Here is a 144179-nt window from a genome sequence, read left to right on the forward strand (position 1 = left end):
AACAATTCTAATGTGTTCATCAATCCAAATGGAACTACTAGAGATTTGTAGTTTTCCACGTGGAACACTGTTCTATTGCTAGGAACATCCATGTCCCTTACCGAATAATCCATATGTGATTTACACAAGAATCCCTCATTATTGATTGAAAAAAACCTTGATGCTTTCTAAGGAAGGCTATTGAGGTTCATATAGTTTTATTCCAATGTCTGCAATCATTACTCAATCGTGTTGATCAATATTTCTTCTTGATGAATAATTCTAGTGTTTTCAAGGAAATACTTGGTTCGAAATAACACTTTTTCAAGAAGAACTTACAATCACTAATTCAACTTCCTTATCTTTGACAATGTCAGACAATAAATACTCATTAAGTTAGCTGTTATGTTGGGCATTAACTCAGTACCGAATGTAATCTCTCAAACTGGAGAAAATCTTAGAATCTCATCAATAAAATTATTTCCTACTGGAATGTTTTGGCTACCAATACCTTCTGTGACAGTTTAATAATAATGAGTGAGGTATCCTTGCTTGTACATTCTCTAAACCAAGACAGGATTTTAAAGCGTAAAACACTGACATGGGGTCATGCTTGCTCTATCATAAAACAATAAATTTTTGTTCCTAACCGAGCGAAAATGAGTAAACTAATTACCACTGTCCACAACAACTCAGTATGCTATGAACATATTTATGACCAATATGCAACCAAAAATTATCCATGGCTAGCATCATCATACCAAAACCAATTAATTACTCTAGTACCCTAGGGACCATCCTTACATTGATCACTTGGTAGGAATTGATAACCAACATCTAAATATTTACAATATCCCTACTAGTTCTTCCAACTAAAATCCAAAATGTAACAAGAAGGAATCACAATATTCAAATGCAAGAAAGAACTTTATTATCTTTGTCAAGCTATGTTTTACAAGATTCAGTTATCATCAAGACCTGAAATATAACAAATTATTAATTATTTATTGATCATAAAAAAGCGACATAAAATTACATGATTCTAATTCCAATCTTTCCATTAAAACTTCTTCCTTCAAGATCTACATATTCATCTAGACTCTGGGGATTAAGGGCTCTATGATATAGTAGATGAGAGGAACCCAAGATACTCCCCTCTTTGCTGATATATTTTTCTTCACTAAGGGGTGGAGATTATCTTCATAAAACCCATGATGTGACATGATGCTTGTGTCTGTCATCATGATCCATATGATGTCATTCATTTTTATCGTTTTGGTGATGCTCTTGAATTGTATCATCGTTGTCACTACCTTTACCAACACTATTATGGTTGTATCCTTTTCTTGTCATCTAAAAAAAAAAGTTCAAAATATACCTAAACCATTTAAGAAGTTTGACAATTCCTGAGTCTTGATTATAGTCATAGATTTCTAATTGATGTCGTATTCTCCCAACTCTGCTATTCATTTCACAACCTCCCCGAGATGTCAAGCTGCATCATAATTTTCCTTACCGAGATATTAGTGAGTATGCTAATAGGATGAGATAGGAAGTATGGCCTTAAACTCCTCGCCTATTCATTAGTGTCAGGGATATCTTCTCTACCTTGGTATATTGGATCTTGGGTCACTGAAAGGCGTGAATAATTTAGTATATGGGTTTCTTCTTAGCCCCCTCTTGATATCAAGACCAAACTAGCTGCATTCTCCATGTCCGACAAGTACAGCCAGAGCCTCTCTCCCAGGTTAGTCTTGGTCATTACAAGGTGGTTGGTTAGGTGTTGATTTATCTTGAAAAAAAACTTATCTCATTGTTCTTCGATTAAAAAATTGTGCCTTCATCAACGCTTGAAATAAATGATAAATTAAATGGGAAAATCTAGAAATAAACTTGGATAAGGCGGTTATCTAGCCAGTTAGCCTTTGTAATTCATGAAATAACCAAGGCGAAGTCATTTCTTGAATGACTTTGACCATTTTTGGGTTGAATTCTATCCCTCTCTCCGTGAGTATACATCCCGGAAATTTTTTTTATTCTTATTCCAAAAGTGGACTTCGGGGGATTCAGCCTTATATCATACCTATATAGAGTAGAGAAGGTCTCTTTGAGGTCGGGTATCAGAATCTTGTTCTCATTAGATTTTATCAAGATGTCGTCCACGTATACTTCTACATTCCTCCAGTCGTGCATCATGAAAATCTTATCCATCAACATCTAATAAGTCACATATGTGTTTTTCATTCTAAAAGGCATAACCGCGTAGAAAAAGGTCCCTCATGAGGTAATGGAACTTACTTTATCATAATCTTCTCAGGCCGGAGGGATCTGGTGGTAGCCTTGCTATGCATCCATGAATCTCAACAGTTCCTAACATGTGGTGGAATCCACTAATTGATCAATACGAGGAAAGGGGGTATCAATCCTTAGGACAGTCCTTGTTAAAATCCATAAGTCTACACACATCCTTCATTTCACAACCAAATTCAGGACCAGAACAAAATTGAAAGTTAGATCAGTAACAATCCACTATTGAAAAGCTAGCACTCCTTCTCTTTCTCTTAATTTTATGTCAAAAAGACTAAGGGTGATCTTTTTTGTACCTTTTAGTACTAATGAGCTGATGTAGGAATACCTCGTTGAAGTCCCAAAATAAAGTGATGGACCTTGGCCTAATTGGTTGAACTTCTACTAGGAAAACCTCACCAGTGTAGTGAGGAAGACTTTGCACTTGATGCAATTGGAGTAACATTTTAGCATAGTCTCATTATCGAATCGGCCCAATTGGACCTCACCAATGTAGTGAGGAAGAAATTGCACATAATCTAATTGAAGTAACATTGTAGCATGGTCTGGTTCTCGAATCGAGCCAAGTACTCTTCCAGATCACTACTCTCGTCATATACTTTGTTGTGCTCAGTGTTATGAAATTATTATGAAGGGGCTCTTCCACTATCTCGGCGAATAAGGCCATTACTCTTGGAAAGGGAAGGGTATGGCCGATCTCACTCTTCATCTGTGTCAGCTGATCCTTCAACTCTTACATCTCTCCTGCCAGGTCCTTGTCAACCAAGACCACAGTATGAGACCCCATCTCGTGTCTCTTGCCTTTCACCCTTACCTTTCCTCTTAATGTAATGCTCTTTTTCGGACTATAAAAGGGCATCCTTCAAGTCCTATCGGACCACGACCGTGATAATTTGGGTGAGCTGATATAAAGTAAGGCTTCCCACCTGTTGTCCCCATATAGGATGGGGAGGAGATCTTCCTCTAGCATCAAATTTATCATATTATATGGATTGTTTTTTGAGTTGACACCATATATACTTCTTAGATCAGGTTACCATAGATGATGCCAATGATATCACAAGAAAAATTTAGATTAGGTGTGACAAATTTTCCATGTAGAGTCTCTTGTCTGATGTGGCTAAGGACCCGAGCTGATCTCCTGCACACTCAATAAACTAGTGAATGCGAGCTGTAAAATGTTTCTAGTGTGACCGTTCCGATGCTCATGTCACATAAATTCATGAAATAGAGAGAAAAACTTGAAGTATCCAATAGAATGAAATATATGTGAATGCATAAAAGGTGGTGTAAACCTTTTTATTTATAGACAAACCTTTACTGATGTCAAGGATCGTGGGAAAATTCTTGAATTCATATCTATCTGTAACCGAGATTCTTTCCTTATTCAAAGATATGTAGATATCCTAATAAATATTTGGTATATTTTTATTTGATATCACTTTATTATTTACGACCTCAATCTCCTCGAGCTCAATAATCATCCCAAAGACCCCTTCACCAAAACCCCTACACTAATAATTTTTTCTAAACACTCTTGCCCCCCTAACAATCCATATCAGTAACTATTCCTCGGTCCTCTACTTTTGACTCTGTATACTAAGACCTCAACTATTCCCCCACACCGTTAGGGTTTTCGAAACCGATCTAGTCCTTTCTGTCATGCCTCGCAATTGGTCCTAGTTGACATCGGTGTTATTTAATGTTTTCACATTAAAAAAACAAGCCTCGGAATACAGATTTCAAGAATAACCAATCTTTTCATTCATAAACTGAGATTACAAATATTTTCCATAAACTGGAAACAGAATTTCCTCTACAGTTAAAAAAAAAATTACAGGGTCTGAATGCATCGGCTGAAATAAACATAACTAAACAAAATCGGAGTCTCAATCATTATTCACCATCCCCAAAACTGGCTTTGTTCATCTTCTTCAATACCTTCTTCGTTTTTATCTGAAAAGATTTTGGGTGGGTGAGTGATATGGGTGTCACTCAATAAATGGGGGAAATATCCCAGCTTTTAACATCAATTTTTAAACAAAAATTTATACATATAAGGTATCATGTCAGAACTGGCATCATATATATTCACAGAATTACAGAATCAAAGTATGCACTAGTTTACTCATGATTTTTGTGGCTAACTGATATCAGCCCATTATATGTTTATCCTCTAAATGATGAGGAATTAGAACAGAAAAAGAAACAGAAACAGAGCAGAATATTTAGAATATATATTCCTGCCACTAGTTCACAAGCATCAGTGCATCAGAGATCAGATTTTGAAATACATAATTTAATTTAAAAACATATATACTAGAATCGTTTAAAGTATAATATCATATTTTAAAACAGTAAGCCCACTTACAGTAAATTGCTAATAGAAATTTTGGTTGTTCTTGAGGTTAAACTCGACTGGATGTTCGACTGGATGCTCTACTGAATACTCTAATCACTCGATTTTTTGTGTGTATTTTCTCAAATCTTGTGCAATTCTTAATCATAATTTTGAGTGATTGATAAGTGCAATTTATTCACTTAATTGTTATATGATTTAGGTTGGCTTTTGTCATCAATCGAGAGGTATTATGCGCATTTCGCTGTTGTTTATGTGATATGCAAGAGGTGAAAAAGATATATGAATTGCATGAAAAGAGAGGTGTTGAGGATACAAAGGAGATTGATGAATTATTAAGACATGATGTTGAGAGAACAAAGAAAGAGTCTAAGCACCAAAAGAGACGCCTATGCGCCTGAAATACGATGTAGACATGAATCAGTGGTTCCTAGGCACCTTAATGTTGTGTTGGGTTCATAAGGAGGTGCCTTGGTCATGACCAAACGCCTAGGTTCTGCTCTCAAGCACTAGGCGTCGATCCCTGTGAAAAAAGTGAAGAAAAGGATTTTTGAGCAACCAAAAAGACCGGACGTGATGGGATTTAATTGTCAGTCTTTGAAACTTATAAAAATGGGAATCTAACCTACATGAGAGAAAAAAGAGACGCAAAAACACACGCACACAATAGATTTGAGAGAGCTGAACAACACAAGCAAGTGTTTTATGGAAGATCAATTGCGAATATGAAGAACGCTGAATCTGGGGACAGAGCCGCGGATTTGGCTTCGCTTTATTTCTTTTTCCTCTCTACTTTTAAATTTTGATGTCTAGATTCATAAACATGCCTTGTTTTTGTTTCTTTTGCATTATGAACTAATTTTTTTTATTATAGAGGAATGACGTAGCTTAGTGGAGATGATTTCTATGACTTTTTTTTTTATTTAAATAATTATTAAAACTGAATTTCTTATAAAGAAATTTAAAATAAAAATTAAACATATGGTTTATATTAAATTATGTAAAAGTTAAAAACAATTGTTTCAAAGTTTTTTAATATTTAAAATATTAAAATTAAAACTTTAATCACTGTGAAGAAAATATTTAACATGTAGATAAAATATTAAAATAATATGTAATTTTTTTATTTACATGTCTATTATATTTAGATAAATTATTATATTCGAATTTTTTTATATACAATTTCAAACTAAGTAGTGATTAAATTTATTATGAAATTTTGAACAAAATATGCACAAGTGTAATATCAATGAATAAATGTTAAAACATAAATCTTCTATATTTAATTAAAAATTTAACACCTAAAACTCCACGTTCTATTAAAGTTAAAATTGAAATAGTTAAATTAATCTAATTAATATATCTATGACATACTAACATATATATTATTTTTCAGTTTTTTCATAATAGTGATTATAATTTTAGTAGTTTAATTGATACATTAAAAATTGATGATTGTACAAGAAATCAAATTAAACAATAGAAATACTTATTTAAAGGTAACTGTTTTTAATTTGTTAAACCGTCGAGAATACATTTGTTTCAAAATTTTTGCAATTAAATGTGATTCATATTATGTGAATTTTTGTATCAGAGTTTGTTCTTGCGGAATTAATGAAAAATATACATTGATCTCACAAATATAAAAAGAGTTTTTAATTTTTTTATTTAATTAATTATATATATGATATATATAATATATATACAAAAAAATTTGGAAAAATTGAGGGGGGGCGACGGCCCCCACCGGAGCCATACCTTCATTTATCGTCAGCCCGCTGATGTCGAATGCCCCAGAGCCTGGACACAGCCTAGTTACGACCCCTGGACGTCTAGCCAGAGCTCCGCCGCTCGGCCGCTACTACGAACACTGTTCATTATATAAAAACTACTACCTACTCCAACTCTTAAAATAAGAGTACCCAAAAGCTCTTAAAATTGAGCTAAAATGGGCCAAGGAGAGGTGAAATGAGCATTTGAAAATGAGGCCTCGGACCCCTATTTAAAGACAAAGATCGGAAGCTTCGATCTGCACTTCCGAGGTTTCGGTCTCCTGCATGCAGCTACGTGTACAAATCCTAATGCCACATCCCAGCTGATGCATATCGGAAGCTTTGATCTCATGATCGGACGTTCCGATCTCTCATGTTGCTTCCAAACTGCTTTTTTGCTTCCGATCCTGGTTCGGAAGTTTCGATCCTATTTAGGCCCAATAAGCCCATTAAACATTTTTTGGGCATACTGGACCAAATCCCTTAGTCCGATTGATCATATTCAAATCCCTTAATCATGTTAAATTAAATATAAACATGATTAGCAACTTAATCTTGTAAAATGGAACTGGGCTACTACACGTCAATTGACATTGAGCCCTACTTCAATCCCAGCAATTCACTCGCCTTTGCCTGTCGAAGTGCGGGAGGAAAATACAACTTATCAAAAGCTGTGCAAAATTTTGTCCAAGTAGCTACTCTTCATGCCGTGATGAAGGGTGTAGATCTGGACCTCCACCATTTCCGAGCACGACCCTCCAGTAGGAAATTAAGAGTCTCCAATTTTTGCTCCTCTGTGCAGTGAAATTCCCGAAAGCAGTTTTCCATGCATTCTATCCAATTCTCTGCATCTTCCGAAGACTCGCCTCCAATCAACGGCTTAGGACTCATCTGCATGAATCAATGCATACTGAAGCGTCTATGGTTATCATGACGATGGTGATGTTGGCCCCGATGATGCTCACAATCTTCCTTAATGCCCCAGCTTCCACCTACGCTACCATGGCTACTATCATCATCATAACCCGCCATCTACACGATGATCAAAAGGTTAATTCCAAGGAAAAATCTAGATCCCAAGATTTCTATGCATTCTTGGATACAATAAATGTAGTAACCCGCACCGTGATCACCTCCTAATCAAGAGCTTAAGCATGCATTTAACTTAATTAAACAATAATCAGAATTAAAACAACGAAAAACATAATCAAATACAATCCCAAGGAAAGGAATCTGTAAAATACTTAAGTTATACAACCATATCGAAATAAATTGAGTTCAACAGTCCAACTGGAAAATTAACAACCAACATCAGAACCTAACTCCACCACTGTTGCAGACCCGCAACTATGGTCTCCCTGAGCCTCCAGCTCCATCAAGTGTGAGACCTATCCCATGAAATAGGGTGTCCAAAATAGTACAAAGACATGGGCATAAAATGCGCAGTACGAGAGTATGAGTATATAATATTATATGTGCATGAATGCAAATGTACGTGTACCAAGACTCGAGGTCAAGAACAAACTAGGGCCCTGGGTAGGTAGCACCTTGTGTCGTCGCTTCAGGAGGTGACCTACATACCCAACTGATGGTGACCTGACACAAGTCCATGTGTCCAACCATCCACTAACAAGATAGGGTAAACACCCTACTATAGGATATCACAATGATACAAGCTCAAGATTATCATGCATGCAGCATAATAACATGTCATAATATATGCAGATAAAATCATGTCATATAAATCATGCAACACAAAATACATGCATACTCAGTCAGGGTATTTCGAACAGTACTTTCGTACCACTGACACCCTTCCAAAGCTCATCCCAAAAGTCCAAATCTCGTCATTTCGTCTCGTTTTGCCACCACAAAGTCACAAACAACATCAAAATTTTTTCACGCATACATCATATCATCATAACTTTCATCATAAACGTCGTCATCTCATGCTCATAACTTTCGTAATAAATGTCGTGCTTGCTAATAATGATGCAAAACTCATTCATGCATGTAATGCTTCATAATATTTTGTGACTTGCATAATAAACATGTCTTTCATGAAAGGGTATAACATATAGATGCAGTACATAGCTAATTCGATCACGTGTGTCGTTTCTTCCGTTCTGACACCAAAAATTGAAACGTTTTGCATAGGGACTCTAAATGTAGTGACCCAACCCAGAATAATTAATTAACCAAAGCTTAAATATGCAAATCAAATTAAAAGCGATAAATCAGAAATCCAGCAGAAACTTAATTCAAAAAACTAAAAACCATCGGCAGAATACAACCGGTATTAAATACCAATAAACATGTTATACAACCCCATCGAATAACAGTAATAATATCCCAAAAACAGAAACCTGGTACAGTATAAATCCACCCTGCTGCAGATCAACGACTGCCACCACCTGGTTTGTCCAACCTGATTCTGACCCTGTGGAATGTGGTGTACAGAACAAAACCGAGGACATGAGCATAACAAGCTCAGTACGAAAGCATGAGTATACAAGTGCTATGAATACTAATGCAAATGAAGGGAACATGACACCTATCTAGAAATCACTGCTCAATCAAAGGCGCCATGGTATGTAGTACAATGGGCTATTGAATCAGGAGGCAATCCCATACCATAAATCCGTGGACATATCTGGATACAAAACTATGGTATCCATCCACAAAATATATCGGAGATGAGCGGCCCTTCTACTGGCCGGTTATAAAAATAATACATGCTCAACGTGTAATGCATGCATCAATAATATCCGTGACATAATCCATGCACATATAATCAATGCCACATAAAACATGCAAACATAGAACATGCATACTCAACCAAGATATCTCAGATAATATGTCCGTACCTCAAAGTAGGCAACCTAGCGATAAAAGTCCTCTAGTCCAAGCCTATAAGCAGACAATCATTGTATCACTATTTATCATCTAAAATCCTTAACTAGATTAATAGATACTCACTTAAACAAATCTGAGTCTTGTATTATATATATGTTTGTCGTTATCGATCGGCCTCCGAAAGAACGCCCAAAAGGCCCTAAAAGCTAGTAAAACTCGAGAGGGGAACAATTGGAATTGGCAAGTGCAAATGAGCTCTCGGCCTCATATTTATAGACCAAGTTCGGAAATTCCGATCTCGCGATCGGAGCTTCCAATCATGCTTTGGATCATTCTCCTCCAACTACGTGTCTCCAATTTGACCACTCGACTGACGATAATGGTTCGGAACTACCGATCCTAGTTTGGAGCTTTTGAACTCTTTCTTGTCCAATCACCCAATCAAAGCCCATGTCCTTTCCGATTGTCACACGATCGGAACTATAGATCTCACGTTTGGAACATCAGAACTGTTAGTATCTTCCGATCAGCAATGCTAGCTTCCTAACACGATCGGAACTTCCGATCCTCCTTCGAACTTCCGATCTGTCCCATATATTCGAAGTTTGGAAACCATTTTTAATCGTTCTGAATTCGATTTTCAACTCTTTAAGCTCAATTAGTATCCCATAATCATATTTAAGTGATAGATTAGCTCAAGTAGGAGTCAAACTAGTACATTCTATCCAACTTAAGAGATTTCATCCTTGAAATTTAGACTAGGATAATCAGAACAATTAATCACTGAACACCTTATTATTACAATTATACTGCAGATCAAAATACAACTTAGCTGCACGAAAAAAAAAATTACATCAAAACAACTCTGAGTGCTCAGAACTCATACGAATCTCTAATTCCCAAGTCACTTCCTCAGTTCCTCGATGCTGCTATTGAACCATGACTAGAGTAATTATTTTATTCCGAAGTACCCATTCCTTCCTGCCAAGAATCCTCAGTGGTCTCCCAACGTATGACAAATCATGTTCCAACTGAAACTCTGTCGGATGTAGAATGTGCGATTCATCTTCAACATACTGATGGAGTAATGATACGTGGAACACATTGTGAATGCTGGAGAGATATGGTGGTAATTCCAAACCATTAGCCAAATCTCCAACCTTCTCCAATATCTCGAATGGACCAATGAATCTGGGCGCTAACTTTCCCTTCAGGACAAATCTCATCACCTTCCGAAAAGGTGATACTCTCAGGAATACATACTCTCCTGTCTCGAAATGCAGTGGTTTGCGCTTGTTATTGGCGTAACTGGCGTGCCTGTCCTGCGCTGTCTTGATCCTCTTCTTGGTCAGCTCTACGTTATCCACAATCTGTTGAATCAATTCCGGTCCTTAGACCTATTGTTCCCCTATCTCATCCCAAAGCAAAGGAATATAACCCTTCAAACGTAGCATTATTTTCTAATGTAGGAAAAGTAATGCATAAAGGTTGTTGATTGGGATCAGGAGTGCCCAATTGTCTGAGACTCAGATTAGCATTAGCAGCCATCTCTTCTTCTGGAAAAGCAGCTCGAGCAGCGGCTTCTTGTTGTTGCCTACGGAGTTCTCGCCTTCGACTATGCAAAGTTCTTTCGATCTCTGGATCGTAGAAAAAATCCTCTTCAACAAGATCACCTGAAAGCATGAACTAGAGAAAGCTAGAACCAGAGAAAAGAAAAAAAAAAGTGAGAATAATAGAATAAAGCAAAATAAAACAAAATAAAAGAACACAAAAAAATTAACACCGTTCCCCGGCAACGGCGCCAAAATTTGGTAGCGCTTATCGTGTCACGCCCAAATTACCCAACTCAAGCAGATAATCACTGAAAATGTAGTAGTGTGATTAGGGATCGTTCCCACGAGGAAAGGTAAATTCAATGTGTTCTAAATAAAATAAATGGGGGTTTTCAAGTTTGGATTAACTACTAAAAACTTTAAGCAATCAAAATTCACTAGCATGAAAATTTTAAATAAAAGACTGGAGAAATTCAATAAGAGACGAGACTTGGTATCGGTCAACTACACCCTTGATATTCATTCATTCAATCATCGATTCTCTAAATAATTAATCTTATTAAATATTCGTCATTGAAAATTCAATTCCTGTTTCACCGTAATATTAGTTAATTAGAAAACAGCATTCTTAATTAACCCTTACCAATGGACCAACCCGATAACAGCAATCTAGATTTAAATCCACGGTAGCATTTAAACTAGTAAAACTGACGAAACTAGACAACCCCGTGCGGCCCGTGCATAGAGAATCAGAGATATATATTGGTTCCAGAATTGAAGCATGTTGCCGAAAGAAAGAAAGAAAGAAAATACGAAAACGAAAATGGAAGATTATATAATTCACGAAATTTTTATTGTGAGATGAGTTATCTAATGCACAACGAAACCCTAATTAATTTAGGACACTCGTAATGGTGGACATCTGGGGAGACCCATATTAAAATTTAAATATTCACCCTTGTGAAGAACATTTTATTTACCAGGTAGAATGTAAGATATTTGAAATGTGAGATATTGGATAGATGATGTTGAATAATGAGTTCACAAATATTTGTGAGTAGGGCTGGGTACGGTACGGTATAACGTATCAAACTCTGATACCGTATGCCATATACCATACCGTACCATACCGGTATGAAGAATTTCATAAAATTGAATCCGTTAGTAGTTTTATATCCTCTTCATACGTACATTGCACGCACCCTTTTGAAAACAAACACACACATATATATATATATCTCACGTTACGCGAAAAAAAAAAAACTAGCTGCAAATTAAATATTTGGTGGTGGTCTATCAGTTCAGATCAATAAACACTTCAATTTTGTTCATTGATTTCAATCGACAATGGAAAGGTACGTAATTTGATATTTGTATAGTTGCCATTTTTTATTTTATTTATAATTCTCAATATGATCATCATGTAGATGGATCGATATGTTATATTTGTTGTAGGTACAACATAATCAAGGAAGTCGGCAGCGGTTCATATGGAACTGTTTCGAAGGCTGTTTGTAAGCAATCTGGTGAAGTGGTATATACGTACACCTCTCATATATAAAGGATCGAAATCGAAATCGATTACGTTTCTTGTTCTTTCTAAATTTTTTTTTATTTCTGATCATCATCAAACTAATTAACCACGTACGTACAGGTTGCTATCAAGAAGCTGAAAACAAGATATCGTTCGTGGGAATCGTGCAAGAACCTCCGAGAAGTCAAGGTAATTTGTTTAATTTGTTTGTTTTATATATTATTGTTGGATTTCAAGATTTTGTTGGATCGATGATTCATTATTTCGATCTTGATGCACAGACGCTACGAGCAATGAGTCATTCAAGTATAATAAAACTCAAACAAGTTATTATGGAACACGGTGACTTGTCTTTGTGTTTGAATACATAGTACGTAATTAAGTATTTTGGTTTATAAATATATATATATATATATATAATTTGTTGATGATATATCGATCTTGTACGTAGTACTTAATTTGTTTTCCGGCTCGTTGGTAATAATATTGTTTTGTGTAATTCAGGAATCGGATCTATTCCAAGTAATGAAGAACCGTAGAAAAGTAGCTTTTTCCGAAGCAGAAGTGAGGATGTGGTGCTTCCAAATATTTGAAGGTCTTGCACACATGCATAATCGTGGCTACTTCCATCGTGACCTCAAGCCAGGTAATTTAATTATTAGTATTTTTAGTTTTGATGATAAAACAAAAAAAAAAACTAAAATTCAGAAATATAATATATATATAAAATCAAATTAAATATTGATCATCTGTGAAATTAATTATTCTGTTATATATATTTGGGACAGAAAATTTGTTGGCGTCAAATGATGGAATTAAAATTGCTGATCTTGGAATGGCTCGGGAGGTGGATTCTCATCCCCTATTCACAGATTATGTCACCACAAGATGGTGAGTTGTTTGTTGTCGCTCATCTAGTCTTTAATTAATAAGTTCAAATAAATTTTAACTTCCAAATTAAATTTCCAATATATATATGTGTTGTAGGTATCGAGCCCCTGAAGTTCTGCTTGGTTCTCCAATTTATGGTCCGCCAGTTGGTGAGTATATATACGACACGTTATTTAATTTTTTTGGTTTTGTTTAATTTTGGAATATAATGCATTCCTTGACACAAATTAATATGTTTTTGCATGTATCTATTTGGTAGACATGTGGGCTATGGGTGCTATAATGGCGGAACTGTTTATTCTTCGCCCACTTTTTCCGGGCTCAAGGTACATTTCATGTTCCTCCCACCATGTTTCTTGAATTTATCTGATCCGATGTGTTTTTTTTTATATAATTATTTTGCGCTTATAAATATCCTTGTGAAGTTGATATATATATATATATATATTATCAGCACCTGCTGTGAACTACATTTAATTTGCTTCATGCATGGCCTATAATATGTTTTCCTTTCGTTTTGGCTTTTTAAAAACATTGAATATAATTGTTGATGTGTCTTTTGCATTTTTATGCAGTGGAGCAGATGAAATTCATAAAATAAGCTGTGTAATTGGGAGTCCGACCAAGAGTATTTTCCTAGTGCCATCATTTCAAGACAACGGTAGGTAGGAATACCATCTCAAAATCAAATATGGGAAAAGCGAGTCGCCCGATGAACAAGAAATTGACACAACTTAAGCAAAGATAGCTTCATTGATTGCTTTAGTGGAATGGGCAAGGAAGCAAGTGGCTGCCACTTGCCATGGCTTCTTTTGGTAATTTTTTGCATCAACTTGGGTTCTCTATTTTGGAGAAGATGAAGATTCTGGATTCTCTTTGAAGTTCGAATTCTATGGGAACAAAATATGAGCATCCATCGTGCCATAAGTTTGAAACTCGGAGTCTGGTGCATGCTTTAATATATATTTTTTTTCAGAATGTGTCGATGAACACTTGAGCAGTGACAGTCTAATCCCCACATTTTCACTAATCCATATAAATTTGGAGAAGAAAGAAACTGTGACAAAAATAAGGGTATACTGATATAACTTAATTTCCGTCCCTACAACAAAACTTCAATCATATCGCCCAACATTCTCTCGATTTGAAAAACGATGGAACCGTGAAAATACTGCCGATCCATGTATCAAGCAGATTTCAACTTGGCGGATGTGGATGCGAGATGGGAAAGTGTTTTGTGTCCCACAAACATCAAGAACATCCCCAGGATTCCAAGTGCCTTTAGTGTTGTGAACAGATCCAACTGCCAAAAAAAGTGAAGTTAAATATTTGATTAGTTTTGATCCCAGAAAAAAAAAAAAAAAAAAAAAAAAAGGAAGAAAGAAAGAAAGAAAGAAAGAAAGAAAGAAAGAATATGCTGGTGAACAAATTATTACTTAAAAAGAGGAAAAATAATAGAGGTAAACCTTGAACCAGAAGAGTGCATAGAGTGACAGAACAGCTGCAATGCCCAAATGGAAGAAAATGGCAAATGCTGCAGGAATAGTTGACCTCGGCAAATTCTTCAGGTTGGCGCGCAGGTAAAAGAGCTATGGAGGTGTAAATGCAAGAAACATTAGTGACAAAACAAGGGGACACAGAAAATGGTAAGAAATAAAAAATGCAAATAGGAAGTGGAAATATAAATCGGAAATTACCCCAGCCAAGAAACCCAAAAATGGCAAGAGAACAAGACCCAAGAAAACAAGAGAGAGCTCTCTAGGAGGACGCTTCTCTGGAGCCCTAAAAATGTGAGTTATTTCCGCCTTGGGCCCGTAGCTAGAGTAAGGGTCAACAGACTGTGGAGGAGGGTGAGCCGCCTTTTCGGGTGCGTCTGGCAAATCTAATTCGATAAGGCCCAGAAGTTGGAAGAATGAGTTCTCCTGAAATAGATGAGAAAAGGAAATTAGCTCGACCATGGAATGGCATATGCAGGAACTATGGATGGGAGGGAATCTCAGCAGCACAAAACTTTCACTCCACGCAACATTTACCATGACAGAGTCACCAACTGTAAGTTGAATGTCATATTTTCCAGACAAATAATAAAACTTCTCAACCAGTCCCAAAAAATCCTACAAGACACAACACAAAGATATGGACAAGTTAGCCATTTGTAGAAATGGTTAGATGTTTCATGTGCAAGCATTAAATAATGATTCTCAACAGTCGGTTTGAAGCTTCCGTTCTTATTTCACTCTAAATTGCATCTAAAATTTCAAAGCCCACATCATATAAATGGTGTAGCATTACTAGAGAAGGTTACGTGTGCTTACTAAAATAGTCTCGAACTTTGTCCCGGAGTTGCTCACCACAAAGATATGCTCAACTCCACTGTCATGTCTTAGTGAGAGGAATGCCTGCTTAGAGCATGATGGTCAAAACATAAAATACTTGACGTTTAAGGAACTATAGATTAGAACACCAACCTGGTGAGGCTTGAACGCATGTCCAGAAGGAGACGTCAAAGTAAAAGACAACCGCAATTTCTGGAGATGGTTTGCATATAAAGAAACAGTACTCCCTCCAGATAAATCCAGCCTGAATCACAAAATATACAAAAACTAAGCTGCTGCTCTTAACTGTTTCCCTAATGAATATAAAAAAATTACGAAACGAAATTTCTATGATCGTTAAGACTTCGAAAACCATAAGCCAAGAACCATGATATAAATATATATAAGATTGACAAAATACAAGAATGGCGGTGAAGGAAAAGAAGATAACTGCCAAGAAAAGACCTATGCAAGAGTTGGGTACAATTAAAAAATAAAGAAAACATGGTAACACACTGACCAGTGGAAGAACCAAGTATGCAGAACAGAAGACAGAGAATCACGAGACAGGTAGTTTATAGCAGAGAAATAAGCCAAAAGAGAGAAGGATATAACAACATGAATGGTTTCAAAGGATGTACTTTTTGTGCATTTCTACACTCCCAAGATCACTGTCAAGTACCGCAATCTCTGCATTGTCGACTTGAACTACTCCCGTTAAATGTATTGGAACTTTCGTTCGCCCACCAGTTACATACGTTTTCTTATATTCTGGATCATCAAGTATAATCTACAATTTGAAAACAAAGAAAATCAGCACAAAACAGAAAAGAAGAGTAACTTAAAAGAATACATAGAGAATGAGCAACAGGGGAAAAAAGGTAAGTACCTCAAAAGAAAAAACATAGTTCCCGATATCAATATTAGTTGGCAATGTTTCCAACACATGCATTCCACTGTCAGGGTCAAACTTAAGCTTCTGCATCATAAGATTCAAAGCACTTCAATTGTTCAGGTGCATTGTTCATATGCAGTTTTTCAGATGTGCTCAAAACTATAGTGTGACTGAGTAAGAAGTATTGAGTAAAAAGGTGAACCTGGTTAACGACAGAAGCATCTTTTGAACCTGAAACAAAAATTTGCCTGAGATTGACAGTCAGTGGCGGAGCAGCAGATCCCAACACAGTGTTGACCCGCACCTACAAAACATAAAGTGGCAGAGTAACAGACCAGACATGCATAGAACAAAATTCTGAGACAGTCTGAAGAAGAACTAAGTTGAAGACTTTCAGCAAACATTTTACAGGTGTCAATGACCCATTGTGTCGAGTGATGGACTAGGTCACATGATTGGAAGGTACAAAACGGATCTTCAAGACTTGTTGCAAGAGTTGGATCTTTTTCTGGGCAGCCCTCCAACAAAACCTGGAAAAAGAGCATATCTTTGATTTCTTGGCAGGACTGAGTCAGGAACTCGAGGATGTTCGAGAATGTGTTGTTGCACGAGAGCCATTCCCATCTCCTGAAGATGCATTTGTTGAGGTTCGGCGTGAAGAGATGTGCCACAAAGTCATGCTGCCCATCTCCTTACCAGCTGCGCCTTCTGCCCCGGAAGTCTCTGCCTTGATCTCAAACAAATCCGACAGCCAGGGCCAGCGCCAAGACAAACGCCCTTGGTGCGAACACTGCCAACGTCCCGGACATGCCAAGGAGAAGTGCTGGGAAATCCAAGGCAAACAAGTGGACTGGCAGCCACCGAAATGACCCCAAGGCCGTGGCTTCCAAACGCAAACAGCCCAAGAGCAACCTGCAACCTCTGGCATCACTGCACCATTCACAAAGGAACAGATAGAGCAAATTGAACAATATTGTCGTCTTCTACGTCAGTCCTCTCTCAATCCATCTCCAAGTCCACCTGTTGGCTCTTCCTCCATTACCCAAACTGGTAAAATCCGTTCTGCCCTAAATTCTTGTGTTGCAGAGTCTTGGATTGTCAATTCCGGAGCCTCCGATCATATGACGGGAGACACTAATCTCTTTTCCAATTATATTCTTTCCACTAGACGTACTACCGTTAGAGCTGGTGGTTCCCTAACTCTTGTTTTAGGTGCTGGCAATATTCAATTGTCGAGTGATATTATTCTTAAATCCGTTTTTCATGTCCCCTTCTTGAAGTGTGATCTGATCTCTGTCAGTAAACTAGCTAAGGATAATAATTAAGTCGCGAAATTCTTACCTTTCTCTTGTTTTATTTCAAGAACTACTATCGGGGAGGACGATTGGCAGTGCTAGGATTCGCCATAGTTTTTAATACTTCGAGAATGCTCCACCCATCAGTCGACAATCTCTTTTGTCCAGTGTCAGTTCTGCATCTGTTTCGATTTTTTCCAAAATAATGTTATTGCACCATTGTCTAGGCCATCCAAGTTTTTCATATTTAAGACGTTTGTTCCTTCATTTCTAATGATTAATAAAGATCTCGATTTGGTTTCATGTGATACTTGTCAACTTGCCAAGCATTTCAGAGTTGCTTTCTCTCGAAAGTCGTATACACCCTCGTCACCATTTTCATTAATTCACAGCGATATCTGGGGTGGTCCCTCAATGGTTACGACACAACATGGTAAATGATGGTTTATAACATTTATCGACCATCACACACAGGCCACCTGGGTTTACCTTCTCAGGAACAAATTTGACTCATATACCACATTCACCAAATTTCATCATTTGATTGAAACCCAATTTAATGCCCACATCCGCACTCTACGAACTGACAATGGTACGTAATACTTCAATACACTCTCGGTGACTGTAAAATTAAAATCCCATGGTATTACTGTTGTGAAAGAGAACAATGAACGGCGATCACAACAATAACAAAGAAATTACCCAATCAATAATAGCTAATAATATTGCAATATTCCCAGAGTTAAACTCTGTAATACAATATACCCTAGCCTCAGCTAGTAAACACTCACAAAACAGAAATGATAACAGAAGCTGCAGGATGCTTCCCACCACAGTGGCTGCAAAATTCCTCTTCCTTCTTCTTATTCTTCTTTCCGAAACGGAAAGTACCTCGTGAACCATGAGAACCAAATGAAGTAGTAGTAGTAGAAGAAGACATAGGTCCAGATTGCACAACAGATTGAGCCCTAGGCCCAAGAGATCCACTAGGCTGTCCTGGCATCATCAACAGTGCCCGCCTATTGCTGTTCTCCACTTGACGGCAACGGTTCACCAAAGTCTCATAAGATGTCGAATTATCACATACGACAACTTGTGAGTAGATATCTTGATTCAGGCCTTGCAGAAAGATATCATACTTGGACGCATCACTTTCATTGATATGAGGACTGAAAGGTAGCAGATCAAGAAATCGTTGCTGATATTGATCAATAGTCATTGATCCTTGCCTTAGAGTCAGCAACTCCATAGATCGTGCCTGACGAACAGCTGGAGGAAAATACAGTTTCTGAAACTGCTGACAGAAATCCCCCCAAGTCACCTATCCTCTCTCAGTACATGCCTGAGTAGCTTTGGCATCCCACCATAAGCGTGCTCTATCTTCTAGAACAAATTCTAGAACTTCCAGCTTTTGCTCCTCAGTGCACTCAAAAGCTCGAAAAGAAATCTCGAGTTTAGACATCCAACCTCTTGCCTGTTCAGGATTATCACCTCCCAACAAGGGTTTCGGTCCTACTTGCATGAACTTATTGATAGTGTAGCTGCGTCTACCCTCATGAGGACGATGTCGATCATCCTGATGGCGATGGTGACGATGATTATGACCACCTCCCTGGCCAACACTACCATGACTCTCATCAGCCATATCCTGAAAAGAATTGCACATTAAAATCCCAAATGCGCAATAATTACTTAAGACTAGAGTAAATCCCAAGTACTAATTCCCAAAATCTATGCATGCTCTGATACCAAAAATGTAGTGACCCTGCATGGAATCACCTACTAACTGGCAACTAATAGCATGCATTAAACTTAATACAGCAAAATTCTTAACAGAGTAAAAACATGCGGAAACATAATCCATAATTTACATAACAGCTTAGGAAAACATATCCAGACTTAAATCTGTAGTGATAAAACCATATCGAAGAACTTAAAAGTAACCATTATACAGCTAAGCAAATCCTACTGTATAAAATCCCCTGAAAGCTTCGGCTCCCTAGTCCTGCCTCGAACTACCGGCTCCGTTCATCCTGCGACCTGCCCCATGGAATAGGATGTCCAAGATAACAACTAGGACGTGAGCGCTAACGCCTAGTACATAAACATGAGTAAACATATGTATATGATTCATGCAACATGATGACTGGTAAAGGGTCATCTGAAAAGTCATGCTCAGTACCAGCGCCACATGAGTGCTGCCACCGCATGGATCAACCTATGGATGCAACCACACTCGTCTAGTACACCAGAGTAGTCGGACATACATGTCCCCGCCATCGCGGTACTCTCAGTGACAGACTATCGAGTATAGAGCTGAGAGGCTCTATAGTCAGGTATAACAAGGTATAGGCTCAACGTGTATATGCACATGACACATGAATATAGAAAGCAGTAAATCATATATCATGCCATATAATAATGCCAAATAAAATGCAACATATAAACATGTATACTCGCTGGCAATCTCAGTCAATGTTTACGTACCTCTAGGCTAGTTCAAGTATATTAAGATCCTAGGTTCCAAGCCTATATTCAAAAGTTCACCGTATCACTACATAAATTCTATAAGCCTTAACTAAGCTAATAAGTACTCCCAAAACTTAAACAGATTCCCGGACCATACCTTCGTCCGTAGTTAGCCCTTTGGAGTCGCTAGTCCCGGATGACTATAACCACACATTGATTATTCCAGAATCTCTATTATAACCGATAGGGCCCTCAAGTGTATATCTCTCACTATATAACTGAAGAAAGAAACTCGGGAATTCGTATTTCAAAATGAAATCGAACGAGCCCTATTTATAGGCAAAATTCCCGGCCAGGATCGGAACTTCCGATTTCAGGATCGGAGCTTCCGATCCAGCTCACTGCGTGCATGTGTGACACGTCGGGATCGGAACTTCCGATCGGGCGATTGGAGCTTCCGATCTGCTCTACGTTCAACACTTGTCAAAACTTGCGGCTGAGTCATCGAGCATTGCTGGCAGCTGGAGATCGGAACTTCCGTTCCTGGATCGGAGCTTCAGATCTCTGTGCTTCCGATGAGGTTCCGAAGTGGCTAGGATCGGAGCTTCCGATCTGGATTCGGAGCTTCCGATCCGGCCCAAATTCAAAAGCCCAAATTCTTTTCCGAAGTCCAATAACACTCCAAAATTGATTAATTACCAACCCTTAATCATGTTTAACATATTATTATCTTAAAATGGAACCTGAGTTACTACATTCTCCCTACCTTTAGATATTTCGTCCGCGAAATAACATCTAAAGACAAAATCAAGATAACAATATGAAACATCAAACCATGTTTTATTACAACAACTGTAATTACATCTTACATGGTAAATCAAAAGTACAAAGCAAACAACTCAGGATATTCCGCTTGCATACGACTCTCAGTTTCCCAAGTTGCTTCTTCAATGCCTCGGCGCTGCCACTGTACCATCACAAGTGGTATAGTTTTGTTCCAAAGAACTTTCTCCTTCCTGTCTAGGATACGGATTGGTCGTTCAACAAAAGACAGATCTGGCTCTAGCTGAATATCAGTAGACTGAATCACATGAGATTCATCAGCTATATATTGTCGAAGTAACGACACATGAAAAACATTAAGTATACTGGAAAGATTTGGCGGTAAAGCCAAATGATATGCAACATCTCCGATCTTTTCCAGTATCTGGAAAGGTCCAATAAAACGAGGAGATAACTTGTCTTTCACGCCGAATCTCATTACCTTTCTGAAAGGTAATACTCGGAGAAACACATATTCACCAGGCTCAAACTGAAGTGGCCTGCGACGAATATTAGCATAACTGGTTTGTCTATCTTGAGCAACTTTGATCCTATGCTTGATCAAATCTACCTTGTCTAAAATCTGCTGCACCAATTCAGGACCCTCGACTTGTCGTTCCCCGAATTCATCCCAGAATAACGGAGTACGACACCGTCAACCATACAATGCCTCGAAAGGTGCCATATCAATACTACGATGATAACTGTTATTGTAGGCAAATTCGATCAAAGGTAACTGATCCTGCCAAGATAAGCCAAAATCCATGACAGAAAAATGTAGCATATCCTCCAGCGTACGAATCATCCGTTCTGACTGCCCGTCATTCTCCGGATGATATGCAGTGCTCAAACTTAGAGTGGTACCCAATGCCTCCTGAAAACTATCCCAAAAACGTGAGGTAAATCGCGGGTCTCTATCACTGACTATGCTCACTGGAATCCCATGTAATCGCACCATCCTCCAAGAAATTTCACATTTTGTATCGATCAGGGAATCAAAAGTGCCCCATAAGTTTTTTGAAATAAATATACAAGTCCTGATCATAAAGAACTATAATGTGAAACATATTTCATGTTTCAAAAGAGACTCTTATTGCCAAACATAGATATTCTATAACAAGAGAAGACCCTCTCTTAAAGTCATCATTACAAAATCAATTGACAAAGAGTTAATCTGATCTCAAGCACAGTACAACATAATTACCAGCGAAGCAGCACATATAGACGTGTGTTTTACTCGCAAAACAGGCCTAGCACTTTCTCTGCTTCGTAATGGCTGAGAATGCAAGTGAAGGGGAATGAAATAAACATTCTTTTTTTTGCTTCAAACATTGATCCACAGGCACTTAAATGCATGAAAGCATATCAGAACAATGCTGAGGCAGAATTCTCGACAGTATTTGCGAATGTTAGAAATGAAGCTTGTGAAATTACAAAAAATAGATACCAAAACAGAAAATGTTCCCATGCACGGAACATCTAATCTATACACACTTTGTGGTTATCTAACACATTCACAAGCCCACGTTTTGCATATCACAGGACCTTGTTTCAAGAATATGGTGCAAGATTCAAACCACTGTGAATGCTTCAAGTTAAAGTTAACCACTTCCCTCTACACATGTTGAACCATTGCAACGAACGGATTCCAAATATCCCATCGAAACTTACCATGTGTGATATCAGAACGATAGAATTCCAACTCATCCACAGTCAATATACATAAAATGTTGGATAACTTGAGATGACATGAGTAGGAGAACTACATACCAACTGATAGACCAGGTATGGGCATTGCAGTTTCATTACTTTGCAATGATTACCTGAGCAGCATCAGTATATCCTGAGATCTTTACAATGATGTCTAGACCAAGCTTCGAAGCCTTCTCTCCGCTGACTAAAATGAGAGCAACATGAAGACGTAAGAATATATTTGAGCATATCTCAGAATATTAAAAATTAATTAATTAATTGCAAAAGAGAGCATTTCGTAATATGTTTATAGTTTCAGAGGCCAGACTTAAAGCACAAGGGAAAAGAAGAGAGTATCCTTGGAAGGTCCTGAATGTTGATTTAGAGTACAAATACGTATCATCTATGCAAATATTTATTATTGTAATCCCCAGTTAAGCTCGTTCAAGCACAAGAACATTTCTTGGATGAATATGCAATCCTCATTCTCATTTCTTACCACTTGCAAAATAAATCAAACAAAAAACTTGCATGATTTGACATAAACTATAATAGCAAATGCACTTTTATTTTATCTCCCAAAATCATTTCACAACGAAAAACACCCAAGATTCACTCAAGAAAACAAAGAGTGACAGGATCAAACCTCAAATAGGAAGCTAAATAGACAAGAGCATAGACTGCATAGCGTTGTTTTTCGGAATCCAACCAAACAAATACCCAAATCTACATGAGCATAAGAACAAGCATATAATAAACGAATACATACAAAAAATAAATCAATCAATACAATTACCGAATCACAAGAAAAAATTATACCACCCAATTGAAATAAGGGATGAAGCTAATGATTCCCATCACAACAAACATCACGTCTGTTATGGATTATGCCGGAGTGATCATGACGATAATAATAATTGCGGAATAAAACAATCAACAAGAACACCAAGATTTACGTGGTTCACCCAATATAGGCTACGTACACGGAGCTGCTGCAATATTTATAACCGGAGAAATATTACAAGTGTATACAAAACACTCTATCTCACCACACTCAAACCCCGAGTATTACCGAGAAATAATTCTCTAACTCACAAGAGATCTCCGAAAAAAACTCACTTTTTTTCTCTCTTTTATTTTATTCTCTCTTTGTTAATACAAAAGAAGAGAAGAATGGGATTTTCTACCTTGTGAAAGCCAGCCAAAAAGGAATTCAATATTGATTTTTGTACACGTTTTTAATCCATCCATATTCAATGTCAAATTTGGATTGCTGCCGGCCAATGTGAACTCCAATCCAACATGTGCATTCAATTTTGGTTGGTGGTTGTCTCCAACTTTCAACAATCTCCCACTTGAAGACTTGATTTCAATCATGACTTCACACAGTCAATGCAACAGCTCATTCTTCCTCTCTTATGCTTGCAGTCCAACTGAAGTCGAGCACAACTTCAATTTGTCAGTGGTCACCACCTTCGTGAACATATCAGCAGGATTTTTACTTCCAGAAATATTCTCAAGACTTAAGACTCCATTCACCCGATCTCTAAGGATCCTGATTCCAAGGATTTGTTTTGCAGCACCTAAATCCTTCATAGCAAATTCTATCTTTAGTTTATCAATCTCCTTCAGACAAACTTCTGCTATCAACATATCATCTACATATACCAGTAGCATGATATAAGAACCATCAAGCTTCACATAACACCAGTGATCAGCATGATACCTCGGGAAACCATCATTATTCATTACATCATCAAACTTTTTGTACCACTGTCTTGGAGCTTGTTTGAGACCGTACAACGTTTCTGACCACGCAACAACACCAATTATATGTTTTATATGTTTGAGATACTTATATGTCATTAAATTAATGATCATAGAGGTTACATATACCTTAGATGTATAAACATATTTTTGAATGAATTATATGTTATTAATGAACATAGATGGAAGATGTACTAAATTTTCAAGCAAATGTACTATGTATCAATACAAATGGTACTGCGTTTCTGACCACGCACCAACACCATAATGTAAAGTGCATGATTATATAGCATCAATGATGAAATTGACACATGTTTATGAATCCTAATGTCTAATTTTGGTAGCACATATGGTGATTAACAAACACATGCATGCATATGTATCCATTGTTTATGTTTGCAACATCTATGGTTAAAACAACTTTATCTATGTATCCAATGTCCTAATTTGTAACATCAATGGTGATTAAAACATTTTCACTCATAAAATGTCTAAATTTTTTGTATCAATCATGATTATAACATGTTTATGCATTCTAATGTCTAATTTAGTAGCATATATGGTGATTAACAAATACAAGTATATGTATCTATTGTATATGTTTGTAACATCTATGGTTAAAACAACTTTGTATATGCATCCAATGTCCTAATTTTGTATCATCCATGGTGATTAACACATATTTACACATCAAATGTCTAATTTTGTAGTATAAATCAAAATACTTTAGCTTGAAAATGAAGTAGTCAGCAACGTAGTACCATTTATATCTATACGTAGTACTTTAGCGACTTGTTTGATGTAATAAATGCATGTATTGATGTTCAAGATTTCAATTATGTATGTATGCATATTTCCAGATTTTATAGCATGTGTAGAATCCATGTTGTTGAAGATTTATGCTTTGAACCAAGCCTTGACAGCAAAAACTCTTCTGCAGAATTTCTGGAATTTGGAGGCCGCTCGATCCGCAGAAGTTGACGGATCGAGCGAGCCCTGTAATTTGCGGACAGAACTTTTGAGTTTTTGGCTCGCTCGATCCGCAGAATTTGACGGATCGAGCGAGGCCAAATTATATTTTCATCCGAGAGCTGAGCAATTGTGCTCGCTCGATCGGGTGTTTTTCACCGATCGAGCGAGACACTGATTTTTTTTAAAAAAAAATATTTACTTGGCTCTTGGTTTATTTAATTGATGTTTAATGAATGTTAATTGTTCATTAATTGCCCTAAGATGTGATTAGCAACCCGAGGTCCCCACAAAAAGGGCCAGAAAGGAAAAGATTTTTGGTCCTGAATTTCCGACTTATGTTTTAGAAAATGAACCTCGAACAATAATGGAAGCATTATCGAGTCCCGAGGCACCGTTATGGAAAGAAGCTATTAATAGCGAGATAGAATCCCTCATGCAAAACCATACATGGGAATTGGTTGATCTTCCACCAGGAACAAAGCCTTTAGGATGCAAGTGGATCCTAAAACGAAAATATAAGGCTGATGGATCTATAGATAAATATAAAGCCCGGTTGGTGGCTAAAGGCTTTAATCAAAAGGAAGGCCTAAATTTCTTCGATACATATTCACCAGTGACTAGAATTACCTCCATTCGAGTTCTCATTGTCATTGCTGCATTGCATGACCTTGAGATACATCAAATGGATGTGAAAACCGCGTTTCTAAATGGTGAATTGGATGAAAAAATATACATGGAGCAACCTGAAGGGTTTGTGGCTCCCGGACAAAAGCATAAGGTGTGCAAACTCGTTAAATCGTTGTATGGATTGAAACAAGTGCCAAAACAGTGGCACGAGAAATTTGACAAAACTATGTTATCAAATGGTTTCAAGATAAACGAGTATGATAAATGTGTTTATATCAAAGGCACACCTGATTCGTTCGTTATAATATGTTTATACGTAGACGATATACTTATTATGGAAAGTGATCATAATGTGATTATGAACGCGAAAAGTTGTTGACTAAGAACTTTGATATGAAAGATATGGGTTTGGCAGATGTAATTCTTGGAATTAAGATCATGAAGATAAAAGAAGGAATTGTCCTCACACAATCTCATTATGTTGAGACAGTGTTAAGAAAGTTTGGTGCTCATGTTCTAACTCCTGTAGCAACACCAATTGATTTAAATGTGCATTTGGGCAAAAATCATGGTGAACCCATATCACAACTGGAATATTCACGTGTGATTGGAAGTTTGATGTATATTTCAAACTGTACACGTCCGGATATTGCATGTGCAGTCAATAAACTCAGTAGATTTACGAGTAATCCAAGTAATGTGCATTGGAATGCACTCATGAGAGTTCTTAAGTATTTGAAACATACTTCAGAATATGGATTACATTATGTGAGATATCCAGCAGTGTTGGAAGGCTATTGTGATGCAAACTGGATTTCGGATACGAATGATTCAAAATCCACAAGTGGATATGTGTTTGTCATTGGTGGTGGAGCCGTGACATGGAAATCCACAAAGCAAACGTGTATTGCTAGATCCACAATGAAATCTGAGTTTATAGCCTAAGATAAAGCCGCTGAAGAGGCTGAATGGCTAAGAAATTTCTTAGAGATATCCCGTGTTGGGCTAAACCTGTGCCTGCCGTAATGATACATTGTGATAGTCAATTGGCGATTTGAAGGGCACAAAATAGCATGTACAATGGTAAGTCACGTCATATACGTCGTAGACATAATACCATTTGGCAGTTGATCTCTAATGGAGTAATCTCCATCAATTATGTAAAATCGAAAGACAATTTAGCGGATCCGTTGACAAAAGGTTTGAGTAGAGATCAAGTACATTGCTCATCAAGGGGAATGAGACTAAAAATCTACAAATAAAACGATCATAGCGGAAACCCAACCTTGCTGACTGGAGATCCCAAGATCTTGGTTCAATGGGACAACGATGTTATGAGAGTTGTTGTAACAGCACTTGAGACAAGCTTTATAAAAAGTTGTCTTCTCATTCCTAGGGTGAAAAACGTGCTGTCTACCACATGTAGTGAGGTTAAGCTTATGCTTTTAATGATTCCTATGCTTGAAAAAGTCGGGTATGGTAGGATACTCGTTATAGGAGATCACCTATGTAAATGTGAAGACGAGCCGCTTCAATGAAACACTTATCAATCCAAGATCGTGTCCATGGCTAAAACGGACACAACCATGAGAACTAGTAAAATGTGAGAAATGTTATTATGTTGTTGATATCATTGTCTTGGTTTACACAAACGGCTGGGTAGTTCAAGACATCGCGTTCACTAACTAGCTAGTAAATCCGATGGTATTCTACTACGAAAGGTTCAAAGCCAAAAGCTACCTCTCCCGATGCAATAATCTTTTGTTTGGACTTTCTAAAGTGTCTGCATTTCATACATGCATTAATTTCCATTCATGTGGGGGATTGTTAGAAATTTGGGTTGTGTACCCATTTTAAATCGATAAAATGTTTGTGATAAAATTATTTCTCGATTACCAATTAAGGGTGAATGATAAATTAATAAAATGTTCACAAATAATTGTTTGCATTTTATCGAATAAAAGATTGAATAAAAAAATATTATATATATATGTATATATATTATAATATGTATTATATCATATATATATATATATATATATATATATATATATATATTATAGAATGAAAAAGAGATGAGACAAGTGGCAAAGGACCACCGTTGCTTTCTTTGTAAACAATTCAAATTGAATTTGAATTCATAATATATATTCTGTTGGTTATACAAATGAAAAGGAAAAAAAAAACAGTTATTTGACATTTTTTGGACAAAAAAGATGTGTCTCATTGAATTGTTGCACCTTTTCATATAAAGTCATTCAATCTTTATTTATATCCCATATATGTTTGAATGGAAAGAAGATACACCCATATTGAAAAACATATTGCTGCATATCATTGTTGTTCATCATTTTTCAGAAAAGTTCAAAAAGCATTTCCGAAGTTCGCCGGGTTTTGTAATTTTGAGTGCTCCTATTACAAAACGAAGTCGTTGTATCTTGGGAGACGATTACCGTATTCCATAAGTACCGTGTGTGGGGCAAATTCGTCTTAAGAACATAGAGTTTAACTCTAGCATCGACTAAAAATTTCAGATCAAATTTATATCCTTGTCTCAAGTCCTGTCCCGATATCAGTCAAGACAACATCCATAAAATCATCTCAGATTTGCACAGTATTCCGAAACCAACAGGATGTACCACGGACGTGTCAAGAGGCAAGAGCGGAGTCTAATCTAATATTTAATATAAAGTGGAGTCGTATCTAATGTTTAATATAATCTAATACCTATCTATCTATTATAATAAAAGTAAGAGGTTAAAAATTTCAAAAAAGGAAAAAAAAACACCTTGAATATTCATTGTTGTCATATATTTGTGTGAATATTAATAATTGGATGAATATATGTACGAGGGAGAAAGAAAGAATAGACTCGTATATTTTGTTGAATTAATTAATATTTATTTTTCTGGAAAAGAGTAACTCAGGATCTAAATATTTTTGTTATTTAATAAACAAATTATAGTGGTTTACTGGTTTTTATTCATCAAAATCTGAGATTGATATGAAAATTATTGAAACTAAGTCACATAATATCAATTATCAATCGTATAACAAATACGGTTTACGAGAGTTCCATTACTATTATCATTAAAAAAAACAGATAAATGAGGTAAAAATTAAAATGATAAATAATGTCATACTTGATATATATATATATATATATATATATATATATATATATATATATATATATATATATATATATATATAAATTTTCAGTTGTCCAACCAATAATGCTCAACTCGTCTCCAACCACTAAAATCCGATACCGTGTTTTAATGATGCAAAAAATAAAATAAAAAACTAAAACCCGGTATCGGATTTTAGTGGTCGAAAACGAGTTGGGTATCATTGGTTGAGCCGCTGAAAACTTTTATATATATATATATATATATATATATATATATATATATATATATATATATATATATGATTGTTGATCAAGTTTCAAACTTTATAAAATTAAACATGTCCGCAAAAGTTTGACGGTTTGAGCCTAAAAAAAATACTACAAACTTTTTTGTAAGTAAAACAATAGGTAAAATGATTAAAACACCATAGTAAATATATTTAAGATTAAATGAATAAATGTTCAAATCATAAAAAAAAAATTCAATAGTTTCTACAAAATTCTACCATACTAAAATTAACTTACTATCATTTCATATCTTTAAACATAATATTCATCACGTAGCACCGTTTGGTAGACATTATTATTAATCTATGTATAACTTATCTTATCAAATCTCGCGTTCTTCTCGTCATATTATTTATTCATCTATTAATTATTAATTTTAAATCAATCAAATCATTAATAATTTATCTTACATCAATTAAATCATTGAATTTAAATAACTATATTAACTCTTATAAATAATATTATTTTATATTTTATTTATTTTTTAAAAAACAAAATATTAATTTATCATTTTAATATAAAATTTAATCAATCAAATCAAATATACTATAATCTATCAATCAAATATTATATTAACTATTATTTTTTATTTATTTTTTAATACATTTATTACTTATATACGTATTATTTATCTTATCACTCAAATCAAACGATACTTTTATGTATATATTTTCATAAATTTAAGATCAAAAGAATAAATGTTCAAGTTTTTATATCAATTTTATAAATAGATTTCTACCTAACTCGATTCATAAAAAACATCAAATTCAAATAAAATATTATTTTTATTACATATATAAATCAAATCAACCCGAGTCACGCGACCCAAATGGACCTCACGCGTGAATGCTGAGAACCATCACTGGTTGTTTCCCGTTCTCACGTACGATAACTCTCCCACGTTTTATAATTTCTCAACGAAAATTTTTTGTAAAAAAAATAAAAAAAAATCGTAGGAAAAAAAAAGAGCAGGCAGTCCCCAAGGCGAAAGCAACGGGTAAGGTAGCACAGCAGCAATCCAGCCGCAATGGAGGTGAAGCGTAGGAAGAAGGGCCGCCCCTCCAAAACCTCTCATCTCTCTTCTCCTCCAAAACCCATTATCCAAGATTCCTCCCCCGCGCACACCCGTTGATCCACGCGCCATAACCCTAGTTTCGCCAATTTCGATGAATCAGACGAAGATGATGAGAGGAAGGAGAAGAAGGTCAAGCTCGTCGTTCGTTTGCCTCAATCTGGTGACAAGATTGGCCGCAAAGGCCAACGGGATTCCACTGAGTGCGATTCCGGATCCGCCTCTGGATCGGGGCCGGGTTCTGATTCTGACCCGGAACCGGAGGAGACGGAGGGTAATGGGAATAAACGCAGGATCAATGCCGTTGATGGCGGATCTACCGTTGCCGTTTCTGATCAGGTGAGTGAATTTGGCTTTTGTTGGAAACGTTGTGGTAGTTGGTTTTGATTTCGAATTGGGTTTTCTGAGACTTTCTTGGAACACCTCTTGTTTTGGTGAGTAATAATTGAAAAGCTTAGATTTTTATTTGTCCACTCCAACAGTTCGAATTTTTCTTCATCAGTTCCTCAGCCTTTGATGCTTTTTTGGAAATAATAAATTTTCCATTTTTGGGATTTGGAATGCAGAATAAAATCGTTTGAGTTTTTTGAACTAGTGGATGGAATTTGAAGGGACTTTTGGGATTTCGCGCGAAAGAAATTATTAACGTTTCTTTTACGGCCCGTTTGGTTGGTCTTATTAGGTGAGATAGTGTCTTATAAAACAGGCTAAACCATGGTTTGGTAGCATGTTTTGTAATAGACCCTAATATCTCCTAATATCTCGTAGGTGGGATATATCGTGATTAAGTTGGTCTAAATAAACTCATCTCTTACCCATATATTATTTGTCCCTCTTTCTATCATCTTTGACCGTTCCAAGAATACCCCCACCATTGGTTGTAATCTTTATTCCGCAATGAAATGAAAGGCGACGATTAGGGTATTTCTCTTTCTGCGGTAAACCCATCCGATGTGCAGGTAACCACCAAGCACCATAATCGTTGACGACTAGATCCAATCAAATGGATCGAAAGAGTTCTGAATATCCTGATGTTTTCTTTTCTTTACTTCTTATTACAGAGGCATTTTAAAGACTCGGTATTTTTAAGGTAAGTTTCTTGACATAATTGGCTGGGATCACATATTTTTTGGTGTTAGGGGATTAGTTGAAATTAATGCTAAGATTGTTATTGGCCCAAAATCTGCGCAACTTAAAAACCAGAAAAATGGGTATTCGTATTGTCCAAAGTCTGTCATAATTTTTAGGGGAAGTCCATTTTTGGTTCACTTCATGTGCGATTTGTTACATTAGTGTTTGTGTAATACCACTGTTCCTCAACTCTGTTTTTTTTTTTTAAAACAGAAACACATCGTCAGACACATATTAAAGAATTTGATATATATGAACATATAATCTATCCCCTGCAATAATTAATAAATCTGACATATGTACATAATTTTGAGTATTTGGGTAAATTGAATAACATAGATTTTGTGTGTTTTAGTATAACTATTGGGAAGAAAAGAGCTTAGTATTGGTTAATTAGCTTTTACAAAAATATGAGTATGGGTTGAATGCAAACTAAAAACTGATATGCGTTTCTTATTTGCTATGACATAGTATATTTCACACTTGTCTTGAGCTTTTTAATTTTTTGATATTATCCCTCAATGAAGAAAAAAATGAAAGCATATTTTCAATTTGACTCAATTAATGTTATTCGTTTTTAATTGTAATTTAGTGTGAAGTATCTTTGAAGATGGCCATTAAGCGTAGGCATGTTGTACTTTTTGTGATGCTACACCAAATAATGTGTCATTCCATGTTGATATTGTTACTTGTGAGACGGTATCTACAAAAAAAACGTGCAAAACGAAGGCGTAGATCATCAACATCATACAACATGACCCAAAAAATAGGTGTTCAAATGAACCATTTGAACAGGATTATTAACATAGGAGATGTGCAGTGCGTGGTGAACTTAAGGATGAATAGAAATGCATTTGCACGATTGTGTTACTTGGTAACACATGTTGGAGGGTTAGTAGAGGGGAGATATGCACGTATTGAAGAGAAAGTCGCTATGTTCCTGTCTATACTAGCTCATCACAAGAAAAATCGAGTGGTTGGTCATGACTATGTACGTAGTGGACATACCATCAGCATACATTTCCATGAAGTTCTCCAATCAATACTCATGTTACATCCCATACTACTGGTTAAACCATTGCCTGTTGATGAAACTTGCATTAACGATAGTTGGAAATGGTTCAAGGTAATTTGAGAAATTGTTTTCTTTCTTGTTCAAAATATACAAGTATATTTGACAAAATAACCAGTACATTGTGATTTTACAGGGATGTCTTGGTGCATTGGACGGAACGTATATCAGTGTAAATGTACCGTCCATGGAAAAGGCACGATATAGAACAAGAAAAGGTACAATTTCAGTCAACGTTCTGGGGGTCTGCGACCGTGACATGAAGTTCATATATGCACTTACGGGATGGGAGGGATCTGCAGCAGATTCGAGAGTTCTTCGCGATGCATTGACCGGTGACGATGTTTTTAAAGTTCCTAGAGGTTGTTTACATTCTGAATTTCTTATCAATATGATTGTTTACACTACTCATACACTATAAACATTGGATCAGAAAAATCTTACGCATAACCGTAATTTTGCTGAAATAAATTTCTGGTTTGGTATTTAGGTTGCTATTATCTATGTGACAATGGATACGCCAATGTCGAGGGCTTTTTGACTCCTTACAGGCGAGTACGTTACCATAGGGATGCTTGGGGAAACCGTGCAATTGGACCGCAAAATTATAAGGAGTTATTTAATTGGAGACACTCTCAAGCTCGTAACGTGATTGAAAGAGCATTTGGTTTGTTGAAAAAACGATGGGCCATATTACGAAGTCCTTCTTTCTATCCGTTGAAAACACAAAACAAAATCATCTTGGCTTGTATGTTGTTGCATAACTTCGTCAGGACTGAAATGCCCGATGATCCCATTGAGGAATTGAACGAGGAGGTTGTAAGTCCAGGCCCTCAGTTACAGGACGAATTCATCAACAACTTTGAATCATCAGATGTTTGGGACGTATGGAGGGAGAACCTTGCAATGTCAATGTGGAATAATTATAATTAAAAAACTCAGCTTGTATAGTGCTTCGTAGTAATGACATTTGAGTGAATGTACTGTTCGAATTACATGTTGTTTAGTTTTTTAAACCTCTTGAATGTCATTGAAGGATTTTATGGTATTTTATGTTTGAATATCTAGTGTGATGGGTTTTTGATTATTATTGTATGGTTTCATTACTGCGTTTTCTGGTAATTTTCATTTTGGGTTGTGGATTCACCTTTGGATTATATTTCATTTGGTAATAGGCACACACTATCAAGTACTACTGAATCATGGACAGTGGAGCAACTGGTGAGAGTTGTGTTGGCAAGGGCAGGAAAACTGATAAGACAAGACGCACTTGGAGTGAACGTGAAGAAGAGGTTCTGATAAAAGCACTAAAAGAGGCATCCAATGAAGGTTGGAAAAGCGGCAACGGATTTCGGCCAGGGTACTTGGGCTTTCTGGAAAATCGCTTGAAAGCAGCATTCCCCGAAGCAAATTTGCGCGGGAATCCCCATATTCACTCAAAGGTTCATGTGTTGAAGAAACTTTATGGTGCATTGGTGGGAATACTGAGTAAAAGTGGAGTCGGATGGAATGATACCGAGAAGACAATTGAAGCTTCAGCGGACGTGTGGGAGTCACTTATTAAGGTATTTATTTAAATTTATACGCATTTTCTTGGTTTTCAATTCATCCACTGACTTTGTTGTTGCTGATTTTCATACATAGGCAGACCACAATGTACGTACACTACGACACAAGAGGTGGACCTATTACCACGACTGGACAGAAATCTTTGGCAATGATCGGGCACACGGCGAGAAACGTGATCACTTTGTGTCTACAGTTCAAGAAGTCCTTGCGATGAAACCTGAAGTACCAACAAATACAAGGATGACCTTAGAGGATTTGTTTGATGTTGACGAGGGAGCTGCTGAGTCGATGACTGTATCTGTCACACCCTCGGCCATACCATTGTCTGCTGGAAAAAAGAAGGGTAAGAAACGTAAGCAACGGGACGATGATAATGATGCAATTGTAGAAGCCATAACAACTTTTGCACACATGACCAAGGATATAATGAAGGACCTCGTCAAAGAATTGAAAACAGAAAAACATGAGGATGAGGAGAAGTTGAATCATCTACAAGATAGTGTAGTGATGGCAATGGAAACAATACCTGAGTTGACTGATGACGAGAAAGTGACTGTGACCGAGTTGCTGGTGGACAACCACGCGAAGTTATCATTGTTCTTGCATTACAAGCATCCTGAAAGATTGAGCTTAGCGAGACGATTGCTACGGGGAGGGCCATTTTCTGGTTTTTGATGAATTGTGTTAGTGGAATGGTCATCAATGACGTTATTTTTTTGAAGTAATGGACTTATGAAGTGCATTTAGAAGATACCATGCCTTTGATGCAATATATGTATTGTGGTAATCTGTTTTTGAAGGAATGGCCATCAGAATTGTGGTAATCTGTTTTTGTAATATCGCAATGTATCTGACAAAGGCATGTTGTAACATACTTTCCAGAGGTTTTGGATCTCTGATGTGTTTATATATAATAATTATTTTGCTTCATATTGTGTTCCATGATTTTTGCAGTTCTTTGTTTGTGATAAATATGATTTTGGATTGCGAGATTGCGCATAACATTACCTTCAAACACATTTGGCGTTTATGAGTAGTGGCAGAAACTGTAGAGGTTGTGGTTCGAAACCATCTGCAGAGTTTTTCATGGTAATTTTAGAATTGCTAAACCAGATGTCTTCGAGCATGAATGTTTGTGCATAACTGTATATATTTTGTTTCAAATATTGTGAAACATTGTGTTTCTTGATGAGGCATGTTATTACTTAAGTTTCCCCAAAAAATATACTTAGCAGCCATGTTACATACTTTGTACTAAACATTATGTTACTTGATCATTTAATAAACCAATGATACCAAAATAACATTTCTATCAGCAGCTGGGATCACTTAAGTAATAGGCTACGAAATGAGTAAATTTATATAGTTAACACAACAAACTCATAAGCAGAGACTTAAGTTTTGGAAAATGAGAAGTACAAAACATGAACTTCAGAAGGTTTATAGCCTAACATGGTGCGGATATAGCATCACATTTCCACATATCATGTCATCACATTACATAGCCAAGTTGGTACATCGACGATGCAGGACCTCTCACTTAGTTAGACCCTGTGTTATCCATGTGCCGCATATAACACTTATAACGACAATTAACAGGGCAAAGATAACCTTGTTGAAAATGGTTGGCAAAATACGAGGTTCAATCATCGAACACTGACTTTACATACTAGTGTAGCATTATGTTATCTCGACGCCTCACTTCAAAAAAGTGAGGACGAGGAGTCGGAGTTGCCACTTCTAAGTGATTCAGAGTTGCTATCTTCAATGACGATAAGGGAAGTATCATTACTGGTAGCATTACCTTCGGTGCTTTGAGAACCAAGTTCTGCACTTGCACTGTCAACATCAAGGAATGATGATTCGAAAGAAGTTTCGGTCAACTTGTCTGTTGACTCACTCCCAAGATTAGAGTTATCTATAACTTCGTCTTCGTCGTCCGAAGACAGCTGCACAACTTCGACTTGTTCATCAATCTGGAAATCTTCATCATCTTCCACATCATCATCAATGAGGAAATCTTTATCATCTTCAGCATCTTCGAAATCGCTTGACAAGAGTATAATTTCAATTGGTTCATCTTTCTTCATGTTGCTGACTGGCCATGAATTAGAGGATGAAGAGCTATTCCCTAAAGACATGTTGTGCAGTTGATGGAAATACTGCCTTGCGAACACAACTTTGGTGGAGGGGAAGTATATTTGTTTGGAAATGCATGTGCTGGATGCAATATAATAATATACGTGGGAAGCCAAAGATGGGTATTAAATGCCCTATCAACCACCAAACTGAAATTTATACTATTCAATGAGATATAGTGCTGTGAAATATTTAATGGATTCCAATTCATCTCGGTGGTTATGCATCACTTCGGTCAAGTCCATAGCTATTTTCCCAGGGGATTGCGATAATGACTGTCTATCCATGCACACAAGATTTGGTGCAGTAGAATTTCTGGATGGTTAATATACCTTGTAGAGAGAATGATGTAAAATATAATACTTTGTTTTATCATTTACGTTAGATGCATATGTTTGGATTTTAGTGCTAGGTTTACAGCTAATTTACATATCTATTGTTCAGAAAATGGAAGGAGTTATTTCCAGTGGTTGTCTATGTCAGAATAGAAATGGGATTTAAAGGTTCACACTAATCATTTTAGAATCTGCTATGTTTGGTGTGGAAATCTGTCATACAATAGTGATGTATTTTCATGAATGGGGTGTATGGAGAGGGGTCTTGACCGTGGTTATTAATGAAAACCATATACGCAGCATAGATATCAGTTTACTGTTGAGGGAATCCCCATTGATGTGCCAAAAGTAGATTCAAATAATACAAGTGAGGAGATTAATTCTGTGCGGCACCACTGACATGTGTTATTGGTTAATGGTTAATACTTGTTGGATTTGGCTCAATGATTAGATTAGTATAAACAACAGTCAACTGGTTCACCATTGTTCTTGGATCTTGAGAATACATTAGTTTTATATTATCATAACAAAATCAATCTCTTCTCTCGGTACAAACTTGTTAACATGAAGCACAAAATTACAAGTTCATCAACTAGTTGAGATTAACCATACATAAAACGGAATGAAGATCAGCACCCAAAACACTAAGGAAAATACTATTGGTTTTGTTTTCAGCAACCAAACAAGAGGAAAACAGTCCACGCAAAGCTAATTTGCATCCTAGTGCAATTTAAACGAACGCAACTTTTTCTCGATTGCCTCATTTATCTCCGCAACCCTTAATGAAAGTTGGCGCTGCTAGTTCATCAACTGAATTTGTGCTTCTATAAGTTGGTGTAAGTTCATTGATTCAGACGGATTACTTGCACTCGAATTTGCCGTTGAAGTGGATGCATTGTGGATGGGTGCAGAAGTATCATGGATTGGTTGTCTCTTCTGGATGTACTTAGTATAAGCCTTCAATGCTTCATCTCTAGTAGGATAAGACTTGTGCAAATTGCGTTTAAAATCAGTAACCTCCAACTCTGCTTCCTCCCATGTACTATAAATTCCGGGGTTCCGTCCTTTGAACACAACATATGACTTGCCCTGTCACAGGAGGAGTAATGCAAAATTTTGAAGCATACACAATACATTTTGTTCAGAAATATGGTTCCAAGTGCAAAATGAGAAAATCACCATTTCAAATCGACGTTGGACTTTACTCACTATTTGATTTATAGTATTCTGAGAATTCTAATACCTGCAGAAATGGAAATTATAAAATAGATTAGATGTAAAAGCACATGTAGAAACAAAAGAGTCATTTTATCTGAAAGTGGGTTTTAGATTCTTCACATAGTCACTACAAGTTGCAAGTTATTTTATTTGATCAAAGGTTCGTCAACTCAATTGGCTCTGTATGCATATATATTTTAAACAAACTAAAATCTAGTGCATTTATTGAAGAAGTGGACATTCGAACATAGTATGATATAGGGTGAAAAGATGGAAGCATTGATAGAGGTGATCACTAGAAACATCCATACTGTCAAATTACAAGTGTTGGCCTTTGACCAAGTTGTGCTTGGATACTGAAACATTGTTCATCAACTCATATATTGGTTTGGGGTGCCTTACTATTTCCAGTATCAATCACCGGTAGAAATTGAGAAATAATCAAACACAAAATAATTATGTAGAACAAAATTAACACGAACTGAAAAATATGTGTTCAACTATAATTTGCACTTCATCTTCAACATCTACAAATGTCGAATTCACATACATTCCAAACAATTTTAAAACAAATCTGGCGATGTGCAAATTCATCAAAGGCGCATCAAATCAAAGTAGAAAATAATGGATATCAAACCAGAAGGTAATAAATGGAATTCCTTACCCTTCAAAGCTCGTCAAAGACGCGTCAGATCCAACATTTACAAGCTATTTCGTTTTCTCCATGGAAAAGGCACGAGATGAAGGGGAAAAATGAAAGAGGAAGGAATAAGGATGTGGGTTCTGGAATATGTGGAATAGATTTGAGAAGTGCTTACGTGGTAGCAAGGACATTTTAGGTACTTTGTGATTGAACCATATCTATCTATAAGTTTATCATTTCAACCAAACAAAATATATACAAACATGCATAAATTAATCATTCACACCAAACAATACATAACTACATCATATTTAAATTATCCACTTATTATCCACCAAATTATCAATCTTTTAGTTATCCCATCATACGTACTAAACGGACCCTTAAGGATTTTTTTCGGGTGGTGGCTACACTGACTTCCAAAGATATGTAATAGAAATACTATTTGTTTTGACCAGTCAAATTTTTCTTTGCTTTTGCTCAATTTAAATTTTTTTTATTTGGTTTGCTTTTATTTTCTTGTTATGACATCTGGGGTTTCTTGAATTATTTCAACTCTTTCTTGTTCTATATTATTTTCTTGTTTTTTTATTCTTTTGTAAATGGGTTTCTTCATTTTTTCCCCCTTATATACATATTAGATATTTCTTGTATTTAATCCAGTTGACCTTCTTTTATGTAGACCATCCTTCAACTGAATTAATTATTATATATATTCATTCTTGATAAAAAGTTCAGATTTGTCCTTACGTTGATAGATATCTGGAGGATTGTTTTTTCTTTTGTACTTGCTGATGCTGCTGTTACATTAACTGTGTATTTACTGCCTTTATTCATTCTGCCTCTGATTTGTTCTCAATGATTTAATTTTAAAAAAAGGCTTGATATACGTGCATATCTTCTGTGATCGAAATAACGATGGTTCCGTTAATTTTTGCAGGAAAAAAAGTTTGTGAAAGGGACCGACAATCCAAATGGTTCTTTTTCTTTGCCCTTCTTTACTTTTGAATTTAAAACAATCTTCTTAAGCTCTAAATATTAACACGGAGAATTGGGATTTTATTTTTTGATGTGATTGTGATAATTTCATTTAATTTTTTGGGGACAGGGTGGCCGTTGGAGTCTGTTTCCACAACACCTTTGCCAGACAAAAAGTTGTTGGTCTTTATTCTTCAAAGGCTTCAAAAGTATGTTTTCCTTGTGTTATTCTTTTTTAGATGTTTATTATCTATATTTGTCAATATCGTACTATTCCATTTTGGGAATTAGTGTTGTCTTTACTGGATGATTGCACTGTAGGAAGGACACTCGTGGGGCATTCTCTGAGGCTGTGGATCCCGATGAGGTGATGTCATTTTCTTTGCTGGTGACATTGTAATCATATATTATGTGCAGCTAATGCCGATTTAATTTTATTGCAGTTACCTGACTACCACGAGATAATAAAGCAGCCTATGGATTTTGGGACTGTGAACAAGAAACTTGATAGCGGAGCTTATAAAAGCTTGGAAGAACTGGAGGTTGGTCTCCGGATCTAACTATTCAGGCTGCATCTTCTCAGCTTACAGTGTTGTTCTGTTTGAGTCATGATTATTACTCTTTTCTGCTGGTTTGCGAGTTTGTGGAATGGGGGAAGGGGTTGAGATTTTCCAATGATGCCTGTGCACTTAGTTAACATCTCATATGTCTCCTTTTCTCCAAGGGTCTATTATGCTTACACATGACCTGAACTATTTTTACTCAAGACGGTAATATCTTCCTTATATTGCTTGATAACGGGTTTAGGAAATAGCCTAATGCAGTATTGGGCTTTGGCCTTTTTCGTCATTCTGTGGGGTATTATCAATTATGGTTTGATTGATCTGTCCGACTTTTTTTTAATTATTATTTAATTGTTTTTTAAATCTGAAGGTAGTTCAAGTCTAACTATTATTCTTAAGTTGGATGGCATCTATTTTCATGAAATATTTATTGGAAGAAGCTGGAGTGCTTATATATTCTGCATTGGGCTTAAAGACGAAAAAATTTACCTGTTTGGCGACCATTAATTTTGTAATATATATTAAGTTCAATTGCAAAACAAGCTATACCAAAAAGAAAATAACTTGCAGTTCTCCGCGGATGATATCCTGAATTTACTTGTTTATAAAGTATCACTCAGTTCTAATACAATGTAAACAAGGCAAGCATTTTTTATTTCACATCTTTTCTGGAATTGTGATCATTCGCTTCTGTTCCTGCCGATGAATTTCAGGAATTGTTCAAAGATTTTTCCTTTTCATTAATTTCTTTTTTCCTTCAAGATTTGTTCCTAGTATGCTAACAGTGATGTTTTATTGAAAGAGCAAACACTGATATAAGCATGAATTTTTCTCACTTGTGCTTCCAGGCAGATGTGCTTTTGATATGTTCAAATGCCATGATGTACAACCCATCAGACAGCATCTATTATCGGCAGGTTTGTGAATCCTCACATGCTTTGATTCTCCCGGTTTGTCACATCCAGCTCTGCATCGTAATAGTTTTTCATGCTAGGCTCGATCTATCCAAGAGCTTGCTACGAGAGACTTTGAAAATCTCAGGCATGAGGGTGATGATGGTCAACCACAGCCCAAGGTTGTGCGAAGAGGTAGACCCCAGGAAAGAACCCAAAGAAACCTGTTGAAACGTCTCCAATAGACCGTGTTGGTCCTGAGGTTTCTTCAGGTGCAACTCTTGCCAGTGGAGAAGTTAAAGCAACTGGATCTAACTCATACAACCTAAGAAAAGCACCTCCATCATACAACTATCGTTCCATGGACCCTTTCGTGTCCACCCTTCGGTCAAGAAATGGTGAAAACTGCTATGAATTGTCCACTGATTGGAATGGTGAATTTCCAGGTTGGTTTGTATAAATGGCATTGATTATCAAAGACCAACTCATTTGGTCTATTTTCTTTTGACCACACACTTCTCTTTTCCTATTCGCAGCATCCATTTTAAGGGCTGACATGAAATATGGAAAGAAACATTTCACTGTGGATGAGAATAGGCGAGATACTTACGGGCAATTTCATCCCTTGTCTTATGGCAGTGAACCAAATGTTTTGTCGTCTTCTATTGGAGATGTGAAGCGGTTGGTGCCGGTACGTATATAGACAAACTTGAATCACTGTGGCTGTAATTGGTTCTGTTTCTGGCAAAATGCAATAAATTATGCAGCCTATATTTCATTTATTTTTTGAATGAGACATTTTTAACTATACATACTGTATTAAATATTTGGCTAACTGCCAGGATATTTTCCAGTAACACCCGTTTTGAACTTACAGGTCGGTCTTCATGACCCCCTTGCTTATGCAAGAAGTCTTGCTAGGTATGCTGCGAATCTTGGGCCTGTAGCCTGGAAAATTGCCTCGAAAAAAATCGAATCTGTCTTACCTGATGGGGTACAATATGGCCCTGGTTGGGTTGGTGAAGCACCTTCACAGCCGTCGCCTTTTTCATCTGAGAATTGGAGACCGCCGAATGATACTGTTGGTGGCTCAAGAAAACCTGCAACACCCTCAACTTCTGACTTAAATTCTGCATTTGCTTCTAAAGGAATCGCTGATGCTGTTTGGAAACTGAACAGCCAGAATGAAACATATGTTCAGGGTGATGCTTCTTCTTGGAGAATGCAATTTCCGGGTCAACAGAAACCCGTTTATCATCCTCAAAGAAACGGCTTTACTGGTATGCACGAATACCAATTATCTGCTGCAGGGGTCTCGTTCCCTCCTCAAATGGTCGAAACTGTTCCTGTAAATGAGGCTAATTTACCGGAGAGTTGGGGTACGTTACCGGCTGACTATCCCAAAGAACAAGGTAAAATCTTCGAATCACATGCAGAAACTGAACCTTGGAATTCTGGTAAACCATCTTGGCAGGAATTAACGATGCAACAGAGGCGAAATCTTTCAGTTCCTCCGGACCTGAATTTAAGAGTTCCAGCTGTTTCGCCTAGTTCTAGCTTACAAATTGGTTCCCCAAAGCAGCAGCCAGACTTGGCATTACAGCTTTAACTGCTATTGATTTTTCATTTTTGAAGGAATCTTGACATTTGGAGCTGCAGATTGATATAGTTTAGGAGACAGATTGTACAGATCATGTATAAAATTTTTCTTAGTCGAAACGAAAAAATATTTATTGTATTAAACATGGGAAACTTTGATACTGAGATGCCATTATTTGATCCAACAAAACCGAGTGAAGCCAAATGTTTTATCAGATTTGATTTCCCATTCTTTGTGACCAAACCGTACCATGCTTCAGTGATGATAGATCATTCATTCATTTGTTTCCTGTCAAAAATAATTTTACTGTTGTCACTGAATCCTATTTTAATGAATTTTCATTTTCATTATAGAATATTGTCCGTTTTATTAATGTTTTGTATGTTTTGGTTTCGTATATGATCACCAATGTATCGTAACTTCAGTCTCACACATGAAATGTTTTAATAAAAAAAATGGTTACAGTTGAGTCTCGAACGTTCTGTTCCAAATTTTAAACATGTTTTGCGTATTATCGGGTTCTAAATAAAGTGTGTTTGTGTTTATATTTAAAACTTAGAAATTGTTTGTAGAATCTCCTATATACTTTACTTTTTGAATATAGGACACTGCATTTTCAATGATCATACCACATTCTCCTGCATTTGGAGTCTTGGACCCATTTGTTTCTTAGTTCACACAACTTCATACTCATCTTGAAAAATATAAGCTTCGATGGAGGTTTTCGATCTCCAATAATATATTAGTTAATTAATTTAACTTTTTTTTTTACATTACTCAAACACGATCTCATATTACATGAAATTTACAGTAAAAAATTTTCTTCGAAAATAAAATTAATAGATAACTCCCCCATTAAATCTCGTGATATATTTTTTTCAAAAAAAAAAAAAAAAAACGAAAACAAAACTGAACACTACCCTACCCTATCCATACATTAATGTCTAGTCGACCAACATGGCAACATTGTTGAAAATCTTGTTAACTTGTCAATAAAGGCTGCGTTTGGTAGCATGGATAAGGACTGGATTAGTCAATAATCCACCGTTTGGTTCGTTTTTTAAGCTTTTCCATGTAACCCACCGGCCCGTGATTAGAGGCCAATTTCTTGGGAAAAAGGGCTGATTACAATCCTAGGGGGAAGCAAGGTATTCTTATCCTAACTGCTACAGTAGCTTCGATTAATGGGACGTTGGACATTTATGCCCTTCGCCCTAGCATCTATTCTCCCCCCTTTTTTCGTGTAACCCGACGGAGACTCCATGGTAAATGTTCCATTCTCACCTTTCTGCCGCATTCGTACTCGAAGGTACCAGAGGTATGAAATCTGTTACATTGTTCCATTTTTTATTTTCATTTTTTTTTCTCCTTCGATATAAGCTCAGTATTTTTCTTATTGTGCGCCAAACATTGACGAGTATTAATGGAGATTTCTGGATCTCTGCAGGTAGAGAAGGGTTGGTTGAAGATGAGGTTTGGACCTTTTCTCAAGTTTATTGCATCCATTTCTTCTTCTTTTCGTCTGTCGAATTTTTTTTCTATCAATCACTTTTGTTTCAATAATTGTCCACCAACAGATTTTTTTCTCCATTGAATTTTTTTAAATATATGCTAAGTTTTCTTCTCCTTCGTTTGCGAATAAATGAAAACATGATAGGCCAATTACTTTGTTTACAGTGTTCAAAGTTTTGTTTAAGAATTTGAAGAAAACTCCATACCATCTCCTTGGCAGCAGATCTGGGAACAAAGATTTTGACGGAGCTGAGAATCTTTTAAACGAATATCAATTCAATTTCAAAAAATATGAACTGAGAAATGGAGGAGAAGGGATCGGAGATGGTATGCTCATGGATTTGTGAAAGAGAAGTGGAGGAGAAGGGATCGGAGATGGTTACTAGGTCTTTCTGACATTTTATACGTATTTGCAGAGTAGCGAGGGCATTTTGGGAATCAATCTATTGTCCAACTATTAATCCTAAACAAAAAAAACCAACCAAACAAAAAATTGATTTTATTTTAATTTACGAAAATCATTATAAAAAATATATTTATCCCACATTTTATCCTTACACTAATAATCTTATCAAATGTACCAAGCGCAGCCAAAAGGTTTTCTTTTGAGGGGAAAAAAAACATGAAGAATAGTTTTTATTAAGAAGCCAAAATAAATAATCTTTTAATTAACGCAAATATATATTTAATTAATGAATGCATTAATTCCATAATCTCTGAAGATGTATATCTCATGTCAAATGTCTACATACATTTTTTTTATGGCATGAGACCCCCAATCATTACTCTCCTATACAATACTAAATAAACACCCGAGATAATGTATTAACCTATAAATTATGCTAGTCAAGTAAATTGCTTAGATAAGCATATGCAACAAACTTGTCAAAAAATATCTTAATAAAAAAAAATCAAACTCATGATCATTATCCAAACGTTCACCAACTCAAAAAGCTCTTTGAGGACCTCTATACACTTTCTTATATTATGTCATTTTGCTCGTTCAATTATGCCGTCATATTACTAAATAACTAGAAAAGCTGTCCATGTTTTTAATTCATATTTTAATAATGTATCATCAAAATCAATTAAATGTATTCTATCATTAAGAACAAGCCATAACCGAACACAAAAAAACCAACACGGAATTATTTAACTAAATGAATTTTGTTTGTTCATGAATTTGAAATCTAACTTCTTTCGATTTTTATCATTTGTTTTGTCTTTATATCTCTTGGGCATTTCCAACCTTCCTCTTACTGGAGGAATCCTCCATTATAGAGGAAGGTTGACACTCCAACCATCTTCTAAATGCACTCTCCATTTTGGAGAGTGATACAATGTTCTTCCAAAATGGAGGATCATTGTACATTTGGAGACATTTTTAGATGATGTTATTAATTACAAAATTGTCATCCTCCAAAATTGCAAATGGGTCCTTTTGTAATTTTTTTTTCTTTTTGATCCATTTCAGTTTTCTAATTATTTTTAATTAATTTCAATGTTCCATTTATTTTAATTTAGTTTTAATTTATTTGAAGTGTTTTATTTTATTCATAAATTAATTATAATTTTAATATTTATAATAAACATCAAATGAAAATGATGAACAAGATCATGATTAAAAAAAACACAACACAATTTAGTACAAACATTTTACTAAAACATAATTTATTACAAACATTTATTGTCGACTTAATTTAACTTGGAAAACATACTATATTTTTTGACAAAGTAAAATAGGCAACACTAAAGGACATACCACCAACAAATTAAAAAAAAAAACGCAAACAACAATAAAAATAAACACATTCATTGCAATCAGGATAATACATTAATAGTCTGAAATATCGGGTCCGGGTGGTGAAGTTCCTCCGAAGAATTGTCCAAACGGTGTAGAATTCCCAACAATTTAATTATGTATTGTGTTGTTTGCAATTTAATGACCAAATAAATGATTATTTTAAAAAATTGAGTCGAATAAATGTTAATTTTTTTATGTTTAATAATATAATACATAATTATTAATATATTACACGATTTTTATTTGAAGCTTATCGAATTAATTCAGTTGAAAGATATAATATGTAATTATTAAATTACATATATGTGTGTTTGTAAAAGAAAAAAAATAGAAAAATTGAGTATTTGGTAATATTTAGAGAATATGGGTTTGAGAAATTTTTTTAAAATAGAGGTCACAAATCTCTATTTTGGAGGATAGAGGACGAAAAATAGAGGATATGAGTTGGAGATGACCTTGTTCAAAGGTCCTTTTAAATTTTTTTTTTTGTGAAGAAATGTCTTAAAAAAATATTATTTGACCAAAGTTATTTTTCAAACTATCACATTTAACCACATTTAACTGAATTTATCCAATCTAATAAAATGTGATTTTAAAAAACAAAAAACTCGAAATATTTATTTAAACACATTAAATTACTTGAGTTGTTTTTAAATTCACAAAAAATTATGTGAGATAGTTTTACGAGTCAATTTTATGAAACAAATATCTTTTTTAAGTCACTTATAAAAAATTATTATTTGTATGTCAATATATTATTTTTTATTATAAATATAGACAAAATTAACCCGATTTGTTACCATGAGATCATCTTTAAAAAAATTCTTCTAGATTTTACTGGCTTGTGCGGAGTGCTCAACCCGCACTCAACTCGCGCAAGACACATCATATCATTAATCATCATTAGCGTTTAACATCTTCTCCTAAAATGAACCGAACAGGTGCCAATTAATTTCATCGATTTTTTTTCTTATTAAAATATTCATTAAATAAAGGTCAAACGAGAGTTTAGTTTTAAAATTTAGTTTTTAAATAAATTATTTAATATTTTTTAAAACACAACACAAGTCTAATACATAGGACAGAGAGTAATTTGGATAACTTGTAATTTTCTAAAAAGAAATATATGTATATTATATTTAATTAATATATTAGTAAGTTTGATGGATCATGTGTGAATTTTGAAAGTTAATGAGAATAATGTGAAATGTCTATAATTGTGTAATTAAATGTAATTAATTATAAATATCATTTCATAAATAAATATCTGGGAGAATGATAATTTTTACATGGTTGCAATGACTTTTTATTCAGTAATTTCTGTTTACGGTTTTCAGGGGAAGTATGTCACTAGTAGAAATCTGCGAGATCGGTTGTATCGAGAACTTGAACGAAATTTAGCAATGAGAGTTGAAGATGGAGAAACTTCAGATACATTTATTGTCAGTGGACGTGGGACTTTATTGTCAGTGGACGTGGGACTCTGCATATCACTATATTGATAGAAAATATGTAAGAATTTATCAGCTTATGTTTTGATCAATGATTATTATCTTCTTTTTGTTTTTGAAGATAATGATTATTATCTTCACTCGGTGAAATGTTCCTAAATTTTTCCAGGCGAAGGGAAGGATATGAGTTCATGGTGGGACCGCCTAGAGTTATCAATAAGAAAGTGAATGATAAGCTACTTGAGCCTTATGAGGTGATTCTTTACTGATTTAGTTCATTTACAAACCCCTTTTTTACTAAAAATAATTTGAAGTAATTTAGTTTTACCAACAAGTATATTTTACCTGTCATTTGAAGGGGACTTGGGTGCCTCTTTTGTGTTATGTATCTATCTGTGGCATGTGGGAGCTATTTATAGTGGGAGACATTTGTCTTTCCCATGTGTACAATAAAGTGATAAACAGTTTTTGTGGCATTTTTAATGCGAAGATACACAACAAATCAGCTTTTGTCTTTTTTTTTTGCACCTTTCAAGAAAATACTGCATTAGTTCACACAGCTAGAATATAAGTACATTTTCACCTTTTGATTAATTTTGTAGCCATGTTGTCTCTACTCTAGATGTGAAACTTTCTGTTTGGGTGCCCTTGCAGATAGCTATTGTAGAAGTTCCGGAAGAATACATGGGACCTGTTGTAGAACTTCTTGGCAGAAGATGTGGCCAGATGATCGATATGCAAGGAACTGGGTATTATAAATGTTTCACCTTCATTTTTTTTGTGTGTGTCTAATTGTTTTTCGAGAACCATATCTTTGTTCTTAATCACAAACAATTTTCTTTTAACTGCTTCATTTTTCTCTCATGCTGTGGAGTCTCTCCTGATCTGTTCCTTTCATGTCTTGCTTTTTCTCACATCTGCCACTGAAACCTCGTATCTCCTAGATCGGAAGGCACGACGTTGCTGAAATATAATATACCAACCCGGGGACTTCTTGGTTTAAGGAATGTGATTCTCACAGTTTCTCGAGGCACAGCAGTTCTGAATACAATATTTGATGAATATGGACCTTGGGCTGGTGATTTAAGTACCCGTGATCTTGGTTCACTGGTAATTTCTTACCTGGATTGAAATTAACCTCTTTTACCTTCGAATAAAATTTTCGAATGGTTTCATGAATGCTTTTACGCATCTTTAAATTTCTGGTTTTAAAATGTTAAAGAACACTTGGGAAACAGGAGTTCACTCCTGAAATTTTCTTGACATTCAATCGGTTAGCAAGCAATAACTGCCCTATTGTCTTGTGTGATTATTTATATGTTACATCAATTTAAGTTGCCATTTTGGCTGATGTATTGTTTGAAAGGTTTAAACTATTCTTTACTGTCAAGTAAAACTTTTGATATGGCAGCAGACACTTGGTTTTACATATTAATATTAGAACATCCAATACAAAAGTTTCACTTCCCATGAGTTGTAAGCCGAAATAATATAAAATATTTGAGCTATATCCTTACACGTAGCTTTTGAACAACAAATGTCACTTGTTCTCATTAAATATCAAACTAGATGGGTCCTTTCGTTTTTTCATTATCCTTTTCCCAGCTTATAGATGGATTGGATTATTTCATCTGCATTCTAGGATAGCCAACTTTCATATGATATAAAGCTCATAACACAATTTACTCGTCTTTTAAGGTGGCTTTTGAGGATGGGACGACTACATCTTATGCACTCTCAAGCTCGCAAGATAGAGGCCAGATGTTTATTGGCCCTGGAGTTGATGTTTATAAAGGTCAAATCATAGGGATTCATCAACGCCCTGGCGACTTGTCCCTCAATGCATGTAAGAAAAAAGCTGCCACAAATGTCCGTTCTAACAAAGAGCAAACAGGTAAGTAGTGCACTCCACTCGCACGATATAATAGTAGCTGCTTATTAGCGGAGCTTTTGATATGCTTCAAATGAATGAACCATTTTCTTGGTACATGCAGTGGTTCTTGATACCCCACTTGATTACAGTCTGGATGACTGTATCGAGTACATTCAAGAAGATGAGCTAGTCGAGGTTACCCCCTTGAGTATCCGGATGTGCAAAAATTCGAAGACTCTTAAGAAATCTCGCTGAAGTTATTCTTAACAGGCCAACTTTTGATTCACTCCCAGACCTACAGATGGAAGATTTTTAATTATTAGACAGCAAAACATTCGTATAAACGCAAAACTATAAGGTATACAGATAAAATATAGGATGATTTTTGAACCATTATCTGCAGATCTTTGTAGAGATATAGAACCGAATCTTGGTAATGTAGAATTAGTGTATGCAGCAGGTTTTGCCAAACATTTTTCTCTGTTCAAGATTGTCGGAGCATGGCTTAAGAGCTCGTCTTGAAATGTATTTGTGTTTCTTTTCTTGGTATTAATTGCTACTTGATATGTACTACATGATTTTTTTTCTTTCAAACACCCTTTGAGATAAGAAATAAAGGTGGGCATGTCCAATTCATATTGGGTATATTATTTTTCAATGGACGTCACATTAATTAGTAAATATCTACCCATCATCAAAGTACTTTTTAGGTAGCATGAAATTTTCGTAGGCTTCACAGGAGCTAAATATCCTGTAAACTCGAGTTTTTGGCAAATTGCACTCTTGAGTGGACATTTGTCGTCTTCTTTTCTTTTCGTTTCTTTTTAACTATTGATTGAATTATTATTTGTTTCAAGTTCCACCTTTAAAAATTTAAATCTTTTCCACATTGCAACCTCTCAAATAATTTTGCATCTAAAACTGAAGTTTAACCCCTTCAAGGGCAATTTTGTAACTACGGAGATTAACATACCATTTTAAAAAAAAAATATTTGATCAATGTTATTTTGTTAATAGCCCTATTATTAATTGATGAGGCTTTTCTGGATTACACTAAAATGTAATTTTTAACAAACCCGAAATTAAAATATATAAGTAGTTTTGAGATAATATAACTTACGATACATGAAAATAATAGGATTTTTTCTTATTGCAACTTGGGGGAGTGCGGTCGTATTTTTTCCGGGCTTGAACCTTAGTGTTTCCCACAACAGAGAGAGATGATTATGTTACATTTTAAGAGAATTTGGTTTTAACTTTTAAGATATTCATTATGTTTTTAATTATAAAAATGATGAAGTGTTTTTAAGAAATAATTTGTAGGGCTTTTATGGGTAGCATAGATATTTTTTTAAAAAAATTTAAAATATTACAAGGTTTTGTCATCTATATATATATAAAAGCAGAGTTTTTATTAAAATAGTAGTTTTCCGCCAAAACGTAATTGCTAAAAAAAGAAACCAGATAAATTAATAGTGTATATATATATATATATATGTAATTATGGATGATGATGATGATTTTTTTATTCAAAAATTGAATTTTAATCGGATATTATCATTATTTTGAATTTCAATTAGTTTTTTTTTTGTAAAAATATCCATAACTATATGATAATTATCAATTTTCGGTTTAAAATTTGATAAAATGTTATATTTTTTAAAAAAAAATCAATTAATTTTTGTGTATCTAAATACATATAAAAATAAATGTTATATATATAATAATGTCTCAAACTTCAGTTAATTTTTTTTATTTCGATAGTGAAATTTTCATAAATATAATATACGATAATGTATCAATTTTTGGTTCAAAATTTGAAATTTAATTGGATTTTATCATATATCATTTTTAATTTTAGTTAATTTTTTTGTCCAATTTCCAGTGAAAATTACTTAACGCAATATATGATAATATAAAAATACTCCGTTTTATTTTTAAAAATTGATATTGTGTTATCACGGTTTTTAATTTCAGTTAATTTTTTATGATATTTTATGATATTGCACCAATTTTTGGTAAAAATTTGAAATTTGGTATATATATGGAAATTTTCATAAACTCAATACATGATAATATAATAATTTTTAATTCAAAATTTGAAATTTATAATATTTTATCATTATTTCTAAAATTTAATTAATTTTTCTCTCTCTATATATATAAATTTCAATTAATTTTGTCTATATATGTGTGTATGAAAATTTTTATAAATATTATACATGATAGCATACCAATTTTTTATTCTATATATATAATTAAAGCACGTAAATTCAATATTAAATTTTTTTTCGTTTACATTGATTCACATTTTCATGTATATATATATATATGTGTGTGTGCATATATATATATATATATATATGTATGTATCGTTGACATAATTTAGAAAATATAATTTATTTTAAAAATAATTATGTTGTAAGAAAGAAAGAGAAAATATTAATTCTATACTCTTTTTTTTTTTATGGAGAAATAAACGTCTGAAAGTTTATTTCTATTAAAATTTTGTAGATTTACAACATATGCAAAATGTTTTATGAATGATATATATATATATATATATATATATATATATATATATATATATATATATATATATATATATACTTTTGATCCCCTGCACTCTAGGGTGCAGGAAAACTGTGTGCGACCACTAAAACCCACTATCGGTGGTGGGTTTTAGTGGTGCAAAAAAAAAAAAAAACAACAAAAACCACTAAAACTCACTACCGGGTTTTAGTGATCGCACTAAAATTTCCTACACCCTAAGGTGCAGGGGATCGGATCTATATATATATATATATATATATATATATATATATATATATATATATATATAATATATATATATATATACCGACTCAAATTTGGTGGATTTACCATGTATACATAAAAATTTCTATTTTAACTTGAGCACACTTGAAATATTAAAAACATACTTAAAATACAAAAACATAAAATAATAATTCAATCAAATAATTCTATATATATACATATATATATAAATAACTATAATTAATACACGTAAACTCTTTACAAATTTTTCTTCTTTTAGAATTGGTTCACAATATAAATATATATCTATAATAATGTCCAAAAATAATTCGTTCAATTTAATTTATTTAAAGAAATTTAATTAGCAAAAAAATTAATAATAAAAAATAGATAATGATTAATACTATAAATAAATTAGTAAGTTTCTATTGAGATTATCTCACTAATCTTTATTCGTGAGACGGGTCAACCTTACTCATATTTATAATAAAAAATTATACTTTTTTCATAAAAATAATATTTTCATGGGTAATCCAAATAGAAGATTAGTATCACAAAACTGATCCGTAAAACCGTTTCACAGTAGTTTTGTGTAAATAAATATAACAATATATAAATTTTCATTCAAAATATGTTATTTCGTTTACATAATTTAGAAAGTCGAATTTTCTTCAAAATATACTTATGTTATAAAAAAAAGAGGTAAATATTAACATTGTACACATTTTTTATGGAGAAAAATACGTCTGAAAACTTGCTTCAGTTCAGATTTTGATATATTTATAATATATATGCAAAATATTTCATAAATGATGTATCTATATAATATAACAATCTACTCAATCAAAGTTTTATAGTTTACCATATATATGTGTGAAATGCTCAATAATTTTTATATGTATGTATATCAAATCACAATTTACTGTTTATTGATGAAAATTTGAAAAATCTATCATATATACAAGAAAATTATCATTTCGATTTGAACACACACGTAATATATAAATAGTTTTGGGGTACAATAATTGTCCCTATTGGGTAGAGCAATCGAATCATGACGTTTGAGTTGCTGCGTAGTTTAAAAGATTTGAGTTGTACCATTACCACCAGCTATAGCTTTTGATAAAGCGACAAGTGTTCTGTCCTACATTTGGTATCGTTCCATATAAAATTTTAAAACTTCCGCTGCGCCGGGTATCATTTTTTTTTCCCGATCCGGAGAACGACCGTGTTCCAACAGTGGTATCAGAGACAGGTTGCTCTCGGATTTTACGATTAAAATTTATTCGATTGTACCGGCCTCGATTTTTCAGAAAAATAAAACAAAAATTTTAAATTAAATTCCAGGGCAATCGGGCAGCGAGTATCGCTGCCCACGGGCAACGAATGGCTGCCCGTCTCCACGTGGGCAGCCCTATCCCACGTGGAGGCCGGGCTGCCCGGGATTGTCCCGGGCAGTCCGGAAATTTTAAAATATAATTTTTGATTTTTTGAAATTTTTTAAATTTCAGTTTTTGGTCCGATTGAAAATTGTTTTTGATTGGTCCACGAGGCATCGGATCAAATTGTTTGAGTCCGAAATTTTAAAAATTAATTTTTGGATAAATTTGAATTTTTGGAAAATTTATAAATTTTATCCATTAAATTAGATTTTATAAAATTAATAATTTTGGTACAATTGATATTAAAATATGATTTTATGTATAAAATTGGATTTTATATGTAAAATATGATTTTATGGATAAACTAGATAAAATATGATTTTATATATAAAATAAGATTTTATGTATGAAATATGATTTTATCTATTTATATTTATTGTCATTGCATGATATCCAATAAATTAATTTTTGAATTAAATATTATTGGATAAGGATGATCGATTGTCATGACCAATGTTATAGGTGTATGTTAAGTTGTTTACATTTGGTTTTAATTATTGTTGTTGGATTTATTAATGGGTCTGGTTTATGGCCCAATATGAATTGTCATATGTAATAAAAGTGGGCATGGTTTATGGCCCGTTCCCACCCCTTAAATATGTATCCCCTGCTTGTCATCGAAATTTATTGTAAATTTTAGACTTAGTGGGAGATGAAGATTTGAAGACAAAGGTGGGCCCAGCAGACAATAAAGACCGAAGAAATGTAAATTGGAAGCTCAATGTAATAGGATTGCATTGCATACTTGCATATTACCTAGGATTGGACTTAGACTCGTGATTGGAAACCACGGGTCGATTAGTAATGGAATCGATCATCCTAAAATAATATATGATATTATTGTTGTATGCATGTTTAGACTAAATTGTATGAATCTCGCAAGCATACAAATTTTAAATGATGAGACAAATTTTCAAAATTAAAATCCCTCATTTTAAATATGATTTAAAATTGATATCAAGATAAATAAAGGAAATTTAAATATTGTTTAAATGTTCCTACCTTCCATCAACGATCAATGTATGAGATGCTACCCGCGGATACGGTCCGGCTCATATTATTAGGGGGGCCGTTCGTTGGAAAGCTGTACATTAGATCGACACATGTTGTAAGTTGGATGGAACTCTCATGGGATTGGCTCATATTATTGGGGATCCACATGGCAACCGTCCATCACAACTTGATATTGATGGGTCATCTTGACATGTCACAATAAACGGCGTTATATACCAAAAACTCACTCAACATTCAAAAAAAGGAAAATGAAGCATCAATAATTATTGGGTTGTTTGGTTCCGATACAATGTACTACAAAATATGAATCGAGGGAAGAAAGGTACACCAACAGTTTCTTTTTCCAATTCCAGCCCTTTCGCACACACATATAGATAGCCTAGCTAGATTGTGGTCCACCTTGATGTGGAACCAACATCGGATAATTATTGTGCAGAAAAATGTTGGATCATCTCCAATTATTGTTCACCAAAGAAGAATGCCTATCCCTAGTAAGAATTTAGCATACTCGAACTCATGGAGGGAATGCACAAGGAGGAATGAACCTCACAAATATAAATAGTAAACAGAAAATTGTGGTCACCTTTCAAGAAAATAAAATAAATGGAATTTGTGGTCCAAATACCTCGAGTTTTCTTCTATTTAAACGCATCGAATCAAAGGAGTCATTTCAAAATTTTCTCCCCACCCAAAAGGAGGAGAAGGCTTTTGGTGGACACGAAAAATTTATCATTCGTTTCTTTGGAAACATACCAAAAACTTTTGAACAATGGCTAAGTTCTTGAAACCATGCCTGTTTCTATTTATCATTGTTGTTGTTCTTGGTACGAGATTTTAAATAATCGTGCATCAAATCTATTTCCCTTTTTCAAATAAAATGGTTACACATTGTTTGTGCGTGTTTCTAATTAGGTACTTCCCAAGTTTATGCCGCTTTACGGCTTTATGACTACTCATACACAGCTGAGGCAAGCTATCTTCCGATACTCTTTGTGATCATACTAAATCGAACCGAATAAGCCGATGGATATTGTAGAACAGGGGAGGGCATATGTTATCATTACCTGATCTTGTCTTTTTTGCATGCATGCAGTGTCTGAAAACACCCCTAAAACCCCAATATGATGGAGGGATAGTTGTGAATCCCGAACTGAGTGAAGGATTCACTGGTTGGAAAGGATATGGAAAAGCCAAGATCCAAATCAGCTTAGCTGATGAAGATGGCAACAAATACATCACTGCTGCCACCACAGACTTGGTTGCTTCAGCCCGCTCCAACACTTCCTTCCATAGCTTTGCACAAGATTTTAATCTAGACAAAGACATGCTCTACTCCTTCTCTGGTACGGAAACTGAATTTGATTTCTTGCTAATTTATGAAACTATAAACAACATATATACATTGTTATAATCCTTTTGTAGCTTGGTTGCAAGTAAGAGAAGGCGAGGCCCATATAAAAGCTATGATCCAACCAAAACACAGCAATGTTAGTATTATAGTTGGCAGGGTCGAGGCTCGAGAAGGTTGTTGGTCCATGCTCAAGGGTGGCTTCATCCTCGACGTCTCCGGCCCCGCAACCCTTTACTTTGAGGTACTCTTATTCTGCTATACATCTTCATTGAATGATCCTAGTAACGCCTATAGCATATTGTTCTACTAATTTATTTATTTTTCATATTTATAGAGCGACCTTTCAATTGCTGAAATATGGGGAGATAGCATCTCATTGCAGCCATTTACATATGAAGAATGGAGATCCCACCAATATCAAACCATCGAGAAGGTGCATCATTTTTGTCACTAGATTTTCATCCCAACAGAGCTAACAATTCATATTGTATCCATTTCAGGTACGCAAGACCAAGGTGAAATTCCAAGCCGTGGACAAAGCGGGTCGACCCGTACCCAACGCCAAAGTATCCATCAAACAGATGGAGCCACATTTCCCAGTGGGCTCTGCAATAACCGTGCACATCCTCAACAACACGGCCTACAAGAACTGGTTCCTCCCCAGGTTCCGTTACGCAGTTTTCGACCATGATCTCAAATGGCAGGCCACAGAGCAAGCAAGAGGCGTCGTCAACTACTCGCTGCCGGATAGATTACTCGAATTCTGCAAGGAACACAACATCAAAGCCCGAGGCCACACGATCCTCTGGGAAAACCCGGCGGTGTTACCCCCTTGGGTCGGGAACTTAACCGAGAACCGCAAATACTTCCAAGCAGCAGTGGACATGAGAGTACAGTCGGTAGTGAACAGATACAAGGGCCAATTCATCCACTGGGATGTCCTGAATGAGAACATGCATTTCTACTTCTATGAAGACAAGTTAGGCCCCAACATCACCGTCGATTTGTTCAAGAAAGTGCACGAGATCGACCCGGAGACACCCCTGTTTCTGAACGAGTACTTCACCATAGAGAAAGCCGTGGACAAGCTAGCATCCCCACCTCGTTATTTGCAGAAGATCGCTGAGATAAGGAAGAAGGGATTTAACGGGACCATCGGGATCGGTTTGCAGAGCCATCTCACATGGTTGAGCCTGCCGTATATGAGGGCTTCATTGGATGTTCTTGCTTCCACGAAGCTGCCCGTTTGGGTGACTGAATTGGATGTCTCTGTTTATGCTCCGGACAGGGTGTGGGCCTTGGAGAATGCGATCAGGGAGGTTCATTCTCACCCCACAGTTCAAGGCATGCTGCTTTGGACTTCATGGTATCCACAGCCAAAAGGGTGCTGGCGTATGTGCTTGACGGATGATAATTTCAAGAACTTGGGTACAGGGGATAAGCTGGACAAGTTCTTGCATGAAGTGAAACATGGAGACGGTGTGCATGGAACCACTGATAGCAATGGCTATTTCGAGGCATCGCTGTTTCATGGAGAATACGAAGCTGGTGTGGATAAGGAGACGGGTTCGGAGAGATTCGTGGTGTTGCCAACTCTAGAGGCACAAGATCCGGTGATCCTTCAGGTCGCGTGACTGATGAGTGAATGACAGAATCAAGAATTGGGATGAAAATATGTATGCATGTATGTATGTAATTTGGGTAAATGTGATGTAAAAATGAATCAACTTGTGTAAAGCTTGTGAAATGGAATATAAAACCTCCTTTCAATGGGGATACCGTATTAAAAAAAATGAGTTATTGAAGCATACGCATGCGATTTTCATCTGTCGTAAAAAAGTTTTAAAAAAATAAAATTCATCGACACGCCCGGAACATCAGCATCATATGAAACATTATGTGTGTATAAGATCGGTGTTACTTTTAAAAGTATATCAAAATAACTAATAAAATCTCCTTCCCCAAATTTGATGATCTCCTTTCCCAAATTTTAAAAGTATATCAGCTTTAAAAATATAAAATAACGAAAATTAAGTACAATATTAAATATAAACACATTTAAAATATATAATAAATTATTATGTAAAGCCTAATAAAAAATTTAAAATTTAATTATTTATAATTTGGTTAATTCGGTCAACCGAATTTTTTTGATGAAAGCCAAAAATCGAACCAAATTAATCGAAATTTTCTAACACTAAAACCGAATTTCCGAATTAACCAAACCGAATTTTCAAATTCTTCGGTTCGATCTATTAATTCGATTTAACCGAAATAATGCTCACCCCTAACCATAATAAATCAACCACAAATTTTTTATTTTGGTATCGGATGATCCCATGATCATAGAGTTTGCAAAATTTTAAAAATCAAAATTAAATATAACCTAAATGTTTAAAACTTTACAAAAAAATATTTAGATGACCGTATTTTTTATATTGTTTATACACTATACACCGTTTAATGTAAAAAATAACACGTTCATTTGATTGCTTTGTCCGATGTCTGTACTGTACACCTATGCGCACTCCCATTTACCCGCTGCAGGTACAAACACCACCGAACGCCGTCGTTTTACTGGAGAATTCGCAACCGCCACAGCTTCTCTTCGCAGCAAAGGAATTAAATCCTCGGCTCTTTCCGAACGACCATTTGTGTATTTTCTCCTGTTTACATGCATTTCGTGACCCATTGAGTTGTAAGATGTGGCCTTTGAGTTATAGTGTTAAGAAGAAGTTCAGGTAGGAGTTTATCGCTGATTTTGGAATCTGGGTATTGTTTATTGGTGGCAGAGAAATCTTTGGATTTACGTGGAGTTAATACTTGGCTTACTACACGATTTGATTCTTGCTTCTTTTATCTGTTACGTTGCTGGAGATGATGACTTGCTGAATGTTTAAATGGTCATAAATGAATTGCATGCTACTGGCTCGTTTCTGTATCATATTGAACATTAGCAAGCAGTTCTAATGAGATTTTTTATGTGATTCTGTTATTTGGGCAAGAATAGATACGGGATTTTAATATTTCATACCAATTTTCCAACTTTTGTTTTTCGTATGCAATGACATTTTTCCCATTTCAAGATTGGATTTTTCCTTTCCTCATTTATGCGGAAGGTGATTGCTGGTTGATATTTTAAGTCGCTAAATGGGAAGAGAAGAGAACGGCCTCACCCAGAAAATGGAGGAGGAAAAGTAGAGCCTTATAAGTCAAATGGTTCGAAAACAAGAGAAGTTTGTCGGACTGGAGAATTTAGACTTTAGTTGACCATGATGCATATTATGATGTTGTACTTGCCAGGACAGGGGGCACACAGTTTGTTAATGAATTATTTGAATTCAAATACTTATGGAGGAAAGTCATGAGGTGGATAGGGACTGCAGCCACTTATTGTTGAGCATTCCGACATTGGACGAAAAGTTTGGACCAGTTAAGAAGCGAAAAGAGACTAGCAACATTGTCATTGATAATGATAATGATGATGATTGCTACATTGAGGAGGAGAATGACCCTTAATGTGAACCGTTATAAAAAATTCCAAGGAACATGGAAAGTCTTGTGTATTTCATTTTGGGAGAGCTGGTTCACCATGGGTCATTAAATATGAAAGAAAGAGAAATTAGTTTAGACCAGGAGTGTGATTCAGAACCTAGGAGGAGATTAAGGAGTGAGATAAAACATGATTATGGACTTCCAAATCATCATATAGAAAATCGGCACAAGCATTATAAGATCTACTTCAGTTGAAATGAACGAGTCCTTGACCCAGGAAAATACAAGAAAGAGGTCAAGAACCTGAAGGTAGAGGCAGGAAACGCTCAACTGGTGACATGGTGTCAAATTTGGACTATCTTACTTCCCTTCAAAGTTCCAAATTGTTGATGATTACTTTGTTTGCACATTTGGGGGTGGTACAATAGTGTATGAGAAGGATGATATGCAGAATAATCAGGAGAAAGAGAATTCTGATATTGAACACGCTTCTGATGGTGAAATCCTAGATGTAGCTGCATTCTACAAGGAAGGAAATTTGAAACCTTATGTTAATGCTTCACCTGAAGTTAGTGAACATGTATGTTGATGTTTTAGTGCGGCACACTTCCACCAGTCCTCCTTTTCTATTTAACAATCCGTGCCACTTCATGTGTGTTGGGATCTTGATCACTTAGGCAGATGATGAATGATGACATCTTCCGGAACCTCGGTGGTCAAACCATGCAGCCTAGGTTTAGGCAAGAAGTAGTCGTTGTTCTTAGGAAGCCATATGACAAAGAGGAGCACAATAAGCCTTCGCAAGATGTTAAAATCCACAAACCAGGAAACCATCATATGGGACTTGCGTGGAGGGAATGAACGGTCGTGCGCAACAGAGAAAGTTGGAAAATCTTACATGGATAGATTTCCTGGTCAGATCATGATTTTTAGCTCTGGACTGACATTACCATGTCTTAATTTTCATGTTTGATGATCGCTTTAATTTCTGTGCATGTGAGTTTTGTCTTGAAGTTATGGGTCTCTTCATTTGATTTTTGACCGATTGTAGTTAGTTTCAAATTAAAAAAAAATGCAATCTTATGAAAATCTGGGGAATTTGTGGAAGGAAAGTTTTGGATTCTTGTTATTTTGGAATCACTTGGATTGGGTACGGCCGTTTATTTGGCCGTTCCTTAAGATGGCCTTGCTCATCCTCTGATTCTAGCAGAAAAGCATATGCAAAAGTTGAGCAAAGTATGGAAAAGAAGAACTAAATAAGGGAGATGGAGCAGGAAAATCAGATCATGTATAAAGATGTTAACGATCCAAAGCTAAGTGAAGTTCAACGACAATATCATATTAGGATCTTCGTAAGTGATTCAGTCATTAATTTATTCAGTTCGTGCTTTGTAGTTAATTAGATTTAATTAATTATACTTTTTTATTTACGTGATTTTTTTTAAAAAAAAATTTGCATGTGAGCTTTTAAAATATAATTCGTGTAATTTTAATTTGTTAACATTATATGTAATTTAATTATGTTTTTCAAATACAAACTTATCAAATTGAATAAAACACTTCACATTTCAACATCATCTCCGCAGTATCATTGCACACAAAGGGTGACAACCTCTTGATGTCCTAAATTAAATTTGAATAATCATGGGCACTCAATATCACAGCCCTCGGGGAGGTGAATACAAAAGGAAGAATGAACCTCACAAATATGTGGGTAAAAAATAGTAAAGAGAAAATTGTGGTCTACCTTCAGAAGTAAAATAAAATTTGTGGTCCAAAATCTCAATAGATTTCTTCTATTTAAACGCATCGAATCAAGCTAACCATTTCAAATTTTTCTCCCCACTAAAAAGGAGAAGTTTTTTGGTGGACAAGAAAAATTTTTCTTTTATCAGTTTCTTTGGAAACAAAACCAAAACTTTTCAACAATGGCGAAGTTCTTGAAACCTTGCTTGTTTCTTTTTGCCATTGTTTTTGTTCTTGGTACGATTTTATTTGTACATCACATCTATTTCCCTCGTATTTTTTTTCAAATAAAATGGTTACACGTTTTTGTGTTTTTCACAGGTAATACCCAAGTTTATGCCGCTTTACGGCCTTATGACTACTCATACACTGCTGAGGCAACCTACCTTCTCTTTGTGATCATATGAAATCGAGCTAAATATAGGACACGGTATTATCATTACCTGATCTCGATATTTAAATGCATGCAGTGTCTGAAAACACCTCTGAAACCCCAATACGATGGAGGGATAGTTGTGAATCCTGAACTGAGCGAAGGATTCACTGGTTGGAAAGGATATGGAAAAGCCAGGATCCAGATCGGCGTAGCTGATGAAGATGGCAACAAATACATCACTGCTGCCACCACCGACTTGGCTGCTTCAGCCCGCTCCAACACTTCCTTCCATAGCTTTGCACAAGATTTTCATCTTGACAAAGACTTGCTCTACTCCTTCTCTGGCACGTCAATTTCAGCAATCTCTGATATTCATATCTTATGATTTCTTGCTTTCTGAAACTATAACATGTATTGTCATAATTTTTTGTAGCTTGGTTGCGAGTAAGGGAAGGCGAGGCCCATATAAAAGCTATGATCCAGCCAAAACATAGCAATGTCAGTATTATCGTTGGCAGAGTCGAGGCTCGAGAAGGTTGTTGGTCCATGCTCAAGGGTGGCTTCATCCTCGACGTCTCCGGCCCCGCAACCCTTTACTTTGAGGTACTTTTATTCTGCTATCTTCATTGAATGATCCTCCTAATGCCTAGCATATTGTTCTACTAATATCTTTTTCGAATTATTCAGAGCGACCTTTCGATTGCTGAAATATGGGGAGATAGCATCTCATTGCAGCCATTCACATACGAAGAATGGAGATCCCACCAATATGAAACCATCGAGAAGGTGCATCATTTTTGTCACTAGATTTTCATGATGGATGTATATATATAATCCCAACAGAGCTAACAATTCATATTGTATCCATTTCAGGTACGCAAGACCAAGGTGAAATTCCAAGCCGTGGACCTAGCAGGTCGACCGGTACCTAACGCCAAAGTATCCATCAAACAAATCGAGCCACATTTCCCAGTGGGCTCCGCAATAACCGAGCACATCCTCAACAACACGGCGTACCAGAACTGGTTCCTCCCCAGATTCCGGTACACGGTCTTCGACCGTAATCTCAAATGGACTTTCACAGAGGAAAAAAGAGGCGTCTTCAACTACTCGGTGCCTGATAGATTACTCGAATTCTCCAAGGAACACAACCTCAAAGTGCGAGGCCACACAATCCTCTGGGAAAACCCGATAAAGATGCCCCTTTGGGCCACAAACCTAACAGATAACTGCGAATTCTTCCAAGCTGCAGTGGACATCAGAGTACAGTCCGTGGTGAACAGATACAAGGGCCAATTCATTCACTGGGATGTCTTGAATGAGAACATGCATTTCACGTACTACGATGAGAAATTGGGACCTGATGTGACTGTCAATTTGTTCAAGAAGGCGCACGAGATCGACCCGAAAACACCCTTGTTTCTGAATGAATATTTCACCATAGAGAAGGCTGTGGACAAGCTGGCATCCCCACCTCTTTATTTGAAGAATATCGCGGAGCTGAAGAACAAGGGGTTTAACGGGACTATTGGTATCGGGTTGCAGACCCATCTCACATGGTTGAGCCTGCCATATATGAGGGCTTCATTGGATGTTCTTGCTTCCACGAAGCTGCCTGTTTGGGTGACTGAATTGGATGTCTCCGTTTACGCTCCTGACAGGGTGTGGGCCTTGGACAACGCGCTCAGGGAGGTTCATTCTCACCCCACAGTTCAAGGCATGCTGCTTTGGGGTGCATGGTATCCACAGCCAAAAGGGTGTTGGCGTATGTGCTTAACAGATGATAATTTCAAGAACTTGGGTACAGGAGATAAGCTGGACAAGTTCTTACATGAAGTGAAACATGGAGATGGTGTGCATGGAATCACTGATAACAATGGTTATTTCGAGGCATCCCTCTTTCATGGAGAATACGAAGCTCATGTGGATAAGGAGTCGGGTTCGGAGAGATTCCTTGTGTTGCCAACTCTAGAGGCACAAGATCCGGTTATCCTCCAGGTCGCGTGATGAATGACAAAACCAAGAATTCGGATGAAAAATATGTACACATGTAATTGGGTAAATGAGATGTAAAAATGAATGAACTTGTGTAAAGCTTGTAAAAAGGAGGAAAACTTTCTTTCAATGGGGATTAAAAAATAAAAATAAAAAATAATAACTAGCACCAACTCTAATATTCGATAACGTCTTAAAGTTAGAAGTGACTAATCGAACACGCATGCAATTTTTATATTACTTCCACATTTGGTAGCTTAATATCTAACTTGCTTCAAATTTTTTATGGATAATTAATGTTGAACCAATTTTGAATATACAGAAAGTCTTTTTAATTGAGACTGCTTTGTTGTCTTCTCGCAAAAGGTATCGCTCAAATAGCAAGAAAGAAATTTCTTTCTTTTTTCCTTTTTTTTCAAAAAAAATAAATAAATAAATAAATTAGAGGTGTCAATGCCATGGTGCAATGCAATAGCACACCCCCTAATATCACCATCGCAAACCACAAACTCATAGCGCTATCCCAAAAGAATACGTCCTTAGTAAAAAGAACTTCGTTCGAAATAATGTTTTACAATTTATATTATATTAACACAATAAAATTCATCCTCGTACACGAAACAGGTTTAAAAAGCAGTATCACTGACCTTCATATTAAATTACATCTTTTTCCCTAAAAGTTTTACCATTTCCTGAAAATCCTGAGAACTGATCCAAACAAACAAACAGCACATATGAAAAAAAAATTAATATGGAAAATCTATGACGTCGTTTGACATATCATGTAAACACTTAAAAATTGCAAGACAAGTGATATCAGAGCTTTAAACATATTGTTGTAGCCACCGCGCCCGCTAGCGCGTCTTGTGAATGACCGGACAGTAATCTACCCTTCAGCACAGCATCCTGGATCTCTTTTCTTGACAAGAGCCACGATTTAAATTCACTCTACAATTCAGCATGGTGAAAATCCTTTCCATAAAAAGATAACCTGCTAGATTTGAAAAGAGATAATTACACAACTTTCCCCACATGATACCAAAATGTGAATGTTTACAAACCCCATGAGAAGGGGGATGGATGAATCAGGTTGAGCAAAGATAACTTAGATAGAAAAGTTTACGACTTTGATATCTAGGTGGGGTCCAATTCAACAATAAATTTCTAGTAGCTCAGTTTGCACTTCACCTAGAATAAAAAGATCGCAAGTCAAGCTTGACTTAAGTTTTGACTGAATTACTGAGAAGTAGACTCACCTCCACCCCTATAATCTACAATTTTTTTAGGATGGATAGTGTAACTTGTACACATACATCAGTAGACGTAGATGAGATTTGCAACTTGGGACAAATGGATTATTTAGTTACTGAAGATACCTGGGGCCACAATCGGAATTCAAGTTTACAGCTCTGATATTCCTTTTCCAGTCGACTTTTATCATCATCATCACCTGTATAAGCAGCAGAAAGGCGGAGCGCTAGGGAGCTCGGTTACCTTTCTTTAGCAATGCTGCTGACAACATACTCCATCATAAAGCATGAAGCTGCTCCCAATCAAACTGAAATTCGCTGGATAGACCAAAAGTAGTGAATGCAAGATCCAGAACCACTACCCAGCTCATCTCAGTCACTTATGCCTGCACCGTAGCCAGGGAATTAATATGCCACCCTAGCAGCCACATTCAAGGAAGCCCAAAACCTTCCTGGCTGGGTGCAGGCATGGCCCAGACCCCTCACCGAGGCCGGGCTACTCCAAAACTAGCATCATGTTGCTGCTGATGAGACTGAAATGAGAAATTAGCAAAAGGTGATGGATTGTGGTTATAGGTGTACGCAACAAATTTTTTTAAAAAAAAATTACTGACAATCAAACAAGGACAATTTCGAAGGGGGAAAATATTTTCAAGTACAAGAGAGCTATCAATAATGTAATACCAAAGTTTTAATAAAATATAATAAAAATGGGCACGTAAATTTATAAACCCTACATAACTGTATAAGCCTACCTCCGCATATTGTGCAATTTCTTTGCACAATGAAAAAAATAAACCTGGTGAATAAAGGAGTCACTTTTTTGTTAATGGAAGGAAGTCACCCATAGGTAGCCAAATTAGTCGAACCAAAGAAATAGATATGACATCCTTACAAATCATACCTGTGAAAAAGGCTGATGAACCTGTTCATGAGGATGGATGTAAGGTAGTCCAGCTGGTTGACAAGGATATTGAGGAGAATTCAAGTAGAGTCCAGAGTTTGCATGCATATTGACATTACCAGGACTAAATGGGGACATCATGGCTTCTGTAGGGCCATACCCAATACCGGTAGGAGCTGATGGTGAAGCCCATGGCGGTAGATGTTGGGGCACAGGTCGAGGCTGATGCTCAGAAGAAATTGAGGACTGACCGTGGCTTGATCCAAGCTGTGGAAATTCAGTGTTGTAGTTTAATGCAGGTGCATACATAGGCTGAATAGTGTAAGCCCCTCCACTAAATCCAAAACCAGGGTCAAACCTTTGCATGTACCTGAGGAAATTGTAAAACATTAGCTCCAACCCAACCAATGAAAACCAAATAATTTTTATTTTTTTCAAACTCTTGCAAATAACTTGGTTGACCAAAGCTAGATCCTTGTCCAAAAGTTATTCTACGATCAGCAAAGAATTGTTGTCTGTTAATCAAAAACCATCAATGTTTATTAAACAAATTAAAACATTTCATATTTAACAGAAACAGTAAGATCCACTTGGTGTTCACTGGTCAAACACAAGCAAATGCAAAGATCAATATTAACTAAAACACAATCACAATTAAATAAGAAAACAGAGCAGCAAAGGTCTTTAAGCAGAAGACAATCTGAATGTGATCCCTCCTTAAAAAAGCAAAAAAATGTAATGATAACAAAGATCTTGAGAAGCGCTAACAGTAGCAATATCAAAAATGAACAAAATGGAGTGGGACAGCCGGACAGGCAAGAAGGGAAAGAGAGCCAATCATACCTGTCGTATCTCCTGTCATAGTCGGGATCCTTACGATCACCTTCACGATCCCGAAAGATAGCCACTCTATTATTTGTTAAGTGCCTACCTATGGGCTCCTTCTCAGTCATACTCCCAGTTATTCTACTGCTGATTACAGAAGAATCGGAATAACTTCTGCCAATATTCAAATCAGACCCACCTACTGGAAAAAGCCTTTCTTCTGCCCTTTTATTCCCCACTGGACCCCGTTGAAAACCATCCTGCGCCCTATGTTCAGTTTCTGGTTTCCCACTGGAACTTCCACCAGAATTGCTGGAACTAAATATTCGTGCCCGAGCCCTATTATATTCCTCCTTTCTTTCCTCCACACTTTTAGAACTATTGGATTTGGCTAGATGAACATTTGAATTGCTCGTGGTCTGTGATCCCTTTTGTGGCCTTTGCTTGATTGCAACCTTATAAACTCCACCCTCTTCGGTAGGAAGATTTACAGGAATGTCAGCCAGACGAATCAAAGGAAGCCGAATATTAGAAGTCTTCCGAACAATGATCCTAGAGCCAGCTCCATCAGGAAGATTATTATCCAATAAAACCATGGACTGCAAAGAATAGTGCTGGGCTACGCGATGGGCAGCCAAGCGCAAATATGAAGTAGGAAGATGTTGGAATTCCATTTGGTCCCTAGTTGGATCGCGAATGAACTTTTCAACATCCTGCTCCATTCGCAGGACTGAACATACCAGAATATCATTATCCACTCAATCATCAAATGCAAATTAAAAACCATAATAAAGAAATAAAGACAGAGAATGCACAATCATAGGATCACAAAATTGCACGAACCATCAGGAAAGGATATTGGGGCCATCTCATCTTTGCAATTCATCAGATTTCATCATCTTGTAAACAAATTATGTGGATAAAAAACAGAAAAAACAGAAAATCACAGACCATAAATAAAGTAGATGCGCACAATCTCACTCGTGCATGTCAACTGGGGTGACAGTTCAAAATCGATTTGAGACAAAAAAAAATAAAGTTTTGCGACCATATATTCAAATAATGATGCATAACTTCCAGTAAAATTCGGTGAAACTGGCCGAATGGAAGAAAATTGTGAAACATGGATAATTAGTAGAAACTAGAGAAACATACAAACGCTTCCATTTCAAAAAACAATAATTTACACATGAAATTTCATTGAATTCAGGTTCCAATTACTAAAAAACTGACAAGTTTTGTTTCTGGGAGCATGGAATTTTAAGCTTTTTTAGCAAATTTTTATCGTGAAAGCTAAAATTTAACTTTGACCGGTGAACTTTCAATAAATATACAATCATAATTCACACAAAAACTACCAGAGCCATATTAAAAAATTTTGAATTCAAAACTTTTGCAAACATCCAAAAATAGTGTTCAGGAGGAAAGAAATAAAAGACTGAAAAAAATCGAACAGATAGATAATACTGCCTCTAACAAAGACTCACCGGAGAGCCGCTCGCGAGGATTCTGTATGGCTTCCCGCAAAAACTGATCCACTGACTGAATCAAATCATCTTTGCTAGATCCTGAAACCAACACTGAGCCATCGGCTATCTCGGGTTGACTCGAACTAGTATTACTAGAGCTTGAATCCTTTCTAGAAGAAAGCAAGAGACGGCGCATGCTGGCGTCAACATCGGCAACCTCCCACGACTCCGGAGGAGCGAGACCGTCATCCGGCGCATCCAAGGACGTCGCCGCAGCACTCTCCATGAAATCTTCTCCAACTGATGATTCTAGAGGTTGATGTCAGATTTGTGAATCATCGGATCCAGGCGAATTCCGAGGAACAGTAAAGGCTTAGATTTGAACAATCAGCTCAATATCATCCAAATCATTGGGTGAATTACAAGACAATAAAATAATATTTAGGGTTTCGACAAAACGAAAAGGGAAGATAGGGTTTGAGGATATTTTTATTGGAGATGTGAATTGGCACGTGTTTAGCACGTGATGCAGATTTTATTATGTATTTGCTTTAACTTTTTGGAATTTGTAAACTCATGGGTTATGGCCCATTTTATTTATTTAAGCCCACCTAAGAAATTAAATTGGGTTTCAAATCATTCTAGTTTTTAATATTATTATTATTTTCTACAAAGAGAGGGGAGGACGAGTCTCCGATAGATTGATGGATATGTGTGACCAATTGAGTTACAAATTCAGTCTCAGTTCTAATTATTTAAATAAGATATTGTTTTGCTCTTAGGATTGGGATGGAGGACAAATTATGTATGTGTTTGATCCATAAATTAATTTGCGACATTAATTTATCATTTAATCAATTAAGAATGTTAATGATAGGCCTCGGTGAATTAAAACCCAATAACTGCAAAGAATTGGTCAACAACTTTCAAAACCCAGAATGCAAGTAATGGAATGGTGAAGTTGGTCACTCGGAGAACCAGCTCGACTCTCGAGAAACCAAGCAGAGAAAGAAGAGAATATCAAGTCAAAACAGTTACAAGTAGTGAGATGGTGGAGTTAGGCACTCGGGGAACCTTCGGCACTCGAGGAACCAATCTGAGAAAGATTGAGGAAGACCAAGTCAAAGAAGTTAAAAGTTAGTGTGGTTGTTAATGGGGCTGTAAGTGCTGCGAGTAGGGGCTCATGAAGGTGTGCAATTGAGAAACTGACTCGGGAACCAGCGTATAAAAGAGGCATTCTTACAGAACAAAAAAAAAAGAACAACCAACATTTCAACAATTCCAAGCTCCAAAAGCTCGAATTCTTCATCATATTTCTGCACATTTTCAAAATTTCATCATTGTTTTTGTATTTTTCTAGATTTCCAATACATATTTTCAGTCATATTTCGTAGTTCTTCGAGCTCTTCAGCAACATCTTTTATTTTGTTTTATATCAAACACGTGTCATTTTCGAAATTTTAGTAGTAATGTTGAAGTTTCAATTGTTATTAAAGATTTTTCTCCAATATTTATAGTGTTCTTTGGCATTTAACCGGTGAAATTGAGACCGACGACGAAATCGAGACTCACATTTCGCTTGATTTAGAAGTTAGATTTTATTTTTCATTTTTTTTTGTTTTTTTGTCACGTGAGTATCTGACACGTCTGCAATACACAAAATTCTCCAATTTTAATATGCAAACAATATGATATTAACATTCTCATTTTGTTTCCAAAAAAAAACATTCTCAGTTGACTACATCGAATACAATAATATTATACGATTATATTATATATTCATAAATAACACTCGACTTTTGAAAATTAAAGTGGGTTTTATTATCATGTTGCATGTTATACTACGTAATGCAGGTGGATTGAATTGAATTGAATTGAATTGAATTGAATTGATGTGCCGCCACTTGAATTTAATTTTAAAAATGTTCGATTCACTCATATATTACATGGTGGAGTTAAACTTCTCATTGCTCGTCCTTTTGAATAATCTACTAAATTTGATTGTATTATATTTTTCAAGACTTCTCTGTCCGCGGTACAAAAAATTATATATTCCTAGCTCTTAACCTATTCTTTTTTTCAAAAAAATTGATTGAATTATTTGCGGGTCATTTATGGCCCAACAATAATTAAGCTATTAGCGGACCCTTTATGACCCACGGGCGTCTAATATTTGATCTATTAGAAGATCATTCATGGCCCAACTCATATCATTTGTACTACTTATCCACATCTAAAAAAAACTGATTTGGTATGTTTGGATGCCTAAAAAATGAAATTTGGATTTGAAATTGAAATTGGATTTTAAATTCATGTAATTCAAATTCAATTTTGGTGTCTCGAAAAAATTTAAATTATATATTGAAATTTAATAGCATAAAATTTAGGAAAGTGATATTTTGTAAAAAAAAATTAAATTTATAACTAACGCTTATAAATTTATTATTAGAAATAATTTTATTGTTTTTATAAACTCAAATTTCATGAAATCCAATGAAATTTGACCAATTTTGTAAAGATTTTACTTAGTTAAATGAAGTTGCATGAAATCACATCAAATACCAATCCTGTTTTAAAATTTCATTTTACCAAATACCAAACAACATTTGCAAATCCAAATCCCACCAAATTTTCTCCAAATCCAGTCCACCAAACAAAGTTGCTTTCTATTTATTTAATTTTGTATGCAAAAATATTTGATTTATTTTATGGCCAACCTGTAACTAATTTTTAAAAATAATTATTAAAATATTGGATCAATGAGAGCGAGGAACAAAATAAAGGATTAAAAAAACGACAAAAACGATTTCTATCAAAACAATCAAACATAATAAAAATTATACAATAACTTCTTAGGATATATTTATGCACACTAGCAAAAGATGCATATGTTATGCGTGTGTGGTCAATATACATAAACCAAATTGATTGCAGTTTTCTTCGACATAGAAAAAGTGGATTCATTTATTAATAATGTGGTAGAATGCAGTTCTCAAAATGTAAAGTAGTTTTTTTTCGTTTTTGTACTACGTTAATAATGTTCCCATATTTTTTTAAAAAAAATTCGTATGCAACTCTATATTATTTGCTCTGCTGTTTTTTTTTTTTTTTTGGTGAAGTGGGATAACCAGTCCTAATTTCACAAGAAGCAAATAGTTTTTTTATACAACATGATAAGCATTGAGTTATTTACATATCTAAATTATCTACAATATATTGTTAAGTTACATCATGTTAGAACAACTATCTTGTTATTACCATTTCAAATTGCAAGTACCATTCTTATTTTTAATTAATTTATTAATTATTTATTTGGTAACTTATATATGAAAAAAAACTGCTCACAAAATTAAGCAACACATTTTTCAATATTGAAATAACTGTTTTCAGATAACTATCAACATTATTTTTTTTATTTGGTAACATACGTATAAAAAAAACTGCTCACAAAATTAAGCAATATATTTTTAATTACTTAAATAAATGTTTTTAGATAGCTTTGAACTCTATTTTTTTTTAAGAGAAAAATAAAAAAATTCTGGGTGGGGGTGGTCCTATGAAAAACACCTCGGGCGAAGTTTCAAACATAGAGCTTTTTACATTAACTTGAAATTTCAAATATAATTGAGCTATACAAAATTATCCTTCATATTTCGTAATCATGAATTATCCCACAAAAAAATCACAATATATTATTCATACTTACAATTAAGGTGCAAATTCAATTTATAAATAATTAGTTCTAACTATTCAAAATTAAACTAAAAAACACTTAATTTTCAAAATCAAGTTTAAAACATCATGCTTCCAATCCACGAATTTTCAACCCCTACATGAAATTAACAGCAAATATTAACATCTAACATGAAATTGAAATTAAACTGAATGACTTATAAGTCAAATTTTAGCACAACTAGATAGAGAAAAAATAACTCAAACAACTCAAACGAAGAACTCGAGGCTAAGAAAATCAATAATCACGAAAAAACGATGTAAAGCGATCATAGAATGAGAGGTGATGAACAGAGAAACTTTTGAATATATAGCTTTGGACGAGCGTGAATATTTTTTTTTATAATAATAATTATAATATAATATTTTTTAATAATAGTTATTATAATATAATATTTTTTTAATAATTAATTGGACCTCATTAATATATAATAATTATATATATAATAAATATTTTAATAAATTGGAGCCCTGGGAAGCTGCCCGCCCTGAGGCAGGATTGCCCCTGATTTTGGGAGCTCCCGTAAAATTAAGAAAAATAAAAAAAATACAAAAGAAATAAGATAATGTCAAATTCTCTAATTCCCCAATGAAAAATATCAAACATAAAAAAAAATTGGATCACAAATTCGCTAGTATATTATTGTGAGTAAATTTTTCATAAGACGGTCTAAAAAATATATATCTATAAATGTAGATCTTTTCGATTCATATTTACAACTAAAAAAATAATATTTTAAAATAAATTGATTATTTTTAATGAATCAGGTCGGATCATAAATTTTTTTCACAAAATTAATCAGTGAGATAATATCATCGAATTTTTTTATGTATTATTATTATTATCACAAAAACTTTTGTGAGACGATCTTACGGATAAATATTGTAAAACGAATATCTTAATTAGGTCACTCATAATAATATATTACTTTTTATACAAAAAGATATCACTCTTTGGGTATAATAACAAGTTTACATATTTCCAAAAACTAGTTAATAGCATAAAACAAAGAAAAAACATGAACAATGTATTTGGAACGAAAGAAGTAAATATAAGTAAGTTTGACATATCTCAGTGATAAAAATTCATTTATTCGTGAGATCGTGTAACAAAAAACCAACCAATCTTTCATTATTATTATTATATAATTAGAAAGGAAATGGGTGTCAATCAAAAGAGAAAAAAGAACTATTCTAATAATGGCAACAAAGCATATGCGAGAATTAAATGGCTCGTGCGACCCATCAAGTCAGCTAGTGTAGGCACGTGTATAAGTGTGCCCCAGTGCTCAGCACTCGTGCCCCCAACCAAATCATACTTATAACCGCTACAGCACGACGTACAAATCCTTGATGCTTGTTCTTTCCTCCATTCAAGAAACCTTAATTTGACACACCCCATTCGTTATTGCGGAATGCGTCGCACCTTTCCACGCCAACCTTATCATCATATAACATTATTGGTAAGCACCAATAAAAAAAATTATTATTTTGTTCTTAAATCTGATATCCCATATGTATTGTGCGATTTTTTGTTGATGAAAATCGGTTTTTCGAAGTCGTATAATGTTTTTACAGATAGGACGGATCGAGTTCATTAATGTTAAGGTTCGAGGTCATAAAAAAAATAAAAAAAGAAAATATAAATGGATATTGGTGTCTATAAATGAGGAGTTGGGTTGAAAGTGAAACTAACTCAACAACAATTGATTCCAAGATCACACACATACCACCTGATGCTACAGTCTGATTAATGCGAAGTGTCCTTTATCAAGAACCACCAATCCAAATCAATCACACACTCATCCTTCCCCAAAGACACGGACAAAAAGTGTGAAAAGATTGTATTTTTGCAGGAGATCAATAATGGGTCGTTGTTGGGAAGGCATGAAAGAGCTTCGGCCGTTGATTCACCTTCTGTTGCCACTGTGTGTGCACTGGGTTGCGGAAGAGATGACTGTTTCTGTGCTTGTTGATGTCACTACTAATGCTCTTTGCCCTGGCCAGAAGACCTGCCCCGAAGCTATATATATCAATGGCCTACAGCAAACTGTTAGTGTTTTGACATGTATTTTTTATCAATTTTTTCTTCTGTTTGTGAAATTTGCTTGATTTAGGAGTTGGGGTGGGAAATCCTTTGAAACATTCTTGATGTATATTTCCCTTTTCCGGTTTATGTTGATCTGATGATTGATTAGGTGTTTGTTAATTGTTAGTGCCTTGAATAAAGAGTGACTCTTCATGAATCCTGCGGTATGTATAGGTCCATTTGTTAGTAGTGTAAGAAATCAGCACAAGATATCTAGGCAAACAACCGATGATAAGTCAGCTGATTCTTTGAGTTTTGAAGGTTTAGTTTTGCTGCATATGTTTTCTCTTCCACTGATTCTTGGGGTGCTGCCTGGGCAAGCGAGCGAAGTTGTCCCTGAAAGTAAACTTGTTTAAGAATTTCGTTTCTAAAGGTGGCAAATACGATTTCATTAGTGTCAATTGGATTTTTTTCCCTTTATTAGTTAGCCTTTATATGCAGAGGGATGATATAAGAATTGAACCTTCCATGGATGGACAAGCCACAAAAGAATCAACTTTTTCTATGGGATACAAACAACTTTTATTGAGTACATTTTTCTTTCCTCGAGGTTTAGGCCATCTTTTGTGTTTGTAGGTTGTTGGGATATTCAAGATGATAGTTCTTCCGCTGTTAGGTCAGCTGGCAGACGAGTCTGGGCGTAAACCGATGCTTCTTCTCACTTGTTCGACCACCATTGTGCCTTTCAGTATGTTTTCTTCAGACAGTTTCATTATCTCCATGACATTAAAAAATATGGGCTTCTGTATGATACACATTTTAAATTTTTTGAGTATTTGGATTTCATTGTATTACGTTCTGCAGCTTTACTTGCTATTGATCAATCGAGAGGCTCGGTATATGCTTACTATATTCTCCGGACGATATCTTACATCATAAGCCAGGGGAGCATTTTCTGCATTTCGGTTGCATATGCAGTAAGTTCTTATTTGCATATTTTTTCATTTATGTATTCTTGGCTTCTCCTCCTATTCCAAGATTAGTTTCGTTTCCTCTCCCGCAACACAAGAATTCTAGCCCATTACTGCTGGAACTACTTGAAATTTTATCTCTTTCCTCCTCGCAGGCCGATGTTGTGGATGAAGAACGAAGAGCTGCAGCTTTTAGTTGGATAACGGGCCTGTTTTCTGCATCACATGTTGTTGGCAACATTCTTGCAAGATTTCTTCCCGAAGATTACATTTTCGAGGCATGCTCATGTTGTCAAATTAAAAGCCTCTCGATTTTTATCTGTCGTTTACTTCTTACTTATGTGATTAAACTTCTAATTTCAGGTGTCAATTGGTCTATTGATCTTTGTTCCAGTTTACATGATACTGTTTCTGTCAGAAACAGTGAGGCCTATTATGAGAACTGACCGGCGTATCCCTTATTTGAAAAAAGCTTTTAAAGCTGTTCAAGATCGATATTACTCAATGAAGAATGCGGTATATGTTGTTACCAGCAGGTATTGTGGTGCTTTCTTTTTGTAGCAAAAGCAATGGGAATTTTACTTGATCGAAGTCCAAGAAAAAAATTCTTCACAGGGTAATATGCTTACTAAAATATTGGTTGTTTTCTATACAGTCCAACGCTGAAGTGCATTTCCCTTGTTTCCTTCTTCTATGAATTGGGAATGTCTGGAATCAGCAGTGTCCTGTTGGTATGTCTCAGACTCTGAAATGACCGATATTTCGCCAGTGATGCCGTTTAATTTCATTCAGTCTATGTTTTTGTTTGACAATAGTTGCAAAAGAATATTTTATTTCGAGCATTTGTTTGGATTTACACTAGAAATTGTTGAATTGGATACTGTAAACTGTGATCATAACACCGAAAAATCTGTCATTCTCTATGATCGGCGTGGAAATAAAAGTTGTATAAATAAATTCTGTAAGTTTGCAATGTAAATAATTTGATTACTGGAAGGATGCTTAAAAATTATTTGAATTTTGTCTCCTTAAATTTGCAGTACTATTTGAAGTCCACATTTAGTTTTAACAAAAACCAATTATCAGAAATCTTAATGATGGTGGGAGTAGGGTCGATTTTTTCTCAGGTACTTAGTGATACTCTTCCAATTTTTTGTTTCTTTGATTCTGATAATGAAAATAATTCAGCTTATCTCTATCTCCTTTCGTCGCATGCTTCAAGATTCTGGTTCTGCCTATACTCTATCCACTAGTAGGAGAAAAAGTGATCCTCTCTGCAGCCTTGCTCGCATCTGTAGCATATGTAAGTTAATGCGATAATCACAATGCTAAAAACTGTGGGTTTAAATTCAGCAGATAATGCTTATTATTATTTTGTGCCTGAAAGAAAATGGTCTAACGGGGAGCTTTATTCGTGCAGGGACTACTATATGGCTTGGCATGGGGACCATGGGTGCGTCCTGTTTTCTTTGTTGCAAGTTAATATCAGTGATAACTTATAAAATTTATATTTCACAGTTATTTGCTGTGTTGCTTTTATATTGCATACGATACTTGAAATTTTATTTCTAACTGGTGGCGGACTCAGCATAAGCTCGAAAATGTGTTGAGATTTATCTGTTCACTTGAGACTGTGAGCAACATTATCTTCTTGATAGTTGTTTGACTGAAAGTTGTTGCTGAATATAGGTGCCGTATTTGAGTGCTTCTTTTGGAGTTATCTATGTCCTTGTGAAACCCTCTGTAAGCACTTCCCCTCAACTCTGGTATTTGGTAAAAAAATTATGTTAAGGATTTCCACATTCATTTTCGCTTTATGTTTACAGACTTATGCAATTATATCAAAGGCATCAAATTCAGCAGATCAGGTTAGTCTCCACTGCCAAACACTTAATTTTCAGGAGCAAATCTCAAAGTAAAATTAATGCTTGGATCATGTAATTTCTAATACCACACATATATTTTGGATTTCGCTTTCATGCGTCGTGAGGAATCGTGGAATTTAGCTGATGGCGGGTGAAGATTTCAGTTAATAAAAAAGTATACCAGTATCCCTAAACTGCATAGCTCCGCGCTCAATAAACAGTAGTTACCACATGAAAGTACCACACAAGAAATCTGGAACCTCAGATTGTGATTTTGGACGAAAAGTTCATAGAAATATAGCCAGAAAAAAGCTTCAACAATCATTGGGGTCTTTAAGTTCTGCTATACATATGCAAAAACAATTCAGATATTGTCTCTCCCTAGCAATTTTTAAATGTAAGATAATCATACTAGCTCATTCTAAATCAGGGGAAAGCGCAAGGATTCATAGCCGGTGTTCAATCCATTGCAAGTTTGCTTTCTCCACTCGCGATAAGTCCACTTACCAGTATGTCCCTATACTTGTTCTATCATTCTTGAAACAAAAATGCATCCCTTTTTCTCGATTTTCTCAAGCCACCATTTCTGGTCTTGTTGCAGCATGGTTTCTATCTAGCAACGCGCCTTTCAACTGTAAAGGTTTCAGTATCATTGTTGCATCTCTGAGCATGGTAACTCGACTTCTGTCTTCCAAGAATGGCTCTGTGTCTTGCTATGAGTCTAATGTCACATTGTGTTTTCAGGTGGTTTCGTTATGCTTCTCTTTCACATTAAAACTAGACGCCCCGCGTGACAAGAATTTAGACGATGGAGCAGAAAACATCGAAGCACCACTTTTGTCGTAAGGATTCGGGATATGTCTTCATGTCTTGGCAGCTCTATGCCTATCCATATAGTCGAAATGGTGGAGAAAGAGAATGGGAGAATGTTTCATGTTTGTTCCGAGGACATAAAAGTTCCGTACAGTGGAATAGAGTTAGGAAATAGCCAAATAGGAATAGTTTTTCTGTAGTCATGAATATTTTCACCCGATTTGGGCGTAGTTATAAATTATTATTATTATTGGTTTATCAATAAAAATAAATAATTTAATTTTCAGTAAAAGTAAGTGTGCATGCATTTAATGAGAAAAATTCAATTCAAATATCTATCTAGATCAATAAAAGAAGAGTATTCAAAATATATCCCTAAACATTATTTTATATCAGAATCTTACTCTACAAATGTTTATTGTAAAGTATTAAATATCCATATTTTAATTTTATATTTTTCCTCTGAAAACTGAAATATCCCTTGAAATTTTAAACATAGATTAAATATTGTTTTTTCTTATCTCTAATTCTAATACGTTTAAAAATGTATATATATATAAAAAATCAAGCTATAACATATGATTTCGAAAATCAAATCAACTTAATCGAATGGGTAGGCCAGCAGTTGGAACTACTAAAAACTTTTAAAATAATTTATAATAATTTTTTATGTTATGAATATTATAATTATTTAATCTAAAATTTTGAAAGTATAGATAAAATAATTTATTAGGATAAGATATATATAAGATGTAGATTTATTATAATATGTTTAATGATATTTTTTTATTAAATAAAGCTAATAGCTCTAAAGCCTTCAAATTTAATAATATATATACTAGTACTCTACGCACTCGTTGCGTGCTTGTACAATCTTTTTTAATTAATTTGGTTTATATTAAAATAGGAGTAATTTCATAATTATAGAAAATAATTAGGGGTTAACTGCAATTCAAATTGGATGAGTCAAATGATAAATATCAAAATACATAGGGGTGGTTGTAGAATTAAGGAAAACGCCACACCAACATACTATTTTGTCTCTATTTAGCTTATTTTTAATATAATAGTATGGATATACTATAATGTAGATTTTTGTTTTGAGTCAACTATAATATAGATTAGTGCTTCTACGCACAACTTACGTGCTTTTATTATTATTATTTTTAATTAATTTGATTTATATTAAAAAAGAGATAACTTCATAATTATAAAAAAATAATTAGGGGTCATACTGCAATTGAAATTGGTAAGGGTCAAATGATAAATATCTAAACAAATAAGGATGATTGTGCAATTAAGCAAACAAAATAGTGAAAAAAAATAAAAAAATGGAAAAAATGAACCACACCACGGTACGGGTTCGGGCGGGTTTGGGCGGAACTTTAATAAGATGGTATAGATATATAACTTATTTATATCATGGTTATTTACGTTCCAAAAAATTTAATATCATTCCATTTTATCTATTAATTTTCTTCTAGACAAGACTGCCCCTGTTTTACTTTCTTTATACAATAAAATCTCTATTTAGTATTTACTTTTAAAAACAACACTCTAAAATGCAGTAGTTTTGGTCGTCATAATTTCTCTTCATATGCAAATAAAATATAAAATAACAATTTCTTAACCCTAAAATAGTTTATTATTCATATTTTGTCTCAAGAATTTGTAGGGGTATACAAAATATTATTTAAATTTTTTTTTATGAAACACATAAAAATTACGGGCTTTACAAATTTTAAAGTTAATTTTTTAGTTATCAAATTAGATTATTTTTTGCAAATCATATAATGCATAGTCTAGTGATTAGAGAATGATTACAATGGCATAAATATATTTTTTGAATTATATTCGTTTCATATAAATTCACACTAAACATTAAAATAAATTATCGCTAAGCTATTTTATTGTTCAGAAGAATATTGGCACCATTACATATTCTTCACAATCAAGTAACGTTGTTGCTCATTGACATTAATTTTTGGATAATGCTATGTGTACATAGAGTCTTACATAAAAGGTTACACGCCCTATTAAATTAGAAAATCATCTCAAAATTCTTTTAAAATTTCTTTCTTTTCAGCCTACAATTTTTTTTCTTGCTCAAAAAAACTTTTCACTAAAATATTATTTTTTATTTGATTACTTACTTATAGAATTAATTTTACCGAATTCAACAAACGACATTATTTTATAAAATTTTAAAAATTAATTATGAAAAAATATTTTTTGTTTTACTGAGTTCAACAAAAAAAATAATTTTATTTTTTTATAGTAAATAACTAAATATATTTTAAATTTTTTAAAATTAAACTTTAAAATTTAAATCATATATAAATGAGATTTTATTATTATGTATTTAAATTAAAATATATTTATCATTATTATATGTAATAATTAATATTTTTTTTAAACCAAATAAAAAATAAAATCATATAGGTTTGAGTTGATCAGGTTAGTTGAGTTCGGGTCGGTAGTTATTGATTTATTCGGGTTTGGTTTGAGAAATTTTAAAAAAAATTGTATTTATTTATAGCATTAAGAAATATTTACTATATTTTTATATATTGTATGTTTGGAAAAAAAAATGATTTTATATTGTATCATAGATTTTCAACATGTAATAATTATTTTGTAAAATATTTATTTTTAAAAATATTTTTTTATTTTGTGTAGTAAGTATATTTTAAATTTCGTACAATTAAAAAAAATTCAAATTTAAATTATATAGAACTATATAAGTGAGATTTTTTTTATTATATATGCATGTAAATCAAAATATATTGATTATTATTATGTGTATTTAATTATTTTGTTAAAAATAAAAAAAATCAAATATTTTGGGTCCAACTCAAACCCCAAAACCTCAATATTAATCTGATAATTTTTTGGTTAACTCGGGTCGGGTTCAATTTTAACAACCATAAAACTGCACAATAAATAATAAAATAAAAAATAATAATGTTTTTGTTAAGAGTTTTTTTAGCAAGACAAACAAATATAAATAAAGATATTTTAAAATGATTTTGAAATACTTTCCTAATTTATAAATTGTGTAACCTTCTATGTAAGATTCTATATACATATAGCATTATCCTTAATTTTTTACAACATATACAATAACAATTGTAAATTTTGTGTTAATTAACGACTATGAATTTCTATACTAAAAGAAAAAAAAAAGTAGAAGTAAATTTATGATACCCACGATTAAATATACGGACCTTATCTTATATTTGCGACGGAGAAGTATACGTATGAATAACACGACTTTATAATGATATTTTTAGCTTCCAAAAAAAAAAAAAAAGAAAGAATAACACAACTTTTCTTCCTTCCTCTACTTTAAGCAAGTGAAAACTGAAACTGAAAAGTATTAGCAATGGACTCTATAAAAAGCACAAATCTCACAGTTAATAATAACAGTAAATAAAAGTTAATTTTACACGCTTGTACTTCGGAGTAAATAGAGTAGTACGTCTTTGCTCGTGTAGTACCATGGTATAAAGAGACTTGTACTACATTATACCAATCAAAAGAAGCTTCCTTTTGATATACTTTTGAGTCCACCAAGAGCACATGTTTTCCTTCAAGGGTTGGTGTCCAACAAAAAAATTGTTAGCCAAATATACCAAAGACAATCAATCCATCTCCACCTTCTTGTTTCGTATTCGATCGACTCATCACGCACATTTAATCGTATATATCCTTTATAACGACACCTACTTTTCTTTTGAATAATTGGTTCAACCTTTATATTCGATCAATGATAACCTGACACAAATATTCCACATTTTCATTACAATCGACTTATCACGTGCATATATTTGATCTTTCGGTATTTATAACAACGTCCATCACATTGACATACACTTGACTAAATAGTCTTGCTATCTAATCCATATTGCATTCAATCTTGGGAGGAAATGTTGATTAGTATTCCGACCAAAAATATGATTATAGACTAATGGAAGCCAGATTAGTTTGAACTTAGTAATTTGGCTTTGATTCTTTGGTATGACATTCATTTATTTAAAAAGCATAGCTTTGTAGGGATTTTATTAAATGACAAAAATCGAGTTTACCTGGTTTTGCGTAGAAGATACCCCAATTATTTTACAAAAAAAATAAAATAAAATTCATGGACAATATTGTGCACGCGTGAAAACAACATTAACCAAAAAAAAATAAAAAATTAAAGATGATTGGGCAATTTTCTGGTGATAGAAGCTATAATACATTTTTTATTGTTTATAATTTGCACCATAAGAATTAACTTTAATAATATCTTTTTACACCTTCGTGTCTGAGTTGGAAAAATAAATAAGAATTTAAACAATGATCATAATTTCGATTATTCTTACTATTTTCGAATGAATTTGTCGCACAAAAGTAATTATCACGTATGATTTACTTCACTTACGTAGTTCACAATCACAAGCTATATAATCAAGGGCGGAACCACATATAGTGGTACCCTAGCCCGGGTGATCCGAATTTTTTTAAAAATTTTATATATATTAATTTTGTAAAATTTTGGATTAATTTCAAAAGGGTTGATAGCAGCCCGAGTGGTTCGATTAAAAAGATTAAACAATTATAGAGACTAAGATTTTAGCCCTGATAATTTAAAAATCCTCATTCCACCGTTATTAACAAAATTAGCTCTGGAATTTAACCAACACAAAAATAACGACAGCGTCATGTTTGTACACATATGAGCTGAACAAATCTATGACTTTTTTTTTTTGGACGTAAACAAATCTATGACTTTAACTAAATCTTCTAATGAATTAATATTTACCGTGATGATGATGAAATGATGCTCACGCGTAATTGTTTTTAATTCTTTATTGATTTTCTTCCTCTATAAATATCGCAACAAAGAGTGAAGCTCCCCAATCCATCATCACAACATTTTCTTTCCCCTCGAGAAAAATATTATTGTTCTTGTTTGAATATTCATATATCCCGAAAATACATACTCATCATGTCGTCTGAGGCAAGTTTCGGTTTTTGAATTCTCTTTCTATAAATATTCAAATCATCATATGGTATTTTCACGCTAAATACACTGCATGAGTTTCTGCCATTTACCATAACATTTTATTGTTGCAATGTGCTCCGAACTTGATTCATTTTCATGTTTCATTTATGGGCTATTTTTTAAATTTCTTCTGGAGCTGGAAATCAAATCATCGTTTGAGTTCTCTCGGTTTCTTGATTTTAAGTGGAGCAAGACTAGATCTATTGTAGTTTAAGTGTTTGTTTTTTTATCATTGTGTTATGTTAATGGCAAAGAGATGACTTTTGAGCTAAACAATGCAAAGTACTGCATTGAATCTTCATCATTACTTTCGGATCCAATGATGATGTAGCTAAATTATGGGAGTTTATTCTGAGAGCAATCTAGCTAGCATTTGTCAATATCAGAGGAGGCAACTGCACTTTCTGTGAAACGACATTCTTGTAACATTGTTCTAATATTGTTTTCTGGGAAACATGTAATAACATATATTCATAGCTTTGTGATCATTTCTGGGAAACACATAATAACATATATTCATAGCTTTGTGATCAATTGCAGACTGTTGTGCTCAAGGTTAAGATGTCCTGCCAAGGTTGCGTAGGCGCCGTGAACAGGGTTCTCTCGAAAATGGAAGGTTCGACGACATCCTTCTTCTCCGTCTTGATCGCTTGGTTTTTATGATCATTTGCTGGTTATGTTAGAAACTGATGTAATAAAGATATGGAATATGGATTCTTGTTCCAAAAGACCTTTTTTTTTTTTAATGTCAAAAAGCTCACGAACGAATATGTATATATAGAAAGATTTCAACCCCAAAGTAAAGAGCGTTACAAATAACGAGGAAACAAGTAGATTTGGATACGTAGCAACGTAAAATAAACCAAATTTGAACTCTTGATGGTCTTTGTGACAATTGAAACTTTTGAGTTACATAATGGCCTAAATCATGGCAATGGCCAATTGATGCTCAATGATAGCTTCTAGTGATATTTGAATAAAGTGACAAATTTTAGCATTTCTGCCATTGTATAGCTAAATCTTTCATTGATTTCTTGCACTTTATATATTTGTAGGTGTCGACTCGTTCGACATCAATTTGGAGCAGCAAAAGGTGACAGTGAAGGGCAATGTAAAGCCAGAGTCTGTGCTACAGACTGTTTTGAAGACTGGGAAGGCAAGTTCCTTCTGGGAAGCAACCGAGGCGAAACCCGAAACCGTGCCAAAGCCTAATGATCCCCTGGCAAAACCTGAACCAGTGTCGAAGTCTAATGACCCTAAGGCGATACCGGAGTCGGGATCCAAGTCCACTGATTCTGTTGCTGCTGCATAGTGTATAAGTTTGATCCGGAAGTGAAATATATAAGCTACAATAACTTCTTTCCCTGTGCTAGAAAGAAATGTTTCTATTTAACGACTGTGTTTGAAGTGTCTGGAATAAAAAAAATGAGGCTTATATGTTGATCACAAGACTTTTACTTCTTGATTTCTATATAATGCACAATTTATAATCTCAAATTTTACATTTTTGTTATGAAATATGACATTGATCAAACTTTTCAATTAATTGTTTATTATGCTCATTAAGGACACCGATTAAATAAACTGTTTGGATTTATAAAACAGTTATTCATTTTGTTCTTATTTAATGAAGTTTTTAATTGGATAAAAAAATTATATTTCATAATCACTAAAATTGGAGGGTCCAATCCAAGATTCGAGTCATCTAAGCCCAAAGCTTCAAGTCCAGAGTGAACATGAAATCAAGCAAAGAATATTAGAGGAGGCTGGGAGAGACCACGTGAGTGAGATTCACGCGCTTGTTCATCTTAGACTCGCCCTTTCGGGGCGGTTCAAAGTGTGACCTCGCCCTTGAGAGGAGGTTGAAGCTAAGGCACCTCGCCTTTGAGACAAATTTTAGGCTAAGAATTCACCCGTCTCAGGTATGCTCTACCTTAACTACTCTCCTCCATCAGCGTAGCTCATTCTTGGCTTCTCAACTCCCAAGCTCATCTACAACTTTTTAGCACACATCTTAGCTCATCTTCACCCTTGTCATCTCTCTTGCTCTAACTCCAACTCCAACTCCAACTCAAATTGCAACTTTAACCTCCTCGCCTCCACCAACTACCCTCATGCACCGATTTCACTAGAGTTGGACTCAAGTTAGTTTTTACTCCTTGGTTTATGAGCTTTCAATGGGCTCAAACATATAATGAACCTACTCGTGGGTTATCAATATTAAATACAAAAATTGAATTATATAATTGATACGGATGAAAAATAAACGCAAACAAGTAAGATGGAATAAATATAATATATGTTTGGTAGTTTTTAAATTGTTTTTAATGAACTAAAAATTAATTTTTCCAAAAGAGAAACTTTAGAGAACTGAGTAATTTACACGAGGACCGGAGGAACAAGCAGTTTCAGCAGTTAGTTTGTAGCGTTTGTCCGAAACTTCAATCATCCGCAGCAGCCACTATACCATACATTTACTTGCAAATGTACAGGAGACGTTTCTTTATATGTCACTCTCTCGACTCATTCGATCATGCACCGAAGCAAGTTCCATTTTCGACGCTAGAGCTGTTCATGCTAGAGTTATCGTGTCTGGGTTTAATCCAGATGTTCAAACAAGCAATCATTTGCTCGCTGTGTATTATAAACTTGGGAACATTAATTACGTTGAGAAGGTGTTCGAAAGAATGCCTGAGAGAAACATATGTTCCTGGACATCACTAATTTCTGCATATTCTAACGCGGGGTTCATGGAAAAATCCTTGTATTGCTTCAGATCAATGGTTCTTGATGATGGGATTGCTCCGAATGATTATACATATGTTGCCGTTATATCTTCTTGCGCTCGAATACGAGCGTTGAGGATTGGGAAGGAAGTACATGGAAGAATGTTTCGGAGTGGGGAAAATGTGAACAGTTTTGTTATTAACTCTTTGGTCAACTTTTACGGGAAATGTGGGTTATTGAAAATGGCAGCACACGTGTTTGATGCCATAGCAGAGCCTGGTACAATTAGCTGTGTTTCGTTTATTGCTAGTTGTGTTCAGTGTGGGGAGAATGAGCAAGGATTGAGAGTTTTCTTGAGGTGTTTGAGGATGGGAGTAAAGATGAATGAGTTTTGTTATGGAAGTGTATTAGGTGCTTGTGCTGCATTGGAGGTTCTGGAAGTTGGAATGGAAGTGCAATGCCTTGCCATCAAGTGTGGTGTTAAGATAGATCATTTTGTTGTGACTGGATTGGTTAATTTTTATGCAAAATGTGGAGAATTGGAGTTAGCACATAGAGCTTTGAAAGAGGCAGAAAAGCCAGGGTTGACAGCAGCCTGGACTGCATTGATTGGAGGTTGTGTGCAGCTTGGAAGATACAGAGAGGCCATCGATTTTTTTCAAGAGTTACTCTCTACGGGTCTGAGGCCTAATGAGCTCACATTTGCTTCTGTGCTTGGAGCCTTTGGCAAGGAGAAGGAAATCTGGGGTGGGATGCAACTCCATTCTTTGATTATAAAATTGGGATTTAAAGCATTTACTTTTGTTTCCAACTCGATTTTAGATTTTTATTCAAAAATTGATCACCTTGAGGAGTCCATTGTAATATTTCGTGAAATGGATGGTCACGATAATGTTAGCTGGAATGCTTTAATAGCTGGATTTATGAACTCGGGTTATTTTGAACAAGCAACTGAACTTATACAAAACATGTTTTCAGATGGGTTTGACCCTGACCCTTACACATATTCCTCTCTTTTAAGCATTTGTGGGGATTTACCAGCAATTGAATGGGGTAAGCAAATTCATTGCTCCATCATAAAACCCGGGTTTGATTCCAACGTGGTAGTTGGAAGTTCTCTCATTGACATGTATGGAAAGTGTGGGAGACTCAATGATTCTCGAAAAGTATTTAACATTCTTCCGAATAGGAATCTGATTTCTTGGAATGCCATAATTTCTGGGTATGCTCAGCATGGTTTTGGGAGAGAAGCCCTGAACATGTACAACGTTATGCTGCAGAATGGGATCAAACCAAACGATATCACATTCATTGCAGTTCTATCTTCCTGTGGCCATGTAGGAAGCTTGGCTGAAGGATTGCATCACTTTGATTCAATGACCAAAGAATTTGGAATCATCCCAAAAAATGATCATTTAGCTTGTATGGTCAGTCTATTTTCGCGAAAAGGTCAAACAAAAGAAGCTTATGATTTCATCAGAAGTTTCTCCGTAAAGCCTGAAAAAGTGTTTTGGCGATGTCTTTTATCTGGCTGTATTACTAACAAAGACCTGGAGTTAGCCAAGTATGCTGCTGAAATGATTTTGAGCATTGATCCAGATGATACATCTGCCCATATCATGCTATCAAATATCTATGCAGATTCAAACATGTGGAAAGAATCTTCTCAAGTCAGAAAACTAATGAAAGAGAAGGCACTGAAAAAGGAAACTGGGTATAGCTGGACAGAGTTGCGCGACAAAGTATTGTGTTTCTCTGCGGATGATTGCTTGCAGCTTCATGGTAATGGGGTGAGGGAAGTTTTGAGTGGACTATCAGCTCAGCTGTTAGATGAAGGATGTGTTCCAGACGATACGATATCATTGGTTAATGGGGACCTAAGCAATTGATATATCATCTCTGCGACTTTTCCTATTTTTCGGTTTTATACAACTAGTCATTTGCATTCACTTCCGCTAAACATGTATTTGACACTTACTTTCCTTGTCAAGTATAACAATTGTAATATGCAATGGAGGTGAATTCCAAAAACAAAAAAAAAAGAGTAAGAAAAATTAATGTAAATTAGCCGTTTTATAATCAACACCAAACACAAATATAGTAATTGAATAAACTAAAATCTTGTGCAATCATCACGATACAAAAAGCTAATATTAAGTGTTGTGTACATCATCTTGAATACAATTAGCTTCGTAGACAACTACTTTTTTTGAAAAAATAAATAAATCAAAACATATCATTCCCACGACCAAGTAAACAAAATCAAGATCACCAACCAAAGAAACCCTCGGACGCAGTAGTTTAGCTAACACCAAACATTCTCTGTTCTTTAACAAGATTATCATGCAACAATCGTCAGAAAATTTGGCAGAAAACTAGTCAATGCTCATTCAACATAGAATGTTGATTAAATCATTCGGGATAAAACCCTTTGTTGGACTCAAAACAGAAATCAACATAAACTACTAGACGCTAGAAAGGCGAATATCCATGAAGACCAAACGCTGAAACAACAGTTCAACTGCCATTGTATGCCAAAAGGACTCAGAGACATCAACATAACGACTAGACGGTAGAAACAAGAATGTCCCTGAAGTCCAAAGGCTGAATCAACAATCCAACTGCCATTGTATACCAAAAATACCATTCCACAATAAGAAGTTGTCAGATGTATCTGGAAATCAACTCTTGCTCGACCTGCACCATAGAATGAATCAACTTTTAATCAAGTTTAGATAGTGAACAAAAAAACACTGTCAAAATAAAAATGAAGTGTAAGATATATAAGGAATACAAGAATTAATTTAGAACAAGTAAAATGGTATTTGAAATTGCCAAAGTTTGCTAAACGTATGTTAGCAACTCACATTATCCACAGTAAAGTAAGTTATTTTATGATCGTAGTTTTTCTAACAAAATAATCCTAAGGGAGCAACCGTATTGCTTAAAATCTTAACTTGATCAAGGCAAGACTTGAATATTCTATATTATACCAATAGGGTGGTTGACACTTGGCTGTGTCCCCAAATTAAGCTGCATTGGAGCTAATGCTTGTATTGACTCGACTAACGATGAGCTGGACCCAAGTTTAATAATTTCTAGCTTGAGCCAACTTTGAGCAGCATAATGAGGCTGAGGTTCAAATATCTTAAATGAGCTAGAGGTCAAGCCTGTGAGCTTTCAAAACACTCCTACAATTTTGAACGACATTTTGAAGCCTCTAAGGATATAGAACCCTCATGTAGCATCTTGTGAAGGCTCGGTGAAATAAGATGCTCATTATCATTACTCACCCTGAGAATTTCGCTCAAACGATGCTGAAGATTTTTGTATTCATGCTTTATGTCATTCAGCACCTGGAGGCACCTGCAAAATTATGATATCATAAAAGACCATTCAAAAAGGACTGTTCAAAAACGTTCTGAATATTAAGGAAAGCATTAGTTAAGGATAAATTGTATATTATGTAATCTGTTAGCTGTAAATATTCTACATAATTAGAGGAATCACAAGCTCGATTAGTGGTAGAGAATCACTCACTTTCTCTTATTAATTATTCTTCTTGTTGTATATATATCCTCGGTAATGGAAAGATAATATACACTTTATTTTCACAACTTATTATTATTCATTCTTCTTTACCTCTTACATGGTATCAGAGCATCAAAATTACTCAAACGAGTCTCGATCCTCTCCAAATGGCCGAATCACAATCCACAATTATCAATTCTCACAATAGTCCTTCATCCATCTTCTCCATCAATGCCAACACACAAATCTCTGTCAAACTTACATCCACTAATTATTCATCATGGCGATTCCAATTTCAAGCAATCCTCATAGGCTATGACCTTATGGGATTCATTGATGGATCCAAACCTTGTCCTCCACAAAACATCAAAACTGCAGAGGGTGTCACTACAAACCCAGATTATACTCTTTGGATACGACAAGACCAACTAATACTCAGTGCTATAGCCAATTCTATCTCTCCAAATCTTGTTCCTTTTATTGCATCTTCTCTTACATCAAGAGAAGCGTGGAATATTCTTACCAACACATATGCCAAACCCTCTCGAGGTCGAATTACACTATTAAAAGAAGACCTTCGAATTCTCACAAAAGGGACACAGTCAATAACCGACTACATGCAACATGTTAAAGTCATTGCCGATGAACTCTCCATGCTCAATCATCCTATTGATAATGATGATATCGTGTTGAAAATCTTAAGTGGCCTTGATGAAGAATACAAAGATCTTTGTTCGGCTATGCATGTTCGCGAAAGCTCTGTTACGTTTGAAGAACTGCATGAAAAACTCATCAATTTTGAAGCACACCTCAAGTATGAAGCACAGAAGAAAGCTAGCATTCCTCACATGCCTGCCTCAGCCAACCCCACACAAAAATCATCTCATTTTCAATCACAAAAGCCACCACCAAACCGCACATATTACACACCGGAAAATACCAAAAACCATCGTCCTCGATTTCTCGGAAATACATCTACATATCCTTCCCAACCTCTCTCTTCTGCCACACATCCCCGTCCATACCTTGGCAAGTGTCAATTATGTAGCGAACACGGTCACTCTGCCAAACGTTGCCCTACGTTTAAATGCATACCTTGGTCTCCCAACCCTCAACCTAGTAAAAATCCAAACAACACTCCCATATACCAAGCACACTTTGCCACCCCTCAAGCCTATCCAGCCTCTCCACTTGCTCCTTCTGAAACAGAATGGCTACTCGACTCCGGTGCATCACACCATGTCACATCCGATCTACGAAATCTGTCCCTTCACTCGGAATATCCTGTGACTGAAAACATACATATCGGAGACGGCACAGGCTTACCTATCACTCATAGCGGTTCAACAACACTGCCTTCTTCTTCTAAACCCTTTCTTTTAGATAATGTTTTATGTGTTCCCTCTATGAAAAAGAATCTCATTTCTGTTTCTCAATTTTGCTCCAATAATCATGCATCAATTGAATTTTTACCATCCTCATTTTTTGTGAAGGATCTTCGTACGGGGGCAACGCTATTGGAAGGAGCGACTAGAGATGGTGTTTATGAGTGGCCGCATGTATCACCATCAACAAAACCTGTAATTGCCTTTTCGTCAATAAAAGCTTCTGCCAACCAATGGCATCATCGCCTTGGTCATCCATCTTCAAGTATTTTGCGTCATTTAATTTCCAATAAAAGCTTGCCCGTGTCATCTCCTTCAGAGTCAAGCTTCGCTTGTAATTCTTGTCACTGCAATAAAACACATAAATTGCCATTTTCAATTTCCTCACTGTCAAGTTCTCGTCCTCTTGAGTTAATATACTCTGATGTGTGGACCTCCCCCGTTGTTTCGTATGATGATTATAAATACTATATCGTTTTCGTAGATCATTACACTCGCTATATTTGGCTTTATCATCTTAAGCGCAAATCTGATGTTTTTGACGTTTTTATCCGCTTCAAAGCTCTTGTGGAAAAATATTTTAACAAAGCCATCATCACTCTTTATACAGACAATGGTGGCGAGTATATATCTCTTAAATCTTTTCTGGCCACCAATGGTATCTCTCATCTCACCACCCCCCCACACACACCTGAGCTTAACGGCTTTTCCGAACGCCGTCACCGACACATCGTCGAGACTGGTCTTACACTACTTCAACATGCGCACATGCCAATCTCTTTCTGGCCACATGCTTTTTCTACCGCCGTCTATCTCATTAATCGAATGCCAAAGGTTAATCTCGATATGAAATGTTCCTTTGAAAAACTATTTAACACCACACCCAACTATTCAAGGCTAAAGGTGTTCGGATGTCTCTGTTATCCGTGGCTTCGGCCATATGGATCTCACAAACTTGAATCTCGCTCGAAACCCTGCGTTCTTCTTGGTTACTCCTCCACACAAAGTGCATATCAATGTTATGAACCAATATCAAAGAAAATTTTTGTCTCCCGCCATGTCACATTTGTCGAAACAATCTTTCCCTTCTCGCATCAATCTCTCTCACTTCCTCGTCCGCTTAGTACTACTTTCCAAGAATGGATACCGACAAATCTTCCTAATTTCCACTCCTCCTCACATAATGCTCCATCCCCACCTCAATATTCATCATCCTCTGATTTCAGATTCAATCATCAAAATTTGTTACCTGAGGTTATTCTTTTACACACTACACCACCTGCTACTGTTATATCCCACATTCCCACTACTTCTCAAAGCCCGTCCGATCCCAGCCTTATTTCCCCACAGGTAGACTCTGGTGATCATGTGGCCACCCCTACTCAACATTTCTCTCGCAATCTCCATAGCATGTCGTCGGAAGCACCATCCTTATCACCATCCTCATCCCAACCAGCCAAGCCCTCCTCACCCCACAATACTCATCAAATGCGCACTCGAGCCAAAAATCACATACACAAACCTCTCACCAAGCTTAGCTTGACCACCACTCATTCCTCAGCCCACATCGAACCCACATCTGTCTCCCAGGCCATGAAACATCCTCAATGGAGGGCAGCCATGTCCGATGAGTTTACTGCTCTCTTACGTAATGGAACTTGGCAGCTTGTTCCTCCGAACAGTTCACAGAATCTGATTGGATGTAAATGGGTGTTTCGCATCAAACACCATCCTGATGGTTCCATCGATCGCTTCAAGGCTAGGCTAGTTGCCAAGGGCTTTCACCAACGACCAGGCATCGATTACCATGAGACATTTAGTCCTGTCATCAAACCTACCACAGTGCGTCTTGTACTCAGTCTTGCTATCTCCAAAGGGTGGCCTCTCAAGCAAATGGATGTCAATAATGCTTTTCTTCATGGACACCTAACTGAAGATGTCTATATGATTCAACCCCCAGGCTTCATTGACAAGAACAATCCAACATTTGTCTGTCAACTCAAGAAAGCTCTCTATGGATTAAAACAAGCCCCAAGAGCTTGGTACAATGAGCTTCGCCAATTTCTGCTATCAATTGGGTTTGTGAATTCCAAGACAGATGCCTCTTTGTTTATCTATAATCATATGCATCTCACCTTGTACCTTTTAGTGTATGTCGATGATTTAATCCTGACAGGTAATGATGATGGCCTTCTAGGCAGGTTCACCACCCAACTTGCCAACAAATTCTCCATCAAAGATCTTGGCACTCTCTCCTACTTTCTCGGTGTCGAAGTCATCCCATCCACTCATGGTATTTTCTTATCTCAGCACAAGTATATCCATGATCTCTTACAAAAGGCCAACATGCTCAATGCAAAACATGTTCAGACACCCATGTCTCCTAATCATGTGCCAAGTTTACTTGATGGCACCTCACTCACTGATGCCACAGAATATCGTTCTATTGTTGGTGGCTTGCAGTACCTATCACTTACACGCCCCGATATTGCGTTTTCTGTCAATAAATTATCACAATTCATGCATCACCCAACTACCGAACATTGGACAGCGGTCAAAAGATTACTCCGTTATCTTCAAGGAACTATACATCATGGTTTGTTTCTTCGCAAGAATTCTCCCTTATTACTCCATGGTTTTTCGGATGCTGATTGGGCCGGTAACACTGACGACCGCACCTCGACAAGTGCACATGTCATTTTTCTCGGACATAATGCTATTTCATGGAGCTCAAAGAAACAACGCACTGTGGCACGTTCTTCCACTGAAGCAGAATATCGAGCTGTAGCCTCTGTCACTGCTGAAATCACTTGGCTACAATCATTGTTACATGAACTAGGAGTTCACCTCTCTCCAACCCCAACCGTTTATTGTGATAATATTGGCGCCACATATTTATGTGCCAATCCCGTCTTTCATTCTCGGATGAAACATATTGCTATTGATTTTCATTTTGTTCGCGAAAAAGTACAAAGTGGTATGCTTCGAGTTTCCCATGTTTCTTCAGAAGATCAACTGGCCGATGGACTTACTAAGCCACTATCTCAACAACGTCTCGAGAAACTTCGAGTCAAGATTGGTGTCCTCCCAAGAGCCACCATCTTGAGGGGGCATATTAAGGAAAGCATTAGTTAAGGATAAATTGTATATTATGTAATCTGTTAGCTGTAAATATTCTACATAATTAGAGGAATCACAAGCTCGATTAGTGGTAGAGAATCACTCACTTTCTCTTATTAATTATTCTTCTTGTTGTATATATATCCTCGGTAATGGAAAGATAATATACACTTTATTTTCACAACTTATTATTATTCATTCTTCTTTACCTCTTACACTGAAAACGTGTCATCTACAATAGATTAGAATGAACACAGAAATAAGGAATGACAGAAGATAACATACACGAAATCAAGAGAATGCAAAATATTTGCCTGCTTGAAGCCTCTTAGGATGTAGAACAAATCAAGGATATATTCAATGGACGTTCCAGAAATTCAAATGTATGACACGTGGATAACCATTTTTAAGTTTCATAAGGTACAGATCTACTTTCATGGTCATGAATAAAAAGTACATAAGATAAAGCGTTGAAATTGGATTCTTCTTTAACACAAAAAAATTAGTGAGAAGGAGCATTTTGGAGTTTTTAAAGAAAACTACAAAGACAGATTTACCTTAGAGTTTTCACCATTTCACTTTCAAGCATTAAATAGGTGAAGGCGGTGTTTACACAAGCATGATGCAAACATGCATTTTGAAAATGCTCATGGATTTGATTAAGCAGGTAAATCACAATACATTCACATACTCAGGATTGAGAGGGTAACATCGTAAAGAGCCAGTGAAACAAGAAGCGAAGCTTCAAATTTAGTCAAGCGAACATCTTTTATACGCAGTGATTTTACATCCAATTTGAAATAAAGGAGGATAAGTAAGGAAAAAAGATGAGCTGATATAGAGAAACTTATTCTCCTAAGTGCATCACCAAGATTCACTTCTGAAGTTTTCTCTAGTGTTTGCCAGTTGCCTTAATCATATAAATGACTATCAACTATCATAAAGAACACGAGTTCGTCTACTGCAAGAGTAAAAGATTTTCTGTTGGCCGTTGACAGAAGGCACATTTACCATGTTTCGCTTCCCTTTTACTCTTTTTTGCTTCCTATCATTCCACGTTTCATATTGATGATCTTTTGTCGTCGTTAGATTCCTTGTTTAAAGTTCGATGGCATCGGTCAGATACCGTTATTGGAAGTAACATATTGACTTCAAAGCAAACAAACGAAAAATACTTAAAGAGTTAAGATCGTATCAACATTAAGTAATGATGTTCAACCAACAAAATGGCAAAAAGGAAAAGAGTCTCCGTAAAAGGCGGAAAAAATGAAGCTATCTCACCCTTCTTTGGATTCTTTCTCAATAGCATGGCTTAAATTAGAACAAGCAGCACTGATACGGCACGCTCCAATGCTGTAAATTAAACACAAAGCATTAATGTAAATCCTTCCACCACATTATTATCAAGAGACTGGTAAATTTCCAACAATAAAAACAATAATGCTAGCTTTTTCATTCAATAAAAATTAAGATTGAAAAAGGCAACTCAAACAGGAAATTTAAGCAAATTCAAGCAGAAGGCCAGCAGAAGCAGATAACTTCTACATCAAGACCCATAAACATTTTCAAGTCTAAAACGAGCTGTTAGATTTACATGTGTGTAATTACCATGCAGCACTTCCTTTGAGCTTGATACAAAGTTCGTTCATCTCACTAAGGTCAACATGTGGTTGATTCCTGCCAATGATCGATCACAACGATACAGTTTAACAATGAAGATCACCTCCTAATAACATAAGATAAGCCAAATCAATGTGTAAGAAAGCCGTACAAAGTTTTTCCCATCTGTTTCACCACTTTTCCAACGTCGGTGGAAAAATTAGAAATCAAGTCGAAGAAGAATCTAGTACCACCGTCCTCCTTCAACAAATAGCACTCCCGAAAATGGTAATCAATCAATCCCTACAAGCATCAAGAGTAAATCAAATCTGATCATAGATAAAAAAAAGAAAGATCTATATAGTGTGCTTAGTTTTGTATTTTTGGCCAGTTTTCCAAGGACATATCGTGCAAACAACCCCAAGCAAATCTTAACGATTTTTACATCGAATATTTACACATAAATTAACACTACAACCATATAAATGTAAATGCAAGATCACGTCGATATCAAAAGAACAATGTAAGATCATTCCATCCAAAAGCGGTGAGATATAGTACTCGTGAACTAATTACGAAATCACATAGGTCATGTGTATAACATTTGATTAGTTCTATGTCACCACATGCACCATAAACTCACTCATGATTGTGCACATATATATATATGTAAAACACACTAATGCATGTCCAAAAGGCTGAAATCCTTGCACACTCGAGTCCCCGAAAAAGACTTAACCCGCATGAACCAAAACCTTTTAAAGTCAAATTAGCATAAAAAATTTCCCAACTTCAACTATTCCCATGTCAATTAACATAAATCTTATCAATGCAATTCTTTTCTTTATGAACAAACAAAAAGACACAGAACAGAGGAAGGAAAGAAAAGAAAGTTACATTATTTTCGAGTCGTTGAATGGCATCAAACAGCAATTGTTTAAGGGCTTCTTGGTCCATTCTCCGATAACCTATGGTGCCACAGCAAGTAAAATTAAGCGAAAGAAGTAATTTGATTGGCATAACAGTCGGAGAATCCGATGAAAAAGATGTGGGGTGTTGGATATCTGAGCCTAGCTAGCTAGCTAGGTTGTTGACATAAACACATGTGCATGAAATCAGCGGAACTCCACGAATGGCCAAAACTGTTACCTTTTTTTAATAACACAAGAGTATCTAATATTTATGGAAATAGGAAGATATGACAAAATTACTAAATTATAAACTTTACTTAATATAAATTTTATTTTATTAAGAAACTATGATCCTATAAGTAGTATCTGTGTTTATAAATATTAGTCGCTAAGGAAGTAAGGCGTATGAGTTGCGTGTGTAAATGATATTTGTCGTTTGAACATAATGTATTTATCATTTTATCTTTCCCTATATATAAAGAATCCGTCCTTAGATAACATTTTTTGTTTTACCAAAATTGTTTTTATCATGTGATATAGATATTACCATTTTGTTTTCTTTTGTTTTTTTCGACATTACAAGTTACAGTTTAGTTCATCCATAATTTTTACAATTATGATATTACTCTTATTTTAATATAAATCAAATTAATTATAAAAATATTATACAAGTGCGTGCATCAATACACTAGTATTTATAAAGAATTTTCAAATCAATAATGGTTAATGTTAAACAATAAAATCAAAATATTAATTTTTTGTGAAACTCGGAGATGATATCAAATTATAATTTTAAATTTTTTTATAAGGGTGTGATAATATTATGTTAAACGAGATATAATAATTTAAAAATTCAAAAATATAGATAAAATATAAAAGAATATTTTATTGGATTTGATAGCTATAGATAAACAAAAAATTGATTAAAATAGGTTTTTATTATTTTCTTAATAAATTAGGATGAAGTGTTTTTGGATATATTTGGTTTATCAAAAATTATACCACGAAATCATAAGTAGTTACTCTAAATTTCTCCTACATTAATATTAAATAATAAATAAATAAGATTAATGCTAGATGTAAACCTGTGTTAGTGTATACCGTTGCTTACAAGTTTCCTTATCAATAACAAAATTATCATTGACTAATAAGATATATATTTATTTCTTTTCATTGATAGATTTGTATTTGGTAAAGGAAAATGTAAATTAACGTAAACCAATGTATATACTATAAAGTAGACATCTAGAGTTTTTCAATAAATAAATATATTACCCATATTTTTTTAAAATTAAATAAAGTAAGTGCTTTTATTTTATTGCAATTGTTAGACTCTATGAGTATTTAGTTTATAATTTCAAAAGTGTAGATAAAGATAAAAGTAAAACGTTTTATCTACACTTTTGAATTTTTAAAAACGTTAACGTTTTATTAGGATATATAAGTATATATAAGATGAAAATTGATAAAAATAAGTTTGATAATATATTTTTATTAAATAAAAATATAATATTTTATATTTGAGAAAATGGATATTTTTGGTTTAATAAAACACCATCGTTAGTTATTTTAAGTTCTGTTTCTTTAATAATACTAGTAAAAAACACGTGCTACGCACGTGAGAGCACTTTGTTTGTGTCATGTTAGTTATTTGATTGAATAAAAAATGATGTTATATCAATTTTTTGGAAATGAAATAATAGTTACACAAATGTGGCTAACAATATCCATAAATTAATTATTTTTTAAAAAAATTATTCATGACTTACAATTCTTGATCTTTTTATTGTTTATTTGTCTCTTTCTCTCGATGATGTTGTTGACATACCAATTTTTTTATTATCTTAAAGTTTGATGCCTATGATGTGTTGGTTATCAATGATCTCTGAGTTTTTCTTATTTTGGCATCAATATATTGAATCTTCTATTACTGTAATTGACTTCAAATAACTAATGTATTTATATCAGTATTCTTTTTTATTCTATAATTTGCATACAATTGATTTTAAATAGTGACATGTTCTTTATATGTTGTCAAACGTTGTATGAATTTCAAATTTTCATTAACATCACTATCTAATTCACATTATTTCAAGAAGAGTGATTAAATTCGATATACACAAATAATAAACCATACCATAATGTATTTTTTTTCCTTCGTTAAATATTGTGTTTGACAAACTATACTTATAAATATTGGGTACAATTAAAGATAAAACAAATTACATGTGAAAATTTTTGTAGATATGAATATAATCACGGATATATTTTATATATTTATGAAAAAAAAATTGTAGATATAAATATAATCACGTGATATATTTTATAGATTTATGAAATTTTATATTTATAAATATTTATTCACGTTGGAGAAAACAATTAGTGACTTCTCAATAATCAATATTAATTCATGTCATATTACCTTCCGCACATTGAAAAATCATCATTCGAATAATATATATAATTTTTGGTTTTATATTAACTGATTGTTAAGACATCTTAACTTCTCTTATTCCTCTTCTTCTTCTTATATACTCTAAAAAAAAGAGTTTTGAAATATAAATTGTATCTAGTGTGAACATAGAGAGTTAATAAATAAATTTGTACTATGAAAGCATGTACGAGCAAGGTTATTATGTTCGATATTTGAAAATCAAAATCACAAACAGATCTTCGAGACTAAAATTAATTAATTAATTGCATATAACACTTCTATGAAATTCAAAAATTGCTAAAAAATAATAATATTCTATTAATTTTCAGTGTTTTCAAGTCTTGTGCACATATATCCTCATGTTTTTAAATTTTGACAGCACACCCCTTGTCCGTAATGTGTGCTCAAAATTAGATGTACCAAAATGAGCTAGCGATGTGGGTCAGTCCACAATCCGTCGCAACTCACCATTATATCTTTGATTTAAAAAATAATTTATTGTCATTAATTGAATCTACAATAATGTATTAAAACTAAATTATTAATTTTTTTTGCATTTCTTTTCTCAAAGAGAAGAAATAAAGGAAAAAATTATCTCGACCATATTGTTCTTTTTCTTTGACGTCATTGAAAATTATAAGCTAAAGCAGAACAACTATGGTCTTTTTCTTTGACGCCATTGAAAATTATAAGCTAAAGCAGAACAACATCGACGTTGTTTAGATGTCAAATCCAAAAAAAAATTAATTAAATTGATCATTTCTTGTGACAATGGGGATTTCATCTATCAAATTTTACCCGTTCTTCTTTGTTTTTTTTGTTATGTTCAAGGGCCCAATCCACAATTTATTATATTTAACCATTTTATGTCCATTTTTTTTAATTTTTGATAACTTCATATGTGAGTCTCTTTTGTTGTCCTAACTCTTAAATCCTAATAATTTCTTTCTTTTTCGGGTGAAAGTTGACATGTTCTCATCATTCCTAATTACCTCAATTAATTGGCTTTAGTGTTCTTGTTTTTCTTGGTTAACTCATAAAATCTTCTTTTTTTGGTCATTTTTGCCTCTTGTATTTTTGTTCGCGTTCAATTGTGTTTGTTTTCGTGGTCTTCTGTTCTTTGGAATCATATGCCAATGTATTTGATTTTTGACAATATATATGCTTCTACTATCAAAAAATATTTGGATTTGATTATGATGGTTATATGTGGTGAATTATTTATAATTATTAGTAAGTTGGTTTTTAACAATGTTATGATTCAAAATCTATCCATTGGATCAATGACATTATCAAAAGATTGCAAGAATGTCAGTTGCTATCTTCAAAACCCTGAAATCGTGCTGATAAATTTGGTCAACTTTCAATTTATTAGAGACATGATGACATATTATTTAAAAACTTTTAGTTGACGATGATCAAAAGAGAACTTATAAAATTATAATCATGAAAACTAAACTAAAACAAATTGTGAAACGCAAGAACAAATGATCTTGAAACACACACACACACACACTCTAAACTTCAAACATATTTCTATAACTTTCGTTTTAGGAACAAATGATCTGGAAGAACACGTGACACGGTGAATCACATTCACATAGACTTGTGCATGTAATAAGAGATATGGTTAGAGTATTGTAAAAAATATAAGGTTGAATTTGGATCAGGAGTGCAAACGAACTGAACCTGTTCGTGAGCTTTACGAGCCCGCTCGATAAATATTTGATTCGTATTCGAGCTTATCGAACTCGAGCCGAATTCGAACATAACTTTTTTTCGAGCCGAGCTCGAGCCGAAATTATACTGTTCCATAGTTCGCGAATAGTTCGTGAACCTTAATATTTAATTAATATAATATAATTATATAATAAATATATATACATTTTAAACTTTTTTTGAACATTTCGAGCTTTTCGAACCATAATATCCGAATAGTTCACGAATAGGTTCGAATATTTTGAGCCGAACTCGAACTTCATTTCGAGCTGAGATCGAGCCAAAATATTTGAAATTATCAAACTTCGAATCGAGCTCGAACTCGAATATACTCTTATCGAGCCGAATTCGAGCCTTAAAATTTTATCATTATTCGGCTCGATTCGGTTCGTTTGCACCCCTAGTTTGGATAGAAGGATTTGAAATCATATATTTAAATATATTTTTATTGTTTAGATAACTTACATACAAGAATTTTAATTCATCTCCATATTTATTTAATTATACTATAATTGATCTAGTCACAATGAATTTCAATTTCTTAAAATATTAGAACCATATGAAATCCATCATGGTAAGTATAAATAGAGTGTAAATAAATATAATATTGATTTGGTTTTATATTGTTGAAGTAATTGAATAATGAAGATGAATTCCAAATTCATGAATTTCAAATAAGTCAATCTAAATGCAAACTAATAATCAAATTAATTTATAAGAATAGAACATAAACTATTAATAAATAATTATAATGTAAAATAATTTATGTAAAAATATTATGATAAAATAATGAAAATAATGCTTATAGTCGAAATTAATTAATTTCTATTTAACTTGAAATGTATTACTTTTGATTAATTAATTTGGCTACCAATAACTAAACATGTTCTCATTGACTATACGACACATACATGATAATATTTTAGACATTGAAATCATATTGGAAACACAAATAGATCAACGTTACGTAAAATATTTAAATTTTAACATTATTTAAATTATAAAAAATTGTTAATTATTTATTTATAATAAAGTATCACATATAATTAACCAACTAAAAAGTCACTCATACCTAAATGATGCAAACTATAAATGAAACACAAACAACGAAATTGACTGTTACGTAAATTGTGCAAATTAATTAATTTAATTAAATTTAATATATGAAACACAAAAAATTAAAAAACATTGACCAATCTTAAAAATCAATAATCCAAATTTACCTTTATTTTTGCTCCAATTTTTCCACACATTATCCATGCTAAAAGCACACACCAAGAACCAATAAAGTGCTCAATCGAAAATTCATAGTAAAATTTTTTAACTCATTTATTGGCTCTTTTAATTGAATAATAATATTATTATTATTATTGTTATTATTATTATTATTATTATTATTATTATTATTATTGTTATTATTATTATTATTATTATTATTAGTTTTTATTTTTTGAATCTTATTTTTATATTGGTTGATATTTTGATTGCCCAATTTTTTATTTTTATTATTATTATTATTATTATTATTATGTATTATTAATATCAATATTATTATAATTAAAATTATATTTAATAGTCGCAAAATTGACAAAGTTTGACAAAATTTTGATATTCAATGTTTTGCCCTTATTTTTTTATATATTTACCAAAACATATATTAAAAAATCTAATCATTGAAAGATGTTAATGACATATCACAATTCTAAACATTGGCTCTTTACCAAAAATATATTGAAAAACCTAACCATTGAAGGATATTAACGATAATGATAATAATAATAGAATAATAGATTATTATTATTATTGTTATTATTATTAATTTTTAAATCTAATCATTGAAGGACATTTAACAAAATTTTGATATTCAATGTTTTTTATATTTAATGTTTTGAACTTATATTTTCATATATTTACCAAACGCTTATCGAGAAATCTAAAGAATGAAGGGTATTAATTTATTAATATTATTATTAATTTTAATATTATTATAATTTAAGTTACATTTAATAGCCGCAAAAGTTGACCAAGTTTGACAAAATTTTGATATTCAGTATTTTTTATATTCAACGTTTTGCCCTTATATTTCCATATATTTACCAAACACTTATTGAGAAATCTAAACATTGAAGGGTATTAATGACATATCACAATTCTAAACATTGGCTCTTTTATATAGAATAATAGATAATAGATAATAGATAGTATAGGTATACCGTATGTGTATGAACATTCAATCTTGATATTATTCATAAAAATATTAATAAAATTTCTTTTTAAACTAAAACTTTTGGGGAAAAAAATGATTTTTCATACATCAAATTTCAATTTCCTGTGAATTATTGAAACATTATCAAATTTCAACATTTATATTAACACTATTCATCTTATGCGTGATGACATCAATTAAATTATGTTACCCATATTTTTTATGTTTAATTTCATAAAAGTTTGTGTGTATCAATGTATACCTATTTTCGAAAACCTTATCTTGAACTTATCTAAAAAGTTTATTTGTTTAGCATTTTTTAATGTAGTGCATATTTCATTCGGGTTAGGCCCCATGAAAAATAATCGGCCCAGCGAAATTTTGTAATATATCTCAATCAATTAATGCATCAAATATCTACGAGACAGCTAAAAGCATATCATTTGTGAATTAATAGTTTAAGCTTTGATTGGGTATTATATTATTATTATTATTATTATTATTATTATTATTATTATTATTATTATTATTATTATTATTATTATTATTATATTGAGACTAAATTATTTTCCTGTGAATCAATTGTATTTATGAGTGGTCTCGAAGTCGACTACTCGATATTGAATACCAAAGTACGCATTGAGCTAGTACAAAAACACAAAATGACTTGAAATTCAATATAAGTGCAAACATATTTTAATAATACTCAACGTTTACATCGAAAGGATCAATATCGTTATTGAATGAAACAAAATCCTTAGAAGGATTTGGTGTATAAGGTGGCTTTGTGCATCTCAAAAGTGCCCAATTCACACCATCAAAGAAAGGGTGTTGCTTCATGGCAGCTGCACCCATGGTACAACCCAATCTTTTGCTAGGATCCTTGTTCAACAACTGGATGATCAGATCCTTAGCCGAGGCCGGAACCGACGGGACGACGTCCTTAGGAAACTTAAGCTCTCGAGCCACGATGTTCGACAGGGTGAACTCGTTGTCGGTCCCCTTGAATGGTGTCACCCCGTAGAAAAGTTCGTATATAAAAACCCCGAGAGTCCACCAGTCCACTGCATTGCCATGCCCTTCGCCCGAGACGATCTCCGGGGCGAGGTACTCGTGCGTCCCCACGAACGACATTGATCTTGCCTCGATGGGCTCGGCTACTATCTTTAGGGTACTACTTCTACTACCCTTCCTACACCTCCTCCGGGTCGGACGACGGAGGCAGGAGACGCTAGGGACGACGCAACTTGGTAGCATACACGACGGTATGGAGAATCGACGAGACGAATTATTATAATCGGCATGACTAGACGACGACTTGTGAGCTTTTGAATTGAGTCGATCGTAGACTATTTGTGGCTTTGATGATGTTGAATCATCACATTTTAGGGAGAGGTCAAAATCGGTGAGCATTATGTGACCATCGGATTTTACAAGTACATTTTCGGGCTTTAGGTCTCGATAAACTACGCCTAGCATGTGTAGGTATTCTAGTGCAACAATCACTTCTGATGCATAAAACCTGAAAATTACATTCAAAGTTATAATAATAATTATTTAAATCAATTATATCAATCAGTAGTGTCCAATGAATGGTGGATGTTACAACATAACTTTTATATATCTATAATTTGGATCCGATCAATCTATCTCGACATAAGATATGTTCGACTTGGGAAAAAATATGTAACAATTTTTATGACATGAAACAAGATAGATCATGATAGCAATCACCTGACGGCGTCTTCGTGGAATCTTTTCTCCGGCTGGCGTTGCCGGAGAATATGCAAGTCTCCGCCGGGACAGAACTCGGTTAACAAACAAGACCACCTGGGGCATTCAATGGTGGTGTAGAGGAAAGGCAAAAATGGATGGTCCAACATTTCAAGTATTTCCCTCTCTGTCCCTGCTCTGCCCTCTTTATTCCTACAAGCCAACTCCTCCCTATCCATCATCTTAGCTGCAAACACACACCCTTTAGACCCCTTTAGCTCCACCAGGTAAACCGTGCCTATGTCGCCGCTCCCGAGCCTCCCGATGAACGAAAAGTCATGCAGAGTAAGCTTTCGTGCCATGCTTTCGGACCCTCGACTATTGGCATCTCGAAAGGTTTCGATGTCATCGCCATTAGTTTCGGAGGCAAAGCTCGTTTTTGGATCGGTGGCATCGACCAAGTCGTTGATAGCCATAGTCGTAGTAGTAGACGCAAAACTCGAGGTTTTCCGTTCATCGGCCATGTTGGATATGTAAGTCTCCATGATGTGGCGAATTTCATACCAAGAAAGAAGTGTTTATGATCATGTATAGGTAAGTAGATGAGTGTTGTTGAATGTGTAGATATAAGCTAGGAGGAGAAATCAAGAATTGGATCTTTTGAAGAGTGTGGGAGTGTGGGGGGAAACGTTTTGGGCCGGCAATTAGAGGGCTGGGTCTCGATGCCGGCGATTTTAGTTGGGTTGGGGCCCACGTATGGACTTGAGTTTTTGGCTATATTATTTAAAATAAATTGGATTATTATTTTTTAATATGTGATTAATTTGACTAAAATTTTCAAGATGAATGAATCCATAAATAAACAATGTCGATAGAGCATCTATTGATTATGACTTTAAATCTTAGATAATGTAGTTGATAGGGAATCGACCTTCAGAATTGGATATTGGAGTTTAAATACATTAAAAAATAATAATAATATTGGTCATAAAATTCTGAATCTATGGTCACAAGATAGAGTAACACAGACGGTTTCATCCTTGAGACGGGTCAATCATACTCTTATTTATAATAATAAATAATACTTCTGACATAAAATGTAATACTTTTTAATGGATAACTTATATAAAAGACTCGTCTAAAAAAATAACTCTTGAGCATGACTCTCATAAGAGTTTTTGTCCACGAGAAATTATATTATTTTCTTGTTTCCTAACAACTGATTCGGCAGAGGTATCTCCACAAGAAAATTGGATTTAGTCTGCCCAATTTCATTAATTATTTTTAAAAATAAAATCACGTTTTTTTTATATATAATTTGACAAGATTTTAAACTTCAATATTTTATAATCTCTAAATCAAATTACGTGGTGGAGGCTTTGTATTGTATCCAGTTCACAAGAATGAAATGAAAATGATTGCCATTTGGTTCCGGGCCAAATCAAAATTAACCTTAATTTAAGCTAGCCACTAATGCTTGTCTTTGTCTCGCTCAATCAACTTTCTGGTCGCCCAGCTCAGCTGGAGAGGCTTAGCCTGATCTGAGAAGTGCTAATTCATTTCAAGGGGGTGCAACACTTCTTAGTTTGGGCCTACTAAGGATTTCTTCTAGCTTAACCGCGAGAAGCTACTAGCTTACTAAGCTTCTTTCCCTCTATCTCTACGAAAAGTACAAGTACACACGTATTGCTTGTGTATAATAATTGAGTTATTTGTATCAAATGCCTTTGTGAAATATTGAAAATGCACACTTCTTCCCTGTGAAATTTTAATAGGCATCTTCAACCTTGACCTTTTATAAAATTAGCACACTCGCCCCTTCAGATGAGTGATTGTTGCGCACGCGCCCCTCATGCGACTGGACAAACATTTTGATATTTGTTTTGCACCAAATACCCCTGTGAAATATTAAAAATTCATATTTGATCTTCTGAGAGTATAATTTTTAAATTTATTCAACTCATAATACACAATTTTTATTAACATCCAATTATAAAATATTTAGCAAACACTTTTCGTTTTATTAATTTTCATTTTTATTTTAAATTTAAATTTATTATGATTAATTTATTTTTTTTAAAAAAAATATTATTATTTTATTAAACTCACTTCGTGTTTCCAACTTCTCCATTAAACATGCATTTATAAACGAGATTTAAATACCTAAAAGTACCAAAATATTAAACCAAATAATAATTTCATGCATATTAATTTTCAATTTAGGACTATATATTTTTTAACCAAAATCTAAATTTTTTAAAATGCATTGCAGAATTTGCATTAAATAATAATACATAATATTTATTAAGATCCAATTATAAAATATTTTTCAAACATTTTTAATTTTATTTATTTTTTATTTTTTATTTTAAATTTATAATTCTTAATTAATTTGTTTATAAACAAATATTATTACTTTATCTCGTTATCATTATTTTATCAAATCACTTTGTGCTTTCAACTTCTTCATTAAACATGATTCATAAATAAGGATTTAAATATCTAAAAGTACCAAAATATTGAACCAAAATGATAAGTTCATGAATATTACTTTTTCGATTTAGAATTATATAACCATGTTATTTTTTATTATTTATTACAAATTGTGCAATGTATCTTCTCGAAAAGTTTAAATTTTGGTTCAATAATATATAGTCATAAATCGAAAAAGCAATATGTTTGAACTTATGAATTTAGTTCAATATTTTGGTACTTGAAATTATTTAAATCCTTGTTTATGAATGCATGTTTAATGGAGAAGTTGAAAATACGAAGTGAGTTTAATAAAATAATGATAGCAAGATAAATTAATAATATTTTTTAGAAAATAATTAATTAATGATAATACATTTAAAATAAAAAATAAAAATAATAAAACAAAAAATGTTTGCTAAATATTTATAATTGGATCTTAATAAAAATTGTGTATTATGGATTGAATAGATTTAAAAATTATATTATAAAGGGGTTAAATATGTATTTTTAATATTTTACAGGGTATTTGGTGCAAAAAAAAATAACAAAATGTTTGTCCACTCGCATGAGGGGCGCATGCGCAACAATCACTCATTTGAAAGAGCGAGTGTGCTAATTTTATAAAAAGTCAGAGTTGAATGCATATTAAAATTTCACAGGGGAGAAGTGTGCATTTTTAATATTTCACAGGTATTTTTGGTGCAAATAACTCTATAATAATTACATAAATATGACAATGTATTGCGTGTACATTTTAAAAATTATAGACAATTAATATAATTTTGAAATGAATATGTGAAAGGAAGATGAGCAGAAGAAATTGAAATCTGCAAATTAAAATTTTGATAATATTCATACCACCAGGCACCAACTAATATATGGCTGAATAAGATAGAATGATAAGTGTTTGGGCCTTAGGGTATTTTTATTCCATCATAGTACTCTGCTTCTCCAAGGATGGGCTTCGAAGCCCAATACTAATTATCAAGTAATGAAGGATCCAAATTGGGTTGGGTCACTTGGGCTGCTGTCCAAAATAAACATGATTGTTTTTAATTATATAAACAATTTTTTTATTTTATTTTTTTATCTAGTGAGTGATTGATCCTGGTATAAAAAATTGTTCGAAATAACTTATTTATTAAATAAAGATATCTGGCTATATATTTGAGCAAGTGGTAAAAAAATTCAAGAAAAGAAATAGATTGGTTAGTTGAGTGAAGACAAAAAAATGAATATATTTAAGCTAAGCTAAGAAAGCATGATTTATTGAGATTGTCACAAAGAGCCGACAAAATATAGCATAAGATATGAAACTCAAATTCATTAGCCTATGGACTATACCATTCTTCAAACTTTTCTGCATGTCTCTTTTCAACCAAATCCTATATATACAACACCATCCAAAAAAACCTTAATCAAACTACATTCTTGAATCTGTCTTCGGCTCTTCCACCAAACTCAGAACTTCCTTTGATCTTGTCCAGTTGACACACCTAGCTAGCTAGCTCTGCAGTGAGCAAAAATGGCCGCTGCAGTGACAAGAGATGAACTGGCAAGATCCATGAGTAGGAAAGCCAGCTTTTCGTCCTCGAGCAAAAGAGGTTGGGCTTCAGCCAGTATTCATGAGGCGATCGTGGCTTCAGGAAACGACGTTTTCCAGAAAAGCGGGAGGCAGGACGACGAGGAGGAGCTACGGTGGGCGGCCATCGAGAGGCTCCCTACTTATGATCGAGTGAGGAAGGGAATCTTGAAGCAAGTTTTGGACAATGGAAGGATTGTGCATGAAGAAGTTGATTTTGCTCATCTTAGCATGCAAGATAAGAAGCAGATTATGGATGGTATGGTGAAAGCTTTCGAAGATGATAACGAGAGGTTGCTTTTACGACTCCGCGAGCGAATAGACAGGTAGAAAAAGAGTTTGTTATTGTAATAAGTTTGTTTATCTGATCTGGTTTTGGATGAAAAAGTAATGTTTTGTTGAGATTTTCTGTTTACCAATAGGGTTGGAATCAATATACCACAATGTGAGATCAGGTTTGAGCATTTGTCAGTTGAAGGTGATGCATTTGTTGGAAGTAGAGCACTTCCAACTCTATACAATTCCACCATAAATGTGCTGGAGGTAGTTGTTTCATTCTGTCATTTGTTTTATATTTTTCGCGATATGGGGAGGATAAGACATTGATTATCAAACTATCCTTGTTTTAATAGGGAATTCTTGGCCTTTTGAGGCTGTTCCCATCTAAAAAGAAGGCTGTCAAAATACTAAATGATGTGTCTGGCATAGTAAATCCATCAAGGTACGTGCGCATGCATCAGAAATGAGCTTCTTATTCCAGTGTTTTCTATGAAAAATTTCTGAAATGTGATCTATATTGTAATTACCAGGATGACTCTTCTTTTGGGACCTCCAAGTTCAGGAAAAACGACGTTGCTCAAGGCGCTTGCTGGAAAGCTGGGGGAAGATCTTAGGGTGAGAAATTTATACCAAATTCTATGTGCTTCGAAATCTTGATGACATGTGGTTCTTTATGCATAAACTTGCTCTGAATCACCTATTTTTGCTGGATTCTAATACATCAGGAGAGTGGAAAGATCACTTATTGTGGTCATGAATTGAGGGAATTTATTCCTCAGAGAACTTGTGCTTACATAAGCCAGCATGATCTTCACCATGGTGAGATGACAGTAAGAGAGACCTTGAATTTTTCGTGTCGTTGCTTTGGAGTCGGAGCCAGAGATGAGATGCTGGCGGAATTATCGAGGCGTGAAAAGCAATCGGGGATCAAACCAGACCCGCAAATCGATTCATTCATGAAAGCCATAGCAGTAGCTGGACAGAAGACCAGTTTAGTCACAGATTATGTGCTCAAGGTACGTCTCCCTTTCAAGATGTTGAATTGGGCGATTGAATGACATGGTTTTAGCTGTTTAGTGACGTTTTTCGGTTAACAGGTTCTTGGAGTGGATATCTGTGCTGATACAATGGTGGGTGACGAAATGAGAAGGGGCATTTCTGGCGGACAGAAGAAGCGCGTTACCACTGGTATGTGCATTGCTTTCAACTTTCCAGTACTTTCCAAAATTAGAATATGAATTATGCTAATGTGGGCTGTTTGAAACTTTGAATATTTGTTTAATATGCAGGAGAAATGTTGGTTGGGCCAGCTAAAGTCTTTCTGATGGATGAAATCTCGACCGGTCTCGACAGCTCCACCACATTTCAAATTGTCAAATATATGAGGCAAATGGTTCACATAATGGATATAACAATGATCGTTTCGCTTCTACAACCCGCCCCTGAGACATTTGATCTTTTCGATGACTTGATCTTGCTTTCTGAAGGACAAATTGTTTATCAAGGTCCGCGTGATCAAGTTCTTGACTTCTTCGAGAGTGTAGGATTCAAATGTCCCGAGAGAAAAGGAGTTGCTGATTTTCTGCAAGAGGTTACATCTAAGAAAGACCAAGAGCAGTACTGGTCAAGGAAAACCGAACCTTACCGATACATTTCAGTGCCAGAATTCGTCCATCGGTTTGAATCTTTCTACATTGGACAAAAGATTTTTGGAGAACTTAGAATCCCTTACGAGAAGAGCAAAGCTCATCCAGCAGCCTTGGTGAAGCAGAAATACGGTATTTCCAACAAAGACTTGTTCAAGGCATGCTTATCAAGAGAGTGGTTGCTGATGAAACGCAACTCATTCGTGTACATTTTCAAGACGACACAGATCACAATCATGGCTCTTTTTACGTTCACCGTGTTCTTCAGGACACAAATGAAGCCTGGTCATATAGACGACGGAGGAAAATTTTATGGTGCCCTTTTCTTTAGTCTGATTAATGTCATGTTCAACGGCATGGCTGAGCTTGCCATGACGATTTTCAGACTTCCTGTCTTTTTCAAACAAAGGGATGCCTTATTTTACCCAGCGTGGGCTTTTGCTCTTCCCATTTGGCTCCTCAGGATTCCTATCTCCATAATGGAGTCAGGAATATGGGTAATACTAACATATTACACGGTTGGATTTGCCCCTGCAGCTAGCAGGTAATATTTAAAATTTTTGAACATTTTCTCTTTGGTATTTATACACCTTAACCAAACAAAAATTCTTAAATAATGGAGACTCATTGAATAATGAACGATGCATAAATATTTTAGGTTCTTCCGGCAATATCTGGCATTTGTGGGCGTTCATCAGATGGCCTTAGGCCTATTTCGTTTCATTGCTGCCCTTGGAAGAACACAAGTCGTTGCCAATACTCTTGGAACCTTCACTTTGTTACTGGTTTTCGTTCTTGGTGGATTCATCATTGCCAAAGGTTACTACCATTATATATTTTCTTTGAAGTCCTATTTCATTGACACGGGTTCATTGTAAATCATTCTGTCGTTTAACTGCAGATGACCTTCAACCATGGATGAAATGGGCTTATTATCTTTCACCCATGTCATATGGACAAAATGCGATTGTACTCGTAGAATTTCTTGACCCGAGATGGTCCACGGTAAAGCTAAATCAGTAGTTACCAGACACAAATTCTACTTTATATGGTGTCATGGTGAATATCATATTTTTCAATCATCAGTCATCACATGATGTTTGATCTGTTTTTTTAGCCCAACGACGACAAAAGATTTACCGGAAGCTCGGCAGGGTTGGAACTTTTAGCAGCCAGAGGAATGTTTACTGAAGAACATTGGTATTGGATTTGTGTCATTGCGCTGTTTGGCTTTTCTCTGTTCTTCAATCTGTGCTTTGTTGCAGCATTGACTTTCTTAAAACGTAAGTTTAAACTTCAATACTGAACAGTGGTAAATATTAAGGAACCAAGATTTAGCTTTCTGATTCATTAACTCGAAGAAGATCAAAGTTAGAAATCCAAACTTCAATGCAGCATTGGGAGAGTCCAAATCTGTAACTTCAAACCTCGAAGATGGAAGTAAGAAAAATAAGTTGGCATGCTCTAAGGGGAAGGTGGCAATTGAAGGTGTAAATTTCGAGTAACTTTTTTCTTTTCTTTCTTTCTTGTTCATTTAAAGAATCTATGCAAATGTCTAACCTCATTGATCATGCAGGGAGTACCACACCAGAACATGCGAATACAAATGATGCAGCTACTGCAACCGAAAAACGAGGAATGGTGCTTCCATTCAAGCCATTATCCCTTTCATTTGACCACGTGAATTACTACGTTGATATGCCAGCAGTAAGCGACTGAATCTTGTTTCTTTTTTTTTTTTTCCTGACAAAATGCTTACTAATTTTGTGTCTCAACATTGGTTCTGCGTAATTTCTAGGAAATGAAGAGCCAAGGAGTTGAGGAGAGGAGACTCCAATTGTTGCAAGATGTTAGCGGTGCTTTCCGTCCTGGAGTCTTGACTGCATTGATGGGGGTGAGCGGGGCAGGAAAAACCACTTTGATGGATGTTTTAGCTGGAAGGAAAACTGGTGGGTATATAGAAGGCGATATCAGTATATCGGGTTATCCAAAGAATCAAGAAACGTTTGCTCGTGTGAGTGGATACTGTGAACAGAACGATATTCACTCTCCTCATGTGACTGTTTATGAGTCGCTTCTCTATTCAGCCTGGCTACGTCTTCCAGCAGATGTGAACAAGGGGACAAGACAGGCAAGTCATTCTACCATCTACTTTTTATCACCTTGCTTGGCCTAGGAATCATTTCCCCTGTCAAAAAATGCCTGAAGATCGTGTCAAAGCTTTAGCCTGACACTGCAAGCCAGTAACATAACTATTAGCTATGAACTTTAACTTGGTGGCAAGCACATGATTTCATGGTCAACTTTTATCTCTTAAAACATAGATGCAATAATTGAATTTCCTTCCTGTAATCATTACCGACCCTATTTGCCTCAGATGTTTGTAGAGGAAGTGATGGAGTTAGTCGAGCTGAACACGTTGAAAGGCGCATTGGTTGGACTTCCAGGAGTAGATGGCCTATCAACTGAGCAGAGAAAACGACTCACCATCGCTGTTGAACTGGTAGCAAATCCGTCTATCATTTTCATGGACGAACCAACATCTGGCCTGGACGCTAGAGCTGCTGCAATTGTTATGCGAGCTGTCCGGAACACAGTGGACACGGGAAGAACTGTTGTCTGCACAATTCACCAGCCAAGCATTGACATTTTTGAATCATTTGATGAGGTACTTCTGCTTTTTGAGCTATACAGATACTCGGATGTTCTAGGAAGAAAAATATGAGATCTCTGAACCAAATGCATTGTCCCTGTAGCTATTTCTGATGAAGAGAGGAGGACAAGTTATTTACGCAGGACCTCTGGGGCGAAATTCACAACTCTTAATAGAATACTTTGAAGTGAGTACATTTCATGAGGGTTCTTGGATCATTCGGAACTAGAAATTATCTAAATACCATATTGCTCGACTTTGGTATCTTTCAGGCTATTGAAGGCGTGTCTAAGATAAAATATGGGTATAATCCAGCCACATGGATGCTGGAAGTTAGTTCTGCAGCAGTTGAATCTCAACTTGACTTGGATTTTGCGGAAATATACTCCAACTCTGATTTAAATAGGTACCGGTAGATTATGTTTCAAGATCTTATATATTGAAACATGGATTTCTTACTTACACTCTCCAAATTTCAGGAGGAATGGAGAACTTAATAGAAAACTAAGCACTCCAGCACAAGACTCCCAAGACTTATACTTCCCTACTAAATACTCTCAACCATTCCTCACACAATTCTTGGCATGCCTTTGGAAACAGCACTGGTCTTACTGGAGGAATCCACAGTACAATGTTATCCGATTTTTCATCACAACAGTTATTGGTCTCATATTTGGAATCATCTTCTGGAATACAGGACATAAAATGTAAGTTATAATCTGTTATCTTTTAACTGTACTTGTGCATATTTAAGCTCAAAGGGTATAAATATTTGGCACGGAGCATCGTCTTTGACAGACACAAACAGCAAGACCTTTCAAATCTTCTAGGAGCCATGTACGCCGCCGTTCTATTCCTCGGAGGAACAAACACTTCAGCTGTGCAATCAGTAGTTGCAATTGAAAGAACTGTATTTTATCGGGAAAAAGCAGCTGGGATGTTTTCAGCTTTGCCTTACGCATTTGCTCAGGTAAAAAACAAAGCTGGCAGTATAATCTTGGGACAAGCATAGATACAACGAGCTCTATCCTGCAACTTATCTTTACAAATTTCCCTTCTTGTACAGGTGACAGTTGAAACAATTTATGTTGGCATCCAAACATTTGTATATAGTCTTCTCCTTTACTCGATGATTGGATTTGAATGGGGGGCGACCAAGTTCATGTGGTTCTATTACTATGTATTCATGTGTTTTGTGTACTTCACACTGTATGGGATGATGCTTGTGGCACTTACACCAAGTTACCAGATAGCTGCCATCGTCATGTCATTCTTCCTCAGCTTTTGGAACCTCTTCTCTGGCTTCCTCATTCCAAGAATGGTAAAACTACTATTGTAACTATACACCTTGTTTTTCCTAGGATGGATCCAAGAATTTAACCAAGGGGAACAATTACCATGTTAGCCCCCGCGGGTCCTATTTTGTTGCCATATTTTTTGTCCCAAATTTGTGGTATGGACATAAAAAAGGATTGGTGACAAAATCTCTCAAAATTTGCAGCAAATTCCAATCTGGTGGAGGTGGTACTATTGGGGTTCTCCGGTGGCATGGACGATCTACGGCCTTGTAACATCTCAGGTTGGTGATAAAATGGACAATGTTCACGTGCCAGGACATGGTGACATCCCAATTAAGGACTACCTTAAACAGTTCTTGGGTTACGATTCGGATTTCCTTGGATATGTTGCTTTGGCTCATGTTGGATGGGCATTGCTATTCTTCTTTGTGTTTGTGTATGGCATCAAGGTCTTGAACTTCCAGAGAAGATGAGGAGGATTCGAGAATTCAAGAAAGTGTTAGCATCCATTAGTTAAAATAACATAGAAGTAAATATTTCAATAATGGAAATGTGATCTATTATTAATATCCTTTTTTTCATGGGTCAATTGTTGATTTCTTAATGTGATTGTACAGTGTTATTTGGTGAACTTTGAAGGAAATAAAATTTCATAGTCTCTTTGTATTGCATTCTTTATATAAATCTCCAAACTGCAAGGACGTCAATCATTTTTTATTTTTATTTTTATCAGTGCAAGGACTTCTACTATCATTTGAAAGGCTACCACTTTCGCACACTAAAGAGTACACACAAGTCCAGGTTAATTTAAAGCAACAAAAGTTTGGTTCAGTAAATAATGAAAGAAGAATTTCTTTAATGATTTGATATGCTGAAAAATGCACATGATGCTGCAAATTTAACTAACTCAGCTTCTACCATGAAAGATAGGTAGCTGAAGCAAATTACAATTACAAAAACACACCTCATCCAATACAAAAATTAGTCAAGAAATCAAACGAGAACAGAAAAACAAACAAAAAGTACATGACAGTATCCATTATCCTATTCCTCCAGCTATCTGCAGTGCTCTGCCACAGCAAGTGATTACCTGCTCATATACTGCCTAAAACTTTCATCGTATGAAGAAAAGCATGCAACTGGATGCACACTGGTTTCAGAACTGGAAAGGCTTCTTGATGTTCCATCGCTCAATGGAAATTGAAGTGTAATGTCAGGGAGAAAAGGGTGAGAATCTTTAACAGGAGGAACTGTATTTGTGTAAGGAGCAGTGTGGTTCAATATATTGTGAGAAGGTGGACCAGTACTATGTCTTGGATAACTGAGAGACCTCTGTGGGGTAGCTCCATGCCAGGATTCAATTAAAGGGCTGGAAGAAAATGTGAGAAGTGTGCCATCAGATAAAGCATTTCTTGGATCAATATAAGGTTTGGGATACAGTTTGTCACCATAAATTTCTGGAGAGAAATTTGCAAAACTTGACTTTGCATCAATGACAGGATGTTTGGCTGTGGAAGTTGCTTCAAATTGATAATCCGTAGGCAACCTGAAAAGGGCCGGTGAACTTGGGGGAAACCTGAAAGTGTTTGAAGTTCCTCCAGCTAATGGTAGGGAGCCAGTGATTTTCTGTTTCAGTGAAGATTTAGCTAGCTGAAGTTCCCCCAAAACTGATCCTAAATCTTTCGAAGTTTCCTGCAGCACAACTGGAAGCGAGTTGGATGAAGAGCTACTCGAAGAAACATTTGGTGTAAAGATTGTCTCTGCATTAGTAGAAATATTTGTTGAAGAGTGTTTCGTGGTACAATAAATGGGCAAACTTGGTGCCTCATGATCTATTCTTGAATTTTCTTTGTCAACGTTCTCCTTTAACATGGGAAATGAAGACTCCAGCATTGGAGGTTCACAAGTAATCATGTGACTGCACCCCTGCTCCTGTAATAATCCTTTTTCTGCATCTGGGGGCAAAAGAAAATTCTGGTGAGTCTCAAGTTCTTCGTCGAAGTGAGTCTCCAGCAACTTTCCCTTCATTTCTAGGTTATCTGAACTTAATTTTCCAGCAGCATCTGAAAATCCAGGTAACTTCGTCTCCTCTTGTTCTTCTGTCAAGTCCGAATGGCTATTGGGATCACATGAATCCTGGTGATCCATGGACAAGATAGCAAAAGGAAAAAATGATTCTGAACAACATTAATATGTCACAGTAATGATGGGAATGAAGAATATATGCTCATATAGTCATATGAATATAAAAAAGAGTCATAGGAAAATAAATTAGTATGTAAGCATAAGTAGTACAAAAAGGGAAAAAAATCGGTGAAACATGTCTGCCATCCTCAAATGTTTCATACATGAACTGATTAATATCCTAATACTCTTGGAGAAAATAATATCATTGAGCATCTGCTCTCAATGTTATTTCATAACTACAAAGATGGGCTGTTTGTTTCAGTTTTGAACAAAACGTTCTTGGATTCCACTCCAAAGTGAACACATCTTTTGGCTCCCTTCAATTTTAGCTGAAAAAGTGTATTTTTCAACTTCATGTTTTTCATCCCAACGTATCAAAACATGATCATTTCTTCTTTCCATCTCAAATTTTCCTGGAAAAATCTTCACCACCCAATTTCCTCCCTCTTTCTTCTCTTTTCATCTATTAGCGCGCAAAATCGGTGTCTTTAGACTTACTAAAAAATATATCATATAAACTCAGCCAAATACAGACCTTTAAGAGCATATGTAACCCAAAACGTGCAAGTTCTGGAAAATAAGGGTGCACCAAATGACAACATATGGATTACTTTAATGGTGTAGCATTTGAAGCTGGTAAAGCATACCTGTGTGCCACTGTTATTCTCTCTGTACTTCTCCTCCCATTCTCTCTGGGCCTTCTCCTCTTCTTCAAATTGCACAATGAGTAGTGCCTGATGTTTCAACGCACTTTCCATGTCATCATCTCTCTCATGTTCACTAATATAATGTTCATTAATCTTCCGATTTCCACTACCTGATTCTAGCATCAGGTTTTCTATAGGCTGCTTCTCACTATCATATTCCGTGTGATCTCTCAATGATTCAGGATTACAATCAGAGCCGTTGTAAACATCTCTTGAAGACGTGGCTTTCACGGGGCTATCATTTTGAAACTCTTCCATTGATCTGATACACAAAAAAGATTGTATCATCCTTGGTGTAGCATGAAAGACTTTGGTTAACTTGCTGACTTAGTTTAAATGGAATTACTATTATGTATACACGTAATTTGAAATTGTGGTCATTGGTTGGGAAACTGAAAGAAAGAGTAAAAGAGTACCAAAGGGAATAATAGAAATTACACATAATTGCATTAAGATGTAACTTTTATGTGATTTCATCAAAGGGGTTCTTTCAGTTATGCTCCAAAGATATTTTAGGAGTTTAAGATCACATGTTATATTTGCCAACAGAAAAGTTATAATGGACCAGGTCCAAGGATGGAAAAAAGACCTAGTCTCCCTGCGCCTTATCCTGCGACATGATTTACCAGCACGTCTTGCTGAAGAACCATTTAAAGGAAAATTATATTTTCTTCTAACAGGGTCCAGATAGTTCTTCTTTTCAAGAGAACACTGAGAATCTTTTGTACTTTTCCAGGACAAGCTTCTACCAATTGATGCAGATGATTCAAGTTCAGAGCTAGAGTAAGACTCCATTTCATTTCTTCTTACTTCCAAGTTGGTTGATGTATCTTTTGTCATCAGCGAATCGGTCATCGATCCGTGCAGGGTTTCCTCGTGATCAGAATTTGAATCATAACCCTCAGACACATCACTTATTCCATGATTCTCAAGAATTGCAAGAACATCTGCAGTTGCCTTCTCAGCTTTCTTTCTTTGAAGAGATACAAACTTTAGTTGCTCCTCCAATTCAGACACCTGCATGTATATATGGTTTCAGAAACTATTATTTTGAAATGATGACTGGATGGAACAGGGGGCAGGAGGGGATTGAAATCTGCACATATTCACATAGGTTTTATGAACTCACTCTCTTGGAGAGCTCATCAGCTCTTTGCCTGGCCGTCTTTGAGACGGATCTTTCAGATAACAACCTTGCCCGGAGGAATTCAATCGTCATCGCATTTGAATCTTCCATGCTTGTGTTCTTCCTGATGCTATAGCAATTCAGAAGCTGAGAACTAGTGCAAAAACAACACGTACCAGCTAAATGAGCATAATACGTCCTGTTCTTGACGAGTAGAAAGATATTATTAATTTCTCAAAACAGTTATTGCCATTTTTGTTTCTTAAAAATCATTTATTGCCATTATATTAGTGTATTATAACACAATACATAACATCTAAATTATCATATCTGATGCCAAATAATCAACATATAAGTTCCCTTGATATACTTTATATTTTTTAGAAACGATTCTATTGACCAGAGAGTAAGCTTTTGAGTGCATGGCAAACGCTACCTTGTGCCTAAAGTAATTCTTTCACACATATGCTTTTACATATATAGAAAGAAATATAAGCAGCTGATGAAATGTCACTCCACCAATTTATACTTGCATAAAAGGCAAATTAGTTCCAACAAGACAACTGATAAGCCCTTAATACTTGAGATGGACTCACAATTAGTGGGCCAACAAAAGGATAATTTACAAAAATCAGTCCAACTAGTGGAAGAATCAGAAATTGCCAATACAACCCAAGTGCACGAGGAAGATGAAGGAGAGGGTAGCCAGCGCCCAGAGCCTAGAAGACGCAACCAACCCACATGGATGAAGGATTACATCATAGGATAGAGAAAGCATCTTTTACACCAATCGTCGTAAGTTACGATTCTGTTTTGCGTTGTTTTCTTCTGTTTTATCGCTTAACATGTAAGGATTGTAAAAGGAAATTTTTGGGATTCGTTCAGAAATATTATCAATAGAGTTTTTGCTCTTGGGAGTTTGGCACAGACTCAAAGGGTGTGTAATCCATTTCTATCAACAACATTGAAAAAACATCAACATTGAAAAAACATCATACTCAGGCACCCAATATGACCCAAATTCAAACCTATACCCTGATAAGTCAATATTTCTACCATGGGGGCATAAAATTGATGACACCAACAAGAACAACTTAAGTGACTTCGTAAAATACGTGGAGTTTCTAAGTAGGTTCTATATAACGGGCACGACCACATGAACCCAACGCCATAACATCTTTTCGAGCACTGAGTTAATGATAATGCACACAGACAGAGGCAAGAAACTGCTCCAAATGTTCCTCGACCCATATGCATCCGTGTTTTGGGGTAAAAATAAAGCCTAAAATAATTTAACCACAGGAAAGACGAAGAATTTTCGAAAAAATTAAACCTTGGCAACAGAAGCCTCGACTGGCCACCCAGTGGTCTATCGGCACAAAATCTATCCATTTTCACGTCATACATTGCTCGTCTACAAGACTACAACCATCTAAACCCCAATAAATAAATTATCAGAGGCAGAGAGCTCCCACGAGAGCAACAAAACTCAAACATTTCCAAACATTACAGCCCGCATAAAGAAAAACTCCGAATGAAAATGACCAAAATTGATCAAGACCCGAAAGAAAAAATCGTCTGGGTATCATAAACTTAAAAAGAAAAACCCGATTAAAAAAAATAATAACACCAAAATGTCGTTAAATACACGAAGGGAAAGAAGAAATTACCTCGGTTCTTGATCTCGGTTCAAGGAATTGGCATTCTTTAGCTGCTGTAAGAAGTAAAAGCAAACTCAAGGGCAAGGGCAAGGGCAAGAAAAAGTAAATCGAATCATGTATATGAATATACACAGTGAAAAGAATTTAAAATTTAGAAATGGAGCCAATTAATCAAATCGATAATCTTATCTTGGGATCTTGACTTCATTTTTAACTGCAGAAGTTCGATGACTATACCCACTTCTAAGTTCTAACCCACAGTTTATTAGCTTCCTCGTTTTAATTTTTTTTCTTCCTATTTATTAATGAGCAAGTTGGAGTTGGACACAACTCCTCAATATTTAAGATGAAAATAAAATTTTTTTAACGTAAAAATTAATAATTTTTATAATTTGGATCGAAAATCCATGTCTCAAAATTGATCGATATCATAAAAAATTTTGTGCTAGTTAATTTAGAAATATAGATCTAACTATTCATCTGTTAAAAGTAGTCATCTTATAAATCTTATATGATCCCACTAATTTTACCTATCTCATATATGAGTTGTTTTAAATACAAATTTTATATGAGAAAGTTCTATGCTAGCAGATGAGCACTGCTTATAGTGCCCCTCTGCCTAAATCAATGGTTCTCGGATGATCTTCAGATCAAATCAATTGATTTGCAGATCAATCTGGACCATTGATCTGCCTTTGAGATAGCAACCCCAAGGGCAACATAGAACTTCTACAATAAGTTTGGTTTTTTTCCCAGTGTGTTTGTGTTTTGGTTGAATATTTCCAAGTTGTAATTATAAATATTACTATAACTAAATATTATAAAACAGTCGATGTAATAATTAATTTAAGTGCAAATTGCTCAAAAATCTCCAATGCAAACATGTTTTGCTCTGCACTCCCTAGCCACTTTTTTGTACTATAATTTTTGTTAATTTGTACCACATCTTGTATGGTTTTGTGCCACATATTGTATTGTTTTGTACCACATTTTATGACTAGGGACTCAAAGCAAAATATGTTTGCATTTGGGGATTTTTGAGCAAATTGCCCTTAATTTAATCGTCTTTATTTAAAATAAAAATTCCACTATTTAATTAAATATTATAATTGTTTTTTTATTAAAAAAACAAAAACAATAAACAAAAGAACAGAACTAGAGAGACGACTATCACGACGTGATACCAATTCAAAGTTCAAACAATTGATGAGCTTGAAACTATATCATATTTAGACGTGAATTCGAATTTCGAATATGAATCTCAAATTACTTGATCAATAATAATTTAGAATTCGTAGAAATAACAGCAACTCTAGCTTAAATAATCTGTCTCGGTAGCCCGTTTTAACACTTCTGGATTTCACTTGTCGTTTTTGCGATACAAATTTTCAACTTATTATTTTTTTCATGTCAAAAATATTTTGTTACAGAGATCAACAGATCGATCTATGTCACGAATATAAATTCATAATACCATGATTCATACAAATAACTTTCATAAAATAATAGTCGTTATTAATATAAATTATATATTATTACGCATAATGCATGTTAAGGATAATTCCAAGTCAACCACGTTTTCCTTGAGACCAATTATTTTCTATTGTCAAACAAGAATAACGAGTTAAAGCTGGCGGCTTCCATTGCCTTGCCTAACTCTCTAATCTCCCTATAAAAACTTTCATGTATTCCAAGAAAAACACATTCAAATTTCTCAATCCTTTCCTCATTTCACGCAACATCATTTTGGTTGCTTCAAAGTTCAAACTACTAGCTAAGCAAAATCCCATTTCTTGTGAATATTGAGTTGCTTTCAAGTACTATATATAAAGAGAATTAAGACTTATTTTTAGTTGTATGGAATCATCGAATTCAGGTAGCTATCCGGAAACACACGAAATGATTCGGTGGACATCGGGCGAAAAGGTCGATCCGAGGCTTCTGGCCTTGTTGGAATCGTTCGAGGAAATCTATGCGAAAAGGAAAGATATGTTCAAGAAAATCTTCCCCGGGGATCATGATGAATTGTTCCTGAAAATAGGGGACGCGATTTCGAAGAAGAAGATGATGAAGAAGAAGAAAAGTATGCGTCGGAGCCAGAGCATTGGCCCGGCGATCATGGTTAGAGGAAGAGGGTTGGATGATGGGATCGATGAGTTTAAGGTTGAGAGATTCAAAGTCAGAACTCCGATCGTGCTAGAGGAAGATGGCCAAGGGGGTACTAGTACAACTCTTGGGGGATTGACCAAGGATTCCAAGTGAACTATTAATTAAACCCATTTTTTAAATTAATTTTTAAAGTAAATATTGGATATTTTTTTCCAAAAAAGAAAAAAAATTGCAGTTCAATGCTTGATTGTATTGTATTGTATTGCTTTTTGGGTAAGAACTTGTATTTGTATATATCTTGTACTAGCTAGATGATGGTGTAAGCAGTTGGTGTATCAAAATCTGCTTGTGAAATATGAATTCAAGAATTTGTGTTAATCTTTTGTCAACATTTTGATCTAGAAATGGGATACTTCGATCCTATCCCATGAGGTAGGTGGAACTATTTTATTGGTCCAAATCATGGGGCTCCACATCAATCATGTGGGGATAATTTGACCGGCTTCCATTTATCACATCAGATAAAACACATGAGGTAGGATGGAATTTTCCCTAAAAATGCTCGTTTTTTGGTTTATAAAGTCAAGCAATGTTGTGACCTGGCCTAGCTAGTTTGGTATGGAAAGGGAATTGGACAAGAATATAATAAAATGGACAATCCCACCTTGTCTGATCAAAAGGAATAATTATGTGCAGCCATGTTCGTCTGATTAGAGGAGGTTTCGTGTTCGAGATCTATTTACTGTTATAACGCCCCCGAAAGCTCTTCGGAAACATCACGACTGTTTGCGAGTGGATGCTTTGGTTCATGAATGGATACATTGTTTGACTAAGAGTCACACTCGTTCACATACGTCTTTTCATTCTCTATAAATAGAGGTGCATCATTAGATTCAAATGTTTTGAATTAGATTATTATCTTCATTGTATCCTGAGAGAGATCTTAAAAACATCTCTTAAAAGATAACGTTTAAAACGTGCCTTGGAGTTCATCATTAAATCCTTTCTAAATTTACGAAATTCTTCAACATTTACTTCATCTTGCGTCATTGTAGAGAAAGAGGATAACTATATTTTCCATTATTGCTTGATTATATCCACAAAAATACTACCATCAAAAACTCGAATGTTCTGATCACCACATTAACTTGAGCCATTTTCTGCACTAATTTGATGCTTTTATTCGTTGCCATGTTTTCCATCTTAATTCAACACTTCGTCAAATTTTATCACAATCAAATTTGTTAAGAAACTATATATATATATATATATATATATATATATATATATATATAAAAGTCTCACATACCATTGTGAATTTACATTTTCACCATTTTATATAATAATTTGCACATATTTGTTTTGGTTTTTGAGGTTATACACGTAATTGCATAATTTTCTTTAGCTGCCATAATAAAGTTCCAAGTATATTTCCTATGTCTGCCCAATTAATGCATTGTGAATTTACATTTTCACCATTTTATATAATAATTTGCACATATTTTTTTTTGTTTTTGAGGTTACACACGTAATTGCATAATTCCCTTTAGCTGTCATAATAAAGTTTCAAGCATATTTCCTATGTCTGCCCAATTAATACAGCTTATTCTGCATTCTTGGAATTCCAATACATTTAATTCCGTTTCATTAATTATTATTTCTTATTGACTTGGTTATATAGTTTTCCTATATTAATTGGTCATACATCTTTCATTAAACTTTCAACAATCCACGACAGGCGACCCACTGTAGTATCAGCTTTTTGTCACAAGGTCTGCTTCACTGATTATGGTTCATGAATTTCAATTTTTTTAGTTATTTCAGTTTTGTATTTTGTTTTTTCTACATTGAATTTGAATTAAGAGTTTGATAGATAAACACACACTATCGCTTACCCATATATCTTATCTTTTTATTTTTTTTAAATTTTTTTTTTTTTGCTTTTACTTGTTTAAAAAAAGATTTAAATTAACATTTTTCTTTAAGTAGATTGAATTCTAAAATTTACAAATTAACACATTATCCCCATGATAACTATTATTATAATTTATTATTATTATTATTCGTAGATTGTCACTGTATTTGTTGTTTGTATTTTTTTATTATAATTTATTATTATTATTATTATTATTCATAGATTGTTACTTTATTTTTGGTTTGTGTTTTTTTAATAAACTATTATTATTTACATGTACATATTGAACTTTCCTTTATTTTAGTATTGTATTTTATGCTTTTATAAATTAATTAATTCTTAGTCACTTATCTTTCTCTATTTGTTTTCCATTTTCTTTTGCAATGATTAATTTCGAATTTTATTTTTAAAGTTTGGTTTCACTAAACTGAATTCAAATTTTTACAAATTAGATTCATAGACATATTTTTATTATAATAATAACTGCTATCATTTACCTAAACAAAAATTTAACATTATTATTTTTATCTTTCTTTATCTATTGTTTATCTCTTTTTTTTATTTTTATTTTTTGTAATTATTATTGTATTATAAATATCGTCTGCTCGTTTGTTACTTATACGTTAATGTCATATTGATTTAAGTCCTTAAGCCTGGAGGTGCAAGGTTCTATTCCTGGAAAGGGCAAAAACCCATTGCCAGGAGTGAGGAGGTCATGAGTGCAATGCCCGTCGAATAATGCGGTACGAGCCCATGCTACGGGTTGGGAAGAGTTGCGATAGAAGGACGTGGGTCGTTTTTTGAGGTTTTTTTATGTCATTTTATAGATTTATTCAATGCATATTTAATTTTGTCACTATTTATTTATTCTAGATAAAATTAATTGTTAATATTTAATTCATGCCCTAAAATTAAAGTTTAGTTGTTAATTTACATTTTTGTCATCATTTTAATTCATTTCATAGTTAATTTTTTGTCATTTCCAAGACTTTTTAAGGTTTTTGAGGTCATTCTATAAATTTATTCAATGCGTATTTAATTTGCATGTCACTATTCATTTATTCTAATTCATGTCCTAAAATTAAATTTTTATTTTTATTCTCAATTTATTTCATTTAATGGTTAATTTTTTTGTCATTCCAAATACTTTTTGAATTTTTTTATGTCATTTTGTAGTTTTATTTAGTGAGTATTTAATTTGTATCTATTTATTTATTATAAGTAAACATAATTGCTAATATTTAACCTATGTCCTAAAATTAAAGTTTTATTAATTGAAAGCTATATTAAAAAAAAATTTCTCTACATCAAAGAAATTTATTAATTTTGTGAAATTATTTTCAACATTTATCTTCAACGCTATGCTTTTAGTCTTCATTCTTCTAACATAATATTTTGATTATTAAACTTTTAAACAAATAACAAATTAAATCAAATCATTAATTTTAATCATCTGATTCAAAACAAGTAGAATCATATCATAATCATAAATCGATATTGTATTCTACTTATATGGGAAACGTATCTCATACTTTATTCAATCAATTCGTTTATTTTTTGGAATTTGGTAATTTAACTAAAATTTTTTGTATTCCTATTTTTACGAAAAATAACTATAAAATTAACAATGATTCCTAACTAAGTAATATCTTAGAAAACTTTAGGGACCAAAAATATATCAGTGATAAACTAAAAGTGTAATCAACAACATTTATGCTTTTTATCGAATCGAAGGTAACAAATATTCATGTTGATGTTTGAACTATAGTATAATACTTATTAATAATATATATATATATATATATATATATATATAACTGAAAATTTATCTATATCTGTAACACCCGGTATTTTTAATTACATAAATCCGCCTGCATAATTAGGATATTTAATTATTTAAATTTATGATTTATGGGTTAAATAATTATGTGAATTATTTATGCATGATTTAATTTATTTTTAAGCATTTAACCCATAATTAGTGATTTTTATGATTTTTAGTATTTTAATTATTTAATCGCGTAGACGGGACCGTGGACGGACGGGATGACAACTTTCGAGCCAAATTATTTTATGAGCCTTTTTGGAGCCTTAAAATATTATTTTGAGTTTTATTATCTCAAAATTTTAAGTATTTAATTTTATTTAATTTTAGGGGTCATTTTTATCCAAAATTAGTAAAAATAATTATTTTTAACTATCTTTAAAATTCCCCTAATTCTTAATTTCGGGATTTTATAAATTTTAATTTAAGTTTCTGATTTAAATTTTTATTAGAATGTTTAAATTTTATATTATTCTATTTATTAACCTAAAAACCTATTTCCTTAATTATTAAAACCTAAATCTACCCAACCCCACCCAAACCTCACGTCACTCTCAAACTTCAGCCGCCACCCCCACTCATTTCCTTCATCCTCTTGACCCAGCAAACCCAGAAAGCCATAGCCAAGGATCGTGGAGCTCCAAAAGTCCCGTATTTGCGTCCCGTCGTCCCGAAGCCCGTCGTACACGCTTGTTGCTCGATAAATCGGTGAAAGGCATGATTTTCTTTCAACTTTTCATGCCAATCAGATATCTATATTGTGTTGATGGTTTATGCATTAAAGCTTTCGAATTTATTTCAGAAAAGGGTTGAAAGGTTCGAATTTTTCCATGCTTTGCTTCATGTTCACGTTTTTTTTTTTTGATATAGATTGGTCAAGGGCTGTTGGCAGATGTTCCTTGGGTCTGGTAGGGGCCTTGGGGTCGAACCATGACCGGGCTAAGGCGGGGTTGGGGCTCGGCCGAACAGGGATAGGCTAGAAGGGCAAGAGGAGCGCAGGTTAGGGTTTCGGGATTATGGGTTCGGCTCGGTGGTTCCTGGTTGCATGGGGGTTGGGGCCTGGCTGGGTTAGGTCCGCCCGGACGTGGGCTACGTCCGGGCGGCGGCGCTCCGGCCAGGGGCGGCCGAAGCCGGCCGGCAGCAGCCATGGAATGGCTGCTGCTCTCGGCCGAGAAGCAATGGGAGAGGGGGGGATCGGGTTGGGCTAGGTTAGGGGTCTGGGTCGGGTCTGAGTGGTCCGGGTTGGGTCGGTTAGGTAGTGGGTCGGGTTAGTGAGTCCGGGTCCGAGTTTGGTGGGCCGGGCTCGAGTATTTTATTTTTAAAGTATTTTACAAATTTATGTGTTTTTGGGTCAAATAAATTGAAATAAAATTATTTGGACTCCCAAATAATTTTATTTGGACTTTTAAAATTTTAATTAAGTTAGTCCATTTATTTTATGGGCTTTTGGGCCCATAAAAGTTAATGGGCCAGTCTTTGGGTTTTTGGGCCCAATGGGCCAGTTTAAGTGTTATTGGGCTTAGTGTAATTTTAATGGGCTTTATTAATTTAATTGTGCTTAGAATAATTATTTGGGCTTAAAGTTTGAAATAATGGGCTTAAGTATGTTAATGGGCCAGATTTAAGTTAATGGGCTTGTGTGTAGGGCCAGCAGTCCAGGACCATCCATGAGAAAATTTGCATGTGTCCTGAATATATATTTAATTATTTATATGCATTTAAGTTATTTTAATATTTATATGTTAGTAAGAAATTAAATTAAATATATATGATGGACACACATTTTATTCAAGTACATGCATTCATGAAATAATATTTTATGCATGATTTAATGTTTAAGTTGAGCAATAAAAATATTTTATGTTGGAAGTTGAAGTAGTGTGACAATTTAAGGGGGATTCGTCCCCATATGATTGAAGGGCAGTTTACTGCCAATTTAAGAGGTGATTCGTCACCGGCCACGTACGTAGGTTTCCACGCTGATCAGTATTTAATGTATGATTTAAGGTTACACTACGGATACAACCATGCTATGTTAGAAAATAAATTGCTCAATAATGTTATGTATTATGTTATGTATTATGTTTATTTAAGTAAGTTATGTTATGTAATTTTTAAGCATGCTCATTCATGTATACGTATGTATTAGTATTAAATTGGTTTAAATTATTTTAAACCCTTGTTATGTTAGCATGTTGAGCCTCTAGGCTCACTACACTGGTATGGTGCAGGTGAGTACGTTGAGGATGACATTGTACCCACCGGAGGCGAGGACGTATGAGCATGCATGCAGTGGCCCCGTGACCGTGAAATATTCTGAGTCGCTATGCATGTGATTGTTCTTGTCAGCATGATACATTTTTATTATTTGTCAGTGGTTGTGAGTTTAGAATATTTTATTAACTATTTTCAGTGCATGCAAATTTTATACATTTTATTTATGCAGTATTTTTTTTTAATTAAATGTTTGACTCAGATATTTATTTTATTTTTAAGAATGCATTTTTATTTAAGTATTTATTTGTTTATTTATTTAGTTATTTTAAATCTTTTTATTCTGTTCATATACGTATGGGCGTATATGTACAATACTTTATTTAGTAAGTAAGTATAAAAAAAAAAAAAAAATTTCCGCATATTTATTTATTATAGAGTTAGGGTCGTTTCAGTTGGTATCAGAGCACGGTTCTCGGAGGGGTCCTCACTGCTATGCGAGCTCAGAAATCCACGCTACCGGTCTGTAAGTTTTAAATGTTTATAGCATGATTTAATTTCTAGAATTTAAGTTAGCATTAATTTTAAAACACTTAGTTATGCATGGCGATTTACGTAAATAAATATGTGGTGGTGCAGAATGCCTCCCAGACAGGTGAATCGACGTGGGAGACCTCCACCTCCACCTCCACCGCCACCTCAGCAGCACCCTATTACAGCACTGGAGCAGGCCAGTGCCACTATGATGGCGGGTATTACTGCCTTGCTGGAGCAGCAGGCAGCCCGTCCCAGACTGTCCCACGAGGAGGACGTCGCGGAGAGGTTCCAGAAGAAGGGGCCTAAGGAGTTCTTGGGGACCACCGATCCGTTGGTGGCTGAGGGATGGATTCGCTCACTTGAGTCCATCTTTGACTATATGGGGATCACAGACGTCGACAGGGTGAGTTGTGCTACATACATGATGCGAGGCGATGCAGCCTCATGGTGGGAGGGTGCAGTACGAGGAGTCCATCTACCTACTCTGACATGGGCTGAGTTTAGGCGTATCTTCTACGCCAAATATTTCACTGAGGATGTGCGCAGTCGCATGATCCGGGAGTTCATGAGTCTCCGTCAGGGGGACAGATCTGTGGTGGAGTACATAAGCCAGTTTGAGAGGGGCTGTCGTTTTGTGCCCATGATTGCCGATAGTCCGCAGGAGAAGCTGCGACAGTTTGTTGAGGGCCTGAAGGCTGAGATCAGGCATGACGTGCGCATGGCAGACGTGTTTACATATGAGTCTGCAGTCAGCAGGGCCTTGCGTTCTGAGGAGGGTCGGAGAGCGATCCAGAGAGAGCAGCAGGGCAAGAGGCAGTTTGTACAGACAGGATATCAGCGACCATCTTCGCAGCCACCTGCGAAGAAGCAGTATACAGGGCCGGCTAAGGGCCCGAATCAGCAGCATAGGCCACAGCAGCAGAGGCCGCAGCAGCAGCAGAGGGGCGGGGCCCCTAATGCCATAGCTCATCCCACTTGCCCGAAGTGCCAGAAGATGCATTCGGGACCTTGCCTATTGGGAGCAGGAGTTTGCTTCCACTGCAGAGAGCCGGGGCATCAGATTGCTAACTGCCCCAGGAAGAAGAACACCGCTGGTAGGGTGTTCGTGATGCAGGCTGAGGAGGTCGATCCAGACACCTCCTTGATCACCGGTACATCCTATCCCTAGTATTTTAATAATTCTCCTTTGGTTAAAGATTTAGTATTTAATTTGAAATTCTTGTTATTTGGGTCATTTAACTGCATGTTAGAATAGGAAGCATGTTTTACTTGTGATTAGAATTAAGAACTTGTAGTGACTCGTTTGGGAAAAAAATTAGAAGTGGTATGAAACTGTTGGGAATTTTCTGCGTGCAGGGAGAATTCTAGTTGGGGGCAACTCCACGTTTGCGTTGCTAGATTCAGGAGCTACGCATTCGTTTATCTCCCTGGAGTTTATCCGGCGAGTAGGCATCACACCTGAGAGTAGTGACAGTGGGTATGATGTTACTATGCCGTCAGGGCAGATTATGTCTACCTCGAAGGTTATTCGAGGACTGGAGTTAGAGCTGCAGGGACACTCCATTCGAGCAGATGTAGTAGTTTTGCCTTTGAGTGGATTCGATTTGATTTTGGGCATGGACTGGTTGACAGTCAATGGAGCTTCGATTGATTTTCGTCGGAGATCAGTGTCAGTGAGACCTACAGTAGGCGACCCGTTCACTTTTCATGCATCTCAGAGCAGTGATATTCCTCAGGTGATATCTCATATTCAGGCAAGGAAGTTGTTGAGACGGGGTTGCCAGGGGTTTCTAGCGAGTATTGTCACGACTTCAGAGCCATCTAGCAGATCATTATCAGAGATAGAGGTGGTTCGTGACTTTCCGGATGTCTTTCCGGAGGATGTTGCCGGAATTCCACCAGTGAGAGAGGTGGAGTTCAGCATCGACTTAGTGCCAGACACCGTGCCTATCTCTAAGGCACCATACAGGCTTGCTCCTACCGAGATGAAAGAGTTAAAGGAGCAGATTCAGGAGTTGTTAGAGAAAGGCTTTGTTCGTCCTAGCTTTTCTCCGTGGGGGGCTCCGGTGTTACTTGTGAAGAAGAAGGATGGCAGTATGAGACTGTGCATCGATTACCGAGAGCTCAACAGGGTTACAGTGAAGAACAAGTATCCACTGCCGAGGATAGGGGATTTATTTGACCAGTTGCAGGGAGTTTCAGTGTTCTCCAAGATCGATCTGTGATCTGGGTATCATCAGTTGCGTGTCAGGGATGCAGATGTGTCCAAGACTGCTTTCAGGACACGATATGGGCATTACGAGTTCTTAGTGATGCCATTTGGGATGACCAATGCTCCAGCGGTTTTCATGGATCTCATGAACCGAGTCTTTCAGCTGTATTTAGATCAGTTCATCATAGTCTTTATTGATGATATTTTGATCTATTCTAGGAGCATCGAGGAGCATAGACAGCATCTTCAGACGGCCTTGCAGACTTTGAGGGAGCATCGGTTGTATGCCAAGTTTAGCAAGTGCGAGTTTTGGCTTGAGCAGGTGGCATTTCTTGGCCACATTATTTCGAGGGATGGGATTGCAGTTGATCAGTCTAAGGTTGAGGCAGTGCAGAATTGGGGTATTCCGAATAATGCTTCAGAGATTCGCAGTTTCTTGGGTTTGGCAGGATATTATAGGAAGTTTATCAAGGGTTTTTCCTCTATTGCAGTACCCTTGACTTCCTTGACCAAGAAGAATGCGAAGTTTATCTGGAGTTCAGCCTGTCAGAGGAGCTTCGATCAGCTGAAGGAAGCACTCACTACTGCACCAGTGTTAGCGATGACAGTACCACACGAGGAGTTAGTGGTGTACACCGACGCGTCTAAACTAGGTTTAGGCACAGTGCTTATGCAGTGTGGTAAGGTTATTGCGTATGCGTCGAGACAGCTGAAGATTCATGAGCAGAATTATCCGACGCATGACTTGGAGTTGGCAGTAGTGGTTTTCGCTTTGAAAATCTGGAGGCACTATCTGTATGGCGAGAAGTGCAAGATTTTCACAGACCACAAGAGTCTCAAGTACTTCTTCACACAGAAGGAGTTGAACATGAGACAGCGCAGATGGTTGGAGTTGGTGAAGGACTATGACTGTGACATTAGCTACCATCCGGGTAAAGCTAATGTTATGGACGATGCTTTGAGTCGGAAGTCGTCAGTGGTATCATGTTTGACCGTACAGTTACCACTACAGAGCGAGATTCAGAGATTTGGCTTGGAGTGTTATCCGAGTGGTCGTGCACCGAGCTTGTCAGTGTTGACGGTGCAGCCAGTTCTGTGAGATCGGATTAGAGAGGGACAGTCTACTGATGAGGAGTTACAGCGATGGAGACAAAGAGATGAGGCTAGAGGTAATCTCTTGTATACAGTGGAGGATGGTATCATTCAGTACCGTGGTAGGATGTGGATACCGAACGTCGATCAGTTGAGAGCTGAGATTTTAGCAGAGGCTCACACATCTCCGTACTCCATTCACCCCGGAAGTACGAAGATGTACAAAGACTTGCAGCTATTGTATTGGTGGCCCGGGATGAAGAGTGACATCGGGAGAGTGGTGTCAGAGTGCTTGACTTGTCAGCAAGTCAAGGCAGAGCATCAGCGTCCAGCGGGACTTCTTAGACCTCTTCCCATTCCGGAATGGAAGTGGGAGAACATTACGATGGACTTCGTGGTTGGCTTACCGAGGAGTACCAGAGGGTGTACAGCGATTTGGGTGATTGTGGATAGACTCACCAAGTCAGCTCATTTCTTGCCGGTAAAGACTACTTACACCTTGACACAGTATGCAGAGCTTTACATCAGAGAGATTGTTAGACTGCATGGCATACCAGTGTCTATCGTGTCAGACAGAGATCCGAGGTTCACCTCAGCGTTTTGGAAGAGTCTGCACACAGCCTTGGGGACTAGACTTTTGTTCAGTACAGCTTTTCATCCCCAGACAGATGGTCAGTCCGAGAGAGTGATCCAGGTTCTCGAGGATCTTCTGAGAGCTTGTGTTATCGATTTTCGAGGATCTTGGGAGACTAGACTGCCATTAGTGGAGTTTACCTATAACAACAGCTTTCAGTCGTCTATAGGTATGGCTCCATATGCAGCACTCTACGGGAGGAGATGCAGATCTCCGGTGCATTGGGATGAGGTTGGAGAGAGGATTTTGTTGGGTCCAGAGATTGTGCAGCAGACAGCTGACATTGTGACGCAGATTCGAGACAGGATGAGGACAGCGCAGAGTCGGCAGAAGAGTTATGCGGATGCCAGACGACGCGATTTGGAGTTCGCGGTAGGTGATCACGTATTCCTGAAGGTGTCACCTATGAAGGGAGTAGCGCGTTTTGGGCGGAGAGGCAAGCTTAATCCGAGATACATAGGGCCATTCGAGATCTTGGAGCGAGTTGGCACGTTGGCCTATCGTTTAGCTCTACCTCCAGGGCTAGCGGCAGTGCACAACGTTTTCCATGTATCCATGCTTCGGAGATATGTCTCCAATCCGTCGCATGTATTGGATTTTGAGCCCTTACAGTTGCCACCAGATCTTGTTTACGAGGAGAGACCAGTGCGGATTTTGGCTAGAGAGGAGCGGAGGCTTAGGACGCGGGTCATACCGATGGTCAGAGTCCAGTGGCTGAATCACTCAGAGGAGGAAGCTACTTGGGAGACCGAGGAGGATATGAGGACTCGCTACCCGGAGATGTTCGGGTAAGTACTTTAATTTCGAGGACGAAATTCAATTTAAGGGGGGGAGAATTGTAACACCCGGTATTTTTAATTACATAAATCCGCCTGCATAATTAGGATATTTAATTATTTAAATTTATGATTTATGGGTTAAATAATTATGTGAATTATTTATGCATGATTTAATTTATTTTTAAGCATTTAACCCATAATTAGTGATTTTTATGATTTTTAGTATTTTAATTATTTAATCGCGTAGACGGGACCGTGGACGGACGGGATGACAACTTTCGAGCCAAATTATTTTATGAGCCTTTTTGGAGCCTTAAAATATTATTTTGAGTTTTATTATCTCAAAATTTTAAGTATTTAATTTTATTTAATTTTAGGGGTCATTTTTATCCAAAATTAGTAAAAATAATTATTTTTAACTATCTTTAAAATTCCCCTAATTCTTAATTTCGGGATTTTATAAATTTTAATTTAAGTTTCTGATTTAAATTTTTATTAGAATGTTTAAATTTTATATTATTCTATTTATTAACCTAAAAACCTATTTCCTTAATTATTAAAACCTAAATCTACCCAACCCCACCCAAACCTCACGTCACTCTCAAACTTCAGCCGCCACCCCCACTCATTTCCTTCATCCTCTTGACCCAGCAAACCCAGAAAGCCATAGCCAAGGATCGTGGAGCTCCAAAAGTCCCGTATTTGCGTCCCGTCGTCCCGAAGCCCGTCGTACACGCTTGTTGCTCGATAAATCGGTGAAAGGCATGATTTTCTTTCAACTTTTCATGCCAATCAGATATCTATATTGTGTTGATGGTTTATGCATTAAAGCTTTCGAATTTATTTCAGAAAAGGGTTGAAAGGTTCGAATTTTTCCATGCTTTGCTTCATGTTCACGTTTTTTTTTTTTGATATAGATTGGTCAAGGGCTGTTGGCAGATGTTCCTTGGGTCTGGTAGGGGCCTTGGGGTCGAACCATGACCGGGCTAAGGCGGGGTTGGGGCTCGGCCGAACAGGGATAGGCTAGAAGGGCAAGAGGAGCGCAGGTTAGGGTTTCGGGATTATGGGTTCGGCTCGGTGGTTCCTGGTTGCATGGGGGTTGGGGCCTGGCTGGGTTAGGTCCGCCCGGACGTGGGCTACGTCCGGGCGGCGGCGCTCCGGCCAGGGGCGGCCGAAGCCGGCCGGCAGCAGCCATGGAATGGCTGCTGCTCTCGGCCGAGAAGCAATGGGAGAGGGGGGGATCGGGTTGGGCTAGGTTAGGGGTCTGGGTCGGGTCTGAGTGGTCCGGGTTGGGTCGGTTAGGTAGTGGGTCGGGTTAGTGAGTCCGGGTCCGAGTTTGGTGGGCCGGGCTCGAGTATTTTATTTTTAAAGTATTTTACAAATTTATGTGTTTTTGGGTCAAATAAATTGAAATAAAATTATTTGGACTCCCAAATAATTTTATTTGGACTTTTAAAATTTTAATTAAGTTAGTCCATTTATTTTATGGGCTTTTGGGCCCATAAAAGTTAATGGGCCAATCTTTGGGTTTTTGGGCCCAATGGGCCAGTTTAAGTGTTATTGGGCTTAGTGTAATTTTAATGGGCTTTATTAATTTAATTGTGCTTAGAATAATTATTTGGGCTTAAAGTTTGAAATAATGGGCTTAAGTATGTTAATGGGCCAGATTTAAGTTAATGGGCTTGTGTGTAGGGCCAGCAGTCCAGGACCATCCATGAGAAAATTTGCATGTGTCCTGAATATATATTTAATTATTTATATGCATTTAAGTTATTTTAATATTTATATGTTAGTAAGAAATTAAATTAAATATATATGATGGACACACATTTTATTCAAGTACATGCATTCATGAAATAATATTTTATGCATGATTTAATGTTTAAGTTGAGCAATAAAAATATTTTATGTTGGAAGTTGAAGTAGTGTGACAATTTAAGGGGGATTCGTCCCCATATGATTGAAGGGCAGTTTACTGCCAATTTAAGAGGTGATTCGTCACCGGCCACGTACGTAGGTTTCCACGCTGATCAGTATTTAATGTATGATTTAAGGTTACACTACGGATACAACCATGCTATGTTAGAAAATAAATTGCTCAATAATGTTATGTATTATGTTATGTATTATGTTTATTTAAGTAAGTTATGTTATGTAATTTTTAAGCATGCTCATTCATGTATACGTATGTATTAGTATTAAATTGGTTTAAATTATTTTAAACCCTTGTTATGTTAGCATGTTGAGCCTCTAGGCTCACTACACTGGTATGGTGCAGGTGAGTACGTTGAGGATGACATTGTACCCACCGGAGGCGAGGACGTATGAGCATGCATGCAGTGGCCCCGTGACCGTGAAATATTCTGAGTCGCTATGCATGTGATTGTTCTTGTCAGCATGATACATTTTTATTATTTGTCAGTGGTTGTGAGTTTAGAATATTTTATTAACTATTTTCAGTGCATGCAAATTTTATACATTTTATTTATGCAGTATTTTTTTTTAATTAAATGTTTGACTCAGATATTTATTTTATTTTTAAGAATGCATTTTTATTTAAGTATTTATTTGTTTATTTATTTAGTTATTTTAAATCTTTTTATTCTGTTCATATACGTATGGGCGTATATGTACAATACTTTATTTAGTAAGTAAGTATAAAAAAAAAAAAAAATTTTCCGCATATTTATTTATTATAGAGTTAGGGTCGTTTCAATATCTATATCTATATATCCATATCTATATAAAAGTAGCACTTTATTTATGAATTTAATAATTAGTTTTGTCATTTTTAAGGTTTTTGAAGTTTTTTATTCATTGTATAGTTTTGTTCAACGAGTATTTAATTTGTATATATCTATGTATTTATTGTAGATAAAATTAATTGCTAATATTTAATTCATGTTCGAAACGAAAGTTTTATCAATTGAAAGCTATATTTTTTATTTGTCTATAAATCTAAAAAAATTATTATTTTTTTTTACCTTACTTTCAAGTTTTATCTTCATCGCTATGTTTTTAGTCTTTTAAATTTTTAACATAATTTAGTATTAAACTTTTAGAAAACAAAAAATTTCAATCGAGTTATTAACTTTTATCGACTTGTTCAAAATAAATAAAATCATATCATAAATCGAGATTTTATTTCACTTGTATTAGAAATGTATTATCCTTTTTTATTCAATCAATTAGTTTATTTTTTTTCATTTTGTAAGCTAACAAAAATATTTGGAATTCCATTTTTTAAGAGGGGGGACTACAAAAATAATGGTGATAACTAACTATGTAATCCTTTAAAAAAAATTTGGGATTAAAAATATTTTAGTGTTGAACTAAAAGTGTAATCAACACTGATATTTTTTTTTTCCAAATTAAAAAATATATAATTATGATCAACTTTCATGTTGATGTTTGAACTACATTATAATATAATATTTACCTATATAAAAGTGATTATTTAGTTATGAATTTACAGTTTTGTATTTATTTTATTTCATTTAATGACTAACTTTTTGTCATTTTCAAGGTTATTTTATGTCATTTTGTAGCTTTTTCAATGAGTATTTAATTTTATGTCTATTTATTTATTTATGTGAATTAATTATAAATATTTAATTCATGTTCTAAAGTTAAAGTTTTATTAATTGAAAGTTATTTTAATCTAAAAATTATATATTAATTTTACAACTTACTTTCAACCTTTATCACCATCCCTATGTTTTAGTTTTCTAAAAATTTTAACATAATATTTCGGTCATTATAGTTTCGCGAAAAAAATAAATTGAATCATTAATTTAGTCATCTGGTTCAAGACAAGTAAATCAGATCATAAATAATTGAGACTATATTTCACATATAAATGAAAGATATTCTCATATTTTATTCAATCAATTCGTTTTAATTCGTTAATTTTTTTTTTGAATTTAGTAATCTAACTAAAATTTTTGATATTCTAGATTGTAGGAATAATATTATAAAACTAATGATGATGACTATGTAATCTAACTATGATAGTTTACTGAAAAAAATATTACAAGATTTGAAGAAATAAAAAACGTTTACCTTGATTATTGCATATTATATGTATATGATTTTTTAAAAAAAGGAAAAAAAAAGAGACATTTACATATTAATATTTTTTATTTTAAAATAAGATTATGATAAAATTATGAAACAATTATGTTTATCATTAATTAAATAAATAATTGTATGACTAAATTATTTTTTTGGCATAAATTTGTTAATACTTTAACATAAGATTTTATGTTAGAAAAATTTATTTTGTATTGTATTTTTGTTAGGACGTTAATTATTTTATATACTAAATATTATTCAATGTATATTAAATTTGATTTTCAAAGCTAACGAAACAAAGTTATTCAATACGCTAAAAAATATACACAAAATTATAAATGTATTATGCATGAGCAAAAAACTTGAAAATCAAAGCAAGTTATATAGATATCATGTTTTATCAGACGTAAAAAATATATATGATTTAGATGCACTTTATTCATAGAAGATCAAATTTTATCTACAACTAAAACTTTTAAATTAAAAAATTATTATTATTTTTCACTAACTATTTAAATTTTAGGTTTTGGTCACTAAGTTTTCAAAATTTGTTTTTTGTATACTAAATTTTATTTTAATCTATTTATACCTAATTGTTGTGGTGACACTTGAAAATGCTTTATTTTGCATCGAAAAATACTGACATGGGCATTATAATAATGATGCAACTTAAAAATTTTTTGACTTATTAGATGTCACGTCAACAATTGGATTAAAAACAGTCAAAATTAAAAGTTAGCGTATTAAAACTTACATTTGACAAATCAATTGACTAAAAATCAAAATGTGATGTATTAATGGAACTAAAAAAATTATTTTCTTTCAAATAAATTATTGTTTTAACTTTCAAATAAATTACTGTTTTAACTTACAAATCAATAGAAGTAAAATTATTATTTAACAGATATTACTTTTGTTGAAGTGCAATAACTATTCATACTGAGAAGAACAATCGAAACGTGATGTTTGAAATACAACATAGTTTAAAATATTGGATTAGTATTGTTACCAATGACTATAATTATTGAAAATGCAATAAGCATTCGGCCATACAATATGTATTAAAGTGAAGGTCATGACTTCGATTCACATTGATTGCAAGCATAATTATTGGGAGAAGATTATTGGGTACAATAATTATCTCTTTGCTATGTAAAACAATCAAAATATAGTGTTTGAACTGTTACGCATATTAAAATATTTGAATTGCACAATTATATATCAACTATATATAGCTTTTAATAAAATTCAAACGCTCAGTCTTACGGTTTATAAAAAATCAATGTATTTTTTTACATTTCTCGGCAAATATATAACAGATGTTATTGTTTTAAAGTCATTAATTAAAAAAATAAATTAAATCCAAGGTATAAAACATAAAAGCATCGATTAGATACCACAAATCGATCGTAAAGAGAAAAAATTAAAGACATAATGTTCTCACTTCAATAATAATTAGAGATCAAATCATTATAACCAAAGTTTGAAATTGATAGTAAAATTTATAACACTTAATTAAAAAATTTAAGCAATCAACTAATAAAATTATTATAACGTGTCACGTGCGTTGCACGTGCAATTTTCTAGTATAAATAAATATTTAAGAAACATCACAAAAACTCACCGACGACTCCACTAGTGAAAGAAGTATTATTTTATGTCAAAATTATTAATTTTTAGTATAGATATGGATCCGGCCGTGAAACCGTCTCAAAAAACAAATAATTCCTACGTTCCACCCATTTAAGCTTGTGTGTGTTTTGAAAAGTAAATTTTGCTATCCAACTTCTCATTTTGCCTTTATTTAATGAAGATTTTAATAAAATAAAATAATTGTATTAGTAATTGATGATATTAATTAATAAGGATAAATTGTAGGAAATATGACATTAAATATAGAAATTAAACTATATTTTTAAGATAGATGAAAAAGAAACTGTAGTCTAGATGAATGAAACGAAAGGAATATACAATAATATTATGAAATCATTTTTTAGACAACAAATATGAGATTATACGAAATAAATCTACTGAATGGTGGAAGAGGAAGAATTGAAGTGAGTGAGCAATTACTAATTAGGGCATAAATGGACTTAAATGGCATAATTCAGTCGAACCGATAGTTTTAATTAACGAAGGCAAATGGAAGTGGAATGGACCTATGCAATCAATTTTTTGCAATATTATTAACGTATATTTCAACCTAGCATATGGGTAATACCCCAATGATAGATCTAATATCACATGATTTGTTTCATCAATAATATATAATTAATTACGCCTATGTGTAAAAATACGAACCGTTGGATGCATGATTTAAGAAAACTATCAATGTCGAAATATGGATATTTAATGATAAGTTGCAATAATAATACCAGGAATAAAATAATTATATCTAATAACAATGTACAAACTTTTTCCAACTTTTCCAATCAAGAATGAATGAATTTGAAACCACTAAATTATAGTTGCAAATTTTTATTGAATCTCGAACTCAAATAATAAAATAAGTATAGTAAAAATCAACCTATACAATAAGAAGTTTCAAATTTTCCAAAACAAGATACCAATATATCCAATGCATTGAATCGATCCGATTTTAAATCGAGGCCCATATATATGCATATTATGATTGTATAAAATTGAATCGAATGGGACAATATGAATTTGATTGGATTGTAGACATGCAACATGGGAGCCTTGATGAATATGTCCAAAGGATGCACTAAAGGGGACACATTTATGTGTCACATGTGACGTGTTAATCTGACTACTCCGATTACTATTACTTTAATATTTCCCATTTTTATTGATTAAATTAAATAAATAAAATATTTTTTTTAAAAAAAGTATGGTGATAGATCATAGATCCAACATAAATTTTATGCTAACTAGACTCATGTTCACTAACTATCACATGACAATAAAATAGTATTTTGTTAATATTTAAATGGATTTTAATCCAATCAACTTCAGTAAACATCATCCCTAAATAATCCAAATGTCATGAATGACGGAATCAAGCCGGAAACTTTCTGAAAATTACAATATAAAAATTTTCAGATTTATTTATTTATTTATTTCTAGAATAGGGATCCTTACCTAATATTAATTGTTGATGTATTAGGTTAATCATATAACGAAATATTGGATTAAAATTTTATAACATGTAGCCTAAAAATATTGTCACGACCTCGTCGTATAAAATACATACATATTATCCGTCATCATAAAATAACATATACACAAAACGACATGTAATACAAATACAAATACAAAAAAACTTGTATAAAACGTTTTTACGAGTTAATTTTGTGAACGAATGGTTCATGAAAAAAATTATTTTTAAATCAAAAATATTACTTTTTACCGTAAATATGTATTCAGATATTTGTCTAAACATAAATCCGTAAAATCGTTGATGAGGGCACATTTTTTCCTGTATCAAATATGTACGATGTAATGATGTTTATGATGTTCCTTATATGTATTCTATATATGTTACATCAATCTATTTCGTCAAATATTATGTAGATTGACCTGATTTCATAATTGGATAATATTATATTTATCCTTAAAAGAACGTCCATTGCAACCTTATTTACTTCTTTATCCATATAATTCCTGCATCTGAGTCAGTCGAATTTTCAAAGCTGAATCTTTATCCCTCTGTTGCTTCTCTTCTCTTCTCTCTCCCGGGTCACCCTTTAATTTTAAACTTTGCTTCACCCCATTTCCATCCAAAGATTCTGGCCTGCCGCCATTGATTATCACATTCTCCTGCATTCGTAGGAAATCATAGAGAGGCGAAATAGGAAACTTTACACGGAACAGGGAGGGAGGGTGGAGGGAACAGAACAAAGATCCGATTTTTTTCTAGTTGTGGAACGGACAAAATTAGGACTGATGGTCAAAGATGCGGTCTTTTTACGTTTTCATGGGTTGAAAAATCGGTTTCCTGAGAAGGGGTATTTGCTGTAATGTGAAGCATTACAGTGGTTGTACTTCTCTTGGAATTTTGGTTGTGGGGCATGGAAAGTCGTAGGAAGTAGGGGGGGACAATACCACAATTGGGTTGTGTTTTCGTGGACGGAAAAAAATCAAGAAAAGGTGGGAAAAAAAATGATGGGTATTAATCTGGTGATGACAGTGATTGGGTTTGCGGTGAGTACTTTGTTTATTGTGTTTGTTTGCACAAGGCTCATTTGGGCTCGGATATATCTGACTGCGTCGAGGCGTTCGTTAGCCAGGGCTTCTAGATCTGATGTTGGCATTGTAAGAACTTGTTTTCAGTACTGAGTAATTCCATTTGGTTGCAGATTTTGATTCACATGTTTTGGCCCATAATGTGTTGTACATTCGTTGGCTTGTGTTTTGCTCTGCCGTTGCTCATTGTCTTTTGTTACTGTGTAGCTGCATTTTGTTTTCTGGCAGTGGTTGAGATTCATTCGAAGCAATTTTGAGATTTTCTTTTTTCTTCATAGAACAGTCCCAAATACTACCTTATTCTTCCTCCTGACAAAATTGTGTTTTGCTCCCAATCAGACTTATTGCATTATATTGGTTCTTGAAATCGCTGCTGCGTATCAAATTTCAGCCTTTTTCTGTGTATATCTGTGTCTGTTCTATGTATGTACATGGCGAGTTGGAGTCTACCTCAACCACCGTGTTCAGTGGGATCTAGAAAACGAACCTTGGCTCCACTACATTATATGCAGCATGGCACTAAATATTCTTTCCTCGAATTGAGTTTTTTTTTTTTGCCACCTGCTCATTCTCTGTTTGTTTGCTCATGCAATTTCTGAAGTCTATCTTTTTTAATGGAGTGTAACTCCTATTGCCCTTGCCCTTTTATTTCTGCTTTTCACTTTTAGATTCTTCACCCAATTACTCGAATTTTGTATATTTCGGAAGCAAAATTTAAGTTTTAAAAGAATTGCATGTCAAATTTGATTTTGTTTCTAATGTAAGGGGGCAACCGCTAGTCACGCCATTCAATCCAGACTGTCACTATCACATCCTTATTACGGGCTAGCACACCTACGTGTACTATGTTGCTAACCACATCAAGACACCATCATTCTGTTGTTAATTTTGTTGTTGATATTTGATCGTTGCGTATGTTTGTCTTGACTCTTGCCATGATGTTATGACACATGGGAATCCTGATTTATCTTTGCTTTGAACCACTTGTAACTCAGATCTAAAGGATTGTTTTTCTGACCTTTTTCATACAGTTAGAGCGCGGTCTTCACTGTCTTGAGCCTCTTGAGGTCTCCAAATTTCCTGTGAAAAAGTATGGAGAACTGTGCTTATCCTCAAAAGAAAATGCTCTGTAAGTTCATCAATCTTCTATGATCCTATGAGTTTACGCGAAACTTGTCTGCTGAACATGAAAATAAGATTTAAAAGCCGTCAAGTTTTAAGTGTTACGCCATACCATTCAGAAGACGTGAGCATTTTCCCTCCGTTTCTATTAGTTTCCAAGCTAAGCAAATCGAGTCCATCGTAGGTACATATTTTTCAATAGATCTAGCCCTGTTTGTATGCAGGCATTTTTAAGTATTCCCATGCCTCTTCATATTTGCTGCCTACATTTACAACTCTTTTTGTTCAGACTTCAGAATGTTGGAGGTAATTGTGTAATGAAAATGGATCGAGCTCAATTTTCTTAGCATTCTTTGCAGGGTTTGATAAGTCACCAAGACTTGATGATGTTTTTTGAAATTTCATGAATAGCTTTATCCTCAGGGCACTTTTGTTTATTGATTATGCAATCTTACAAACCAAGTATGCCTTATTGTCACCCCTGGTTTTCATTCCGTGTTTCTTGGGTTTCAAATCACGATCCTAAAAGTTGAAACGACAGTATCACAATTTTCATGAAATTTGCTTTTGCGAATATGTTAATGACCTCTTTCCTTTGAGAGTCAGGGCGAGTTCTTTAGACTACCTGATGTTTTTGAGGCTTCTGTGCCAAATGCAGCTCCCATTCTTTATCAAATTCTTTTCTTGGTTTCATTTTTCCCTCATTAAGGGAAGACACTCGTAAGAGTCACTTTGTGCATCCCAATACTCAATAAATACAAACTCTAATAATTAAACTACCACAAAGTAGGAACAAATTAAGTTTTTTCTTTGAATTTTTGTAATCGACAACATAGTATTTGTATCTTCTGTTTACTGTCTAAAGTCATCGACTCTTTTTTATGCATTCAACATTTCAACCTATGAAAATGAATAATTGATTGGTTCAATCGTTCAACTGGGCCAGACCCGGTGCAGTTCCAGTTGAAATGGCCTAAATAGTTGTCTTGATTATCCTTGAAATCAAATGTACATCATTATTGCTAAATTATCACTTGCAGTTTGTGTTATGTTGTTTTCTGGTCACCCGCTAATGTCAGATAAAAAATTTTCATCTCAGGTGCACTGTCTGCCTATCCGAATACCACAACGAGGATATGCTACGCATCCTGCCAGTCTGTGGACACTCATTTCATGCTACGTGTATCGACATATGGCTGCACCAGCACTTCACGTGTCCTATATGTAGGATTTCTCTTCGGGAGCTTCCTGAGCGAAAATGGTACATGCAACCGATGTTTAGTTCTGCTGTACGGACCCAGCATACCATGCAATCTATCAATGCACATAACTGTCATTGCATTTCACATGAGCATAGGTGCTCTTTGAGTTCCAGCGACACTCGAATAATGGGCTCAATCCAGGAGAGGGGTGGTCATGATGCTAGAGTTGGTGGCACTGCCTTGACCGATGGTGATCGGATGGATAAAGACTTCGTAAATTTGAAAGTCGAGAGCCCATCGAATCAGTGAGCTCAAGCCATTTTTCAGCTACACTACGATCCTAGTGTGTTCACTTTTATTCACAATGGTTCTTCACTCTCTTCTTTTTTCTGTGCGTATGGTGTTAGATTCAAAGGCTCTAGATTATTCAAATGAACAAAATATGTATATTTATTTGTTTGTGATTTTTTGTATTCTGCATACTTTAGGGATCAATCATCGATTATTTACCTGGTCTATTCTTATCAGATTCTTCCTTTCTTTTCTTTTCTTTTCTTTTTTTTTTTACCTTATCAGTAAACTTTTTTTTATTATATTTATTCATTACACAAATTGGAGTAATACTCATGTGAGACGGTCTCATCCTCATCTGTGAGACGGTCTCATTCGTGAGATGGGTCAACTCTATCCATATTTATAATAATAAGTAATAATTTTGACATAAAATATAAAAATGACCATTGAGAACGTCTCATAAGAGTTTTTTCTTTCAAATTGCTATTTTTTTTTGTGGTCGACGTTATATGATTGCTAAT

The 144179-nt window shown here is 34.8% G+C and overlaps 13 protein-coding genes, 1 long non-coding RNA gene and 2 pseudogenes across 28 annotated transcripts; 10 read left to right on the plus strand and 6 right to left on the minus strand.

Moving 5' to 3' along the window:
* The first annotated feature begins 12173 nt into the window (after positions 1 to 12173).
* LOC140861785 (cyclin-dependent kinase F-4-like) lies at positions 12174 to 14131 on the plus strand. The gene is made up of 9 exons (XM_073264793.1): positions 12174 to 12181; positions 12282 to 12360; positions 12481 to 12549; positions 12865 to 13006; positions 13149 to 13251; positions 13348 to 13400; positions 13511 to 13577; positions 13827 to 13912; positions 14031 to 14131. The coding sequence occupies exons 1-9, from the start codon at positions 12174 to 12176 to the stop codon at positions 14129 to 14131; spliced, it is 708 nt and encodes a 235-aa protein (XP_073120894.1).
* Positions 14132 to 14312: 181 nt separating this feature from the next.
* LOC140861787 (dolichyl-diphosphooligosaccharide--protein glycosyltransferase subunit 2-like) lies at positions 14313 to 24116 on the minus strand. Its single transcript, XM_073264795.1, has 13 exons — positions 23927 to 24116; positions 22871 to 22944; positions 22252 to 22323; positions 17158 to 17382; positions 16664 to 16765; positions 16456 to 16545; positions 16208 to 16356; positions 15720 to 15831; positions 15567 to 15650; positions 15285 to 15365; positions 14949 to 15173; positions 14718 to 14840; positions 14313 to 14554 (listed from the first exon to the last, which is right to left on the minus strand). Exons 1-13 carry the CDS (start codon positions 24114 to 24116, stop codon positions 14438 to 14440), a joined length of 1644 nt encoding a protein of 547 aa, XP_073120896.1. The 3' UTR covers positions 14313 to 14437.
* A 2391-nt stretch (positions 24117 to 26507) lies between these two features.
* LOC140861788 (uncharacterized) lies at positions 26508 to 42960 on the plus strand (annotated as a pseudogene).
* LOC140864241 (uncharacterized) lies at positions 37393 to 38849 on the minus strand. The gene is made up of 3 exons (XR_012144167.1): positions 38727 to 38849; positions 38024 to 38087; positions 37393 to 37933 (listed from the first exon to the last, which is right to left on the minus strand). It is a non-coding gene; the product is annotated as an uncharacterized lncRNA (long non-coding RNA).
* Positions 42961 to 44001: 1041 nt separating the features above from the next.
* LOC140861789 (putative elongation factor TypA-like SVR3, chloroplastic) lies at positions 44002 to 49907 on the plus strand (annotated as a pseudogene).
* Positions 49908 to 55300: 5393 nt separating this feature from the next.
* Positions 55301 to 57701, plus strand: LOC140866593 (endo-1,4-beta-xylanase 5-like). The gene is made up of 6 exons (XM_073271621.1): positions 55301 to 55437; positions 55526 to 55581; positions 55707 to 55956; positions 56036 to 56205; positions 56299 to 56397; positions 56465 to 57701. The coding sequence occupies exons 1-6, from the start codon at positions 55383 to 55385 to the stop codon at positions 57596 to 57598; spliced, it is 1764 nt and encodes a 587-aa protein (XP_073127722.1). The 5' UTR covers positions 55301 to 55382; the 3' UTR covers positions 57599 to 57701.
* Positions 57702 to 61286: 3585 nt separating this feature from the next.
* Positions 61287 to 63784, plus strand: LOC140865917 (endo-1,4-beta-xylanase 5-like). Its single transcript, XM_073270759.1, has 6 exons — positions 61287 to 61442; positions 61527 to 61582; positions 61676 to 61925; positions 62015 to 62184; positions 62269 to 62367; positions 62455 to 63784. Exons 1-6 carry the CDS (start codon positions 61388 to 61390, stop codon positions 63586 to 63588), a joined length of 1764 nt encoding a protein of 587 aa, XP_073126860.1. The 5' UTR covers positions 61287 to 61387; the 3' UTR covers positions 63589 to 63784.
* Positions 63785 to 64140: 356 nt separating this feature from the next.
* On the minus strand, positions 64141 to 68516 carry LOC140862194 (uncharacterized). 2 transcript variants are annotated; one of them, XM_073265199.1, is made up of 5 exons: positions 68043 to 68516; positions 66574 to 67285; positions 65731 to 66100; positions 64953 to 65359; positions 64141 to 64567 (listed from the first exon to the last, which is right to left on the minus strand). In XM_073265199.1, the coding sequence occupies exons 1-4, from the start codon at positions 68308 to 68310 to the stop codon at positions 65309 to 65311; spliced, it is 1401 nt and encodes a 466-aa protein (XP_073121300.1). In that variant the 5' UTR covers positions 68311 to 68516; the 3' UTR covers positions 64141 to 64567; positions 64953 to 65308. The 2 variants fall into 2 exon arrangements, with proteins under 2 accessions (XP_073121300.1, XP_073121301.1); XM_073265200.1 differs by having other exon boundaries at positions 64141 to 64570.
* A 4833-nt stretch (positions 68517 to 73349) lies between these two features.
* LOC140865583 (uncharacterized) lies at positions 73350 to 77714 on the plus strand. Its single transcript, XM_073270265.1, has 15 exons — positions 73350 to 73364; positions 73613 to 73808; positions 74422 to 74533; positions 74650 to 74762; positions 74912 to 75034; positions 75120 to 75292; positions 75412 to 75487; positions 75797 to 75883; positions 75979 to 76059; positions 76177 to 76209; positions 76446 to 76499; positions 76583 to 76624; positions 77052 to 77130; positions 77223 to 77293; positions 77366 to 77714. Exons 1-15 carry the CDS (start codon positions 73357 to 73359, stop codon positions 77465 to 77467), a joined length of 1350 nt encoding a protein of 449 aa, XP_073126366.1. The 5' UTR covers positions 73350 to 73356; the 3' UTR covers positions 77468 to 77714.
* Positions 77715 to 82335: 4621 nt separating this feature from the next.
* Positions 82336 to 83981, plus strand: LOC140866238 (copper transport protein ATX1-like). Its single transcript, XM_073271183.1, has 3 exons — positions 82336 to 82439; positions 83025 to 83100; positions 83540 to 83981. Exons 1-3 carry the CDS (start codon positions 82428 to 82430, stop codon positions 83794 to 83796), a joined length of 345 nt encoding a protein of 114 aa, XP_073127284.1. The 5' UTR covers positions 82336 to 82427; the 3' UTR covers positions 83797 to 83981.
* Positions 83982 to 84796: 815 nt separating this feature from the next.
* On the plus strand, positions 84797 to 87161 carry LOC140866522 (pentatricopeptide repeat-containing protein At3g53360, mitochondrial-like). Of its 2 annotated transcripts, XM_073271523.1 has the most exons (2): positions 84797 to 86775; positions 86853 to 87054. In XM_073271523.1, exons 1-2 carry the CDS (start codon positions 84992 to 84994, stop codon positions 86929 to 86931), a joined length of 1863 nt encoding a protein of 620 aa, XP_073127624.1. In that variant the 5' UTR covers positions 84797 to 84991; the 3' UTR covers positions 86932 to 87054. The 2 variants fall into 2 exon arrangements, with proteins under 2 accessions (XP_073127624.1, XP_073127623.1); XM_073271522.1 differs by having other exon boundaries at positions 84797 to 87161.
* A 486-nt stretch (positions 87162 to 87647) lies between these two features.
* Positions 87648 to 95864, minus strand: LOC140894339 (histidine-containing phosphotransfer protein 2-like). The gene is made up of 6 exons (XM_073302834.1): positions 95744 to 95864; positions 95019 to 95149; positions 94856 to 94924; positions 94529 to 94600; positions 88505 to 88577; positions 87648 to 87908 (listed from the first exon to the last, which is right to left on the minus strand). The coding sequence occupies exons 1-6, from the start codon at positions 95801 to 95803 to the stop codon at positions 87876 to 87878; spliced, it is 438 nt and encodes a 145-aa protein (XP_073158935.1). The 5' UTR covers positions 95804 to 95864; the 3' UTR covers positions 87648 to 87875.
* Positions 95865 to 102812: 6948 nt separating this feature from the next.
* LOC140864792 (protein kinase G11A-like) lies at positions 102813 to 104461 on the minus strand. The gene is made up of 2 exons (XM_073269164.1): positions 103851 to 104461; positions 102813 to 103638 (listed from the first exon to the last, which is right to left on the minus strand). The coding sequence occupies exons 1-2, from the start codon at positions 104372 to 104374 to the stop codon at positions 102813 to 102815; spliced, it is 1350 nt and encodes a 449-aa protein (XP_073125265.1). The 5' UTR covers positions 104375 to 104461.
* A 3368-nt stretch (positions 104462 to 107829) lies between these two features.
* On the plus strand, positions 107830 to 114235 carry LOC140866669 (pleiotropic drug resistance protein 2-like). Of its 7 annotated transcripts, XM_073271707.1 has the most exons (21): positions 107830 to 108212; positions 108309 to 108429; positions 108519 to 108607; positions 108696 to 108780; positions 108891 to 109181; positions 109263 to 109353; positions 109455 to 110355; positions 110470 to 110630; positions 110713 to 110816; positions 110929 to 111094; positions 111207 to 111226; positions 111287 to 111299; positions 111388 to 111518; positions 111610 to 111942; positions 112189 to 112479; positions 112568 to 112651; positions 112737 to 112870; positions 112944 to 113171; positions 113263 to 113434; positions 113531 to 113785; positions 113966 to 114235. In XM_073271707.1, exons 1-21 carry the CDS (start codon positions 107830 to 107832, stop codon positions 114233 to 114235), a joined length of 4323 nt encoding a protein of 1440 aa, XP_073127808.1. The 7 variants fall into 7 exon arrangements, with proteins under 7 accessions (XP_073127808.1, XP_073127802.1, XP_073127803.1 ...); XM_073271701.1 differs by having other exon boundaries at positions 111207 to 111312; positions 111392 to 111518; XM_073271702.1 differs by having other exon boundaries at positions 111207 to 111299.
* A 363-nt stretch (positions 114236 to 114598) lies between these two features.
* On the minus strand, positions 114599 to 119716 carry LOC140863414 (uncharacterized). 7 transcript variants are annotated; one of them, XM_073266837.1, is made up of 5 exons: positions 119453 to 119716; positions 117786 to 117906; positions 117246 to 117673; positions 116597 to 116918; positions 114599 to 115898 (listed from the first exon to the last, which is right to left on the minus strand). In XM_073266837.1, exons 2-5 carry the CDS (start codon positions 117891 to 117893, stop codon positions 114849 to 114851), a joined length of 1908 nt encoding a protein of 635 aa, XP_073122938.1. In that variant the 5' UTR covers positions 117894 to 117906; positions 119453 to 119716; the 3' UTR covers positions 114599 to 114848. The 7 variants fall into 7 exon arrangements, with proteins under 7 accessions (XP_073122938.1, XP_073122937.1, XP_073122935.1 ...); XM_073266836.1 differs by having other exon boundaries at positions 117786 to 117912; XM_073266834.1 differs by having other exon boundaries at positions 117786 to 117936.
* Positions 119717 to 140428: 20712 nt separating this feature from the next.
* LOC140867381 (RING-H2 finger protein ATL38-like) lies at positions 140429 to 143891 on the plus strand. Its single transcript, XM_073272455.1, has 3 exons — positions 140429 to 141109; positions 142072 to 142169; positions 143262 to 143891. Exons 1-3 carry the CDS (start codon positions 140957 to 140959, stop codon positions 143671 to 143673), a joined length of 663 nt encoding a protein of 220 aa, XP_073128556.1. The 5' UTR covers positions 140429 to 140956; the 3' UTR covers positions 143674 to 143891.
* Positions 143892 to 144179: the final 288 nt, after the last annotated feature.

This window comes from Henckelia pumila, chromosome 4 (genome assembly GCF_033568475.1).
Source record: "Henckelia pumila isolate YLH828 chromosome 4, ASM3356847v2, whole genome shotgun sequence".
Taxonomy (NCBI): domain Eukaryota; kingdom Viridiplantae; phylum Streptophyta; class Magnoliopsida; order Lamiales; family Gesneriaceae; genus Henckelia; species Henckelia pumila.

Coding starts and splice junctions, on each gene's coding strand:
- LOC140863414 (XM_073266831.1), bottom strand. CDS start 119,189: ATGTATGACGTGAAAATGGATAGATTTTGTGCCGATAGACCACTGGGT. Junction 116,919..117,245: donor ATAAGGCGCAGGGAGACTAG/GTCTTTTTTCCA, acceptor TTTGTGTATCAG/ATCAATGGAAGAGTTTCAAA. Junction 115,899..116,596: donor AGAATAACAGTGGCACACAG/GTATGCTTTACC, acceptor ATGGATCACCAG/GATTCATGTGATCCCAATAG.
- LOC140894339 (XM_073302834.1), bottom strand. CDS start 95,803: ATGGACCAAGAAGCCCTTAAACAATTGCTGTTTGATGCCATTCAACGA. Junction 94,601..94,855: donor CTCAAAGGAAGTGCTGCATG/GTAATTACACAC, acceptor TTTAATTTACAG/CATTGGAGCGTGCCGTATCA. Junction 87,909..88,504: donor GTTTGAGCGAAATTCTCAGG/GTGAGTAATGAT, acceptor TCTATGGTGCAG/GTCGAGCAAGAGTTGATTTC.
- LOC140864792 (XM_073269164.1), bottom strand. CDS start 104,374: ATGGAGACTTACATATCCAACATGGCCGATGAACGGAAAACCTCGAGT. Junction 103,639..103,850: donor TTCCACGAAGACGCCGTCAG/GTGATTGCTATC, acceptor TGTAATTTTCAG/GTTTTATGCATCAGAAGTGA.
- LOC140866669 (XM_073271701.1), top strand. CDS start 107,830: ATGGCCGCTGCAGTGACAAGAGATGAACTGGCAAGATCCATGAGTAGG. Junction 111,519..111,609: donor ACTACGTTGATATGCCAGCA/GTAAGCGACTGA, acceptor CGTAATTTCTAG/GAAATGAAGAGCCAAGGAGT. Junction 112,871..112,943: donor TCCAACTCTGATTTAAATAG/GTACCGGTAGAT, acceptor TCCAAATTTCAG/GAGGAATGGAGAACTTAATA.
- LOC140866238 (XM_073271183.1), top strand. Junction 83,101..83,539: donor GGTTCTCTCGAAAATGGAAG/GTTCGACGACAT, acceptor ATATATTTGTAG/GTGTCGACTCGTTCGACATC.
- LOC140865583 (XM_073270265.1), top strand. Junction 76,625..77,051: donor CATCAAATTCAGCAGATCAG/GTTAGTCTCCAC, acceptor ATTCTAAATCAG/GGGAAAGCGCAAGGATTCAT. Junction 77,294..77,365: donor TTGTTGCATCTCTGAGCATG/GTAACTCGACTT, acceptor TTGTGTTTTCAG/GTGGTTTCGTTATGCTTCTC.
- LOC140866593 (XM_073271621.1), top strand. CDS start 55,383: ATGGCTAAGTTCTTGAAACCATGCCTGTTTCTATTTATCATTGTTGTT. Junction 55,438..55,525: donor TATCATTGTTGTTGTTCTTG/GTACGAGATTTT, acceptor GTTTCTAATTAG/GTACTTCCCAAGTTTATGCC. Junction 55,582..55,706: donor ACTACTCATACACAGCTGAG/GCAAGCTATCTT, acceptor GCATGCATGCAG/TGTCTGAAAACACCCCTAAA.
- LOC140865917 (XM_073270759.1), top strand. CDS start 61,388: ATGGCGAAGTTCTTGAAACCTTGCTTGTTTCTTTTTGCCATTGTTTTT. Junction 61,583..61,675: donor ACTACTCATACACTGCTGAG/GCAACCTACCTT, acceptor AAATGCATGCAG/TGTCTGAAAACACCTCTGAA. Junction 62,368..62,454: donor AATATGAAACCATCGAGAAG/GTGCATCATTTT, acceptor TATCCATTTCAG/GTACGCAAGACCAAGGTGAA.
- LOC140861787 (XM_073264795.1), bottom strand. CDS start 24,116: ATGATTGAAATCAAGTCTTCAAGTGGGAGATTGTTGAAAGTTGGAGAC. Junction 16,766..17,157: donor CGGGGCAGAAGGCGCAGCTG/GTAAGGAGATGG, acceptor TATGTTTTGTAG/GTGCGGGTCAACACTGTGTT. Junction 15,832..16,207: donor AGTGTAGAAATGCACAAAAA/GTACATCCTTTG, acceptor TTTGTGATTCAG/GCTGGATTTATCTGGAGGGA.
- LOC140867381 (XM_073272455.1), top strand. CDS start 140,957: ATGATGGGTATTAATCTGGTGATGACAGTGATTGGGTTTGCGGTGAGT. Junction 141,110..142,071: donor CTAGATCTGATGTTGGCATT/GTAAGAACTTGT, acceptor TTTTTCATACAG/TTAGAGCGCGGTCTTCACTG. Junction 142,170..143,261: donor TCCTCAAAAGAAAATGCTCT/GTAAGTTCATCA, acceptor TTTTCATCTCAG/GTGCACTGTCTGCCTATCCG.
- LOC140862194 (XM_073265199.1), bottom strand. CDS start 68,310: ATGGAGAGTGCTGCGGCGACGTCCTTGGATGCGCCGGATGACGGTCTC. Junction 67,286..68,042: donor TCCTCGCGAGCGGCTCTCCG/GTGAGTCTTTGT, acceptor TGGTATGTTCAG/TCCTGCGAATGGAGCAGGAT. Junction 65,360..65,730: donor TTCATCAGCCTTTTTCACAG/GTATGATTTGTA, acceptor TTCTCATTTCAG/TCTCATCAGCAGCAACATGA.
- LOC140866522 (XM_073271522.1), top strand. CDS start 84,992: ATGTCACTCTCTCGACTCATTCGATCATGCACCGAAGCAAGTTCCATT.
- LOC140861785 (XM_073264793.1), top strand. Junction 12,550..12,864: donor AGAACCTCCGAGAAGTCAAG/GTAATTTGTTTA, acceptor TGTGTAATTCAG/GAATCGGATCTATTCCAAGT. Junction 13,401..13,510: donor AATTTATGGTCCGCCAGTTG/GTGAGTATATAT, acceptor TCTATTTGGTAG/ACATGTGGGCTATGGGTGCT.